The following is a 144179-nucleotide window of genomic DNA, read 5'->3' as shown; positions in this document are numbered from 1 at the left end:
TGTCTACTCTTTAAATGCTTGGTTTGGAGGATATACGCACTAGGCATTGGGGTCTTTTGGGCCAGGGAGATTGACAGGCAGTGGAAGGTAAGGAGAAATGTCTTCTCCAGTAGGCTGCTGATGACAGGTTCTTTAAGATGGGGTGAGGTTCAGAAGCTTCTTTATTCTAAAGTCCCAATGGAAATGGGGTGTCCTTGGCCCCACATTGCTACTCCTCTTGGACACAGCCACCTATGAGAATAGCCATCTCTCCTGGAGCTGCACATAGCTCATTGGAGGAATGGTTCCTGTCTTTGATCCTAGGGGATTCACTGGGCTTTCTTCCCTGGACCTCATAACTGAAGTGTTCACTCAAGATTTTTCTAGAGAGGCAATCTTCTGTTCAGGTGGAGTTTGGGGTCCTTCCTTTGCTATCACAATCAATGAATCCCTCATCCTGTATCTTCTTTCTGAATATTTGAGGTTTCAGCCATATGTGGCTTTTTCTCTAGCCTACTGCAATCAGCCAAGTTAATTTTGGTGGTTGATTCACCCCCAGGGAGTTGGAACAGCAAAAAGATCCTGAGCACCTGTTCAGGTCATTATTTTGTAGAATCCCCCAATAATTTCTCCTAATTCTTGATAATTAAAATGCCCCTCCCATCTTCTTGTCTTTTTGAGCCCCCTTATTTTCTTCTTTATGCATATTGGCATGTCAGCTTATTTCTATCAAAGAAGTCTTACAAAAGGGAAAACAATAGTTTGATTTTGTTACTGTCACCAAACTTACTATTCCCAGTGCAGATACCCTATCTGATGTTGGTTATTGCATGTCATAAGTCTAGGGTCAGCAGTCTGGGGATAGCCCTGGGAATTGGCTTCAAGTTTGTCATAATTGGAGTAACCACTACAAGAAAGATGGGGAGGCAGGCATGGGCATAATGAGAGGGTATGTTTGGCTGGAAGTCAGGGAGTAGGCTGGGACATATAATAGTTGCTTTTGAAAGCAGTAGTCTCATTTTGAGACTCTCCCTTTGAAATGCCTGTGTTGTTTAAGTCTCTGTCTTGATGGCTGGCAATGTTGCTTTTCCAACCAAAAAGTTTAACAGGCATGGACTGCATGCCAAGTCCCATGCAAAGCATTTTATATGTGCTAACTCATTCACTCCTTACCACAACCCTGTATTGTTATCTTCATTTTACAAGTGGATAGACAGGGCTCAAAGAGAAGAGGTCAATTAGATGGCAGAATTGGTATTTGAATACAGTTTGGGTGATTCCAATGTCCACAGGTATGCCGTATGTCACCACTCTGTGTTCCTTATCAGCCCATGCTGTGTTTAATTTTGAGTTGACTTTTGAAAGGTGAGTAAGATTTCAATAGCAAAAATAGGAAGGGTTGTCCAATTTGAGATACCAGCACATGAACAGGCAGGAAGGCAGGTGTAGATACAAAGGGAGATGTGGTTCTATGTGATTGGATTATAAACTATACAAGGGTGCTGTTATAGGGAGAAATGAGATTTGAAAGACAGGTTAATGCTAGATGGTGAAGGATCCTGTAACTTCCAAGCTGTGGAATTTTAGGCAAGTTATTTCACCTCTCTGAACTTCAGCTTCTTGATCTGGAAAATGGGGATGAAATGACCGTCATGATTTTGTGCATGTGTGTGTCTGTGTTCATGAGCTCATATCCACGTGTGTGTGTATAAAGCACCTAGTAAGCATGTAATGAAAGTTGATCCTCTTCCCTGTTTTTCAGGAGCTGCAGCTGGCTAGTTGGGGTGGGCAGGAGGGTTAGGGATGGGTGTAATGGAGGGCTGGCAATGTTTTAGCAGCTCCTGAGGCCCCAGGTTTCTTCCAATCCCAACAACCTCTTCATCATTTGAGCAATCAGCCTCAGGCCCATTTGGTGTTAATTATGGCAACCCAGGTTTCTCTGTGTGAAGGAAACAGTTCCTCATTTCTCTCATTAAAGTAAAATATGACCCAGTTTTATGCCTGCGTATTTTGTTGCGGAGATTACGAGAATCATCCTTTCTGTTTACATGGAACGAAGAAACGTTACACCAGGAGGGCGGCCTGGGCCCCTGAGCCTGGGGAATAGAAAGCAGATGTTGTCCTCACTGTTATTTTCCTCCTAGCCCTGCTCCCACCCTTCTCCTATCATCTCTTCTACCTCTGAGAAACATAATCCTCATTTCAGATCAACAAAAGGTAAGAGGATTGTAGGAGAATAAACTCACATTTACTGAGCTCTGTACCAGGTGCCAAGTCCTATAAACAAGTTCCCAGAAGCTTCAGGGGTAGTTGGTATTAATCCTTTTTAAAAATTGTATATATTTAAGGTGTACAACATGATGTTTGGATATACATATACATAATGAAGTGATTACTACAGTCAAACAAATTAACATATCCATCACCTCACACAGTTGGCTCTCTTTTATGTACTCTCATTCTTAGCAAGTTTCCAATATACAATACAATATTATTAGTTATAATCCTCCTGCTGTAGGTTAGGTCTTTAGACTTATTTGCCCTATAGAATTGCAACTGTATATACCCTTTGACCTATTAATCTTTTCTCACTCTCAGTTCCCTCAAACCAAGAACGCCCAAAGTCTTTCTGTTGTCTTGAGATGTGGGACAAAAACTAACCATGCTAGTCATAGATGCAATTACAAACCTTTGTGCGCTGCTTTGTGGGGTACACAGACTTTCACACGTATTGTTCTAGTGGATCTTCACCCCAGATAAAGTGACTGGGGGTTGCAAGAACTCAGGAATTTGTACAACTGAATTACTAAGTAATGGATACTTTGAAAGATTTTAAGCAGGGAATTGACAGTGTAAGATGTGTGCTTTTGAAGGATTGCTCTGGTAAGAGTCTGGAAATGGGTAGGAAGAAAGTGACAGTGAAAGAGATATTTAAAAAAAAAAAATCATCCCAAACATGGAAATAAGGCAAAGAGGCCTGCATGTGTTCTCATTGTCATACCAGAGCATTGTCTAACAGGTATGCTTGATGGATATTTAATTCTCTATGGCAGGGGTTGACAAACTTTTAGTGCAAAGGATCAGATAGTAAATATTTTAGTCTTGTGGTCCATATGGTCTCTGCTGTAGTTGGTCAAAAATACCATTGTAGCAAGAAAACAGCCAAAGACAATATGTAAATGAATGAGCATGAATGGTGTAAATAAAACTTTATTTACAAAAACAAAAGGTGGCTGCCAACTTCTACTCTACAGGAATGTACTTTTGTTTGACATATTGTTTACTATTGATTAGAACCCAGCTTTGCTAAATTACACGCTGGTTTGTAAATTTTTTTCTAATGGAGTTGCAAATAATCTCAGCCTATTAAAAAAATTCTAAAGGCTATGGTTTTATTGTCGTGAAGGACATTAACCAGTTTTATATCTAACAAGAAATCTTATTCCAACGTTCTTTCTGCAGTGCTTATATAATATAAATACTCAGCCCTTCGCATATGCTACAAGCTAGATTTACCATCTGGCTGGTTCCCTCATTAATGCATTAAATAAATCTTTAACACATGTTCACTTTATATTTGTATGACAGTTATGTTTTATTTTAACTCTCTGAAAGTTATACTGTATTTTAACAGTAGAGAGTTTCAGGATAAGATTGTTGGCATAGTCCAGAGAAGATTCAGAGGTGATATAGATGGAGGCTCTGAGATAGTTTCAAGATGTTTAAAAGATATAATTGATAGGACTTGATCATTGATGATATGGAGGAGTGAAGAAGAGGATAGAGAATGAATGATTCCCAAATATAGCTTGATATGATGACTAATAAATGGCATTGCTACTCATCGAGCCAGGGAATACTGTTACAGAATATTCCCTAATCCTTCAAAAGTTTATGGCAATGTCACTTATCTGCAGAATAACTAAGGTTCTTCCAGGTGTGTGCCTTCTCAATCAGTCCAGAGGTCCTAGGATCTGATCACATTGGACCATATTACTGTTAATAAGAACTGTTCCTTGTTTAACACTGTGCCTCTTTTTCCCATGCATTTTCTTGTGTTATCCTAACCCCATCTAGGGATACTATCTGAGTTTCCTTAACTCTATTTTGGTGAGAAAGTTTAACCACTTAGACGAGACTACGTAGTACAGAAGACCAGAACCTAGAACCTGGTCCTCGTGAATCCTGGTCTAGTGAAGTTTCAATGGAAATTTGGAAAAAAATCTGTGATGGCTTACTAGGCTGTGAACTCTCTGAGGTCAGGGACCATGTCTGGTTTTGTTTGCTATTATAGCCCTGGCGTGTAGTAGATGCTCATCAAATGTTTGAATGAAGGAATCAATGAATGAACTCGGTCATTGAAGAAAAGCATTATTTCGAGAGTCAAGGAGTCTGGGTCTGCAACTGACTTGTTAAGAAAATCCCTTCCTTTCTCAAGACCTCATTTCCCCCCCACTGCAAAATGAGATGGATTGGACTAGGCAATACTGGGGCTTCCTTCTAAGTCTAAACACTTATAAATTAGGAGAGCAGCCCAGGACCCATCATGTCAAGTGAATTTTGAGGGAAATAATTTTTCTTTTGTGTTCTGAGGGAGAGGCAGGGGGCTGTATTTTCAAGGTCAGATGTCTAGGTGTCTGAGACTGAGTTAGCGCTTCTAGGGCCAAAGCTTATGGAGTCTCTTGGATCAGAGAAGAATGAGGGTCTTTCCTGCTGCTTAAAATAGATGATGATTATTTCTGGAACTAGTGAGGACCCTAGATTGGAAGAAAACATTTGTTGTTACCACAGCATTTCATGGCATTTCCAGCAGTTCCTGAAAGGAGAGAGAGAGGTATCAGCGAGAGCCCACTCAGTGCAGCCTTGTTCTGGGCACTGGGGCTAGGGCTGATCATGGTGCTTGCAGACATGTTGCGGAGTGGGCAGAATCCTGGGTGGAGAGTCAGTAGACCTAACATTTTATCTCAACTCTGCCACATAGTAGTTCTGTGACATGGTCAAGTCTCTGCCTCCTGAACCTTAATTTCCTGTCTGTAGAATACAAGGTAAGGGTTCCACAGGAAGACCTCAACATCAATCTGGCTGCTGGGAGGAAGCAGGTTCTAGCTTAGATGGTTTGAGAGAGGTTAATGAAGGACCTAATCATGCGGGATGTGGGCAGGGTTAAGGGAACCAACATGAGATGTTGAGGTGCCCAGAGGCTAGCAAGAGTGGGAAGCCATTACTACCCAAGCCTGAACAGTGAGAGAGGAGACTAGTTTTCTGGGACCCCACCCAGAACGGAAGGAAGGGCCACCCACAGGAGGTGTAGTCAGGGAGGGTCTTAGCCTCTTCCGGAAATGTATACCAAGGCAGGGAGGGAGCCAGAGGAATACCCTGGCCTCTTTCTCTTCTGCCCCGATTTCCTGCAGGCACCTCTGAGTCGTGCAGCATGAGGGTCACCCTCAGCAGCACAAAGCAGGAAAGAGAGAGTGGAGAATGGATCTGGGAGGGAGGAAGAATGGCAAAGAACCAGCCCAGCCTCTAAAACCCCTTGTCATCTGACCATTGTGTCATCCTGTGAAACTGTCAGCCTCCCTTCCTTAACCAATCCCTCTTTTCCAGCCACATCACAGGACGGTCTGTTTGGGGAGCTATGCAATTAATAACATCTCTGCCTAGATTTCTCTAGATTTTCTTTGGAAAATCAAGGGGTAAATGATGATGCCTCCAGAGGCCAATTCAGGCTTATGTGTCCCAATGTGTGTCTTTAAAAAAAAAAAACTTTTATTTCAGGTCCAGGGATACATGTGAAGTTTTGTTATATAGGTAACATGTCATGGAGGTTTGTTGTACAGATTATTTCATCACTCAGGTATTAAGCTTAGTACCTGATAGTTAATTTTGCTACTCCTCTCCCTCCTCCCACCCTTCGCCCTCAAGTAGACTCCAGTATCTGTTGCTCCTTTCTTTGTGTTCATGTGTTCTCATCATTTAGCTCCCACTTATAAGTGAGAACATGTGGTATTTGGTTTTCTATTCCTGTGTTAGGATAATAGATGCTAAGGATAATGGCCTCCAGCTTTATCCATGTTCCTGCAAAAGACATAGTCACATTCTTTTTATGGCTGCGTTGTATTCTATGGTATATATGCACCACATTTTTTAAATCTAATCTGTCATTGATGGGCATTTAGGCTGATTCCATGTCTTTGTTATTGTGAAGAGTGCTGCAGTGAACATTTGCGTGCATGTGTCTTTGTGGCAGAGTGATTTATATTCTTCTGGGTATATACCCAATTATGAGGTTGCTGGGTTGAATGGTAGTTCTGTTTTTAGCTCTTTGAGGAATCACCATACTGCTTTTCACAATGGTTGAACTAATTTACACTCCCATCAACAGTGTATGTTTCTTTTTGTCTGCAACCTCACCAACATCTGTTATTTTTAGACTTTTTAAATAAATAGCATGTATTAGTTTGTTCTCACATTGCTATAAAGAACTACCCGAGACTGGGTAATTTATAAAGAAAAGAGGTTTAGTTGGCTCATGGTTCCACAGGCTATACGGGAAGCATGGCTGGGAGGCCTCAGGAAACTTATGATCATGGCAGAAAGTGAAGGGGAAGCAGGCACATATTCACATGGCTAGCAGGAGACAGAGAGTAAAGGGGGAAGTGCTACACACTTTTAAACAACCAGATCTCATGAGAACTCACTCACTATCACAAGAATGACAAGGGGGCAATCCACCCCCATGATCCAATCACCTCCCACCAGGTCCCTCCTCCAACAATGAGATCATAATTCAACATGAAATTTGGGTGGGGACACAGAGCCCAACCATATCATCGTATCTACAAGGAACTTAAATTTATAAGAGAAAAACAACCCCATCAAAAACTGGGCAAAGGACATGAACAGGCATTTTTCAAAAGAAGACATACATATAACCAACAACTATATGAAGAAAATCTCAATATTACTGATCATGAGAGAAATGCAAATCAAAACCACAATGAGATAACATCTCACACCAGTCAGAATGGCTACTATTCAAAAGACAATGTGTGTTTTATTGTCTGTTTTTTCTCTAGACTTAACTCAGTGAAGTCAGGCATGCTGTCTGTGTGGAAACTGTAATTCCTAGTACAGGGCCTGGCTCAAGGCAGGCTCTCAATAACTATTTGTTGAATGGATGAATAAATGAATGAGTGGTCATATTCTTTATGATCCATTTCCTGTCTCTGGCCTGTGACAGCATAAACCGCTCCCTCCTCTGTGCTGCATCTACACCCTGTTTGTACATCGTACTTTCCTTGTAGTGCTGCATCATAATGGCTGTGACTCTGAGCTCCTTAAGGGTAGGAAGCTTATTTCAGGCAACCCAGTTTCCCCAGCACGATGAGGCCTGGCAGAGATCGAGTGCTCATTATATGTTCCTTGAATTGACTCTGAAAATATTTATTCAGCTAGTCTGGGCTCTGTAGAGGAGCTGTGAGCTCCATCCCTTACTCTAGTTAATCTCCCCATTCCTTTCCCTCTTCTCTGCCTGCCCACCCCCAGGCACATCCTCACTGGCTTGTTGTAAATTTCATTTCTTGCATCTTGATAGGATAGTTCTTGGCAACCTGACTGGAGCATTCAAATAAATCACTTCCTGGAATTTTGAGTTGCCTCTGCCTATGATAGGACTAGCTTTTAAGGGAATACAGTAAGAAGGTTCACTTAATACAGCTTATGTAAAAAGGAGTTAAAAAGAGGATAGCACTGGTTATTGATACCCCTTTTCAAGTCAAGCTGTATGGTTGGAGGGTGAGTACCCTGGTGTGTGCTGAGTACCATGCTCCATACCAGGGGCTGGAGGCACAGAGGGGAAGACAGATGTCCTAACCCTCATGGGGCTTACATTTGAAAGGAGGAAGATATTACACTATATTATAAATGTTTTTCCATCAATTCTTGGAATTTACCAATTTGTCCTATAGACATAACTGCACATCTACAACATAATAGGTGTACAGTCTGCGTTTTCATCAGTGGGAAAAGAATAAGAAAAGAATAAGAAAACTTTCTATATCCTGACACGGAAGGATTTCCAATGTAGAGTATGAAGCGACCAGAGCAAGGAGAAAAATGAGAATGTACAGTTGACTCTTGAGCAAAACAAGTTTAAATTGCACGACGCTGCTTATACCCCTGAGACAGTAAGACCAACCCCTTTTTTCTTCTCCCCCGCCCCCCAGCCTATGCAAAGTGAAGATAAGGATGAAGACCTTTATGATAATCCACTTCCACTTAATGAATTGTAAATATATTTTCTCTTCCTTGTGATTTTCTTAATAACATTTTCTGTTCTCTAGCTTACTATATCATAAGATAAGGTATATAATACATGTACAAAATATGTGTTAATCAACTGTTATTGGTAAGGCTTCCCATCAACAGTAGGCTGTCAGTAGTTAGGTTTTGGGAGAATCAAAAGCTATATGCAGAGTTTTGACTGTGAGAGGGGCTGGTGCCCCTAACCTCTGAGTGGTTCAAAGGTCAACCATAGTCTGCTCTTTTCGTGTTAGAAAGAAAGAAGGAAAGTCAGAATACATGTTTTTTTTTGCCTGAAGTGAGTCTAGAAGGATACATAAGAAATTAATAAAAGTGATTCCTTGTGTGGGTGAGGAGAGGCAGGTTGGATAGAGCCAGATGTTCATAGTTTTACCATTTTATATTTCACTTTTTGAAATGTGGAAAAATTACTTGGTTACCTTTGATGTGATGTAATAGTGAAAGTATAGGTTGCCTATAGGAGGAGCACATAACCTAGTCTGAAGTTAATGGGGAAAGCATCCTGGAGGAGGTGACATTTAATTTGAGGTCTAAGATGAGTTGGAGTTGGCCAGAAATGGGGAGTGGAGAAGTTCCCTTCAGGCAGTGAGAACAGCCTTCTGAAGACTTTAAAGTAAAAGAGTGTGGGGAATTCAAGGAACCTAAAGAAGTCCATTGGGGCTGGGCAGAAATGTTAAGGTTTGGGATTATGGTAGGAGGAGAGGGACTGACATTTATCAAGGACTAACTTTTGATTTTATCAATGGCAGCTGCAGCCTGCACATGCCATGGGTTTCCTATGTACCGGGCACCTTACTAAGCCTGCCACATGCAATCTCTTATCCATTCCTCACATGAGCTAGGCACTTATCATTTCCATTTTCCAGACAGAAGCAGGAGCTCTGAGAGTTTCAAGAACTTCCTAGGTCAAGCAAGCGGCAGATGGCAAGCCAGGCCATCTGCTCTGCACAGTCATCTATGCAATGAGGATACTGACCTTGTAGATGAGATGAGATGCATGGGAAGCACCTAACCCAGGGACGGACACATTATAGGGATGTGGCCAATCTCATCTACCACTAATTGGTGGTTCCCCAAGTCTGGGAAGATTGCTTGAACTATCCCGTAAGCCTGCTGGAAAGCGTTGAGTCTGAAAGAAAATAAAACTCAGCAACTGCAATTCCTTACTAAGAGACCAAAAACAATGATTCTAAAGAAAGGGGTTGGCGGGAGGCAGAGGTTGCAGTGAGCCGAAATCGTGCCACTGCACTCCAGCCTGGGCAACAGAGGGAGACTCCGTCTCAAAAAAAAAAAAAAAAAAAAAGAAAAAAAGAAAAAAGAAAGGGGTTGAGGGAATGGTATTAAATCCAGATCTTCTAAATATAAGATTCCCAAACCCCTCTTCTTTTGTGGCCCAGGAAGTTCATTTAATGAAGGTGAGGCTGAGCAGAGTGGCGCTGAGCACCAGCTCCCTGCTAGGCACTCTGCAGGCCAATGCCACCTACATGGTCTCAATTACTCCTCACCAGGACTGGAGTTATCCCCATTTTACAGACAATGAAACTGAAGCTAAAGAAAGTTAATCGGTTTGCTCCAGTTCATAAAGGTAGGAAGTGTTGAACCAGGACTTGAACCCTGGTTTCTGATGGATGACAGAGCTTTTGGCATTCTAACATATACTCAGATGATCAGGAGATGATTAGAAGAGAGCTATGATTCAGCCTAAATCTATGGCTTGGTGAGCACACAGATGAGGGGCCAAGCCATTTTTAGAAAGATGACAAGGTGACCCTTGATGGGAGTCCTAAAGAACATGAAGCTGTTGGCCAGGTGGAAATGAGAAGAAATGGTGCTCCAGGAAGAGGGGCCAGCACAGTCAAAGCTTGGGGGCACAGGACCTGTAGCTCCTGTAGAAAGTCCGTGCTCTAGGGTGACAGTGGGAGGGGTGTGAGAGGTGGAAGGAGAGAGGAAGGGCAGGCTCTTGATAACTGGACCTGATTTAAAACATGCCCAAAATGTTATCTTGTCCCTGAGTAAGTCCATTTTCTCCCTCTATAAATGAAGAGAGAGAAACCACTGAAAGCATTTTCCATTTTAACCAGGTTCACAATGAAAGGACACAGATGGCTCGTGGCTCAGGGAGGATCATGTATCAGGTCTGGAAGTTCTCCAAAGAGGGGTCTTTCAGGAGGCTGCAAAGCACTACCAGCGTGCTCCCTGCTTCTGTCTCATCCCCCTGCCCCATTTGCTTTCTCATTTGTTCTGCGTCCAATCGCTGTCCCCACACCTCATCAATCTCCCTGGCTCACTGAGAAAGGCCAATCTCCCTCCTGCGGAGACCCCCAGTGCCTGGTGCTGACATCAGAGAGCTGGACTCTGTTTGTCCTCATAATCTGGGGACAGATAACGGCCATTAACGCCTTGCTTAATTACGAACACCCAAAGCAGGCCTACTAGTCATAGACCAGCAGAGCTGGGAGGAGACACATGGCAATCCAGGCTCCATCTTATTTTATTTCTTTTATTTAAATGAATTAATATGTGAAAGCTCTTGGAACAGTGCCTAGCACATAGCAAGTGTTTTGAAAATATTTCCTATTATTGTTATCAGTGCTGTCACATTTATAGATGGAGAAGTAGAGGCCCAGCGAGGATTGGGGGCTTGCCCAGTTACACAGCAAGTGACAGGCTGCAGTGGGACTGAGTCCAGGCCAGGACTATTTCCAAGGCCTCTTGCTGCCCTGAGAGGGCTCCCCAGACTTCCTTTACACCCAGCAACTGACATTTTGAGCCCCCATCTAGGGTCAGTTCTAAGAAAATGCAAGCAGGAGGCTTCTTATTTGAAGGAATGAATGACAAAGTCAATCCTTCTTCATAAAACAATCTCTGATTTGATCTCATCCCCAAGTTGCACTGTACTATAGATATCTCCATTTTCTGGATGAAAAAACTGAGTATGTACATACCGTGCCTAGAGGCCTGGTTTTAGAAGATGCTCAATACATTTAAACTTCCCATGGGTGGGCATGCACCTCTGATTAGTGGAGATGTCACGTTGAAATTTATCCCCCACCTAACGTTAGTCTTTCTCCCCTCCCACAGTGAGAAATGAGAAATGATGACCAGGTGAGTGAGAGAACCCCCAGCTGGCTGGGGCCCATACAGGGTCAAAGCTGGAGGATGGACAGGATGATGGGTGGTCAGCTGTTGGGTCAGATGAGAGTGCCTTGGGCGGGGGGAGGGCACCCATTTGTCTTGTCCTTGGACATTTACAGTAAACTCATCTCTGCTCCTGCCTCTATGAAGTGTCTGTACTATCTGCTGCTGAGAAGAATGTTCAAATAGAATCCAGGCATGCTGACTAAGAGGATTTCTGTACCAGTCTGAGAAAGGTGGGTTGGGGCCTGGGTCATCAGGACATCTTCAGCCAGGAGACATGAGGCAGAGAGGTGAAAATCAATCAGGAAGACACTTGCTTAGGGAATGGCTGCCACAACCTGTGGTGCTAGGCCCAGGGTCCTTTCTGAGATTTGCTGATTTTAGGGGAAGTAAAAGGCAGTCAGTGCTATTTTACCAAGGGGAAGCAGCTCACAAAAGGGCGTAACATAGTGTACTGGTTAAGGACCCTGTTTCTGCAGCCAGGGTTCAAATCCCATCCCCCCACTAATTCTGTGATCCCCAGCAAGTTACTTCATCTTTTTAGTGCTTTAGTTTTCTCATGTGTAAAATAGGGGAATGAATGTTGCTGTTCCTTGCTTCCTAGAGTTGATGTGAGCATTTGGATTTGGCATACATAGAGCACTCAGAACAGTGCCTGCACACAGTAAGCCCTATATAAATGTTGCAGTTGCAGTTATGATTGCTGTTATTTAATACCTGCTATGCATCAGATCCTCTGCAGGCATCAGTCTTCTATTACATCCTCAGAGCTGGCTCTCTCATGATGAATAAGTGAGCGGAGCTGACATGTGAACCCTGACTATTTAGCTCCAAAGATGGGGCTTCCCTTGGGCCAGGCTGACTCCAAAATTCTTTCAGTCCCCATCTGAAATCTCTCTCACCCTTGAAATGTCCCCTACTTTTGTCTGTTGGATGAGACCATGGGGTAAGTAATGAGATTACTTTATGGGCATCCGGTGTGCTATGACAAAGCACAGTCATCCGACTTATTTCTGAGGACAGCATTTGTTGCATGCTACATGGCCTCAGGCACACAACTGTGGGGTTAGGGTTCCTGATTTACTTCCTGTCTTGTTTTTGGCAGCCTTGTAGTTGTAGGCAGGTCACACCACCTCTGTGAGCATCCTTTTCCTCCTCCTCTGTCTTCACAGCATTTTGGCTGGATGGGCAGATCATAAAGGGACTTTGACAATGAGGAGACCTGCTCATAGATGGAGTTTTGCAAAGATTGGAAGAGGCAGCCTCTGCCATTGCCATTCTTGTAGCTGTTTGTATAATAAAAAACAGAAAAAAAAGCCAAACAACATTATCAAAGAAGATGTATTTAAAGTGAAGTGATTATCATCCCTTCTTCCAATCCTAATGGCTCATACCTGGGACTGTACATGTCATGGGTTTTCGAACCTACATCGACCCTCTGATGAGGTGCTCTGTGGGCAAGGTCACAGGTTCCAGCCCTGCTGCCACCTCTGGCCAAGTGTAGACCGAGTTCCTGGGGGTGGGCCACATCTCTATTGCTCAGAGTGCCTGACACAGCCCTGCTTGAGATTCTGTCTGAAAGAAAGAGGCAAATGGTCCTTCCCTTCTCCTGGATGCCTGCATCTCCTAGCTCCCCGGCTTTTCCCGACAGCTGGTTGGCAGGCCCTCCCAGTGTCCCTTGCTTGTTCTATGCCTGGCTCAGGCTCAGGATAAAGGCCACATGTCTGTGGAACAGTCATTCTCTCCTCTGTGCGCTCTCAGCTTTTCTACCTATACAGGCCCAGAGCTCCAGAGGCCTTGAGCACCAGAAGCCTAGGCCTCTGGGATTAGCATTATGTCCTAGGTGTAAATGGATGAGAGAGCCCAGTGACCTAAGCAGCTCCAACCCTGAGACTGGATCTAATGATGATCCAGATAATCCAGTGCCCAGCTTAGAGCCTGGCACACAACAAGTGCTTATAATGAAAGCATTAGTGAGTAAAAGAGTGATCCCTGGCTTTGAACTCCCTCTAAGTGTACCCCCAGGCATCTGTTCTTCCCTCAGTCACAATGCTGACCCCACTTCATGACTGGTCTCCTCTCCTTTGATTGTGCACACAGGGGCCAGTCTTGTGTCTTATTTTAGTATCTTTAGCACCTAGAATAGTATCTGGCACATAGTACATAAATGTTTAGGCGTGAACAGATGGCTGGGTTCTACATTCTGTCATTCACTCATGACTGCGAACTGGAAGAGCAAAATTATGGAGCCTATGACTGTGATTTCAACCTGAGTCATGCTCCTCCCTTCTGTGCGTGCTCCAGCAACCATGAAGAGAATATTATTGGAAAAGCAGGTTGGGAGTCATTTGCAGACCTGTCAGCAGCATCGGCTGCAGATACAGCTTACAGAAGACGGGCCAGATCTTCAGAAGACAGAACAAAAACACATGGGCCTGGAATAAAAATTGTTTTCTTGTTCAACTTACTGCTTGCCCAGAATTGGTTCATCTCTTAAGTGGCTGTTAAAGTCCCTCCTCACTGGAAGAGAAACGTATTAGTAGGGGCCCATTCAAGGTTAAGTGGAGCAAAATGTTTTCTAAAGATTTCCTCATTTTACAGAAGAGGACATTAAGTGTCAGAGTTAAGTAAATTGCTCAAGGCCACCCAACTAATCAGTAATTGTATTTCTAGCTACAGTATATTGAGCACTTACTATGCGTTAGCCACTAATATAAGTGCTTTTCATCCATTACCATATTTCATCTTGGGTAAAAATAACTTTATGGATTGGGTTTTATTATCCCCATTTGACCGAGGTAGAAACTGAGGCTCAGAGAGATGAAGTAACTTGCCCCATGCTACCTCATTAGATACTGGCAGAACTGCGACCTGTATCTAAATCTGGCAGACTTGGGAGCCGGCAGAATGTATACTTTGGACTCTCCTCTGACACTTTAAAAACATGCCCATGCCAGAGCCCCACCCCAGGCCGGCTGAATCAGAACCTCTGTATTCTAAAAAAGCTCCCCAAGTGACTCCAATGTGCCTTCCTGCTTGAGAACATTAGCATAAACTACTTACCCCTCTGAGCCCCAGGTTTTTTTATCTGAAAAATGGGGGCCACAGGGATCCGGAGATCTTTGCAGGATCCAAAGGTGTGCATGTGTGTGAAAGGGCTCAGCACAGTGTCCGGTTGCAGGGGTGCTCAGTAATTGCTGACTTCCTTGTCCCAGCAACCAAGGAGTGCCTGGGGTGCTTTGGGTCTCCTGTGTCTGCACATGACCCCACTTTGCCAAAGACCCAGAACACTGTTTTCTGGGCTTTGGAGTTCAGTTTCCTGATTGTTTGTTATTATTCTTAATAGAATTCAGGAGAAGGCCACGAGTGGGCCAGACATCTGTGATGAATCTGCTGGGGTTTTTACAGGAAAGACTTCCCAAGTTCACTGTATTCTATATTTCTTGCTTTTCTTTCCAGCAACAACATAGCCAGGAAAATATCTTGCTTGAACTGAAAGAAAACAGCCCATTAGCCTCTGGTGAAAGTCGATTTAGGGAAAATGAGTGTCGTATTACATAGCAGAGTGCTAGGACATTTGAAGCCCTCTTTCTAAAACACTCATCTGAAAGGGAAAGGTGTTTTTATTGCAAACCTTCCACGTTCCAGGACCTCCCTCATGGAGATATGAGGAGTATTATCATCTGTGTTATAGACGAGAAAAGTGAGGCTTAGAAAGGTGACATTGCATGACCAAGGCCCTTATATCTAGTTTGCCTGGCTTTTGAAGCCTAAAGCCTTTTTTGTGCCACAACTGTCTGCTTGGGTCTTCTAATTTCCTCCATTATTTTCCAATAACTTTAATTTCATGATAAAAGCAAACAAATTTTAAAAGATTGTTCCAAAATACCAGCAATCTTTCAAAACATAACATTCTTGCTAGGCTCAGAGTCCTTAGCACCTAGTAACCCTGATGCTAGTAGATGCGTGATAAATGATTGATGATTGAATGTAGAAATGAGTGAAGCCACAGCTTACCTACCAGGGCATTCCTTTCTTTCTCAACACTCACCTGGGATTGTGACCATTTTTGTTCAACTTCAGACCTTCTCCCATTGCACTAGGGTCTGTTTCCTTGGGGACTTTTTTCATTGTGGGTAACTCTGCATTCCGGGGCTTATCCATCTTGTGCTTGGCTTGCCCTTGGAATACACAAACTCTTCGGTTCTCCTTCTGATATGGAGTGAGTCCTTGTCCTCTCTGGATTTCTATTCCATCATGATGTCATTATCAAATATATTCCAGTTTTATTTTTAATATGTCAAGTAATAATAATGGTAATAATAGATAAAATTTGTAGGGCTTCCTCTGTCCAAGTGCTCTGTTGAGCACTTCACATATTGAATAGTGTGCCCCAAAAAGTTGAAATTCAAACTCCTGATAACTACGAATATGACCGTATTTGGGTCACATTCATAGGGCCTTTGCAGGTATAATTAAGTTAAGGATCTTGAGATGAGATCATCCTAGATTTAGAGTGGACCCTAAATCCAATGACTAGTGCTCTTAGAAAGGACAGAGAGATTTAACACAGAGAAGATGTGAAGATGGAGGCGGAGATTGGAGTGATGAACCTGCAAACCAACAAATGCCAAGGATTGCTGGCAACACCAGAAGCTGGGAGAGAGATGTGGGATGCATTCTCTCCAGACCCTCCAGAAGGAACCAATCTTGCCAACAATTTGATTTTGAACCCTTGGCTCCAGAACAGTGAGAGACTAAATTTCTGTTTTTTTTTTTTTTTATTATACTTTAAGTTTTAGGGTACATGTGCGCAACGTGCAGGTTAGTTACATATGTATACATGTGCCATGTTGGTGTGCTGCACCCATTAACTGGTCATTTAGCATTAGGTATATCTCCTAATGCTATCCCTCCCCGCTAACCCCACCCCACAACAGTCCCCGGTGTGTGATGTTCCCCTTCCTGTGTCCATGTGTTCTCATTGTTCAATTCCCACCTATGAGTGAGAACATGCGGTGTTTGGTTTTTCATCCTTGAGATAGTTTGCTGAGAATGATGGTTTCCAGCTTCATCCGTGTCCCTACAAAGGACATGAACTCATCATTTTTGATGGCTGCGTAGTATTCCATGGTGTATATGCGCCACATTTTCTTAATCCAGTCTATCATTGTTGGACATTTGGGTTGGTTCCAAGTCTCTGCTATTGTGAATAGTGCCGCAATAAACATACGTGTGCATGTGTCTTTATAGCAGCATGATTTATAATTCTTTGGGTATACACCCAGTAGTGGGATGGCTGGGTCAAATGGTATTTCTAGTTCTAGATCCCTGAGGAATCCCCACACCGACTTCCACAATGGTTGAACTAGTTTACAGTCCCACCAACAGTGTAAAAGTGTTCCTATTTCTCCACATCCTCTCCAGCACCTGTTGTTTCCTGACTTTTTAATGATCACCATTCTAACTGGTGTGAGATGGTATCTCATTGTGGTTTTGATTTGCATTTCTCTGATGGCCAGTGATGATGAGCATTTTTTCATGTGTTTTTTGGCTGCATAAATGTCTTCTTTTGAGAAGTGTCTGTTCATATCCTTGGCCCACTTTTTGATGGGGTTGTTTGTTTTTTTCTTGTAAATTTGTTTGAGTTCATTGTAGATTTTGGATATTAGCCCTTTGTCAGATGAGTAGGTTGCAAAAATTTTCTCTCATTCTGTAGGTTGCCTGTTTAATCTGATGGTGGTTTCTTTTGCTGTGCAGAAGCTCTTTAATTAGATCCCATTTGTCAATTTTGGCTTTTGTTGCCATTGCTTTTGGTGTTTTAAACATGAAGTCCTTGCCTATGCCTATGTCCTGAATGGTATTGCCTAGGTTTTCTTCTAGGGTTTTTATGGTTTTAGGTCTAACCTGTAAGTCTTTAATCCACCTTGAATTGATTTTTGTATAAGGTGTAAGGAAGGGATCCAGTTTCAGCTTTCTACATATGGCTAGCCAGTTTTCCCAGCACCATTTATTAAGTAGGGAATCCTTTCCCCATTTCTTCTTTTTGTCAGGTTTGTCAAAGATCGGATGGGTGTAGATGTATGATATTATTTCTCATATTATGTTCTGTTCCATTGGTCTATATCTCTGTTTTGGTACCAGTACCATGTTGTTTTGGTTACTATAGCCTTGTAGTATAGTTTGAAGTCAGGTAGCATGATGCCTCCAGCTTTGTTCTTTTGGCTTAGGATTGTCTTGGCAATGCGGGCTCTTTTTTGGTTCCATATGAACTTTAAAATAGCTTTTTCCAATTCTGGGAAGAAAGTCATTGGCAGCATGATGGGGATGGCATTGAATCTATAAATTACCTTGGGCAATATGGCCATTTTCATGATATTGATTCTTCCTATCCATGAGCATGGAATGGTCTTCCATTTGTTTGTGTCCTCTTTTATTTCGTTGAGCAGTGGTTTGTAGTTCTCTTGAAGAGGTCCTTCACTTCCCTTGTAAGTTGGATTCCTAGGTATTTTATTCTCTTTGAAGCAATTGTGAATGGCAGTTCACTCATGATTTGGCTCTCTGTTTGTCTGTTATTGGTGTATAAGAATGCTTGTGATTTTTGCACATTGATTTTGTATCCTGAGACTTTGCTGAAGTTGCTTATCAGCTTAAGGAGATTTTGGGCTGAGACAATGGGGTTTTCTACATATACAATCATGTCATCTGCAAACAGGGACAATTTAACTTCTTCTTTTCCTAATTGAATGCCCTTTATTCCCTTCTCCTGGCTGATTGCCCTGGCCAGAACTTCCAACACTATGTTGAATAGGAGTGGTGAGAGAGGGCATCCCTGTCTTGTGCCAGTTTTCAAAGGGAATGCTTCCAGTTTTTGCCCATTCAGTATGATATTGGCTGTGGCTTTGTCATAGATAGCTCTTATTATTTTGAGATACGTCCCATCAATACCTAATTTATTGAGAGTTTTTAGCATGAAGGTTGTTGAATTTTGTCAAAGGCCTTTTCTGCATCTATTGAGATAATCATGTGGTTTTTGTCTTTGGTTGTGTTTATATGGTGGATTACGTCTATTGATTTCTGTATGTTGAACCAACCTTGCATCTCAGGGATGAAGCCCACTTGATCATGGTGGGTAAGCTTTTTGATGTGTTGCTGGATTCGGTTTGCCAGTATTTTATTGAGGAGTTTTGCATCAGTGTTCATCAAGGATATTGGTCTAAAATTCTCTTTTTTTGTTGTGTCTCTGCCAGGCTTTGGTATCAGGATGATGCTGGCCGCATAAAATGAGTTAGGGAGGATTCCCTCTTTTTCTATTGATGGGAATAGTTTCATAAGGAATGGTACCAGCTCCTCCTTGTACCTCTGGTGGAATTTGGCTGTGAATCCATCTGGTCCTGAACTTTTTTTGGTTGGTAAGCTATTAATTATTGCCTCAATTTCAGAGCCTGTTATTGGTCTATTCAGAGATTCAACTTCTTCCTGGTTTAGTCTTGGGAGAGTGTATGTGTCAAGGAATTTATCCATTTCTTCTAGATTTTCTAGTTTATTTGTATAGAGGTGTTTATAGTATTCTCTGATGGTAGTTTGTATTTCTGTGGGATCAGTGGTGATAATCCCCTTTGTCATTTTTTATTGCATCTATTTGATTCTTCTCTCTTTTCTTCTTTATTAGTCTTGCTAGTGGTCTATCAATTTTGTTGATCTTTTCAAAAAATGAGCTCCTGGATCCATTGATTTTTTGAAGGGCTTTTTGTGTCTCTATTTCCTTCAGTTCTGCTCTGATCTTAGTTATTTCTTACCTTCTGCTAGCTTTTGAATGTGTTTGCTCTTGTTTTTCTAGTTCTTTTAATTGTGATGTTAGGGTGTCAATTTTGGATCTTTCCTGCTTTCTCTTGTGGGCATTTAGTGCTATAAATTTCCCTCTACACACTGCTTTGAATGTGTCCCAGAGATTCTGGTATGTTGTGTCTTTGTTCTCGTTGGTTTCAAAGAACATCTTTATTTCTGCCTTCATTTCGTTATGTACCCAGTAGTCATTCAGGAAGAGGTTGTTCAGTTTCCATGTAGTTGAGTGGTTTTGCGTGAGTTTCTTAATCCTGAGTTCTAGTTTGATTGCACTGTGGTCTGAGAGACAGTTTGTTATAATTTCTGTTCTTTTACATTTGCTGAGGAGTGCTTTACTTCCTACTATGTGGTCAGTTTTGGAATAAGTGTGCTGTGGTGCTGAAAAGAACGTATATTCTGTTGATTTGGGGTGGAGAGTTCTATAGATGTCTATTAGGTCCTCTTGGTGCAGAGCTGAGTTCAGTTCCTGGATATCCTTTTTAAATTTCTGTCGTGTTGATCCATCTAATGTTGACTTTGGGGTGTTAAGGTCTCCCATTATTATTGTGTGGGAGTCTAAGTCCCTTTGTAGGTCACTAAGGACTTGCTTTATGAATCTGGGTGCTCCTGTATTGGGTGCATATATATTTAGGATAGGTAGTTCTTCTTGTTGAATTGATCCCTTTACCATTATGTAATGGCCTTCTTTGTCTCTTTTGATCTTTGTTGGTTTAAAGTCTGTTTTATCCTAGACTAGGATTGCAACCCCTGCCTTTTTTTGTTTTCCATTTGCTCGGTAGATCTTCCTCCATCCCTTTATTTTGAGCCTATGTGTGTCTGTGCATGTGAGATGGGTGTCCTGAATACAGCACACTGATGGGTCTTGACTCTTTATCCAATTTGCCAGTCTGTGTCTTTTAATTGGAGCATTTAGCCCATTTACATTTAAGGTTAGTATTGTTATGTGTGAATTTGATCCTGTCATTATGATGTTAGCTGGTTATTTTGCTCGTTAGTTGAGGCAGTTTCTTCCTAGCCTTGATGGTCTTTACAATTTGGCATGTTTTTGCAGTGGCTAGTACTGGTTGTTCCTTTCCATGTTTAGTGCTTCCTTCAGGAGCTCTTTTAGGGCAGGCCTGGTGGTGACAAAATCTCTCAGCGTTTGCTTGTCTGTAAAGCATTTTATTTCTCCTTCACTTATGAAGCTTAGTTTGGCTGGATATGAAATTCTGGGCTGAAAATTCTTTTCTTTAAGAATGTTGAACATTGGCCCCCACTGTCTTCTGGCTTGTAGAGTTTCTGCCGAGAGATCAGCTGTTAGTCTGATGGGCTTCCCTTTGTGGGTAACCCGACCTTTCTCTCTGGCTGCCCTTAATATTTTTTCCTTCATTTCAACTTTGGTGAATCTAACAGTTATGTGTCTTGGAGTTGCCCTTCTCGAGGAGTATCTTTGTGGCGTTCTCTGTATTTCCTGAATTTGAATGTTGGCCTGCCTTGCTAGATTGGGGAAGTTCTCCTGGATAATATCCTGCAGAGTGTTTTCCAACTTGGTTCCATTCTCCCCGTCACTTTCAGGTACACCAATTAGACGTAGATTTGGTCTTTTCACATAGTCCCATATTTCTTGGAGGCTTTGTTCACTTCTTTTTATTCTTTTTTCTCCAAACTTCTCTTCACACTTCATTTAATTCATTTCGTCTTCCATTGCTGATACCCTTCCTTCCAGTTGATTGCAGCGGTTACTGAGGCTTGTGTATTCGTCATGTAGTTCTTGTGCCGTAGTTTTCAGCTCCATCAGGTCCTTTAAGGACTTCTCTGCATTGGTTATTCTAGTTATCCATTCATCTAATTTTTTTTTCAAAGTTTTTAACTTCTTTGCCATTGGTTCGAACTTCCTCCTTTAGCTTGGAGTAGTTTGATCTTCTGAAGCCTTCCTCTCTCAAGTACTCAAAGTCATTCTCTGTCCAGCTTTGTTCCATTGCTGGTGAGGAGCTGCATTCCTTTGGAGGAGGAGAGGCACTCTGACTTTTAGAATTTCCAGTTTTTCTGCTCTGTTTTTTCCCCATCTTTGTGGTTTTATCTACCTTTGGTCTTTGATGATGGTGACATACAGATGGGTTTCTGGTGTGGATGTCCTTTCTGTTTGTTAGTTTTCCTTCTAACAGTCAGGACCCTCAGCTGCAGGTCTGTTAGAGTTTACTGGAGGTCCACTCCAGACTCTGTTTGCCTGGGTATCAGCAGCAGTGGCTGCAAAACAGTGGATATTGGTGAATCACAAATGCTTCTGTCTGATCGTTCCTCTGGAAGTTTTGTCTCAGAGGAGTATCCGGCCGTGTGAGGTGTCAGTCCGCCCCTACTAGGGGGTGCCTCCCAGTTAGGCTACTCGGGGATCAGGGACCCACTTGAGGAGGCAGTCTGCCCGTTCTCAGATCTCCAGCTGCGTGCTGGGAGAACCACTACTCTCTTCAAAGCTGTCAGACAGGGACATTTAAGTCTGCAGAGGTTATTGCTGTCTTTTGTTTGTCTGTGCCCTGCCCCCAGAAGTGGAGCCTACAGAGGCAGGCAGGCCTCCTTGAGCTGTGGTGGGCTCCACCTAGTTTGAGCTTCCCGGCCACTTTGTTTACCTACTCAAGCCTGAGCAATGGTGGCCACCCCTCTCCCAGCCTCGCTGCCACCTTGCAGTTTGATCTCAGACTGCTGTGCTAGCAATGAGTGAGGCTCCGTGGGCGTAGGACCCTCCGAGCCAGGTGTGGGATATAATCTCCTGGTGTGCCATTTGTGAAGCCCATTGGAAAAGCGCAGTATTAGGGTGGGAGTGACCCGATTTTCCAGGTGCTGTCTGTCACTCCTTTCTTTGACTAGGAAAGGGAATTCCCTGACCCCTTGCGCTTCCCGGGTGAGGCGATGCCTCGCCCTGCTTCAGCTCATGCACGGTGCGCTGCACCCACTGGTCTGCACCCACTGTCTGGCACTCCCCAGTGAGATGAACCTGGTACCTCAGTTGGAAATGCAGAAATCACCTGTCTTCTGCATCACTCATGCTGGGAGCTGTAGACTGGAGCTGTTCCTATTCGGCCATTTTGGCTCCACCCACCATTTCTGTTGTTTTAAGTCAGCTAGTTTTTGGTAATTTGCTATGGCAGTGTTTATTTCCCAGGAAATGCACACACCTATAATCCAGGAGTTGCTTTTAATTCTAAGATAAGAAAACTGAGGCTGGGAAAAGGTTTATGACTTTTCCAAGGTCACAAAATTAGCAAATGCTATGGACTGGATTCTAACCCAGTTCCAGGGCTGGCTTCGTAAACATACAACATGTGCAGCTGTACAGGGTCCTGAACTCAGAATGGCCTCTGATTGACTTGATCCTCTGCTGTTGCCTTCTGGAAATTTAAAATCTTTTTTTTAACAAGGGGCCTGCATTTTTATTTTGCACTGGGCCTCACAGTTATGTAGCTTGTTCTGACCAGGTGTCTCTGCTCTCCAAACATCTGCTTTTTCCTTCATCATCTGCTGTACAAAAGCCCATACATATCCTTGATCTCCATCCATCCCCACAGCCACAGACTTCTAACCAGTCTCTCCATGAGACAGACTGAAAAATGGGCCCCTAAAGATGATCATGTCCTAACCCCCAAAACCTGTGAATATGTGACCTGACATGGTTTGCAGCTGTGATTAAGGGGTCTTAAGATGGGAAGATCATGCTGGATGATCTGGTGGGCCAGATGGAATCACAACAGTCCTTATAAGAGGGATACAGGAAGAATTAGAGTCAGAGGAGTTGGTGATAGAATGAAAGAAGCAGGGATGGGACCGATATGCTTTGCAGATGAAGGAAGGAACTCCCAACCAAGAAATACATGTAGCTACAGGAGCTGAGAAATGTATGGAAGTAGATTCACCCCTCAGAGCCTTTGGAGGGAACCAGCCCTGCCGACACCTTGACTTTAGCCCAGTGAAACTAAGTTTGGAGTTCTGACCTCCAGAATTGTAAAAGAACAAATCTGTGTTTTAAGCCACTAAGTTTGTGATAATTTGTTATAGCGGCAACAGGAAACTAATACACTACTTCCCTCTTACCCTTACCATAGCCTTACGAGGACCCCCTCTTACTCTTACCTTTCAATCTGTGGAAGAAAAAGAAATCATCCTGGCAGTATTGGAGAAGATAAATAGAACTTTAGTTTAGCAGAAAAAACATTCACATAACATTTATATATAGTTGTAAAAAAAAGTCATAGGTTTTCAAAGGCAAGATTTTTTTTGCAATGTTCATTTATTATGCAGGGGAAAAGACTAGCATTTATATGTACATAATAAAAATAATCAACGTGGTATAATAATGACTAGTTTAGAAACCCAAAGAACATTTTAAAAGTGTATCTTTTGAAAAGCTCTCTATACTTCTGTTTTAATCTTTCCTTATTCTGGAATGAAACATGGTTTTGACATTTGTGTTATTTAATAATTAGATTTCTGCCTACTACTAAAGTGTTAAACATGAAAAGATCATTTTAAACATAAATTTAATCTAGATTTCTTTTAGGAAAAAAAATGAAAGAAGAGCAATCATCAAAAATTCTACAACACCAAACTAAAATAAAAATCAAAACAGAAACCAAAGTCCACTTTCCTTCACTGGGCTTTACAGGTTACACGTCACTTAGCTTTTGCTCGATGTCCCTCCCACATCTGCCACCAGCCCACCACACTACTCCATACAAAGAAGTGCAGCTGAAAAAGCATAAATTTCAGATGAAACTCTGTTCCAACACTTCCTGCCTGTGTAAGTTTGGGCAAGTCACTTAATTTGTCTGGGTCATGTCATGTCCATTTCAGAACTGAGGAAATTAATCCCCAAGGGCATGTCATAGAGGAAATGAAGTGTGCCTGGCATGATGCTCTATACCCTGCAGATGTTGGAAATGATGCTGTCACATAGTAATTGCTGTCCCCTCTTCCTTCAGGTAGCAGTAAACATGTTTGAGATTCACTGCCCAGGGGGCATGATTGTTAGGGCAGGAACAGTAATTTTTAAGAGTTCATTTTAGGATTTTTGAAGTAGGTGTTTGAAGCTCCCAGCAGTAAGCAGTTGTCCAAAAGACAAGAGTTCAGACTGCCTCAGGCCATGAAGTTTATGCCTTAAACAGCTGAGGACCCAGAGGTGATGCCTGTTTTTATGCATAAAAAGAGCTCAATCCTTTCTGAGCTGGCAGAAAGATGGAAAAGTTGTTATAGCAGCAATAGGAATCGAAGTGAGTCTCTGGTACAAGTGTCACCTCTTCCCCTTGTGGGTATGAGGCAAAGGGTGAAGGAATCCTTAGATAGACTCAACTCTGGCATCCAAAAAAGAGGGAGCCTCTGCCTAATATCTGGCTCATTGTTCCAGTATGCAGTGAGCCCCACAAGGTTCTTATCCCACTTTGCCTGGATGAATGGATCAAAAGTGGCCATAGGAAATGAATAATAGGATATTTGCTCAGCTTCTTTAACTGAGCAAATAACAGTGGGTTGAATGTGATAGAAAGCTTATTTCACTGCACATATACCCCAAAACTTAAAGTATAATAATAGTAATAATTTAAAAAAAAGTTTAGACTGGCAGGTGGTCCAGGGAGGAAGGGCAGCTCTGTACCACAAATTGTCTGGGGCCCTCGTTCTTCTTTTCTTGTTATTCCACTGCCCTTTAGTGTGTTGGTTTAGTCATCTTAGCTTCAATTAGCTCTCATCTACCTCATCTGCATTTTAGTGAGCTGGAAGGGAAAGAGGAAAAAGGAGGCAAGCTTCTTCCTCTTCAGGGCATGACCCGATGTTTGATACATTGCTTCTTCTCACATCTTACTAGACAGAGTTTTGTCACATGGTTATCTCTCGCTGTAAGAAAGGTTTAGAAATGGAATCTCTAGTTTCCTGGCCATCAGAGCAGCTATAACTTATAGCTATGGGACTATAAGAAACAGGAATCAAGATAGAATGGATATTGGGGACAATCAGTAACCATGACACAGAGACCTCCATTGAAGGGCAAGTATTTCCCTGTTATATCAGTCAGGGTTTGATCAAGGAAGTAGACCATTGTGAGTATTACAGAGTAGGGGGTTTATTATAGATATAAGACCACATATGATTGTGGAAGAAGCTGTGGAAATAAGAGTCTGAATGGGGCAGTGGAAGGATCAGAGAAAATCTCTACCCACCCCTTTTGAGATTTGTGAAGGTAGACAAGTGAGGAGAATGAGAGCACGCTAGAATCTGTAGCATGTCTGCAACTGTCACTCATCTCTCCTAAATACAACAGCCGTAAGAGAGCAGTGGTGCTGCTTTACTTTTTCTAAATCTTGCATTAAGTCTTTTGACCAACTCCAACCTGAAATTGTACAGGAAGTGAATTCAGGGAAATATAGTCCTAGCTTAGCCAAGTAGACACAGTTACAAACTACTACATCCATGTTGCAGAGAGTGGTAGACATTGAGATGGGACAGATCTGGGAGCCACAAGGCTGGGTGAGGAGACACCAGCAGCAGGCTCTGCATGGGCTGCTCAGATAACACTGCAATGGATGCTGCTGCTGAGGATGAGATGAGAGACACAGAGGTTCTTCCCCATCCCCGTCCCTCTCCCCAGTGCATTGCTACCATACATCAGCCTTTCCATTCCAACACTCCTATCCCCATCAGAACTAAGGTGCAATCTTGGGATGGAGGAAGCCCTGGCATGATGAGGAAAAAAAAGATCCCAAATTGATTACATTAGGATTTCTGTCCTCAGGCAGAATATGCTCTTAGAAGACAAAACAGGGCGCTTTCTAGAAAAACAACTTACCTTTCTTATACACTTACATAGGTATGTAAGGTACACTTACTTACACAGTAGAGAATAGGTAATCAGCAAATCTTATCTGCCTTCTCCCTTTTTTGCTGGGTCCAGCCAAATAGAAGAACACCATTAGTCCCTCAGTGGACCAGGCTTTTGTGTGCTTCCTTCTTTCATGAACCCCTTTCACTTTTGTCAGATTGATTTTGTTTTAAGCGACCCCATGGTGCATTTCTCCTCCTTGACTCAGCTCAAATGAACACCTTTTCTGTTATTCCTTCTTGACCTTTGCCTCAGCTTCTCACGGACAGCGATACTCCCTGCCCTGCCTCCTTAAGGCCCCAAGGATTTTGGTCAGGGACCAGACTTGTTGACGGATAGATTGGATTGACTTTTCTCCAAATTATGAGCGAATCAGATGATAATCGAAGAGAACCCTGCTCTCCAATTGTGTAAATATAAATTACACACACACAGAGTTGTCTAATATTATTTCATTGTGTTGATAAAAATATAAACCATCTAAAACTGTGTGGAACAGGGATCTTTTGGTCTTCAAGTTCACTGTGAGTTTTGTTTTTCATTGGCGGATGCTCTCTCCAGGCCCTTTCCTCTTGCCTGTATTGCAAAGAAACATCTCTTACTTTAGACTTTTGCTATATGTATGGTTCCCAGTGGCTGCTGTGACAAAAAACCATAAACTGGGTGACTGAAAACAATATAAATATGCTTTCTCACAGTTCCAAAGGCTAGATGTCCAAAATCAAGGTGTCACAGGTCCATGTTCCCTCTGAAAACTCTAAGAAGGATCCTTCCTGCCCTCTTCCTAGCTTCTGGTGCTCTAGGCAATACTTAGCGTTCCTTGGCTTTTGGACACATTACTCCAATCCCTCCCTCCTTTGTCACATGGCATTTTCATTGTGCCTCTCCTCTGTGTCATCACATGGCTTTTTATAAAGATGTCATTTATTGAATTTAGGACTCACCCTAATCCAGTATGACCTAACCTCAACTTGATTACATCTGCGAAGACCCCATTTCAAATAAGGTTACATTTTCAAGTACTGGGGATTTGGACCACGACATACCTATTTGGGGGCATAATTTAACCCACAGCTGATGCCATGACTTATATTCTTCGTACCTAGAGGCAGATGTATTTTAAGCTTGGGTAGTCCCAAAGATACCTGACACTAGTCAGCCATGGCGTCAGTCCCAGCTGGAGCCCTGCCACAATAGGGCAGAAGTCTGGCCTCATGTCCTTTGACGGATGCAGTAGGCAATAGGGCAGGGTGTAGATCACTGACTCCGAAGCTCCCTCATGGCCTCATGCACGAAAGCACACAATCCTTGATGTGCTACAGCAGGAAGTACCAAGGCCGGAGTGGAGCACTGACTCTCTCATTAGTATGCCATAGGACCCGCACAAGCCACTTCTCTGAGCATCAGGTCATTACTTTATTGTTCTGTATGAATGAAAGAGCAGACACTTACTGGGCATTTGCTATGTGCCAGAGCAGGGGCTGGGGCCTGGGATATAGAAATCATTAAAATTCCACCCTCAATGAACCTAGCATTCATAGGGGATAAATCACTTACTTGTGAGGTCTGAAGCAGATCAAAGCTCTCTGTGATCCATAACATGCTGTGTACGTGTCAGCAGCAAAGATGACTCACAGGGTTCAGGCCAGGAAGGTCTTTGTGACAACCCCATGGTTCCTCCATTAGGTCTTTGACACCTGTAAACACAGCAGCCTGAAATTCAGAGGAGGACATTCACTTTTTATTCACTTATATATTAATTTGAGTATCGATCCTGTTCCAGGCACATGGCTAGGTTCTGAAGATGCAGCAGTGAACAGAGCAGGCACTGGCCCTGACCCAGGCGACTTCCAGTCTACAGTAGACATAGACATTCAATAAGTGACAAGTTCTAACTTTCCCAGAAACTCTTGCTTTGGCCTTAAAGATCGGATAATTTTTTTCAAAGTTTTCAACATTGCATCTTAATGGATTCCAGACATAAACCCAGTCCTCTGACTTTCATTCAAGATCCTTTCCACCTTATCAAACTGGTCCTTTAGGAGACAAGGGCAGGGCCTGCCACTGCTCAGAGAAGGAGTGTTGTGCAGCTCCCATGAAGTCCTACCTGGGAAGGTGCATGCTAAGGGTTAAAGTATTGGCATGAGGAAGGAGTTCTATTATTAGGGGGGCATATGGATACATGCAGATGCCTGTGACTACGTGTGTGTGTGTGTGTGTGTGTGTGTGTGTGTGTGAAGAGAGAGAGAGAGAGACAGAGGGAAAGAGAGAGAGAGAGAAAGCAGAACATGCACACAAGCTGTCATGTGGGTTCCTAACTCCAGACCTTGCCTTTCCTAAAAGTTTTAGGTTGAATCTTGGTTGGGTTTAGCATTGCATTCATCTCTTTTCTGTTGGGGTTCCTCTTCCGTAAGATACACAAGATATTTGCCCACTACAAGGGACAGGAAGTCACTCTTACCTAGAATAAAACTTTACATTGTTGGAAGATACTCTTCCCTCCTCTCCCCTTTCCACATTCATCCTCTGAGCAACAGCCTTGGGGTTGAATTAGAAAAGAAAAAGAAGGCAGGTTTCCTGTCCTTAAGGAGCTCACTCATGTTTGAGGGTCTTAGAGAAGTAGACTGATAATGACAATGCAATGTGGTGGGTGCTAAGTTTGGGCACAGCAGTACCCTGTGCTTATCTTCGAGGCAGCAGCTGACTTAGAGCACTCACGGAGGCCATCACTGAGGAGGTGACCCTGGACTAAGTTTTGAAAGATGCATAGGTGTTAGCAAAATAGAGGAGAAGGAAATTCCAGGGACAGGACACAGTGGATGCAAAGGTACGGAGCCAGAAAATAGTAAGACATGTCCCACCCACCCGCAACCTCGGAGGGAATGGAGGGGGCTAATCAGGGCAGCCCCCCTCCTCCCCTCCTCTCCAAGCATTGTGGAAAAGGTGTTCATTGATTAGTAAGATGCCAAGACGGAGATGAACGATTGACTACTATTGCAGGGATCACTGTGTATTAAAGGGTCACTTTTAGAGCAGGAGGGAGGCCAGGGCCCAGCCTGCAGCAGGGAGACCCAGCCTTTCCCTCTTTCCCGTCACACATGTGTTCCAGTACGTTCATCTCTGGTCTCTTGGCCCATAGGGCTGCCTGGCTGATGGTATGATCCCAAGATTTGAATTTGGGCTTAAGGGCTTATGAAAAAGCTCCAGAAAACTCCACTTAGAGGTTTTGGGTACAAGTCCAGCTATTAATACAGTCTTTGATTTTTCATGTGTAAGGGCGCCTGAGCAATCCTGGATCCCTGGTCTAATAAAACCCAAGCCGTAGCCCACAATTGTTCCTAACACCCTCTTTCCTGATGCGCTGGCATCCAGCTTTCTTTCTTCACTTTCCTCTTTTTCAGAGGGACCACCAGGCTCAAGCCAATCTCCTGTTGCATTTTTTTCTTTGTCTACTTACCCCACTGTGTCCTGTGTTTTATGTGTGTCCAGATCATCCTAAAGCCTGGAGGGAGGCTCACGTCATTTTCGCCTTTGTATTCTCCATAGCCTTGAGTACATCCAGGGTAAATGTGTAATAAACCATGGATTCAACTTTTCCTGGCTGTGAAAGGAGAAATTAACATTAGTGTTGTTTGTTGTGGGTTTTATCTAATGTGGTTTGTTCATTCACACCTCCAACAACTCTTCACTGGGGGCCAGGAAAGAAGTGATCCTAAGTACTTGTCCTTATGGCTTACAGTCTCACTGAATCCTCCTCACTATCCTTACGGTTTGTTTTTATTAACCCAAAGTTAACCAAACAGGAAGCAGAGCGACTGAACAGCGAAGGCCACCATGTTTGCAGGTGAGGCTTCTGGGACTTGAACCCAGGTTTGTAAGTCATGGGGGCAGGTGTCCTGGGGAATGGCCATCTCTGTGGTACTTCCTGGCTGGGCTCCCTTGGCTGCGTTGCCGGCACAGCCAATGCACATCACTTGTCTGTTGCTGTAACTGCAGCCACCCACTTCCTCCCAACCGTGGCAGCATTTCTAGAACCTGGCAAGGGACAGCTGTGGACCCAAGCCAGGCCCATTACAAGAGTGTTTTTTCTCCTCTCTAAAGTGACCTATCCTGAAATGTGTGATGCTCTCTCTGCATGGCCATAATTTGAAGTTCCCTCCCTTTTAATAATCCTTTTAAAGAAAAATCACAGTAACACCCACATGATTTGTGATTACCAGAGTAAAAACCACTTTTTTTTTTTCCCATCATCCTGGCATCTGGAGATGAGCAAAGCAGAGGAACAGAGTGTTACGTGCGTCTCCAAACACCTTCTCCCAGGCAGGCGTTCCCTCCAGCACAGCCAGCCCAGCAGCTGGGAGGCTGCTGCCCTGGTCCCCACTCTGCCATGGAAAGAACTTGTGCCAATTGCTTCATTCCCACACTGATTTTCCCAATAAACACACACTGCACACCTCAGTGCCACACCTGTGCTGGGTGCTAACTGAGCAGAGACACAGAGAAGTGACCTCGTCTCCAAAGATGTCCCCAGCTGATGGCCTAATGGGAAAGGCAAATCTCCCTGCCAGAGCTGGATGAGTGCGTAGATTCTCACCAGGCGAAGAAAGGAAAGGCGTTTCAGTCAGATGTCACAGCAAAGGCAAGGAGTGGAGGCTGGAAGAACAGCTGAGTCCAGGGTAGGTGAGGAGTGCAGTGTTTGTGGAGGGAATATTTACTTGGAGGGAACGTGGCTGGAAAGGTAGGCCAGAGCCACCTAGGGAGGGCTCCAATGAAGACAAGGAGTTGGCTTTATCCTTTATAAGCTGGGAAGACACTGAGATATTATAGATGCATGATTCTTGCTGCACCCAGGACTGGGGTGGGGTGTGGGGGGGGAATGTGTTGAGTCTTCAAAAACATGGGTATAGACAGGCATTAGGGCAGATAGTAAAATGTTTTTTCTTTCTTTCTCTGCCTCCTTTTCTCTCCCTCCCTTGCTCCCATTCTTTTTGTTTTAATAAAAAGTATTTAATCTATTTATAGTCAAAGCTAAGGAATATGTTTCACCGATCTATGCCCAGGTAACTGGGATGCAGAGGAAATATTATTAAGGAATTAGAAACACATGATTTACAATCTCAGCCTTCCCACTTCAAAATTAACACCTTCTATGATTTGGGCACTGCGTTCAGCATTTTTACCAACATTGCCTCTAATCCTCACAGCCTTGCAGAGTAGATTAAAATAACAACAGCCACATCAAGAACAACAGCACATACACAAATACCATTTGTTTACTGAGTAATTTTGTTCTAAGCACTATGAGAAGAACTGTAAAGACAACAACCTTGTTGAAGCAGGTTGTGTTATCATCCCTGTTGTGCAGATGAAGAGACTGAGGCTGAAAGAGCACAGAAAACTTGCCCAGGCCACTGTGTGGAAGAGCTTGTCTGACTCCAAACCCACACCTGTCCACACTACCATCCTGCCGCTTAGCACCCAGCCCCCTTCTCTCCAGACACGGGGTTGATGGCCCTTACCCTGCTGCTGTACGTAGGTGGTGTGAAGGTTAAGTGAAGGATTATTTTGCAAATTGCAAACAACATACCAGTACATATCTGTGGAGTGTGATTATTATCAATAAAAATTATTGATTCCAGATAGAAAAATAATTTTAATAAATGAATGCCTCAGCCTCCCTGAAGTTGGCTTTATTTTTATAAAACATAAATCCTTAGGTTTATTTGTGTTGTTTATTAGATGCCTAAGCCACAGATTGCTTCATACTCTAGTAACATTGAAAAGCAAAAACAATTAGGAAATGAGTCAATAACTTAGCAGCTGATTTTTAAAGAAACTTTTATTTTGTTGATCAAAGATTTCTTTTATAGTGGGTTGATTCTAGTACAGGCAAGCATTGATAGGTCCAGATAGTTTTGAGGATATTAATTTCATTTTGGAAAATGGCTCAGATCGCACCCACATATCCAGGTGTTTCCAGGACTACGTGAAACCCAGCAGGAGACCTTTTGTCTCCCTTCTTCAGAGCATTTTACAAAACATATTTATCATCTCTGGAATGGTGGTGTATGGAGCCAGTCTGGGCGGCCAACAGGAGGAAAGGGTGGGTGGGAGGCACGCTTTGTTCCAGAATAGAGTGCCTTTCCTGGATGTCAGGAGGGTGGAAAAATGGCCCCTTCTAATAAACACAGATGGCCTGGGTGCATCCCTGAGTTTTTACTTTAAAAGGATAAAAAGTGAGCCGTACCTTCAATTGGAGACACATGGGAAGCCTGTTGGGCTCAAAGAGCTAGCTGCCCTGGGAGACAGGAGAGGCTGCCTTCCCGGGGCTCTCATCTTCATCATCCCTTCTCATCATCTTTTCCACACCTCTCTGCAGCCCTGCCACCAATTCCCTGCCCTGAACCAGGCCCAAGATACCTCAGTTTCTCCCCGCTTTTACCCTCTCTGCTCTGTGTCTGTCATCGAATTACTTCATAGACCTCTGTGAGCCTTGGTTTCTTTCTGTGAAGCACTATAAAGCAGCAGTCCTGCAGGGAAGATCTGGGAGGTCAGCAAGATACTTTGTTCTGTGTAAGGTACTAGTCAGCACCCACTTTGGAAGTGCTGGGGAAAGCTTGGGACTTACAGCTTCTGCTCTTCACCTCCTAAGTCAATTGCATGGAGACAGGTGTTTCATACCACCTGACCCCTGAGTCTGTCTCTTCCTCTCTTTTCTATAATTGCACAAATCCCTAGGGCATTCTTTGTTTCATTTTATCCTCACATCAACCATGCTGGGAAGATCACTGTACTATTTACCTATTGCTATGTAGCAGATTACCCTAAGATGGAATGGTTTAGAAGAACAAGCATATATTACAATGGAAAGGACTTGGGATGATAATGATGTGTCAGTGTAAGTTCATTCATTTCTGAGAGTGGAGAGGTTGGGAGGGGCTTAGTTGGTTGGTTCTGGATCCGTATCTCTCATGAGGCTGCAGTCAAGCAGTTGGCTGGGGCTGCAGGCATTGAGGACTGGGTTGTCAATTTCCAAGCTCAAGCTCACTCAAAGGGCTGGGGTTGGGGCAACAGGCAGGAGAGTTTGGCTACTCCCAAATGGGCCTCATCATAGTGCTGCTTATGACATAGCTGCTGGCTTCCCCCAGATACAGTGAAGAAAGAGAGCCACCAGAAGGAATGCTAGCCACACTATCTTTTATCACCTAATCTTGGAAGTGCTATAGCATCACTTCTGCCATATTCTATTGGTCACACAGGCAACCCTGGTACTGCATGGCAGGGGACTCCACAAAGTATGGATACCAGGAGGTGGGGATGGTGGTGGCTGTCTTGGGGGTGGCTACCATGGCCACCCAGAAAGTGAATGGCAGTACTAGCTGATCGCCTGTTTGTGCCCTGGACGGTAGGCCTGCCAGTCACTGATGTGTGGGAATGAAAAGATGCAATGCCTGGCAATGTGCCCAATAGGTATTTGATGAAGGAATAAAAGATTGGTTTTTCTAAAATAGGTCTGATTGGTTTTTTTGCTACTAAAACCTTCAGCATTGTCTGATGGATTAAGTACAAATTTCTGACCCAGACATTTATAATCTTTCTGAATGTGGCCCTAGTCTCCAATTTCAGGTCCCAAACTCAAGTCTATGCTCATGTCACAGTTTCTGCCTGGGCTGCCCTTAAAGTTTTGAAATACAGCTCCTCTTCGAGGTCAAGCTAACTAACCCCACCTTCTTTGGTGTCCATGTCTCCTGTCTCCTTGCCCTTAGTAGCAGCCTCCCTGGTTCCTGATGGTGGTGCACTTGCTCACTCAGGCATTCTATTGACCTTTGAAGTTGGTGCTCAACAACTTTGGCCAGAAAGAAAGTTTTCTGCAGAGACTGGCAATGTGTTTCTGACTATGTCTTACATATATTTTTTTCCAATATAGCTTTTCTTGTACCTCCAGAGGACAGGCACCATTTTAATTTAAACACCCCCCCCAAAGGACTTGGCATACAGAAGTGACTGCCCATCTCTTGCAGGAAGTTCAGTCTCAAATTCCTTTCCTCCTACCATTTCATGAGTGACATGCCAGGCAGAATTTATTCAGATGAGGTCTTCCTACACTGGTAGAATGAATATTTTTGATTCCCTAAGTGAATTATTCATATAAACTTCAGAGTTGAAAAGTCTCTATACAGAGTCAGTGGGGAAGTATTTGTTTAAGATATCTACCCTACCTAGACATTAATAAAATGTCCTACATTTAGATGCCACATATTTTATAGGAGTCACATATTTTATAACATCAAGATAGAAGCAAATAGATCCTTATAACAGAAAAGTTTTACAAGTTTTAAAATCAGAAAGTTCTAGATATCGAATTCCAACTGCAATACTTTCTAGCTGACCACTTCTGGTCAAACCACTCATTGCCATTTCACCAAAGATAAAACTGAGGTTTGGAGAAAGATGACTGTCAGCATAGAACCTACATATAGTAGGAACACAATATTAATGTATATAAATGCATATATGTAACTTGATTGCCTCTGGGCTTCAGTTTCCTCTTTTATAAAACAGGAATTATAAAACGGGAATTAGATGTGGCATATATTACATATATGTACCACTTTAAAAGCTAAGCCCCAGTGTCTTAATCTGTACAATGGGGATTATTATCTCTACTCTCTCCATCTCATTTGATCCCCACAGTTGTGTGAGGTAAAGCAAGTGAAGCTTCTTTGTGGGGCACTTTCCTTTGTGATAATGCCCTTCATTAGTAGCCTGCAATCATGGTGTAGGGAAAGAACACAGGCTCTGTGTTCTGGAAGTCCTGGATTCAAATCCTAGCTATTGGGCTTACTAATCATACGGGAAATTAGCTGATTCCGGAATGTCTTTGATCCTTGGTTTCCTCCTCTGTAAATGGAATCCTGTCTGGAAGAGTACCCGGAACATGGCAGCACCTTTTCATTCACCGCTTTGTGCCACTTAGGTGTTGGTGTTTTTCCCGGTAATTGAGAGAATGGATGAGACGTATAGTGAGTTTTCCCTATGGGACAGCATAGCAGTTTCTCATCCTACAGTTTCCAATTCGTGAATGGCTTTACTTTAACAAAATGACAGATAATGAGAGGGAAAGTAGTGTTTGAATGCTTAGACGCCTGTTCTCTCCAATGTCGCAATGTTGTCAAGAACTATCTTTATTCCCTGATTGTCCTGGAGAAGAGAAACATAAAAGCCTTATTCATAGTTTTAATTCTCATTCCAGAGAGGAACAGTGGGTTCTTTCTCCAGTTGTTCTGTCCTTACTGGGGAGGAGCCCAGGGACATATTTCACAGCTAAGTCAACTGCTTTTCTTCAAATTCAGATTTAATCCTTGAGCGAAATGAGTCACTGGCTCATCCAGTTAAGATCATCACCCACTTTCCCAACAAAACTTCTCTTCAAAGAAGGACTCGCTCATCCATCAGGTATTTATTTAGCACTCACTACATACTAGATACTGTTTTGGCAGCTTGGAGCAACAGAGCAGGAAATAAGAGAGGCAACTGGAGCAGTGTTGTATGGTGGAAAGAACTCTAGTTCTGGTGCTGAGAAACTTGGCTTTACCTCCTGGTCTCGGAACTTACTTTCTGTGCAGCTCTTTGAATCTGCGGTATAACAGATGCCTGTTTCACAGGATTGTTTTTATTTATTTGTTTATTTATTTAATTTTTTTGAGATCAAGTCTCGCTTTGTCATCCAGCCTCCTGCGTAGCTGGGATTACAAGCATGCGCCAACATGCCACTAATGCCCAGCTAATTTTTGTATTTTTAGTAGAGATAGGGTTTCACCATATTGGCCAGGCTGGTCTTGAACTCCAGACCTCAAGTGATCCACCTGCCTTGGCCTCCCAAAGTGCTGGGATTACAGGCATGAGCCACTGCGCTTGGCCCCATAGGACTGTTTTGAGGCATGTGGTATTCTGGCTAGACATCTGAGGTTCAGACGGACTTTGGATGCAGTCCCAGCTATGCCACTTAAGATCATGTGGCCTTGGGCAAATCACTTCACTTCTTTGAACCTCAGTTTCTTCATCTACAAAACAGAAATAATAAGGCATCTCTTGGAAGACTGTTGGGATGGTTCAGAGCTAAGAGTAGCAAATGAAAGAGTTTTGTGAAATTCAAGGCAGGGAGAAGATTTTTCCAGGCCAAACTGAAATCCCTTCTGATGTTCCTAGCTTTTCCTGAGGTTCTTTCACACATTTCATAATTAGACCTGCCTGAAGCAGGCTGCAAGAAGACTAGAATCTTTGTCTTTGTTTCTTCCATTACTCTTTGAAACAGATCCTTGGTGGCTAAAACCCAGAGTGAAAACAAAGTAACTTATCAAGGTAACTTTTCAGCCTGCTTGCCCTTGTCATGGGTCTACCCTGGACAAGGGTGGGCCCTTCTGGCTTTGCTCTGCATGTGAAGTCCTGTGCTTTTATGACCCAGGAGATCACTGTCCCTCTTCTCCAGCTCTTGCTATCAGGTCATTTCTGCAAATGTCTCTCAGGGGCGTTCCCTCTAGATGGGGCCAGAGTTTCCCTTCTTTGGCTCATCCTGCATATGCAAATACATCTACTGAATCCTGGCATTCTAAACTGTGGGTAGTCTGGGCCCAATGGCCTTTTAGGGCAGGGCACTGTGAGTCAATAATGGAAAGTTAGAGTCGCTGGTGTCCTGGATCTAAGTGTCCCCATCCCTCCACCCATTAGAGAGGGTGGAGGCCTCTCTAAGGCTCTGCAAAAATTTTCCATATGGCAGGATATAGAAGCACACTCCAATGGAGCCCGAACCTGCTCTGGAGTTGGCCTGATGGCAGAACTAAGGGCTCGGTGATCCTTCTAGGGCTCTCTTGGCTAGAATTGATACACATGGACCTTTTTTGAGGGGCAATGGAGGGAGGAAGGAATCAATGCATGGCTGAGAGCCGAACAGAGGGTCAAGGATGTTAGGGAGGGTGAAGGGATTGTGTGGCATCTGTGTCCCTGCTGTCTGGAAAGCTGGGACATGATGGGTAGATGGTGGATATTCATAAGACATGGAAGTGAGAATTGATTCACTGGTGCAAAAGCAGGGGCATTTTTCACCATTAATTTCCAGTTATCACGAGCTTTTATAGCACTGATTTTACAGGGCCACACTGTCAGTTTTTCAAATCTGATGCCTACTTGGGAGATTATTCCAAGCTTTTCTCTCTGAAAGCCTCAGTTTCCTCATTTGTAAAATGGGAATGACAATAATTCTTGCCTCAGATCCTGGGTGCAGAAGTCAAGTTGGATGTCAACATATGAAACTCTTCAGAAACTCTAAACCCTGGGCAGTTATTGGAAATCTAGAAGGAATGAAACTAGCTTGTGAAAAGCCTAAGGGAAAAAGGGAAAGGGGCAGTTATACCTGTGTCAGATAGGCTCATGAATGGAAAACTTGGCTGCAAGTGGACCTCTTTGTTCGAAACAGAACATTCCTATTTATTAGCTGATTCTTGAAGTGGTCACTTCCACAGGCGTCCACTGTGGTTCTGGTCAGTGGAGGCCTCAGCATGCGAACATTCGCCAGGATGGCAGATTTTGAGCCTGTTGGTGACACCTGGGTCATCACAAACTTAGCGAGACTCTTTCTTCCCATGAAGGGAGATTGATTCCAGAATCTAAGTTTGGGCCAGCAGGTTATTTGAAACTAGCTCTGGGTGTCTTAGAAATACATGGGGAGGAAGAACAAAACATTTGTCTTCTTTGAGCTTTTGATGGGAAGGCCTTTGAGCCTCTTCCTTTTCTTTTCCTTCCCTGAACCCCCAGGCTCCTTTAGAAAAAAAGGTTTATTGTGAGCTCATAGACTCATAAAATTTTGGACCTGGTTCCTGGTGGGAGGACCTTGGGTTCATTGAATCCAATCCTTCCATGGTACAGCAAAGGAAATCTGGGTCCAGAGTAGGAAGGATGTGTACCTGAGGTAGCACAGCCTTGTCATGTTGGGAGACAACTCGTTTCCTGCTTCTTAGTGAAGATCCTTCACTCGACTAAGAAGTGGGTCCAAACTCTCCTCTCACCCTTAGGATAACTCTCCAGGCATATAGGATTTCTTGGACCTTCATATTGAGTTTCTTAGGGAGACAGAGCAGTGAGCCATCTGAGGCTTTGGGTTCCCTGCTACTCCCGTTGTCTGAGTCCTGTGGCCACTGAGCCCCGCTGCCACTCTTCCCGTCCCAGACTCAGTTCCTGCCACCAGGGCTTGGACTGAGGTGAAGCAAGAAAGGAAGCCATCTGCCTGGGCAATTACAGGAACTTGAGAAGAAGGCTTCCTTAAATTTTCACCCTAGGCCCTTCACTTGCCTCACCCTGATGCCAGCCTTGACCTCTTCTGGCATTCCGCAAACGTGTCATGCCCTCTCCCACCTCAGGACTTTTGTGTTTGCTGCTTCTTTTTGGCCTGGAACATTCCATCCCTGAGAGCTGTGTGGCACTCTCACTGCCTTCTGTCTGGGCTCTAAGATCACCTTGGAGGGAACTTCCCTGAGGTGGGGTGGCTGTGTCTTCTGTTTATCCCTCACCCAGTTTTATTTTTCACCCCAGCACTCAACAACTCCTGACATGTTTGTTTACTTCTTGCTTTGACCCTGCATGTGGTATGAATGACGGCCCCTGAAAGTGGCAGAGTGGGGGCAACCCTCAATACATATTGGTTGACTAAAGGATGGAAAGGCTGAGCAGGGGTCACCTGTCTTGCCTCCTCCTTCAAGATGTGACTTTCCATTCCATGGAGTCACTCTGGCTAATTCTTTGGTTTCATTGTCTCCTTAAAAATCTCTCCAAAATATTCAGGCTGAAAGTGCTTTGATGTACCAAGTTTATAGTACACACTCAGACCTTTTTTTAAAAAAATTTACTTTCATCTAACTTTTTGTATTAAAAAATCCTATAATCCCATAACCCACCACCTAGAGGCAGCGTGTTCATTGAGGTTGTTTGCTGTACTTCACACGTGTTTATGAAGACTGCAGTGAAATGGCTGTAAGTGGTAGCTGCTTGTCTGGCAGAGGAAGAGCATCCCTCTGGCCCCATCAGGGATGCTCTGGCACAACAGGTAGGGTCTTCATCATTGCCCTCCCCATTCAAAGCCACCATGGCCCCCTTTGCCTGAAGACTGAGGTCTGAGCTCCTCCACAGGGCTCTTGCAGTTCTGCCACACTGGGCTCAACCCCTTCCCAGTGCTCCCTCCCTTTTGCACCCTTAGAAACCTTTGCTCCAGCCAGACTTGTCTCCTCATTATCCTTCCAATATCTGCGTCTGCAGCTTTCTCACTTAGAAACCTCATTATTTCCACAGCTTCAATTCCCCCACCCCTACCCCATTCTTTGTTTCCAGACCTCAGCTACAGCTCAAATTTCAAATTGCCTGTTGGCATCTCTTTCTGTGAGCCCTGCCAGCAACTCAAACTCAGCATGGCCAGAGCCTGCCTTTATTTTCTCTCCCCAAATTGTCCTCCTCTCTCCTCCCCACATTTCTATTAGGAGCCCCATCATTCTCACTGACACCCAAGTTGGAAATTTCAGAGTCTGATTAGCTTTTCCTTTTCTTTTGCCACCACATCTAGTGAGTCACCACATTCTATCAGTTCATCCTAATGATAGCTGTGGGTATGTTATTAGTCCATTTTCATACTGCTATTAAGAAATACCTGAGACTGGGTAATTTATAAGGAAAAATAAGTTTAATCGACTCAGAGTTCCACATGGCTGGGGAGGCCTGACAATCATGGTGGAAGGTGAAGGAAGAGCAAATGTACGTCTTACATGGTGGCAGGCAAGAGAACATGCATAGTGGAACTGCCCTTTATAAAATCATCAGATCTCTTGAGACTTAATCATTATCACAAGAACAGCAAGGGCAAAACCTGTCCCCGTGTTTCAATTACCTCCCACTGGGCCTCTCCCAAAACATGTGGGGATTATGGGAGCTACAATTCAAGATGAGATTTGGGTGAGAACACAGCCAAACTATATCAGGTATATTGACTAATCACAGACCCGCTATGTGTCACCTAATGTCATCCATAGTTTCTTTTTTTTTTTTCTCTTTTTTTATTATAAGTTCTGGGGTACATGTGTAGAACGTGCAGTTTTGTTACATAGGTATACACGTGCCATGGTGGTTTGCTGCACCCATCAACCTGTCACCTACATTAGGTATTTTTCCTAATGTTAACCCTCCCCTAGCCTCTCCACTCCCAAACAGGCCCTGATGTGTGATGTTCCCTTCTCTATGTCTATGTGTTCTCATTGTTCAGCTCCCACTTATAAGTGAGAACATGCGGTGTTTGGTTTTCTGTTCTTGTGATAGTTTGCTGAGAATGATGGTTTCCAGCTTCATCCATGTCCCTACAAAGGACATGAACTCATCCTTTTTGTGGCTGCATAGGATTCCATGTGACTGTGAAACAAAGTATAAGAACCAATTATTTTTCTTATCAAGATTATAAGGAAAGAAAGGTGAATGTGAGACATTATTCAAGGACCTGCTGTTTTGCTTCAAGTCACAGTTTCTAAGAACCTATTGATAACATTGAGGATTTAGTGTATTGTCCACAATCTCCAAAATGAGGCTGTATGTTGCTTAGGGTACAAGTGAAGCTGGGGTAATACAGGGACCCAGGTATTCAGTGGCCTAACTTAAGCAGGTGTTTATTCCTCTCTTCTGTAATAGTCCAGAGGCAATTGTTCAGGGAGAGCAGGACTCTTGTCCTTTTAGGGCAGCTAGGAACCCAGGCTAGTAGGTCAGTCTGTTGTCTGCATTGTGTCTTTTTGAGACCACTCCAGTTGTTTCTATTTCCCAGCCTGCAGAAATAATTAGGCTGGGAAATTAGCAAGTAGCTGAGCCTGTCTTTGGGAGTGACTTGAAAGTCACACACATCACTTCTGCATGTGTCGCCCTGGTCTGAACTTAGTCTCATGACCACATCTAGCTCCAAACAAAGCTGGGAAATGTAGCCTCTCGCTGGCTACAGTTAGAGAACTTAAGTTCTCTAACTCTATAACCCAAGTGCCTTCACCCTGTCACAGGCCCCCCATGACCTAGCCATTGCCTCTGTTGGTCGCTGCCTCCATGACCTGGTCTCTGCCTCACTCCAGCCTTCTCTCTCTCTGTGTTCCTTCTCTTGCACTGACTTGTTGTGGTTGGCCTGGGTACCTCCAGGCTTGGGCACATACCTGGAATGGTTTGTCTCCACAACCTGCTGGGTAACAGCTGTTTGTACTTCATGACATCTTGGGTGGTTTCTTCTCCAAGAGACCTTCCCTGACCTTCTCTTCTCCTCACTAGATTAGGGGATTCTTCCAGGTTCTCAGGTGTTGCATTCCTCTATCATAGTACTTCGAAAATTATTACGCATGAAATACTTGTAAGCTTGGTTTCCCTGCTAGCATACACATTCCATGAAGAAGGTCCACAGCTTTCATCTCAGTGCCTCCAGCACACAGCACAGAATATGAAAAAACACTAGGGTCCCCTTAAGACTGCAAACACCTTGAGGATTGGCCCATGATAGTTTTATTCATTCTTCCTTTCATTCAATGAACACAGACATAACTCTCATACTCGGCAGGTCAGACTCAATGCTTTGGCTGGTTGTAATAGTTTTCTAGAGCTGCTGTAACAAAGAACCACAAACTGGGTGATTTAAACAACAGAAACTCCTTTTCTCATAATTCTGGGGGCTGGAAGTCCAAGATCAAGGTGTAGGCAAGGTTATTTCTTCTGAAGCCTCTCTTATTGGCTTGTAGATGGCTGTCTTCCCCCTGTGTCTTCAGAGAGTCTTCCATCTGTGAGTGTCTGTATCTTAATCTCCACTTATAAAATCACCAGATTGGATTAAAGCCCATCTAATGACCTCATTTTCCCTTAATTACCTCTTTTATTTATTTATTAATTTTTTTTTTTTGAGACGGAGTTTTGCTCTTGTTGCCCAGGCTGGAGTGCAATGGTGCAATCTTGGCTCACTGCAACCTCTGCCTCCTGGGTTCACGCCATTCTCCTGTCTCAGCCTCCCAAGTAGCTGGAATTACAGGCATGCGCCACCATGCCAGGCTGATTTTGTATTTTTAGTAGAGACGTGGTTTCTCCATGTTGGTCAGACTGGTCTCAAACTCCCAACCTCAGATGATCCGCCCACCTCGGCCTCCCAAAGTGCTGGGATTACAGGCGTGAGCCACCGCGCCCGGCCCCCTTAATTAACCTCTTTAAAGAATGTATCTCCAATATAATCACATTCTAAGGTCCTGGGGGTTAGGTCTTCAACATACAAATTATGGAGGGACACTATCCAGCCATAACACTGGCATAAATTGTGTGGGGCAAAGATGGAAGAACAGAATATGACCAGGAAGGGTAGAGAAATGTTCATGGGGAATGTTTGCAGAAGTCCTCAGGACTATGAGGTCCTCAAGGGAACAACTGTAGCTCATTCCTCTCTGTATTCCTTGTGCCTAAAGCAGAGTGTGGTTTGCAGAAGATGCTCATAAGATAGCCCCAAATAAACAAATAAGCCAATGAATGAAGCAGCATTTGGTCTAATAATGCTGCTATTTGGATGGCATAACTGCTAGCAGGATTATAGCTCTGTTTTTTCGGGCTTTCTTCTTTCTTTCAGGGTCAGAGAGCAAGGCTCCACGTTTCTCATTTGCCTCCAACAATGGCCATCAGGATCAAAACTTTCCAACCCAATTAAACATTTGGGTGGTTGGGACCCACCCAAGGAAAACAAGCATGTGCTCAATCAAATCTTTTATTTGGAAAATGTTTTTCAGCTGAGAGACCTGGGCCCCTTGTCATGCCTGGCTCTTAGATCCTGTTGTTACAAGCCAGAGTGGAAATTTAGGAAAAAAGAACAACTTAGATTTAAGCATCATAATGCCTCAAATCTGTTAAATTCTTTACAGTTTTTACAGAAGGCTTTCACTTAAATGATCTGCTTTGACCCTCACAACGACTCTGTCAAGAGGGTAACAGAAAGAGAATGGGCATGGAGGGCCAGATTTAAGTTCTAATCCTCACTGTGCTACTTCCTGGTGGTGAGCACTTGGGCAGATTGATTTTCTTAAGATCTGATTTTCTCATTTGTGCAATGGAGACAATAATACCAATGTCTCTGGGTTGCTTTGAAGATGAGTTGATACCAGGTATCAGAAAAAGCCTGGCATGTTCTGGCCACTCAGAAAATAGAGTAAAAGCTTAAACTAAGAATTTGAATCATTGTCTTCGCTCACTTTCCCTTTTCCTTTGTAAAATGAAGAAAACATAGTAAATACTTCATAGAATTGAGACAATTACATGAACAACATATGTACATGCTAAGTGCTCAGGAAAAGGTTAGTAGTCACAGTTACTTGTTTCAAACTCATAACTTAAAAAAAAACCTACACACTTACTAGCTTCCTTCTGCCTGTTTCGAACTTCAACCTTCGATTTTGAAAAAACTCTTGTAACTTTCAGTTGTAGGAGAAATAGGCAGATGCATGGAAACCACACCAAACTGGGCATTAAGAGCCCAGGCTTGGGTCTCTTTTTGACACTTGCTTGCTGTGAGACCTTAGGTAAGTCACTTATCACTGCAATAAGCAGATTGGACCAGATTAACGCTCCTTACAGCCCCCAAGAATCTATATGTTTAGTCCACAAATCTGCCCAAATCCAGTAAGAAACCTTAGCACCTAAAAGGAAAATTTAATTGAAAATTTTCTGATTTACGTGTACTTAACCAAACAAAACCCTACTTTTTAAGAGTCCTTTGATGTTTAAGCTCCCTTAAGGAGTCTTTTTTTGTTTTAAGGGACATTTTAAAGCTTTTCTTCTTAGAAACAGGAAATCAGATTTTGGCATGGGAAAAGAAATTCGAACACGCCAAGACTTGGGGGGTGGGAGCAGTTGGTTTGTTTTCAAACAGGATTCTAGAGGGTTCCCAAGATTGGTAAGAGGTGGCCCAGGCCACCCTGACTCAGCCTCCCAAGGGTTTGCCAACTCAAAAGGCGGTGTGGACGTCTGAGGCGGTGGCAAGGAAAGTGAGCCTGAAACATTTCCCTGGCCTTTTCGGACTTGTTGAATGTTTTCTTTTTGCCCTCAGTCCCACGTCTTACTTCTTAGTCTCTTTTGTGATATTTGGCAATCCAAATTGCCAAATACCTTAAGTGATCTCTAAGGAAAATATTTTTCACTAGATGATTGCTTTTTCCTTCCAGAAAAAGAGAAAGAAAAGAAAAGAAAAACAGACAAATACACAAGTACGTGTGTCAGAGTGAGTTCCAGTTACCACTTTGAAAAGCTCTTAAGCATTCTGTCAAGCCAAATGATTTCACAAAGTTTAAGTAGTCATCAAACAGGCAACTGGGGTGGGGGAAGGAGATCCCAGCTCGACCTCCCAGCAGCCAAGTGACTCAAAACAGTCCCCTTCACCTCTCTGAGCTTCAGTTTCTTATTTAGGAGGTGGAGAAATGAGGACTGTTCCACCGGGGTGGCTGATAAGGTCATGTGTGATCAGGGATAGTCTGAGGCCCCAGTAGATGCTCAACGAATGCCCCCTTTCTTGATCTGGATGGGCGGTGCTTTTGTTGACTGACCAGTCTGTCCTTTGTCCTCCTGCAAATGACTGATGTGGATGCTGCAGGCTTAGAGAGGTGGTGTGCCATGGAAGGTGGAATGCTGGGCGGGGGGCCAGATGACCTTGCTGCAGCTGCTGCTGCTTCTCCCTCTCCTTCTCCTTCTTCTCCCTTTTAAATTGTGATGAAAACAAAACCCACATAATAAGTTAACCCTCCTATCAAGTTTTAGGCCTACAGTTCAGTAGTGCTAACTCTATTCATATAATTGTATAACAGATTTCTAGAACTTTCTATCTCGCAAAACTCAAACTCTATACCCATTAGCAACTCCCATTCCTGTCTCCCCCACCCCCTGGTAACTGCCATTCTACTTTGTATCTCTATGATTTTGTCTACCCTAGCTATCTCATATAAGTGAAACCACACAGTATTAATCTTTTTGTGACTGATTTATTTTCCTTAGTGTAATATCCTTAAAGTTCACCTGTGTTGTAGCATGTCAGAATTTCTTTCCTTTTTAAGGATGAGTAATGTTCAATTGTATGTATATTCTACATTTTCTTTATCCATTCATCTGTTGATGGACATTTGGGTTGCTGCCACCTTTTGGCTATTTGTGAATAATGCTGCAATGAACATGGATGTGCAAATATCTCTGGGAGATGCCACTTTCAATTCTTTTGGGTATATACCGAGAAGTAAAATTGCTGGATCATATGGTAGCTCTATTTTTGTTTTTTTGAGGAACCTCTGTACTGTTTTCCAAAGAAGTTACAGCATTTTCCATTCCCACCAGCAATGCACAAGAGTTCTAATTTCTCCACATCCTTACCATCTTGTTATTTTCTATTTTATTTATTTTTTGGCAGGGGATAATGGGCATCCTAATGGGTGTGAGGTGATATCTCATTATGGTTTGGATTTGAAGATGGTTTAGCTTCTAATGTACTGTTGTCACCTCTTTCACTTGATGGCCCTGTGACCTTAAGCTCTTTCTAGCATGATGACCAGGATGCAAGCTATGAAGAGACAAGCTTCCCAGGTGTATCTGTGTTTTAGGGCTGTACCTAAAACACACTAACAAAGTACCACAAACCAGGTGGCTTAAAACAATAGTCATTTATTGTCACACAGTTCTGTAGGCCAGAAGTCCATGATCAAGCTGTTGGCACAGTTGGTTCCTTCTGAGGCCCTTGAGGAAGACTCTCTTCCCTGCCTCTCCTTTACTTCTGATGGTTTGCTGGCAACCTTCAGGATTTCTTGGCTCATAGATGTGTCACCTTGATCTTTGCCTTCATGTCACATGGTGTCTTCTCTCCGTGTATGTGTTCATGTATCCAAATTTCCCCTTTCAATAAGGACGCCAGTCATATTGGGCTGGTGGTAGAGGCCTCCTCTAATGACCTCATTTTAACTTAATTCTCTCCGTAAAAAGCCTATTTCCAAATAAGGGCACATTCTGAGGTACTGGGGGTTGGAATTTCAATATGCCATTTTGGGGGATATAATTCAACCCACAACACCAGGCTTGTCCTAGCTTGCACCCAGGGGTTATTTGAAACATTGATAAGTGCAAGAGAGAGTGTGATAAGAAACTGGAAGCACAGATGATGAGGACCTCAGCTGGGGAAGTCATATTCCTTCAACTCTTCCCAGAAGCCAGCAAGATAAAAGATAGTCCTGAGCCAAACAAATGCTTGTATCTGGGCATAAGAGTAAGATCCTGAGAAAAATATAAGGGTTGGAGTAGCTGTTATCCTCCCAGTCAGTGCTTTTGGGTGAGTTGATCTGACTTAGAGGCACAGGATGGTCTATAGCAGCGGGCTCTTTGTTAGTCGAGATCAGCTTCTCAGGAATGAAATCAGAAGTAAGTGTTGGGGTGTCACAAGTCTATTCTTAGCTTCCACTTACCAGCTAGTGCAGCCTGGAAGGTGGACATGGACTGTGTGTTAGAGAGTTTAGGGCAGGATCAGAAATGCCAAGAACTTGGATGAAGGCCTGATCTTTATTGGATGCAGAGCCCCCGTGATGGCCTGAGTTGCTCAGTATTGGTTGCTTTCCCAGTGTTTGAAGGACAATCTTGGTCTAGTGTTCATTTGGTCCAATGGTCTATTCCTATGACATCATACTGCCTAATTCCAGTTATGAATATAAGATATGAAGTGGATGCTGTAATGTGCCACCAAGATCCCTCTTCAGGAATAAATGACATTCCAGTGCCTGAAAATGCTTCTGGCCTTCTCTGGAAATCGTCTTGTGCTGGAGGGAGTTGCCTTAACCCAACACCATGCCCCCTTTCTGGGGCAACCTGCATCCAATGACTGCTTAATGCAGAAAGCCCATAACCTTTGCTGGAAAGTGGGTAAATCTGACAGGCCTTTCCAAATCCTGAGCTCCTGGTGGGGTTAGCTGAAACTGCTCTGGAAGGCTTTGCTGCAGCCTGGTTTTTCCCTTTGCCCCATCCTTTGTCCTTCCTTTCTCTCCACAGGTATAGAACTTGAAAGAATGACCTACGAAGTGTCCTACATGCTAATTTCCATCTCAAAGCCCACTTTCCAAGGAACCCAAACTGCAGCATACTATCTTTCTGAACTTGAAGGTGAACTTTCCAACTCCACAGAGAAAAGAAATGAATGTAACTGGCATATGGTTGTAGTCAGAATATGTTTCTCTCATAAATTAAATAACGAATGGACAGATCCAAGCTCCAACTTTCAAAGATGCACAAGACTAGAGAACATCTTTTTGGCTTTGATTCAAAATCATGAGCATGTGAAAGGAATAGCATATACAGTGAAAAAAAAACCTTTAACTGTATATTTGTTTTAAATATTTTCTTAATCGGGGAAATCGTTTTCACCAAAAGCGTGCACACACAGGATTGCCACATCTGACCAGTGTGAAAAGCAGAGCTTCAGATGATGTTTTCTGTCCAGCCTGTGGCCATGCACAAAGAGATGGGTGTTCTTTGGTTCTGATTCTGTGTAAATGCATCCCATCTGGTGTGAACTGTTCAGCACCTGCCAGAACCACTTTCTAAGAAGGAGGAATTTAAGAGGGGCTTTTGCAAAGTCAGCAAGTAAACCTTTCAGCAGTTTGGAAGATGTTTTGGCAGGGCTGGGGGTGTGGGGCCCTAGTTACTGACTAGAGGTGGGAATGTGATTAGAAAGTTCCCACCTGCAGAGCTGAGCAAATAGACATACACTAATCTTTATCTACATCAAGATGAAATGGTTCTTAAGTGCCTCTTACTTTAAATGCAATGCCAGGACGCAGGCCTATGTGCTCCTATGGTAAGGACACCACTAATATTTCTAGATGTTCATAGGCTGAAGTCAGACCCCATGAAATCACAGATCCCTCAGCTTGATGCCTTAATAGAACCTCAATTTTTGATAATGCCACTCGATGCTCAAAAGCAAAGCCTTCCCTGGTTATACACTGGCTCATGGTGTTCTCTTCAAGCTCTTCCATAACTGAGCCTGGAGGAAGACATTCATGCTGCCCACTAGTATTTCTGTCCTCCTCCTAGGAGCATGGAGTGATTGTCCTTCCATCTCCTTCAAATTAGGCAAGACTATGTGATTTGATTGGCCAGTGTGATGTGAATAGAAGTGTCATCGATTATTTCTGAGTGAAAATGTTAAAAACTGAAGTCATTCTCCATGGTTCCTCTGGTTGATGTAAGAAGACTTTGATTGGAGTCTTGGTTTTGCTACTTATTAACTGTGTGATTTTAAGGTTCAGAGAGGCTATTAACTTACTCAGTTTTCACCTTTAGAGACCAGAAACAAAATAATATTTTTCATACACAGTGGTTATTTCATTTGCTCCCACCATCCCAATACGTCAACCACATTAGAACCCTTACTTTTGCCTGGAGATGCCCTGCATTTTACACAACCAATATTTCCTGAATTCTTTGTTTTAAACATGAGTTTTTGATGAATTACAATATCACAGGACAAATTATTAGGACCCTGTCAGAAAGCAGCCTGGAGTTTATATATGTCAAAGAAGCTGATTTTGGCTTGTAAACTGAAAGAAGTAAGCATTCCTGAAAGTCAGAAAGATGAATGGATTAAAAGTATGAAAATAGGAAAATAAATGCCTTAAAACCAAGCTCTCTTACATGTATAGAATGCTAATATTTAATGAAAAGAAAACACTTCAGTGGTTTTTACTTTCAATACGTTAATAGTATGCTTGATTTAGTCATTCATTAAAAAATATTTACCAAGTTACTACCATGTGCCGGGGAGTGCATGAGGCACTGGGGATAAAGCAATGAACATGACAGGGAAGGTCCCTATCTTTAAAGTATTTGTGTTTTAGGAAAGAGAGATAGATAGTAAACAAGTAGGTAACAAATACACATGCTGCTTTCAGGTGATGAAAACTATTATGGAGGAAGTAGACCGTGACTGCCAGAGAGGAATGGTGCCGTCCTACCTACTCGGTCTGGGTCATCAGGAAGACCTCTTGCAGGAGTGATGGGTTTGTTGAGCCCTGAAGTTGAAGACCAGCCAAGGGAATGTCCTGGGGAAGAGGGAAAAGCAAATGAAAGACTTTGGCGTGGGAAAGGGCTTGGAGGGATGAGAAGGGAGGCCATTGGGACTGAGGCAGCAGAGGAGAGAGGGAGGAGAGAATGTGTAGAATAAGATGAGAGGGTGGGTGGTTGGATGTGGCCCAGAGTATGCAGGACCTTGAGGCTGCAATAAGAGGTTAGAACATGATTCAAATTGCAATGCGATGATGTGAAACCATTGTAGGCTTTCTTTTTTCTGTTTTTAAAAATTGAGGTGTAACTCACACTTAGCAAACTGCATATATTTAAAGAATGTAATTGTATAAGTTTTGACATATGTATACGTACATGAAACCATTTCCACAATCAAGATCGTGGACGTATTCATCACCCTCAAAGCTTTTCTCATGCTACTTTATAACCCCTTCCTCCTAGCCTCCTTTTCTTGACTCCCCACCCATCCTAGGCTGCCACTGATCTGCTTCCTGCCACTATAAATTTGTTTAATATTTTAAAAACTTTTAAAATTGGTAATAGTTTACATATTTTTGATGTACACATGCTATCTTGATACCTCTATATACAATGTGTAGTCACCAAATCAGGGTAATTGGGATATTCATCACCTCAAACATTTTCTTTTCTTTGTGTTGGGAACATTACAATTCTTCTAGCTATTTTGAAACACACTGGGAAGCTGAGATGGGTGGATCTCAATGTCAGGAGTTTGAGACTAGCCTGGCCAACATGGTGAAACCCTGTCTCTACTAAAAATACAAAAATTAGCCGGGCATGGTAGTGTGTGCCTGTAATCCCAGCTACTCAGGAGGCTGAGGCAGGAGAATCGCATGAACCCAGGAGGTGGAGGTTTCAGTGAGTCAAGATCGTGCCGCTACACTCCAGCCTGGGTGACAGAGTGAGATTCCATCTCAAAAAAAAAAAAAAAGAAAGAAATGTGCAAATATACAATAAATTATTGTTAACTATAATTTTTCTACTATATTATTTAATACTAGAACTTGTTTCTTCTAACTGTAGTTTTGTACCTCTTAACCAACCTGTCTTCAATCTACCCTCCCGTCTTCCCATCCCTGGCTTGGTAACCACTATTTTACTCTCAACCTCCGTGAGATCTGCCCTTTTAGTGCCCACGTATGAGTGAGAACAGGCAATGTTTGTCTTTCTGTGCCTGCTTATTTCACTTAATCTAATGACCTCCAGTTACATCTATGTTGCTGCAAATGACAGGACTTCATTCTTTTTTATGGTTGAGTAATATTTTGTTGTGTATAATTACCACATTTTCTTTATTCCCTCATCATTGATGGGCACTTACGTTGATTCCATATTGTGGCTATGGTGGATAGTGCTGCAATAAACATGAAAGTGCAGATATACTGATTGCCCTTTTTTTTTTTTTTTTGGGATAGATACCCAGCAGTGGGATGCTGGATCATATGGTAGTTCTATTTTTAGTTTTTTGAGAAATATCTATACTGCTTTCCAAAATGGCTGTACTACTTTACGTTTCTACCAACAGTGTATGAGCATTCCCCCTTCTCTACATTCTTGACAACATTTGTTATTTTTCATCTTCTTGATAATGCCCATTCTAACTGAGGTGAGATAGTATATCATTGTAGTTTTGATTTGCATTTCTCTGATGGTCAATTTCTCTGATGGTCAATGATTTTGAACACTTTTTAATATACCTTTTTGCCATCTGTATGCCTACTTTTGAGAAACATCTATTCAGGTCTTCTGCTCATTTTTAAATCAGATTTTTTTTTTTTTGCTGTCGAATTGTTTGAGTTTTTTACATATTCTGGTTATTAATCCATTGTCAGATGGGTAGTTTGCAAATATTTTCTCCTTTTTTGTAGGTTGCCTCTTCACGTTGTTGTTTGTTTTCTTTGCTGTGCAGAAGCTTTTTAGGTTGATGTAATCCCATTTGTCTAATTTTGCTTTGGTCACCTGTGCTTTTGAGGTCTTTTTCAAAAAATCTTTGCCCAGACCAATGTCCTGTAATGTTTCCCCAATGTTTTCTTTTAGTAATTTCAATTTTCAGTGGTTTCGGATCCTCCATTTAAATGCTTAATCCATGTTGAGTTGATTTTTGTATATGGTGAAAGATGGGGGTCTAGTTTCATTCTTCTGCGTATAGATTCTTACCGTTTTCCCAACACTATTTATTAAAGAGACTGTCCTTTCCTCAGTGTATGTTCTTGGCACCTTTGTCAAAAATGACTTGACTGTTAAGTGCATGGATTTATTTCTGGGTTCTCTGTTCTGTTCCACTGATCTATGTGTCTACTTTTATGCTAGTACCATGCTGTTTTGGTTACTATAGCTTGGTAGGATATTTTGAAATCAGATAGTGTGATGCCTCCAGCTTTGTTCTTTTTGCTCCGGATTGTGTTAGCTAATTGGGGTCTTTTGTGGTTCCATACAAAATTTAGGATTATTTTTCTATTTCTGTGAAGAATGTTATTTGTATTTTGATAGGAATTGCATTGAATCTTATAGATGTTTTGGGAAGTATAGATATTTTAACAATATTAATTCTTCCAATCTATGTGTATGGGATATCTTTGCTTTTTGTGTGTGCTCTCTTCAATTTTTTTATCAGTGTCTTATGTCTTCCTTATAGAGATTTTTCACTCCTTCGGTTAAATTTATTCCTAGGTATTAAATATTTTGTAGCTCTTATACGTGGGATTGTCTTCTTGATTTCTTTTTCAGATTGATCACTGTTAGTATGTATAAACACTATGGATTTTTGTGTGTTGATTTTGTATACTGCAACTTTACTGAATTTGTTTCTCAGTTCTGAGAGATTTTTGTGGCGTCTTTAGGTTTTTCTAAATATAAGATCATGTCATCAGCAAACAAGAATAATTTGACTTCTTCCTTTCCAATTTAATTTTTTTACTTTTTAAAGAACTTTACATAAAGACAATCGTATGGTAAGGATTCTTTAAAATCTAACTTATTTTCCCTAGCATAATTATTTTGAGTCTCATCTGTGTGTGTTTCTTTATTGCCAAGTAGTATTTAATTGTGTGGATATACTAAAATTTGTTTATTCATTGACCCTGTTAATGGACATTCGTTTTTGGTCTTGTTTTTTCCAGTTTCTGTCTATTGGAAATAAAGCTGCTAAGAACGTTTGTATACAGATCTTTGTATGAACTGTTTTATTTTTTCTTGGATAAATTCCTAGGAGTGCAATCACTGGATCATATGGTAGCTCTGTGTATAACATTTAAAAAAGCCATCCAACCTATTTTCCAAAGTGATTGTAGCCTTTTACATTCCCATTACCAATGTGTGAGAATTTTAGTTTTTTCACATCCTTGTTAACACTTGGTATTGCTAGTTTTAAATTCCAGCCTTTCTAATCAACATTTAGTAGTTTAATTTGTATTTTCCTAATGACTATGATGTTGAAAATCTTTTAATGTGCTTATTAGCTATACATATATTAATATTTTCTTTTGTGCAGTGTATGTTCAAATCATTTTGCAATGTTTAAAATTGGGCTTTTTGTTTTCTTAATATTGAATTTTGAGTGTTCTTTGTATATTCCAGATACAAGGTCTTTATCAGATTTGTGCTTTGTGAATATTTTCCCTCAGTCCGAGTCTTTTCATTCTTTTAACAGTGTGTCTTTATAAATTTATTCTTTTTTTTTCTTTTATGGATCATGATTGTGGTATCATATCTAGGAAATCTTTGCCTGATCCAAGGGCTACACAGATTTTTCTTCATGTTGGTTTTCTAAAAGTTTTATGGTTTAGATTTTACATTAGGTTTTCATCTGATCTATATTTGAGTATATTTTTCTATATGGAATGAGGTATAAACAAAAGGTTTTTTTTTGCTTATGAATATCTAATTGTTTCAGCACCATTTTTTAAAAAGACTGTCTTTTCTCCATGGAATTGCCATTTATTCTTTGTCAAAAATCAGTTGTCTATATAATGTGAGTCTATTTCAGTATTCTCTATTTCATTCCATTAATCTATTTGATATTTGTCTAATCAATAATAATCATACTGTCTTGATGACTATACTTTTATAATGAAAGCAGGTAGTGATAGTGTTACAACTTTCTTCTTTATTGAAATTGTTTTAATTATGCTAGATCCTTTCCATTTTCCTGTGAATTTTAGAAAGCCTGTTAATTTCTCAAAAAATACATGCTGGAATTTTGGTTGGGGTTGTGTTTAATCAATAGGCTAAATGGGGAGTGTTGCTCTCTTAACAATAGTGAGTCTTCTAAATGCTGAACAAGATATATTTAGCTTTTCATTTATTTAGGTCTTCTTTAATTCCTCTCTGCAATATTTTATAGTTTTTAGTGTATAGGTTCTTCATATCTGCTGTTGGACTTTTTTCTAAGTATTTAATGTTTTTAAAGCTATTGCAAACTGCATTTTAGAAAACTTTCTGATTATTCATTGTTAGTATATAGAAATAAAATTGATTCTTTGGGGTATTGATAATGTATTCTTCAACCTTGCTAAACTCACTAGTTCTAGCAGCATTTTTGTAGAGTATATTGAATTTTCTCAAGGATGATTATGTTATCTGCAAATAAAGACGCTTTTATTTCATAGTTTGTAAGCTGGAAAACTTATATTTTATTTTCTTCCTTGATTACACTTACTGGAAGCTCCAGTACGATGTTGAATAGGTGGTAGGAATAGACATCATTGTCTTATTCCTAATTTTAGGAAGGAAAGTATTCACTCTTTTATGATTAAGTATGATTTTATTGGTAGGTTTTTCATAGATGTCCTCTATCAGATTGATGAGTTTTCATTCTTTTCCTAGTTTGCAGAGAGTTATTTTTATCAGAAATCGATGTTGGATTGTGTCAATTTTGTTTTACATCTGATATGGTTTGGCTCTGTGTCCCCACCCAAATCTCACCTTGAATTGTAATAATCCCCACATGTCAACGGCAGGACCGGGTGGAGATTATTGAATCATGAGGTTGGTTTCCCGCATGCTGTTCTCATGATAGTGAGTGAGTACTCACGAGATCTGATGGTTTTATCAGGGGCTTCCCACTTCACTTGGCACTCCTTCCCCTTCCTGCCACCATGAGAAGAAGGATATATTTGCTTCCCCTTCCACCATGATTGTAAGTGTCCTGAGGCCTCTCCAGCCCTATAGAACTGTGAGTCAATTAAACCTCTTTCCTATATAAATTACCCAGTCTTGGGTATGTCTTTATTAGAGGCATGAGAAGGGACTAATACAACATCTTTTGAGACGGTAAATATATTTTAGTTTGTTCGCATAGTGAATTACAGACCGATTTTTTGAATGCTGAAACAACCTTGCATCCTGGAGATTAACCCTGCTTGGTCATGATGCAATGACCTTTTTTTATATTGTTTAATTGATTTTGCTAAAATTTTGCATCTATGTTTATGAGACCATTTACATTTAAAGTGATTATAATATGCTTAGGTTTAAGCCTATCATCTTGCTATGTGTTTTCTATTTGTTCCATCTGTTCTTAATTTTCTTTTCCCTTTTTTTTGCCTTCTTTTGGATTGAATTTTTTTTATGATTCCATTTTTATCTCCTTTTTGGCTTCTTAGCTACAGTTCTGTTTTGTTATTTTAATGGTTGCTTTAGAATTTATAGTATACAGAGCAGTTTGCTGTTCTCCTTGTGGAACATAGAAAAGGAGTGAAGAAAGGTAGTTTTGGTCTCCTGCCTAGGCCCCACAATCTTTCCTAGTGGACCCAAAGCTCAGGGATACCTTGGGTTGCAATACTTCACTGGGTATGGTGGGCTCAGTGAAGTTGTTGATACTCAGCGGGGCAGTTTATTCTGTTTTTAAAACTGTAGTCAGTTTCTCTTCAACCATTATGCAAGAGGATATGGGAGAAGCCACACATCAAGAGGCACCTTTTGGAAATCTACCAGGAAGGTTGATGGAGCAACCTGGAAATACAAGGCTAACAGCAGACAAGGGTTCCAAAAAGCCTCACTCAGACCTGTCTTTCTGCTTCTCTCATGCAGAGGTTCACAGCTACCTTACTGCTCAAAAAGGGACTTTCTTCTCAGATGAGACCTCCTGACCACCTCCCCAATCTGGCAGTTTGACAAAATTCCGTAGATTTTAAGGTGCTCATGGTGTGAAAGTGTTGGGAACCGTCCAGACTGAGTCTCTTTCAGTTCCTCAAGAGTTCCACGCTTGTTATCTGCAGGCCTTTGTCCATGTGGTCATCTCACCTTGGAACACTGTCCCTATTGTTCCCCACTCCATTTGCCTAAATCCCGGAGAGCACAACTTTCTCCAGGAAGAAAACCATCTGGAGGAAGCTGAGATGAAACTTCCTCCAGATGATTTTCCTCAAGCCTCCCCCATCACCTTAAAGAATCAGGTTGCCCTCCCTTGTGCCTTCATTGCCCACTGCTCCCCATTGCAGATAATGCCTCTTTCATTATCTAGCTAATGAACAGTCTGGAGAGGAGAGAGAAAAAGACATGAACTCTTGGAATCATGTGACATTTTAAATTTATATCTGTTATTTACTTTATAGCCAGGCATTCTTCAAAGTACTGTACACAGCTGATAATATTATAAGATGGATAGGTGAGTGAGATTGCAGGCCCTTGATAAGTCAGGTGTGTTGTTTGCACAGAGAGACTGTGACCAGGGAAGGCCTAACCTATAGGTTTTGGAGTATTCAAAGGTTTGAGGGACATGAGAGAGTAAAGCATCATTAGTAGCACAGGTTGAGTAAAGCTTTCTCTTGTCCCTGGTATCTGACTGCAGCAGCTTCTCCAGCTGCTTCTCCAAAGGCATCCAATGGCTAGCTGTAATTTACATAGCCACCCTCTTTATTTTTTTTCTTCTTAGGTTTATTCACTTTTTATTAAAGTATAACATGGCTACAAAAAAATACACCTAAGTGGCAATTGGATGAAGTTTTACAAAACATACACAACCATATAGCCAACACCCAGATCAAGAAACAGCACGTTCCTGCATCTTAGAAATTCTCCATGCCCCTTTCCAAGTTATTGTCTCTGTAGCCCACAAGTTTAACCTTTATCTTGATTTCTAACAGCACATAATAATTTTGCCTGTTTCTGTTCTTCAAATATAGTTAGCGTTTTATATCTGCAAGTTCTGCATCCACAGATTCAGGCAACCACAGATTGAAAATATTTAAAAAAAGACACAATGATAAAAATAATATAAATTAAAAAATGCAATATGACAACTATTTATATAGCATTTACATTGTGTTAGGTATTATAAGTAATCTAGAGATGATTTAAAGTATACAGGAGGATGCGTGTAGGTTATATGCAAACACTATGCCATTTAATATAAGGGACTTAGACATCTGTGGATTTTGGTGTCTTTGGGGGGTCCTAGAACCAATCCCTTGCAGCTACTGAGGGACGACTGTAAATGGAATTATCTAATATATGTATGTGTCTTTTGTGTTTGATGAGCTCCCTTTTTAAATATAACTTAGGATTTATGCTTCTTGTATGCTGTGATAAGAACACATTAAAAAGATAATAAAAAATCTTAAAGGGTATGTAGATGAAAAAATAGGAAAGGAGGTAATATTAAATTTTAATGATCTTATTTTTAACTGAACCATGAGAAGTGAAAAAAAGAGTTAAAAATTGAGTAAAGATAAAAGGCTAAGAGTTGAAATACAATAATGAAATAGGCTTGAAGAGAGTAAAAATAAGATAAAAGACTAGAAATTGAAGGGCACCAGAATATGCCACCTTGAACTCTACCTCTTTGACATATGGACCGTTTTGACCTTAAGAGAATTGAGAATCAGAAGCAACAGGAAGAGTTCTTTACCGCCTCTTAACTGCCTAAATATAGAGTATAAATTTCCCCTTTTTGCAAAGGAAATGTACATTTATAAAGGAAATTTACATTTGTAAATATGTCTCCTCCCAGGAAGAAAGCTACTCCTTGGGACAGCTCTTATAACTTCAGAGCCTCTTACTTGGATCACTAAACAGCTCTTGTGTGTCACACAATCCCCCCTCATCTTCCCACAACTTACCTCTTGTTTCCAGAAGCCCAAACCCCACTTTTCTGCTCCCAGAAGCCCAAACCTGCTTTTTCCTTGTTTACCGTAAGATGGTATACAAGTCTTAATCATCTGGTCACTTCCTTAAGTTTTCATTTCTTTGTGAACTCTGCTGCATGTGTATATAATTAAACTTATTTTTTCCCCCTGTTTCTTATTAATTTGATTCCAGGGTCCAGCCAGTAAAGCAGGAGGATAGAGAAAAGAAAAGTTTTCCCTCCATACAAAATCAATGAATACAAATATGAAAATAAAAGACGTAAAGGATAATGACTATAGATTATAACAGATGAGGTGAGGAAGTTAACATGTAAGAAGATTTTTTTGAAGTATGAATAAGAATTTAAAAGCTAAAAATGTAAGGGTAAAAAGTTAAATAAAATGTACATAGACATAGTTAAAGGATCATATTGAATTTTTTTGAAAAAATAATAAAAAATTAAAAAATATGAGAGAGTGGGGAGAAAGAGATTAAAAACAAAGTATGTGAGCTTTAACACAATCCTTAAAGAGGTAGGGCACCTCTGGCCACCCGTTTAAGCAGCAGAGACTCTGGTGGGCAGTCAAAATGGTGGCCTTCACTCTCCCACCTTCTACCTCCCCAGAGGCATCACTTCTGTCAAACAGTTGGCAGGGACAACGACTTTGGGTGATGGTTCAAGCTATGGTCACCATAGTGTTAGCATTTCTCGCGGTTATATGGATCAACTCAATGAGTTGGCTGACAAATCAACACTTAAAGCCCTCAGCACCTTGGTGGTACGTGGTGGGTATCTGCTAAGTGTTCTAAAGGATTAGGTGCTAGGTGGAAAGGAGCAAAAGGAGACATAACACAGTGTCCACGTCCAACCCCACTTCCCAGGAAATTGCTGAGGCCTCAGATAATTGTTTTATGATGGTGATTATAATGGAAATCACAAATATATATTTGTCCCTAAAGTATGTCTGGCACTGCACTAGGCATTTTTCCACAGATGGCCTCATTTTTAGAGTTCTCAACAACCTTGCAAATGCCGCATTTCATAGATTCTAAGACTCTTGTTTCTACATGTTAACATCTTTAAGATCAGGCTGAATCTTACAGTCTATGTGATGAGAGCCTTATATTGTGATTTAATTGTCAAGGTTATTTTTTGTTTCTCTTTTGCTAACTGTACATAAAACAATGGTGAATCTTACAGTGTGTGGTGTGTTAGATTTGATGAAATACAGTAGATGTGACTTTCCATGCTCTCCAGATGAGAAAACAGATACTCTGAGAGGCCAAACAAGCTGTCTGACATTATATGCTGGTAAATGCCTGATGTGACATACATACTCCAAAACTTGTTCTTTTTCTCTCCTGGAAGCCCAAGTGCTAGAAAGTACCTGATCTGCACTGGGGAGGTTGAACCCCAGAACGTGAGAGCTGAAAAGCTCCCAGGAGTCAAGCTTGTGTTTGGCACCAGGACAGATGTGGCCCTGGACTCAAGCTGTGGCTTTCCTCTCCTCCCAGTTCACTGTACCACACTGTCTCTGTCCCAAGACCTTGTTTCTGCTTTTTCTCTTTCCTCTGTTCCTTCTCCTGCCCTTTTTTTTTTTTGACACCCTTTGGTATTTTGGATGTTTCTTGTTATTTTTTGCTTTTATCTTACCAGCTGCTGGTTTCACCAAAGAGACAAAGAGACACCAGCAGGATGGAAATATCAGGCTCCCATTATTCTTTTTCTTTTGCTCCTTTCCAGTTGTGTGACAGCTGGTTGGCTACCTCTGGAAATGTATTATGGCCTCTGAGATTTGGTGAATCGGAGAAGTATGAGCAGACATACACATCTATTGCCTTCAGGCCAGGAGAAATAATATTATCTCCCTTGTGGGAACAGTTTATTCTCAGAGTGCTTTGATTTAAGCTTACAAGGAGAAATGCCCAGTTATGGAGCAATTTCCCGGAATATTCTGTTTTAGCTGCCTGGCAGTCCTTTGTGCTAAATGATAATGGCCCACATCTGGAGAAGCCTGGTGGGGGTCTCCCTGGATGCCTTGGCTTTCTGGTTTCAATCAAAGTGTCTTATCATTCTCTCACAGGTGCTTGGAAATGTAATGAACTTGTGGAGAGCACAATGAATATGCAGCGCTGAAAGGGATCTTTTGACCCAAGCCCTTTATTCTGTAGATAAGGAAAGGGAGCCCTAGAGAGGTGAAGTGGCTTGCCAAAGTCACCCAGCAGATTATGGCCAGGATTATAATCTAGGTCACTGACTTAAAGTTATCCAAGGGTTTTCCTTGAAAAGAGCTATAGAGAACGTACAGTAATGTTTGGTGTGACTCTTTCTCATGAGTCCTCCTTGAGCTTGAGCAAGCCACTTGTTTGCACTATGTATCAGCTTTCTAACTCATCTCCTTGCTTCCAGCTCTCCCCACACTAATAAACATCTTTATTAGTGTGAGATTCATCTTCTTGGTTGAGCTTCTAATCACTGCTTCTCCCTCTTCAAAATACTTGGAGGCTCCCGAAGAATAAAGCCCAACTTTCTCGGCATTGAAGCTGCACTTGGTCTGCACCGCTTCACAACACTTCCTTAGTGTCCTCACTCAGCCTAAACTGCTTGCCGTTTTCTTTTCAAGGCTTGAAGCCTTTGTTCATGCTGTTCCATCTACTGAAACATACTTCTCCATAGTTCCATCACTCCCTTAGGCCCTAGCTTTTTGTCAGGGAGGTCCACTGGGGCAGATCCTGGGAGGAGGGGACATGATGGACTCTGCCAATTTGCTATTGGCAGACTTCTTCTCTGCCCATTGAGTTATGCAGGCAAGTAGTCACCATGAGGGAGTCCACTGCAGGGCATTCAAGGGAAAGATAGAAAGTTTGGGGACAGTCTGGCAGCAGATGGTAGGTAGGCAGTGGGCACGAAGACAAGCCATTTGACAGCAGGTTTCAGAACTCCAGCTTCTGGGATTGTGCACTGTGGTGCCAGGTTTTGGGGAAACAGAAGCAAATCACACAAATGTGGCCTTATCTGCAAGAAGCTTGCAGTTTAGTGGGTAGGACAAATGTTAGAATAGATGATTTCATCAAATACTCAAAATCTTATAATTTTCATTTTACAAATAAGAAAACTGAGTCTCAGAAAGGTTGAAAAATTTCCCCAGGCCTGCCTAGCTCATTAGTTTTAGAGACAATTCCAAAGCCTATGCTCCCTTTAGTCATAATTTCATTTCTGGGGAAACAAGGGGTCAGGGTTGAGTGACCTGATGGTCAGGTTGAGTGAGGTGATGATTTGGGCCTGGAATAAATACTGTTATTGTTCATAATAGGGACTATTCATTATGGGAGAACAAGCTTTACATATGCTAATTTTAAATTTCACAATAGCTCTGCAGTAAGAATTAGCCTTTCCATTTTACAGATGCAGAAGGCAAAGATTAGCAAAGACAAATAATTTATCTAAAATCACCTACCTACAGTGGAGAAAGGTGTTTGACTTAGATCTATCTGACCATCAAATCTATGTTCTTTCCAGTGGACTAGCCTGCCTCTCCACCACGAGTTACCTAAAAACTATTGAGAGGCTCTTTTTCTTTCCTTCTTCAAGGGAAGGAGGGAGAAGGAGAGAAAGTGCATGTTGACAAAAAAAAACAAAGAGACTAAAAATAGTTTAAATGTAAAAATGTCATGATCACCTAACTCAGATTTAGAAAGCCCACCACAAATCTTGGTGGGAAATTCTGCCTCCCATAATGAGAACTGTCACTTTAAGGCCTGTAATTTTACTGGATTCGCACAAGGGGAGCTTTGAACCACAATCTTCATTTATTTATTGTCTTCATTTATTATTCAAGTTTTCTCTTTCCTGTCTGGGCATCCACATTGGTGGAAAATTCTTAGAGTCATGCTTAAGATTAATCAAATGAACAGAGATGCCCTTTACTCCTTGCTTCTAGAGGCCAGTGTGCAGAGCATCAAAGAGACCCAACATGTTCCAGGTCTGTTCCTTATTGTTGACCATACTCAGGGCACTACCTTGACATTGGCACTGCACACTCATGACAGGGTGGAGTATCTTGTTCAACTGGAACCCATCTCATGCATTTATCTTGGCTTTTCCTTGACAAAACTTGATTAGATTCTGTTCTGTGGCTGTTTCAACTTTGAATGGAGATGTAATCTCTTGGATTTTTTTTTAACCTAATAATTCAATTATCCTCCGCCACGCCCCCACCCAGAAAACCATCTTTCCATAAGGCTGAGAACAATTAAAAATTTCTATTTTTTTGTGCTTGGTCTAATGAGAATCTTCTATGGATGTATTAGTCCATTCTCATGCTGCTATAAGGACGTACCTGAGACTGGGTAATTTATAAAGGAAGAAAGTTTAATTGACTCACAGTTCCGCAGGGCTTGAGAGGCCTCAGGAAACTTACAATCATGGCAGAAGGGAAAGCAAACACATTCTTCTTCACATGGTGGCAGGAAGGAGAAGAATGAGAGTTAGCAAAGGAGGAAGCCCTTCATAATCCCACCAGATCTGGTGAAAACTTACTCACTATCACAAGACTAACATGGGAGAAACTGCCCTCATGATTCAATTACCTCCCATCAGTTGCCTTGCATCATGCATGAGGATTATGGGAACTGCAATTCAAGATAAGATTTGGGTGGGGACATAGCCAAACCATATCATTTCACCCCAGCCTGCCCTAAACCTCATGTCCTCACATTTCAAAACACAATCATGCCCTTCCAACAGTTCCTCAAGGTCTTAGCTCGTTCTAGCATTAACCCAAAAGCCCAAGTCCGAAGTCTCATCTGAGACAAGGCAAGTCCCTTTGGCCTATGAGCCTGTACAATCAAAAGCAAGTTAGTTACTTCCTAGATACAATGGAGGTACAGGCATTTGGTAAATGCACCTGTTCCAAATGGGAGAAATTGGCCAAATGAAGGGGCTACATGCTCCATGCAAGTCCAAAATCCAGTGAGGCAGTCAAATCTTAAAGCTCTGAAGTGACCTCCTTCGAGTCCATGTCTCACATCCAGGTCACTCTGATGCAAGAGCTGGGCTCCTATGGCCTTGGGCAGCTCTGTCTTTGTGGCTTTGCAGGGTATAGCCCCACTTCTGGGCTGCTTTCATGAGCTGGCATTGAGCGTCTGCAGCTTTTCCAGGTGCACGGTACAAGCTGTTGGAGGATCTACCATTCTGGGGTCTGGAGGACACAGTCCCTTTTCTCACAGCTCCACTAGGCAGTGCCTCAGTGGGGACTGTGTGTGGGGACGTTGACCCCACATTTCCCTTTTACACTGCCCTAGCAGAGGTCTCCATGAGTGCTCCACCCCTGCAGCAGACTTCTGCCTAGACAACCAGGTGTTTCCATATATCCTCTGAAATCTAGGTGGAGTTCCCAAATCTCAATTCTTCACTTCTCTGCATTTGCAGGACCAACATTATGTGGAAGCTGCCAAGGCTAGGGGCTTACACCCTCTGAGGCAACAGTCTGAGCTGTACCTTGGCCTGTTTTAGCCAAGCCTGGAGCGGCTGGGATGCAGGGCACCAAATCCCAGGGCTGCACATAGGAGGGGGGCCCTGGACCCAGCCCATGAAAATTTTTTTGCCTAAGCCTCTGGGCCTGTGATGGGAGGGGCGGCCATGAAGTTTTCTGACATGCCTTGAAGACATTTTCCCCATTGTCTTGGCGATTAACATTTGGCTCCTCATTACTTTTACAAATTTCTGCAGTAGCTTCCATTTCTCCCCAGAAAATTGTTTTTTCTTTTCTATCACATCACTAGGCTTCAAACTTTCCAAACATTTATGCTCTGCTTCTTCTTGAACTCTTTGCCACTTAGAAATTTATTCTGCCAGATATCCTAAATGACCTCTCTGAAGTTCAAAGTTTCACAATCTCTAGGGCAGGGGCAAAATGCCACCAGTCTTTTTGCATAGCAAGAGTGACCTTTACTCCAGTTCCCAACAAGTTTCTCACCTCCATCTGAGACCACCTCAACCTGTACTTCAGTGTCCATATCACTATCAATGTTTTGGTCAAAGCCACTCAACGAGTCTCTAGGAAGTTCCAAACTTTCCCACATCTTCCTATCTTCTGAGCCCACAAAATCTCTAGAAAGTTCCAAACTTTCCTACATTTTTCTGTCTTTATCTGAGCCCTCCAAATGGTTCCAACCTCTGCCTGTTACCCAGTTCCAAAGTTGCTTCCACATTTTTGGGTATCTTTATAGCAGCACCCTGCTCTCTGCAGTACCAATTTACTGTATTAGTCCATTCTCATGCTGCTATAAGGACATACCCAAGACTGGATAATTTATAAAGGAAGGAGGTTTAATTAACTCACAGTTCCACAGGGCTGGGGAGGCCTCAGGAAAATTACCATCATGGTGAAAGGGGAAGCAAACATGTCCTTCTTCTCATGGTGGCAGAATGAGAGCAGAATGAGAAGAAGAATGACAGCCGAGCAAAGAGGAAAGCACTTTATAAGATCATCAGATCTTAAGTGAACTTACTCACTACTGTAAGAACCACATGGGGGAAACTGCCCCCATGATTCAATTGCCTCCTACCAGGTCGCTCTCACCACACATGGAAATTATGGGAACTACAATTCAAGATAAGATTTTGGTGGGGACATAGCCAAATCATATCAATGGGAGTGCAACATTTCTGAACCCAAAATGCTCAGAACTGCTTTGCACCCCCTCAGGTAACGATCAATGTTCTAGGGGCCAGGAAAAAAAGCACTGGGTACTAGGCATTTTTAGTATAATTTTCTATGTCCTTGTCATAACTATTTTATGGAGGAGGAAATTAAGGCTCAGGGAGTTGCTCAGTGTCACACAGTTAGCAAATAGCAGAGCTGGGATCCAAACCCAGGTCTTTTTAATTCCAAAGCCCATGCTGGAATAGCTATAGCATACCCTCTGATTTTCTAAGAGACACTATGCAGTGGCCAATATGCAGGTCCCAGTCAATGGGACCTTGAGTAAGTCAATGTGCTATCGTGAGACCCTCTACTTTTTTTCCTTTATTTTGCAGGCAAGAACAGAAACCCAAAGTTCCTACAATTCTAAACATTTCATGGTTTGGGCATTGTTTGTAAAGCCCCTCGTTCTCATCACCCAGAACCAAAGCAAAAGAGGTTCATGTTCAAATCTTGCCTCATATGTAAATCTTTTCTTTATTTACTTAGTTTTTGCTTTAAGAAGAAAGGAAATCTGACTTTTTAAAGTGGAAGCCTGACTCTACTGAGGAATTTTTATCATTCCTGAAACTTTTCAAAATGTATTTACTTTTGAAGAAAGGAATGACTTAGTTTTCCCTTTACCACACATGTCCTCGTTGTCAAAATAAAATGAATTCTTCTGTGACTATTCCACCAAGCCTTTCCAATCTTCTCACCTAGTGCCCAGGACTTTCTGTATTTATTCAGTAAACAGTTCCTGATGGCCTGCTCTGTGCCTGTAGGGTGTGTGTGTGTGTGTGTGTGTGTGTGTGTGTGTGCATGCACGTGCTTCCCTAAGATGGCTAAGGGAATACCCTAGCAAGAGAGACAGACACATCTAAAACTGAGGACACAAAGTGCTAAATGCTATAATAGGGGTGAAGTTTTACTTCTTGCTACTTTGGGTCCAAGAAGGGGGGACCTTATGGGAGTCAGCACATGTGAATCCGATAAGAGGGTGGTGTTCATATGTCACTGGACCACTGCAGGGGTTCAGGGATAAGATCTGGCCCTAGGGAGGATATCATTGAAAGTAGGAAGGACCCTGGGTCAGGTCACCAGGGCCCGAACCCTGGGTTGGGGATTAGGGGTGAACTCTCACCTGGTTCAGGACTGGGATGCTGGGCGGGGCCACAGATCTTAACTCAGGAACAGTGACCCAGGCAGAGCCCTGAACCCACAACTCAGGCCAACCACAGGAGTAGAATCTCAACTTAGAAGCTTAATGGATAGCTAAGCTCAAACTGCAAAGGTTCCTTTAGCTCTAAAGAAGGAGGCCTGGGTTGGAGGGAAAGAAAGGAGTGGAGCAGCAGACTGGTGTTTAGGTCTTGCAGACCAAGTACCCAATCTTTCTATCAGTTTGCACAGATGTGGGACAAGCACAAAAGATGGAGGGCAGGGCCTGAAATCTGTCAGTGGTCAAATGTAAAACTTGGAATCAGATTCTTTATTTTTTTTTTTATTTTTTATTTTTAGAGACAAAGTCTCGCTCTGTTGCCCAAGCTAGAGGGCAGTGGTGCTATCATAGTTCAGTGCAGCCTCAAACTCCTGGTTTCAAGTGATCTTCCCACCTCAGCCTTCTGAGTAGCTGGGACTACAGTCTGACCCCACTGTGCCTCACTTAAAAAACAAGACAAAACAAAACAAAACTGTAGAGCTGGGCTCTTGCCATGTTGCTCAAGCTGGTCTCAAACTCTTGGCCTCAGTCAATCTTCCTGCATCAGCCTCTCTGTGCCTGTAGGGTGTGTTTGGGGTTACAGGAGTGAGCCACCACACCCGACCAAGATGTTTTATTACAATATCAACTACCTACTTGGCATTTGATGTCTAAGAAACATTCAAGCTCATCATGGCCAAAGCAAAACTTTTGATTTACGACTGCTTTGCCCCACAACTTATCTCTTGGTCCTCCCCGTTTAATAATAGGGCACTGTAATTCACCCACGTGCTCAGGCCAGACACCTAGGAGTCACCTTGGATTTCTCGACATTGCTTATTCCTGCATCAGGTAGGCTCTCCCCTCTGTCTCTCCTGTCACCACCTTAAGTGTCAGTGGCTGAACAGGTAGGGCACTTTGTGGGCAGAACATAAGCCAACTCCTGATCATTAAGTGAGGATAGTTCGGTAAAATCACTTTCTGTAGGTTTAAGCCATCGTGATCTACTGGGCCCCTGAAATAGTCACATAGCTGATGGCCCCATTTCTGTTCTCGCTTCTCTGTGATCAAGCCTCTGTGTGGCAGTCAAAGTGACCCTTGAAAACATAAGCCAACCATGTCATTCTCCTGTTCAAGACCCTCCCAGAGGCTCCTCATCACTCTCAGAATAAATTCCAGTCTATATTATGGCTCCCTAGGACCTGCCCCTGAGGTCATTTGCTATCCCTCTTCCCTACTTTACCCTGGTCTGCCTGGCTTGCTTTCTGTTGTTTGACTGTATCAACCTCATTTCTGCCTCAGGACCTTTTTACTTGCTGTTTTCTATAGCACAAATACCCTTATATCTGCTTATTTATGGCTGCCTTCTTTTAAATCATGTCTCATTTCAAATGAGAGGTCATCTCCTCAGAGAGACCTTCTCTGATTACACTCTGTGATGTAGCAACCCTGCCTTCCCACAACCCCCTCTAATTTCCAAGTTCTATTTTTTCCACATTTTACTTATCTTTACTTGATGTTTGTTTGCTTGTTTATTGTTTATCCTTCCCCCCGACACCAATAAAATGTAAGCTTCCTGAGAGCAGGGACTTGTTTAGTCTTCTATTTCCAGCATGTGCAACAGCATGTGGCACCTAGTAGAGAGTCAATAAATGCCTCGAAATGGTGCTTTAAAACTTCTTACCTCCATGCTCCATGGCACGGTCTTCATTCCAGAGAGTCCGTAAGACGACACCTCCTTGGAGGTGATGAGGGTTGGGAAGTGTATGGTAGCAGAGTAGTGTAGATCAAACATATTGGGTGTGATCACATCATGCTGTCATTTATAAAAAATCCAGAATATATATTGAGCAGCAAAGAGTGAAGAATTTTACTGCCTCCTAATACGTAATACATCCCAATGATTTAACATGTAAGAGAACTTTGTAGATAAACCTTAGGCCAGGTAAGGAGTGGCCTGAGGGTCTAATTTTCTCTTGCAATCCAAGTGAAGAAGAGTGTTTATGACTGCCAAGCAGGGGTGGATTTACCCTGAGACTAATGACACTTAAGCTTTAGGGTTTCTCACTTGTATAGGTGTCTTCCAAGGCTCTGAGAAGGGCTCCAGCAATGCCTTTGCATAGTCATATAAATGTGTGTGTACAATGTTCAAAAGTAAGGCATTACTTAAGTTAGCTCAGGCCATTGCCTCTCTACTCCAACTTCTAATATGTCACACTTCCTCTTGTATTTGCTGGCACTGGAAGGCTGTGGGCATTGCTGGAATTTGGTGAGGCGAAGTTGAGTGGGGATGCATTTGGTTTGAGTTTCATGAGATTTATTGATGTGAATCACTGTCTCCTCCATTCATAGTTAAGTTGTGATAGACATCTTGTGGTAGAAAAGTCTTCCAAAACCATTTCTACCACCCACTGTGCTCTGGCAAAGCCAGAGGCAGGATCCCAATATGAACGTGTCTGCTATTCTATGGCAGCAGGAATACATGAATACAGGAGGAGAAACAAAAAGGGATCAGAAGCTAGTTTGTGGAAAATGCCTATAAAGATCAGATGTTTAAAATTCTAAGTGGTGGATTTGGTTCTCCTTGGCACCTAGTCAAAATGGAAGTTCCCATCCACAAGAAGTATATTAAACAAGGCAGTGTGTGCAATTAAAAGTGCTCCCAGCATTAGTTGCATGAAATAGAGTTGTTGTTTTTTTGATGAGCATTCCTGTATTCACAGGGCACAGACCTGTATCAGTATTACCAATAGCGAGTACCTCAGTGTGAGGTCTCATGTCTTATGCATCCCAAACTGTCAAGCCGTATCTTAGAGCATCTGGACTGTCTTAATGATATATCTGACACATCTGGTTCTCACGAAGTGTGATTTGGATCCAGAAGAAACGGAACCTAAAATTATCACGAATGCAGTGATACAGCTTTGTGAGACAGGTGTTTCAGTGGCAACATTTCTGTACATGCTCATCAACAAGTCCCTTTATACTGTTTAAGAACAATTTAATAGTATAACTATGTAGCTAAAAAACTAGAGATAATTTAAAAGTGATTTGAATTTTTCTTGCTATATCTCAATTTTAGATTAATTTTGTATCTTTTTTCAGAATTATTGATTATACATGAAATCAAGTTTTATGAGACAGAACTATTTCAGTGGAAGCCAAAAGGGTAAACTGAAAAAAAAAGAATACTGGCTGAAACTTTAAATGTCAAAGCTCTCTTATTATATCACAAAAATAACTAAAATCTCTGTTGGTCAAAATTATGAAGATAAGAAAAGAATTAGAAAATAGAATGAAATGACAACAGAGGTAAAAAGATGATGATGAGAAGCAAGACACTTCTAGACAGAAAGCACAAAAGCAAAAAGGAAATAAAAATTATGGCAAAGAATAAGATAATTTATGCTCTCAACAGAAAACACAAAAAGGTCAACAGTAGCTTTATTTTGATGAATTCATTGTGTCCTGTTGAAATGAGCAGTAATTTCATTCAACTCGATGTGGTAAAAGACAGTTTTTTTTTTAAAGAAAAAATAACATAAAACTCTTTATATACCATATAAGGACATCAGTGTCAAGCTAGTTAATCAATGTCATCAACTCAAAAAGTATTTAAGGTTGGTCACACACAATAAAACTTGACATGCTCTAAAAATCTTACAGCTCATCTATGAAAAAAACTGTATAGAGTTTTTTTTTTCTGACTTTGATGATAATCCTGAAATTTTCCATGACATTCCCAGTAACAACTTGTGGAGCTGAAACTTTTTCTAAAGGATCCACAATGAAAACAAATTTCAAAAGTCCACACTAGAGGAAGAAGAGTTCAATTTTCTGTTCCTTCTGCAGAAAATACAATAAAATTGCTGTCATGTCAAAAGGTGAACAAGACACAGCCAAAAATGGGAAAAACTTACAAATAAACATTTGGGATTTTATATTTGTCAGCCTTTAAAAATGTATAAACTTTGGTGATTTATTTTCTCATTCTAAATAAATATTCACTCTTGAACCTAATTTTGTATTTACCATTTTGTATTCTTTTTCTCTAGGTGGACCTCCACAGGAACAAATCATATCCATGTCAGGCGGCACCAAACCTAAATCTGCTTCTGCCTCAGCAGACAGGACATGGTAACTGTGGCTTCTGCAGCATTTGGGATGGAAAAACATGGGATGCAAACCTATTCTAGCAATGCCTAGAGATGCAGGGGATAGAAATTTCTTCTGTAAGAATGTACTAGATAAAATGTATATTTGTTGAAACAATTAGCTACTCCTTGACCAACAAGGCGAGAGCTCCACTATATGGCATCACCCATGTAGATCATGAACAACAAAGCATAATTTGATCTGACCACCTCAAAACATTGTTTTTGTTTCCTATTATATTAGGTTGTCCCCACAAAATTCATGTCCACCTGAAACTCAGAATTTGGAAATAGGGTCTTTGCAGATGTTGTTGCTTAGGTTAGGATGAGGTCATACTCGGTTAGGGTGGGCCCTAAATATGGTGTGCTTATAGGAAAACCAGGTGAAGACACAGAAGAGAAGGCCATGTGAAGAGGGAGGCAGAGATTGGAGGCATACTGTCACAAGCCAAGGTGCTCCTGGGGCCGTCAGGAGCCAGGAGAGGCAAGGAAGAATTTTCCCCTAGAGCCTTGGGAGGGAGTACAGTGCTGACAGTACCCTAATTTAGCATGTCTAGCCTCTAGAACTGTGAGAGAATATATTTCTGTTGCTTTAAGCCACATAAGTTTATGGTGATTTGTTATGGGAGACCTAGGAAGCTAGTATACCTGGTAGCTGGTAGACTTTGGGTGAGACTGGGACAGGTACTGCTAATGGTCAGAGTTTTAAGAGAGGCAAGCAGAGAAACCCCCGTCTCCATTGCTTCATGACTTTGTTGCAACACAAACATTCATGGTGCTTTTATTATACACAAATTGCTGTGCAGGCCACAGGGGATGGAGAAAGCAGTTAGACACAGTCCTGGTCTCGTGGAGCTTATGCTCAGGCAGAGAGATGGCAGGATAAAAAGATGGCTGCTTCACAAGGGAGAAAAAGCAGAGCAGGGACCCAGACTACGTTTCCCACAGAGACTGCTGTAGTGGGGCGGTTAAGGAGGCATGAGTGGTTTGAGACTGAGCTGGCAACAAACTGGAGAAAGGCCTGAGTGCAGGGGGTAGGGGAGAGAGGGAGGGAGGGGATGGACTTAACGCATTTTCCGTGAGGATGAAACTGGGAGGAGAGTGAAAGTGCTTCAAGGTGATTTTTCCAAAGGATTTCTGGATGGGGTGCTGTTCAGTGTCTGGTGTTGTGCTTTTGACAAAACCAACAGTGAAACTCTCCATTATTACCTAAAGCTTTCAGAGTGAGACCAATGTTCCTCTGATGTGGCATCTTATAGATACATGGTCATGAGACCTTCTGGCTTTACACAGGTTACTCATGGACGCAGATATTCATAGTAGAAGGTGGGATATGAGCTGGGCAGGAAGCAAGCTGCAAACAAAGCAGCAATTGAAGCCAGAAAAGGTGAAGGCACATTCTGTTTGGGAGCTACTCTTTGCTTCCCTAAGATTCTCCACAACCTAATGTAGCTACAATCAAAAGGCAATTTACTGCAAAGTAAGTGATACGGTTTGGCTGTGTCCCCACCCAAATCTCATCTTGAATTGTAGCTCCCATAATTCCCACGTGTTGTGGGAGGAATCTGGTGGGAGATAATTAATTATGGGGGCGGTTTCCCTCATACTGTTCTCGTGGTAGTGAATAAGTCTTACAACAGCTGATGGTTTTACAAGGGGAAACCCCTTTTGCTTGGCTCTCATTTCCTCTTGCCTGCTGCTATGTAAGATGTGCCTTTCACCTTCCACCATGATTGTGAGGCTTTCTCAGCCACGTGGAACTGTGAATCTATTAAACCTTTTTTTCTTTATAAATTACCCAGTCTTGAGTATTTCTTTATCAGCAGTGTGAGAATGGACTAATACAGTAAGCAGTTTTCTTTCTAGGGTGATGGTAACTATTGATGCTAACATTGGTTCCCAACTTCACTTCCCCAACAAAGCAGGAAACAGCTAGAGCCCACTGGCTTTAGAACATGCTGTTAGAATTTTTTGAGTCTCATCAAAACTTCACAGAAATCCTAGCTAAGTTTCTCTTTCCATTCAGGTGTAACCTCTGAACGCCCCCTGCAAACTCTTCCTTTTCCTTAATTATCCTTTTGACCTTCAGAGTGCATTTGCCAGGGGTTCTGAATAGATCCTTAGTTGCAAATGTAGTGTGTTATTTCTAAGACTTGTATTTTATAAAGTACATCATAAAATTCTATCTCAGGGCCCAGGTGGTTAAGAGAATATGTCAAATGTTCTACTTATTTTCAGAAGCAAGGGGGGCTAATCCTAAAAAAAAATTCCTTTACATATTGGCCAAGTCCCTGATGTACAGTTGGACCACATAATAAAATGCTCTTAAATGGTTATGGCCAGTGTCAGTGGACTGAATCATCTCCCTATGCAGATGATGAGTCTTTGGGATTGGGGCTGTTCCCAAACCCAGATAACTTTAGAATGCAAACTTGGGCACCTGGGGAATTGGCTGCAGCCACCTGCTTTTTTGGAAACTAAAAAGGAAAAGGCATCTGTCAATTGTGTTCCCTTGATACTAGCCTCAACTGATTCTAAAAACAACATTCAATTGAAAATAAGCTCCCAAATGACGTCAGATTTGGGAAGAAATTGCATCCCAAGTATCACTTACGGCCAACAGTCAATTTCTAGTTTTTCCTTTGTGTCTCTCTTTTGTCTTTCCCAGGAAGCATTTTCTCTTCTAGCCATGGCTCAAAGTCTACAAAGCTTGCATCTTCTACCTTAGTGTGAACTTGCTGAACTCTAGTTGCTTTCACTGCAGGGAAGGGACTTTAGACCCATCTCTGCTTGATGGTTTTGTGAACCTGGATGGGTCACTTTCCTCTCTGTCTTGATTTTTCCCAAATGTAGAATGAAGGTGGAAAAATCACAGATTCTCCACATTCTGATAGGGAGAAGGTTTTGCTTTCTTCCAGAGAACCAGTGATTCTGATCATCTACAATGTTTTACCTCTTACTCTAGGTGTCACTGACAATTTTAGCAGTGTAGCATCGTTCCAAATTATCTTTTATCTACTATATCAGCCAAACTAGATAGGATGGGTAATTTCATGTGTCACCTTGACTGGGCTAAGGGATGCCCAAATATCTGGTGTAAACATTATTTCTGGGTGTATCTGTGAAGGTGTTCCTGGAAGAGATTAGCATTTGAATAGGTAGACTGAGTAAAGAAGATCCCACCCTCACCAGTGAGGGTAGGTGTCATCTAATCTGTAGATGGCCAAAATAGAACAAAAAGGCAGAGGAAGGGTGAATAATCTCTCTTTGCTTGGTCTGGTGCATCCATCTTCTCCTGCCCCCAGATATCAGTAGTCCTGGTTCTTGCGCCTTTGGCTTCAGACTGGGAATTACATCATCAGCTCTCCTTGTTTTCAGGACTTTGGACTTAGACTGAATTACACCACTAGCATTCCTGGTTCTTCAGCTTTCAGACAGCATATCATAGAACTTCTTGGCTTCCATAATTGTGTGAGGCAACTTCAATAATAAATCTCCTCTTATGTGTCTATATATATCCTATTGGTTCTGTTTCTTGGGAGAATGCTGACTCATATACTAGATAATTAAAGGGCCTTTGTGGGGTTACTGCACCAAATAGCTCCAACAGAGTCAATCACATTATATTCCATATGTAAATGGCACCCCAGAGTTGTGGAATCCGGCAGGTAGGGAGGATGTGGTGGGAATCACTATTTCTGCATTTTGTCATTCTTTGATGAAGATAGTATTCTCGGTAATTTCTGCCTCCAGGGATGTGAAAGGGCTTTTCATATACATTTTGCTGGGGGAGGGGGACTGCAGGGGCGTTTCTTGGCCTTTCCTGCTTGGCTCTTTCTTCACAGATTAGGAAGCCAGTGTGTGGAAGCCAATGTGAGTGCCTGATATCATGTTTCCGGGACTATATTCAGAAATTCCAGGATGGAGTTGATGTTTCCACAGAGCTTACAATGAAAATTGAATTAAAATTTCATTTATCACTTGACTTCTATAAACCCTTACTCTACCTGCTGGACTGCAGTAGGTTCTGGGTCCTAGGATTTAGTGTTTAATTAAGGCCAGTGCCTAGTAATTCCTCAGAGATCTTTTTATCCTGTTAAAAAGGCATTAATATTCCACACTACTGAGAATTACCCACAAATAGGAAAAGGAGTTGAATATTGAGCAGAAGAAAAACAAAACCAAAAATAGGACCACTATGATATTTTTCATTCATTCAGCAATCATTTATTGAGTACTCACTATGTTATATTCTAGGCTGTAGTTTTCAACCACAAGTATCCTAGTATTGCTTACAGGTACATTAAAGCATTCTGTAAATAATCAAATGTTTCCTGCCAAACCATGAAAGTTAAATAGCCTGAGTAATGTCCCATTACTTTTATCATGCCAAGTGCAATCCCACCTGATATGGTTTGGCTGTGTCCCCACCCAAATCTCATCTTGAATTGTAGTTCCTATAATCCCCACATGTCGTGGGAGGGACCTACTAGGAGATAATTGAATCATGGGGATGGTTACCTCCATGCTGTTCTTATGATAGTGAGTGAGTTCTCATGAGAGCTGATGGTTTTATAAGGGGCTTCCTTAACCCTGCTTTGCCCTGCACTTCTCCTTGCTGCCACCATGTAAAGCAGGAGTATTTGCTTCCCCTTCTGCCATGATTGTAAGTTTCCTGAGGTCTTCCCAGTCATGCTGAACTGTGAGTCAATTAAAACTCTTTCCTGTATAAATTTCCCAGTCTTTGGTAGGTCTTTATTAGTAGTGTGAGAACAGATTAGTATAGTAAATTGGTTCTGCAGAGAGTGCGGCACTGCTGTAAAGATACCTGAAAATGTGGAAGTGACTTTGGAATTGGGTAACAGGCAGGGAAAGACAGGAAAATGTGGGAAAGTTTGGAACTTCCTAGAGACTTGGAGGGCTCAGAAGACAGGAAGATGTGGGAAAGTTTGGAACTTCCTAGAGACTTGTTGAATGGCTTTGATCAAAATGCTGATAGTGATATGGACAATGAAGTCCAGGCTGAGGTAGTCTCAGGTGGAGGTGAGGAATTTGTTGGGAACTGGAGTAAAGTTCACTCTTGCTATGCAAATAGGCTGGTGGCATTTTGTCCCTGCCTCAGAGATCTATGGAACTTTGAACATGAGAGAGATGATTTAGGGTATCTGGCAGAAGAAATTTCTAAGAGGCAAAGGGTTCAAGAAGAAGGAGAGCATAAAAGTTTGTAGCCTGATGATGTAATAGAAAAGAAAAGTCAATTTAATGGAAAAGAAAAGTCAATTTTCTGGGGGGAAATTCAAGCCTGCTGCAGAAATTTGCATAAGTAAAAAGGAGCCAAAAGTTAATCATGAAGACAATGGAGAAAATGTCTCCAGGGCATGTCAGTGACCTTCACAGCAGCCCCTCCCATCATAGGTCCAAAGGCCTAGGATGGAAAAATGGTTTACTGGGCTGGGCCCAGGGCCCCCTCTCCTCTATGCAGCCTCAGAACAAAGTGCCTTGCATCCCAGCTGATTCAGCTCCAGCTGTGGCTAAAAGGGGCCAAGGTACAGCTCAGGACATTGCTTTGGAGGGTGCAAGCCCCAGGCCTTGGTTGGTTACATGTGGTGTTGGGCCTGTGGGTACACAGAAGTCAAGAATTGAGGTTTGAGAACATCTGCCTAGATTTCAGAGGATGTATGGAAACACCTGGATGTCTAGGCAGAAGTTTGCTGCAGGGGCAGAGCCTTGATGGAGAACCTCTGCTAGGGCAGTGCAGAAGGGAAATATGGGGTCAGAGCCCCCCCACAGAGTCCCTACTGGGGCACTGCCTAGTGAAGTTGTGAGAAGAGGGCCAGTGTCCTCCAGACACCAGAATGGTAGATCAACCCACAGCTCACACCATGCACCTGGAATAGCCACAGACACTCAATGCCAGCCCATGGAAGCAGTCAGGAAGGAGGCTGTACCCTGCAAGGCCACAGGGTTGGAGCTGCCCAAGAACTGTGGGAACCTATCTCTTGTATTAGAGTGACCTGGATGTGAGACATGGAGACAAAAGAGATCATTTTGGAGCTTTAAGATTTGACTGCCCCCACTGGATTTCAGACTTGCGTGGGACTTATAGCCCCCTCATTTTGGCCAATTTCTCCCATTAGGAATGGCTGTATTTACCCAATGCCTGTACCCCCATTGTGTCTAGGAAGTAACTAACTTGCTTTTGATTTTACAGGGTCATGGGCAGAAGGGACTTGCTTATTCTCAGTTCCCATAATCCCACATGTTGTGTGAGGGACCTGGTGGGAGATAATTGAATCGTGGGAGCAGTTACCTCCATGCTGTTCTCGTGATAGTGTGTGAATTCTCACAAGATCTAATGATTTTATAAGGGGCTTCCCCTCCTCCCCTTCTCTCTGCAATTCTCCTTGCCATCATCACGTGAAACTGGGTGTGTTTGCTCCCTCTTCTGCCATGATTGTAAGTTTCCTGAGGCTTTCCTGGCCATGCTGAACAGTGAGTCAATTAAACCTCTTTCCTTTATAAATGATCCAGTCTCAGGTATGTCTTTATTAGCAGTGTGAGAATGGACCAATACACCATCTCTGGGCCTTGGCACCTGCAGCTCCCTTTGCTTGGAGGTCTTCTCTTATAGAGAGCACATGGACAGTGCATCACTTCCTTCATTTCCTTGATGCACTGAATTATGTCAACTTGGTTAAGATGGGAACTGCGTTTTCCATAATTTCTATTCCTATGTCATTCTAGATTACAGCTGGCAAAAAAGGAACAAGCATGAAATTTGGAAGGCTGAGGTAGAGCAGTAGTCCTTACTCTAAGAAAGTTATTATGGGCAGATGTGGTGATGAACAGACACAGAAGTACCTGGCAGGTCCCCACTTGGACACATTCTCCTTCCTCTGCTCCCAAATTAATCCTTAGCTATGGCCGTGTAGAGGTGGTAACTACACAGAAGGAACAGCTTTGCATAGAACTTTCCATAAGCTTTCTTCATGATACTCCTTTAGTAGCTACACATCGTGCCTTCTCAGGGTCTACAAAGAAAGCTTGTGGAAAGTTCTATGCAAAGCTCTGTGCCTGTTTTTTGCTCTGGAAAATGGAGTGACATTAATAGTCACTACATCATAGGGTTTACATGGCTTAACACAACCAAAGTGCCTAGGACAATGCCTGGCACATGCGAAATGTACAGTGTGTGTTAGGTTTCACTATTGCAGTCACACTATGCAGCTTCTTATTGTTTGGGTTTAGGAAACTGAATTTAATGATGAAAGCAGGAACCCTTTCATGTTGAGCAGTGGAGTGACAGGAGCACTTCGGTTTTAGGATGATTAACCTGCCAGCTTGTTTTGAATGTAATCAGAGACCATACAACTGAAAGCAGGAGGCTTTAGTGGATGCCCAGGTGTGAAGTATCTAACATATCTCTCTGTCATAGGTACAGCCAACTAATGCCAAAGTTCCCCTAAGGATCAACAGACCGCTGAGAAGAAGTTCTTTGGCACTGCCTGCCTGGCCTCTGTCCCCAGGGATATTGCTATCAGACAATGATAGCCGGATGCTTTAGGGACTTAAAACTAGAAGGAAACCTGCTATTTACATTATTTAGTAATTTGGCATAGTCAAAGGAACGTAGGCTTAGACTTTTAGATTGGCATTTGTCTCCTGGCTTTGGTGAACCTTGGTGAGTTTCTTTACCTCTCTGAGCTTTAGGAGGTTTACATCTATAAAACAGGGAGAATATATCTACCCCACAGTACTTTTTAAGAATTAATGAAATTAATGTTCCACTGTCCCAGGTACAGTACGGGGCTCTAAGTAGGCCTTCAATAAATAGTGTTTTGAAGTGGATAATAGTGTGATATGTTTATCATAATAATTATAATTAGGTAGGTTGTTGTAAGGAGTAAAAGAGATGAGGTATGTAAATCACTCTGCATGGTATTTGATATTCAGTAGGTGCTTAATAAATGCTAGTTTACATCTGTCTTTCCCCTCATTGAGCTGTTTGTCTTTTTTGTGGGGTCTATGTGGTTGCCAATGATAGGCAAGGCTTATATACCCCATCTCTAGCTCATGGTCCAACAGCAAAGTGTGAGGTCTTAGCTTCTTGATTCTCAGCTGCCCAGGACAACTGTCTTAGTCAGTTTGGACTGCTTTAACTAATTACTATAGGCTGGCTGGCTTAAGCAACAAACATTTATTTCTTACAGTTCTGGAGGCTGAGAAGTCCAGGATCAAGGTGGCAGCAGGTCCAATGTCTGGTGAGGGCCCACTCCCTGGTTTGCAGACGGCTGACTTCTCACCATGTCCTCATGTGGTGGAAGGCATAAGCTAGCTCTCAAGTCTTTTCTCAGAAGGGCACTAATAACATTCATGAGGGCTCCACCCTTATGACCTAATCACCTCTCAAAAGTCCCATCTCCAAATACCATCCCACTGAGGATTAGATTTCAACATAGGAATTTAGGGAGACAAGTCAAGCTATAGCAATGACTTTCCCTGAGGCAGTTTGGAAAGACCCTTTGTGCTGTGGACTGACTGGCCAGCAGCACTTCTCTTATCTTTCAGTGACTTGAATGTTAGCAGCTGCAGTTTCTCATGGACGCAGGCCCTGTGTGATCTCAGCTGGACACGTCACCCGGACCATTTCCCTGGCCCATCTTGGGACTGTTGAGACAGTCAAGCTGCACTCTGTGCAGATTCTTTGTCAAAGCTCAGAAGCAGCTGCCTATAACTCAGATTATCATTGGGCTTTGAGAGTAAAGTATGTGTTCTATACAAACACAAGAACTGGTTTTAAGTACTTCTTTTGTCCTTTGTGTGTGGCTTTATATTTTTAAAAGTTCCATCCCATTGATTATCATCTTTGTAAATAGATTTATTATCTAAGGTTGCTAAATCAATACCCAGATTTGAATACATGGTTGTGAGTTAACATATCTGGTCCCCTAAAAAAATCTTTCAAATGATTTAGACTGAGAAGTTAATTAAAATCAATTGGGGGCACTGATAACACAGGCTTTTAATGTTTTGTTTTTAGAAGGAACCAGGGGGATTAGTACAAGAAGAAGTGCTCAGAGCACTACACAGGTTAGCCTTCAAAGGAAAAAGGTTGCTATGTTTAGTCTTTCATTTGACAATTATCTATTCAGTAACTCTAATGTGCCAGACATTCTTCTAGGTGCTAAAGATAAGATAGGGACACCAACAAATAGAATTTCTTACCTTCATGAAACTTACATCCTAGTGGGGGAGATAGAAATGTAACAAATCAAATAAATGAAATATACAATGTGTTAGGTAATAGTAAGTATTAAGGGACAGAATTAATCAGAAAGGGGAGTATACATCATTGGGGTTGGCACTGTGAATGTGTTAAGGGTGGCCTCGGGGGTGGTAAGAGGGTTGAAATTACGAAGGACTCTATTGGACATTGGGGATATGTGGAGGAGGAATAAGGCAAAATCACTGCCCTCATGGGAGTGTGGCAGGAGCTGTAAGCTTTCCACCAAAATTTGTTCTCTCCTCTGGTAAGAAGATCATAGCTGGAACAGATGTGACTTCCAAACCAGGGTCTACATTTCCCAGCCCCATCTTGGCATTATGTGTGGCCATGAGAATAAGTTCTCTCTAGTGGAGTATGAGTAGAAGTGACATGGGTCCTACCAGGAAGGTGTTAAGATGGCATATGTGCCTCCTTCATGCCCGAATGTTGTCAAAATCAAAACTGAGTCACTAGTGTTATAAAAAATCCCTGACAAATAGAGCCAGAAGAGGCTCTAGAGTTCTTATGCTTGTATGCTTAATGACAAAACTATCTCAGACTCTACAGAAACTGCAACTTTACACAAAGGCCATCACAGCCTTACATAAAAAAATGCTTCTGCGAGGACATCTGCCCAACAACTGTCTGTCCAGACTTGGACTGCCATCACCCTTGTTATTGATCTTTGTAGCCGAAGATAATGATGTGTAATCCTCCTCATTTTTCCTTTGGAAACCTTAGTCTTTTTTTACCTCCATGAATATGCACATAGTTTGCTATGGCATGTGTATTCCTGTTGCAATGCCATGCTCCTGAATGAATAAATATCTTTTTATTTTTAAATAGGAGTACCTCTCTCTCTTTCTCGTTATTTAGTTTGACAATGTACTCTTCCTCCTGAGTCCTTGACTGACCACATGGAGGAGAGCTGCCCCCTCACCTGGAATACCCACTCTAGACTGTTAAATAAGAGAGAAATAAACTTCTAATTTGTTAGTGGTATTGTACTTTTGGGGGTCTAGTTGCTATCACAGTTTAACCTTAACTAATTTATGGACCACTAATGTAACATATCTTTAAGACTAAATACCACTTATTTATTTTCATGGTTGATTGCTATATTTTAGTCACATGGAAAGAAAGAGCTATGGTGGCATAGGAAAGGAATGTTTAATTCTGTCAGCAGTAGGTAGGTTAGGGTCAAGTTGGGAAAACCATGACAAAAAAAGATGATATTTGAGCTGAGTCTTGAAGAATGAATGAGTATTCACTTTGGGGAAGAAAAGGGGAAAGGGCACTTCAAATCTAAGTCACAGCATGAATAAAAGCTTTCATGGAGGCATGAAAGTCCAGATTTTGTGTTACCTGTTTTTTTAAATTCCCTGTGATCAGAAAGAAAGGAAAGAAAATGTCATAGTCCTAACCTATTGTATCTCACTATTTGATTGCAAATTTTTGAATGCAGAAAATAAGATGTAGTAAAATAAAATACTGTATATGTTAGAAAGCGAAACATAGCTGTTGTGTTGTTTCCAAAGATTTCAAAGATGACTTTCACAAGGTTGTGAAGAACATTTTATTCTATTCCAAATGTCTGAGTTTCCTTAGATATGCGGGCTTTAGGTAGTAGGCTAAACTGCAAAGCTTCTTCTCTGAAACCTGAATGCAATCATGGTTTCTAAAAAATAGATACCTGCAATTGCAAAGATCCAATGAACATGGCTGATAGGATTACTTTTCCAGTATAGCCACAAAGGACTGTGACTTTTCTCTAGTTATCAGACAGTGCAAAATTCTATTAGTACATGAGTTAGAAATAGATTTCTAACATATTTAATCCCCTCTGCTGTTTCGTTTTTGTTTGAAACTACCATTCACTACACTCTATTATTGAACTATGTGTCCAGCACAGTGCTAAGAGTTTCACATACCGTAAGTCAGAGTATTGTGTATCCCTGTTCTACAGATGAGAAAACGAAGGCACAGAGGGTAAGTACTTGTTCAAGGTTATATGATTACTGAATCCCATAGTAGGGGTTTGAGGAGGTCTCTTTGATCCCAAAACTCATTTTATTAACAAAGAAATTCCTTCTTTGCTTCCCTTTAGCATTTATTTTTGATTGCCATGGTATATATTTTTAAGGCTTGTTCAGGTTTTGGAGATATCAGACTTTTATTTTTTGAATTATGTGTTTAATCATCGTGTTTTCAAAACATCCATCAACAACAAGAATCCTTTCTCAATTCTGCCCTCTGGGTCCATGCTGACTTTTCACTGAGCCATGACTTGAATATAACAATGTGTCTCAAGTATTTCACAACACAGGGCAATTTCCTTTGGCCAAAAATCACCTTGCTGGGACACAGGATACCCAGATTATGCAAGATTTCAAGGCATCCATATATCAGCATAAATCATCCTTAAATCTCTGGGTAAAACAAGGTCACCTCAGTCTTAATTCTTTTTCTAATTTTTGGGTTGACTGGTTAAGCCTTGATATTCATTGTCAGGAAATTAGTGGGTTTCTTGAGAGAAATACTTTATTAGTTTCTGTTATGTATCAATGCTGGAGAAACAATAAGGGGGGGCTAACAGAAACTCAAAGTGAGCCATGTGTCAGGTAACATGTTTATGCTCTTGTATTTAATCATCGCCACAAGCCTGCAAGAAAAGTACTATTTTTTCAGTTTTGACCAGTGAGGACCATGAGACTCAGCTTTGCCCAAGGTTACCCAGTTAGTAAATGGTAATTCTGCAATTCAAACTGAAGCCCATTAGATTCCATCCAATATCTTTTCACGGCATGATGCTTGAGTGATTAAAGTGAAGTGTTCTATTTAAACCAATTATTCTAGACTAGTGTTTTCCAAACTCTGTGGTCATGAAATCAATTTTATGGATTGCTATTGGCATTAAAAATAGTAGAGTAAAAAACATTAGAGTGTATTCCATAAAGAATGAACAAACATTCTGTAAAACTTTTGTTTTAGTTCTACAGACAAACGTGTATTCAGTTGTGTCTAAGGAAGCGTGACCTGACTTGCTTTGTATGATGTAGCTGCAGCCAAGGATCCTCTATTCTGCTTCTCTTTCTTTTGCCATAGCCCACACACTAGACATTCTGTAGACTCCTAGACTTCACAGGTTGAAACCAACCTTCCCTCGTGCCTTTGCAGTCTGACTTCTCTTCCTGTGTTCTGTGTTCCAGGTAGGAGTGTCAAGATCCATCACATTATGATCATCCTTAACAACTCCCTCTTTCTTAGCTGTTGCATCTAATCTACTTGTCAGATCTTTCAAATTTACTTAGGAAATAAATCTCAAAACTGTCCCTTCCACTCCATCACTCCCTGTTGTTGGAGGCAAGAATGCAGTTTTATTCAAACCCTTTATCCTGAGCAACTAGACACCTGCAACCCTTCCTTCATCTTTCCCTCTTCAACCTATTTTTAACAGTGCTGCCAGGGTCTATGCCTTGGATGTTCATGTGTTATTGAAGAATTTACACATTCATGCCCTCATTGAATCCATATTGAGCAGATGGCAAATCTGAGCACATTGCCCCTGCTGAGAACGCTTCCATAGATCTTATTTAGAGCAGAGGGCTCTACAGAGGGGTGTGTGTTTCTCAGGAGGTGCTTGAGACAATTCTTTGGTGTATAGGAAGAAAACGTTACTTCTCGTATTTCATCTATAGGTAGAGAAATATATGAATGTAATTTATAAAAATTTAAATATACACTTAAGATTTAAATATACTCATTTCTATTCTCTTTATGAGAAAAACTGCGAAATAGAAAATGTTTGGCCACTGTAGTATATGTAGACTAGCGGTACCTTAGCTTTTCATATAAAGCCCTTTATAATCTAGTGCCAATTTTGTTTTCCAAGTTCATGTCTGGTTGTTTCCTACTCCTTTCTTCCTCCATTCATACTCTCTGCTTCAGCTGTACTAAGCTAAAATGTTTTTTAGATTTCAAGATGTATATTTTTTCATACTTTAACATTTCTGGGATGCATTTTGTAGTTATTGTCAAGATAAATTTGCCAGTGGCCAGTTAGGGGAGTAAGTTGTGATAAAGTGGCCCTTTAATCTATGTGTACATATATGAATGTGTGTGTGTGTGCGTGTGTGTATGTGGCCTCAAAATCAATTACTGTCACAAACAATGTTATGGTCAACAACAGACCACATATACAAAGGTGGTCCTATAAGATCACAATGGCACTGAAAAATTCCTATTGCCTAGTGATGTGGTAGCCATCATAGTGCAATGCCTTACCTTTTCTGTTTAGATATGTTTGGACACACAAATACTTACCATTGTGCTACAATTGCCTACAGTATTCAGACCAGTAACATGCTGTACAGGTTTATAGCCTAGGAGCAATAGGCCATACCACATAGCCTAGATGTGCAGTAGGCTGTACTTTATAGGTTTGTGTAAATGCACTAATATTTGCACAATGATGAAATCACCTAAGGATGCATTTCTCAGAAGGTATCCCCATTATAATGCTATGACCTACACTGATGGATTTGGGTGTCATGCCAGTGCCAAATTCTTATTTAACAAAGGCTTCTAGTCAACCCTTTTAGGTGTGTTTCAAAGAAATTTTCAATGTAGTGGTACATAAAATAAAGAGTAAAATATTAAAAATGCTAGCAGTAGTTACCTATGGATAGTAGAATTAGAAGTGATATTTTTATATAGACCTATATTCAGATTTTGTATGGTGCTTATACAAAAAAGTACTTTTTATTGAGACATATTTCATTCATAGAAATGACTGTATTATGTATATATCAGGTATAAAGAAAAATAAATCCTCATATGATCGCTCCTTACTTTTAGAAACAGAAATTCTTTTGAAGCCCCCAGTGTGCTTCTCCTCTACTGTATTCTTCTCTCTTCTCTCAAAGGTAACCATATTCAATTACTCAGAATTTATGTTTATCATTATGTTGCTTTTCATTATGTCTTAATAAGATATCTTAATTTGATATTGATATAATTGATTAGATATTAATAATTAGATATTAAGATGTATAATACCTTAGTTATATCTTAACAAGGTATAATGAAAAGCAACATAATGATAAACATAAATTCTGGGTAATTGAATATGGTTACCATTGGGAGAACCATTTATTAAGTAGGCCATCTTTCCTACATTTGTATGCACCCAATATATTGTGAACATTTATATACTGGGGCCCATAATAAAGGTGTCATATTGTGTATATTATCTTGAAACTTGTTTTTCCCATTGAGTATTATGTTTTTGAGATTTATCTACATGGATACATGAAGCCATAGTTCGTTCATTTTCACTGCTGCACAGTGTTTTATAGCATCAATTCCTACTCTATCCATTTCCTGTGACAAACATTTGTACTATTTCTGATATTTTAAAATTATAAACAATGCTGTACTGAATCTTCTTAGGAACACCTCTTGCCACAAAAGTTTAATAATTTCTAATACCTTGTTCCTTATTTCCGTCTGACACCTCATCAAAATGATCTTTACTATCTGTACTTTTATCAGCATTCTGGTTATGACCACTTAAATAATCTCTCAAAAAATTCAAGCTTTCCCTGCAGACTTTTTCTGAGCCTTCACCAGAATTGCCCTTAGTATTCATCAGTTCATGGCAATACAGGATATTTCTAGCCTGTCTTTCCAAATTATTCCATCCACTACCCATTACCCAGTTCCAAAGCTGCTTCCACATTTCCAGCTATTGTTATAGCAACAAAGCCACTCCTGGTACCAATTTCCAGTCTTAGTCCATTTTTGGCTGCTATAATAGAATATCATAGACTAGGTAGTCTATGAAAAACAGAGATCAATTTTCTACAGTTCTGGAGGCTGGAATGTCCAAGGCTGAAGGACTACATCTGGTGACGGCCTTTTTGCTGCGTCGAACGTGGTGGAAAAGCAAGTGGGCATACGAGACAAGAGAGAAAGGCACCAGCAACCAAACTCACTTTACAGCAATCCACTCTTGTTATAACTAACCTGCTTCTGTGATAATAATATTAATTCATTCATGAGGGCGCTGCCATCGTGACCCAATCACCTCTTATTAGGTCCCACCTCCCAACACTGTTGCATTGGGGATTAAGTTTCCAATACAGGAACTTCTAGGGAAAGCATTCAAACCACAGCATAAACCAAGTTGCAATGTATTCAGGATAGTATCTGGGTTCTCTGTTCTGTCATATCAGTCAGTCTATCCTTGCTGTATTACTTCAGTGTGTTAATGCTATATACAGCTTTATAAGCCATCTGATCTGATAAAAATTTATATATTCTAGGTACAAATCTTTTTAAGTTTCATAAAAAACTTCTTGTTGGAATTTTGGTTGAAACAATTTGGTACTATAGATTACATTCAGGAAAATGACATCTTTATGATATTGACTTTTCCTATCCATGAACATAGTAAACATTTCAATTTATTAGTTTTTTCTGAATTGTTTTACAATTTTCTCCCTAGAGGTCTTGTATGTATGTACACACATCTCCCCCCAACATATGATATATACTTTATGCATTTTATGTTTGAATAGATGCTACCTTTTCAAAGGTTACTTATTTCAAGTGCTTCCTCAATCTTAATTTGTAATTCACCTTTGCATATTGATGTTATATCAATCACTTTACTCTTATTATAATAATTGGCATATTTTTTCCGTTTCTGACAATTGAAAATTACCAAATACACTATGAGTTTTCCTTTTCTTATCGTTTTTTATTTCTTTTCTTGACTTACTGCATTGGTTAGGACCAATATTGAATAGGGAATTATTGTTTTGTTCTTTTCTCCTAGCAAATTGTTTCTAACATTTTACCTTTAAGTATACTTTACTATAGATTTCTGATAGGTAACTTTCATCAGATTAAAAAAGTTTTCCTCTACTCCTAGTTCTATAAGAATTTTAAATTATAAAACTATTCTATTTTATTGAATATTAAAAACATTATTGGGGTTGATAACCTCTCTTTATTGTTACTAAAATGAATTAATTATGTCAATGGGTTTTAGATACCAAGGCAAACTTGCATTCCTGAGATAAATGAAGCATTATCAAATTCTATTATGTTTTTTATTCATTGCTAGAACCAACTTGAAAACATTGAGTTTAGAATATTTGAATCTCTGTCCAAGAGTGGCAGTGGTCTGTAATTTTTATTTTTCATATCATCCATGTCTGGATTTGGCATAGAAAGTGCACTAATCTTATAAAACTAGTTTGAGAGTATCCCTCCATCTGTTCTCTTAAGGAGTTTATATAAAATTGTAATTATTCCTTGAGAGTTTGGTAGAACTTATTAAAATCATCCATTTAAGCCTGGAGCTTTCATAACAGCAACAAGATTTAAAAACAGTGACTCAATTTCTTTAATAGTTATGTAGTGGTTAGGCTTTCTATTTTTTTTTGACTTAGACAAAATGGACGAATCATCAAGAGATATAATAAAACTAAGAGAAGGTCAATTTCTAGTATTGTATAAACCAATTAAGGGGAGGAAATCTATGAGTACTATCAAATGGGCAGTGCAGGCCTGGAGCAGTGGCTCACATCTGTAATCCCAGCACTTTGGGAGGCCTAGGCGGGTGGATCACTTGAGGTCAGGAGTTTGAGACCAGCCTGAGCAACATGGTAAAACCGCATCTCTAAATACAAAAATGAGTCTGGCATGGTGGCGAGTGCCTGTAATCCCAGCTACTTGGGAGGCTGAGGCAGGAGAATCACTTGAACCTGGGAGGTGGAGGTTGCGGTGAGCTGAGATTGTGCCACTGCACTCCAGTCTGGGTGACAGAGTGAGACTCTGTCTCAGAAAAAAAAAAAAAAAAAAAAGCAATGCAAAATGAAACTCTGGTATTTTAAGATACTTCTAAAATTTATACTGTCAATCCTAAAGGTATAAATGAGGTCAAGATGTTGAGCATATTTTACAAAAATCATGAGTCATTCTTATGCTTTGCATAACTTCTAATGTCTAAAAATGATTCATAAGAATCTTTGGGTTGAACATAGAACACTTTGTGACATAAAAGAAGAAAATGGTCTGTATGGGTGGGGACAAGTATATGCTGTGATGAGTAGATAATTTTTTAGTGATATGACTGGCAATGAATGAACTCTTAGAATCAAGGGAATGTAGTCCTTGTTATTCATTAAAATGCCTTGTATTTTCTCATATCTCTGCTCTTGAGTAAGCAGTTTCCTCTCCTCTTTTCATCATGTGATAAACTCCAATTTTAAAGACTCAGTTCAAACCGATGTCTTCTGTGACAACATTCTGAGTGCTCTCCATGTACACTGAAACCCACTCTATCAATAAGAGTAAAAACCACTAACACAGAAATATTTGTTCTGAGTTTTTGGGTTGTTCTTCCCCATAAGGCTGTAAGCTCATTGAGAAAGGGTCATATCTTAATAACTTTTGTGTATCCTGTAGACAGTGCAATGCTTTACAGAAGGCGGCCAATTACTTTTCAGTAATGTTTAATAACAAATAAGCTGTTTATGGTCATCTCCTACTTTCTTGATTCTTTTATAACTTATCTGTCAGTAATCAGAGATCTGCATCAGAAATGAAACTGAGTATAAAATCTTAGGAGATCATTTTTCTCCCTTTTTTGAAATCCTTTATTATCTGGCTACTCAAATTTGGTAGCTGGGAGGTGAGGAAGGGATGGTGGCAGGCCTTCTATTTCTCCTGTTTTCATTCTGAGCAAGATCTTGCTTATTCTGGTCTGGTGCTGTTGAATTTGATTCCTGTCGGCCTCCTGTAACCAGACCTGCAATGTAATCTTACACCTAATTAGGCAGTCCTGCAGCAAGCCCTGGCCCTTGCCATTTGAAGGATGATTTATTTTTCTTTGCTGTGCTCAGCAAAGTAGAGGCTGCAAAGTCATTCGGGAGGTCAAACTGCTCTTTCCCCTGCTCTAATCAAGTCCTTCCAGCCTCCTGCCTTCTTTGGCCCATGGATGGGTACTTCTTTCCAGAGGCCCCACAGCAGATATGGGTGGGCGGAAGGGTGGTCTGTCAGTGTGGCATTCAGAGGGAGACAGGACAATACTTTTGTCTTCTGTCGAACTCGTCAACATGGATTCAATTGTATCTCTTGCCTACTTAAAATCAATAGATAGCTTCCACAAACTCTTTAGCTTGGGTAGTCACCCCTCAAGGTCCTGCTCTTACCTTTTTCTCCAACACTACCTCTCAGAGTATAAATTCCTGGGAAAAAATGCCATACAGCTGAAAAATTGAGTAGTTCTTCAAACGATAGTCCATTTCGAGTCTCCTACTTTGAGCATAGTGTTCTTCTGCCTGGAATGCTCTGTCTCTTCATCTTCTTCCTCCTCAATCCTCTTCAGGTAGTCAATTTAGTATGACTCTTCCAAATTCTGTTTGTGTCTCCTTCTCCTGGAAGCTTTCCAGGATTGCCCCCAGCCTGGGATCAATTCTATTCTTCCTTATTCTCACTGCATTCTCTTGCACCATTATGTAAGGACATATATCACATTATATTTTAATTGTTGATTTAGAGGTTTTATCTTCCCACTGAGTATAAACTCTTAGAAACTAAGGAAAAATGCAATCAAAGTGCCTAGGTAGTGTCTCTCACAGAGTAGGTCCTAGGTAAATATGCTAGTCAAATTAACAAGTCAAAGAGGAGTTGAAGGGAGTCCAGATGTTGTGTAAAATGCAAGAATGGGGCTGGGGAGAGGCCAGGCTGACCATGGAGTGTTGGGCAGATGGGAAGGCACACTGTTGGGCCGGGGGTCATCTTGGGTGCTATTTACCTAATGGGGCCTCTTAGGAAAGACAATGACTAGAGCCATTAGGTCTGATGGCTGATCTCTGGGCCAGGATCCTAAGAAGTGAGAAATAATGGAATAATGGCAACTTTATATCCTGGAGGGAAGCATAAATACTGGATAGAAAAGGAACTCACCTAAGGGGAGCAAGTGGGTGCATAAAGTTGATCTTGGATACAGATTGGTGGTCAGCGAGGAATAATAGACTGAGCCAAGTCCAAGGCAGGGTCTTTCCAATGGTCTTCTGGTGTGAGCCCAGGGAATTACGTGAAGTTCCAAGGGAGATAGGGGCTGTGGGGACCTGAAAGATGAAATCAAGGTAAAGAGCAGAGCCACTAGAGATGCTATTGGGTACCACAAGTGTCTGGAGTTTCATGCACTTGAGAGGAGGGTACTTTTCCTACATTAGAGGCTTGTATACAGTGACTGTTGGAGTGAAAGGGTGACCTGCTCCTAACAGCCATCTTAAAATGGCATATTCACCATGGCAAGACAATCCAAATTCCTTGTAAGATTCAGCACACAGGTGCTAGTCTCTACTTAGTTCTGAACCAGTTCCTTGACCTGTATTTATACCTGGTTCCATGTTGCTCCTAACCCTGTTGGTCTCCGACCTTTGTGAGGTTCTTCTGTTTATCCAGCCTGCCTCACTTGTTTGACTTGACACTGCACCCCACCTTCTTGGCTCTGATCCCAGGCCCTTGGCAGTAACTCTGGTTGTCTACTCTACTGGGCCTCTTCTTACCTCTACCAAACCTCCTTGCCAGTACACCCCAATCTCACTACACCCTTTCCTTTGGCTTTATTCTTTCTTCCCAACAGACTTCCCCAGCCCTATAAGTGAAAACCAGAGATGGATTAATAGCCTCATGTCAACACAGATAATGTTATGACAGCCTATAACCTGTTCTTTGAGCATTAAACCTCTTATGAAACTTCTGCTGAAGGAGAGGGCATGACTGGCCATGCTTATGTCCTATGCCCTGCCCTTCTGGCCATCTATTGAAGTATGGATGGGCACCTGCCTCAAAGGCAGATTATGCATAGGAGGAGACTTAGGAAACCAGATTGTCCTTGAGAGAAACTTAAACGATGAAGTGAAACACTGGTGAGTGGTGACTAAGCAGAGAAAACTGGAGGGCAGAGAGGGTTGGGAGATTCTAACAGGTTCACGTAGAAGTAGACGCCCCATGGCTGTATCTGTCCCTGTTGATGTTCTGTGAAGTCCCACTGTGTTTTGATTCTATGCAGCGCTTAGGTACCCCTTTATTACCACGACAGTTTTTGTTTTGTTTTCTTTTAGCTAGTTTGAGTATTGTCATTGCAGCCAAAGAGCTGTGACTGGTTATGAGAACGTGGAATGGAGTGGAGGGCTATCTGTCTGGGGTAGAGGGGGAGGCCTGGAGCATCAGAAATGAAGTGTAATGGAAATCTGAGTTGCACGGGGTGAGTTTTGGTAGAGGCCAGGTGTCAAGAATAGGTGAAGAGGAGAACAGCTGTGGTCTTTTGGACTATACCAGCCACCATCAGGAATACCCTGATTAGAGAAGAAGGACTTGGATGGGACTTCCAGGCAGGGGATTGAATCATTTCTGGGACCCCTTTTCTTGAATATCTCCTCAGGCTAGCACGGCCTGAGTACACACTCAATAAATATTTGTATTTACTATGACAGGCACTGGGATAAGAATCTTACATGCATTAATTTATTTAATTCTTAGAGTCTTTTGAAGGGTGTCTTACTATAATTTCCATTTTACAGATGATGAAACTGAAGTTTAGGGAGGATAAGCTAGCTACCTGCTCCAAATCACATAGCAAATGTGGTAGAGCCGGGATCTGAAAGCAGGTCTAAATGTGCCAAAGCCCATGCTTTTTAGCATTACTTTATGCTTGCTTTACACAAGGATCACAGTGTGCTTTGTTTTAAGCCCAATGACTCTCCTGCTTTCAAATGACTGCGTTAAAAAATCACATAGTTTCCCATGCCCTGCTCCTCCTTCTATAGCCAGGTCATCCTGGATCCTGGAGGTGCCTGTTGACTGCTCTCAACAAATGCTGCCAAGAGGCATTACCAAAATGTGAAATGATTTTCATTTGGAGAGGAAAAAACATGAGTAATAAGAAGTAGATTCCAAAAGCAACAAGCACTGGACTATTTTTTTTCTTCAAGAAATGTTAAACTTGAAAAGGCAAGGCTATTAAATGGCTTGCTTGAAGATCAGACTATTTTTCAAACTTTCAAACTTTAAAAGATGAGACTAGCATTTACATGTGAGGTTCCACACAGTCTCTATCATCCTTGGAAGACCAAATGATAGAAACTTCACTATAAGGAGGAACCAAGATGCATTTTCTTGGTTCCAGCAACACTTTAGTTTCTGCAGTCACCAGCTTCAAGTTTCTCAAGGGAGGCATGACATTTTACTAAAAATTTAATTCTAGTTCACTGTAATTTGAAAAGCTGTGCTTATCCACTGAGGTAGCCTGGGTTCATCAGATCTACTTATTTGAAGAGGGAACTTGGCCAATATCCTTAATTTCCCTGGGCCTCAGTTGTTTCTTCTGTTAAATGAAGACAATTGTACTCACACTGCAGGGCTGCTTAGGAGGAGAAATAAGATAAGAAATATAAAGGCACTTTAAAGTGTAAAGGGCTCTTTCAATGTAGGGGATTATTATCACACATTCTTCTAGGCCATGTTATTTATTAAGGAGGTGTTTTTGGCATGCAGATATAACAGCAAAGGAGATTCATTCATTTATTCAGTCAAGAAATATCCTAGTTATCTACTCTATATTGCTCATTATTGTATTTAGAAAGCCTAGCATAGTGACTAAGGCCAATGCAATGCCTGTCCTTACTGGACTGAGGTCTGGCGGGAAATACAATCTACTGTGTTGGAGAAGTACATCATAATGATATATCCTGACATAATTGGAGATATGTGGGAGTACTCAGAAGTGTCTTCTCATCCAGATTTGGGGAATAGGAAATACTTAGTATTCTGGCAGTCTTATGGGCTGAACCGTATCCTCCCAAAATTCATATGTTGACATTCTAACTCCCAGGACCTCAGAATGTGACAATATTTGGAGATGGGGTCTTCAAAGTAGTAATTAAGCTAACAGGAGGTCATTAGGATGGGTCTAATCTGATATATCTGATGACTTTATCAGGAAAGGATATTAGATGTGGACACTCATAGATGGAAGACTACATAAAGACACAGGGGGAAGACAACCATCTGCAAGCAGAGGCTTTAGAATAAACAACCCCACCAACACCTTGATCTTGGATTTTTCAGCCTCCAGAATTGTGAGAAAATAAATTTCTGTTATGTAAGCTGCCCAGTCTTTGGCACTTTGTTATGGCAGCTCAAGGAGATGAATGAAAGTGTTAAGTAGACACTCAACAAATATTTGTTGAATGGACGAAAATGATACTTACATGAGAACTGATTCATGACAGCAGTTAGCCAGGCTTAGGGTGCACGCAAGAGGGAGGGGATGGCTACAGTATTCCAGGCAAAGGGAACAGGATCTGGAAGCCATGGATGTTCGTGAGCATGAACTATGCTCAGGATAACTACAGCATCGAGGATATGGTGAGGTGGCAAGAGATGAAGGTGGAAGGGTAAGTGAGGGGTCAGGTCAAGCTGGGCCATGCAAACCAGGCGAAGGTGAATAGAAGCGTCCAGAGGCTCCCAATCCCCCAAGTAGAAAGCAGTTACATAAGTTATGTCAAGGTTGTGATATACTACTAGCCTAACTACCACAGGCTAGACACATGACTTATTTCATTTAAACTTCGTGACAAACCTATAGGGTTCTATTATTGTCTCCAATGAGTAATTTTCCTAAGGACAAATGACTAGGGGGTAACACAGCAGGAATCAGACTTACACACTTAGTTTAGGGTACAAACTGTCCAGTACAATCTCTGAGTTTAGCCATGAAACTTCTTTAGGACGGGCTCAGCTCTGGCCAGTGCACCCCTTACTGGGAAGCCTGAGTCCTCTGAGTTTGGGTTAGGAAGTTGTCAAGAGTGAAGGCATTGTATTTGCAGCATGGTATGTATCTGTGTGTGTTTGTGTATGTGTGTATAAGTATGTACATGTGAATGTGTACATGTGTATGCATGAATATGTGCATATGTGAGTGTGTATGTAAATAAGTATATATGTGTAAGGGTGTGTGTGAGTGTGCACACATGTGCACCCATGGCTGAATTATATGAGAAGAGTCCCCCATGGACAGCAGTATTAGAAGTCAGTCTCTTCCTGCTGGGATGACATGATTGCTATCAGGAAGAAGGGAAGATGTCATGGCTTGGGCAAAATCAGCAGCAACATTACTGAAAAGTTTGTGGTAATCTAAGGCAACAGAATATTGCCAGAATGTCAGCAGGAGCATTTTTCCTCATCTCTCACCTTTCCATATGGAGGGCCTCCAGCAAGACCACCTCTCCTGGTCTCTCTGCCAGGGAAGGGGAGTGCCTGTCTGATGGTGGCTGTGGGAGGCAGTCTGTCAGCCAACAGGAGCGTGTGTCCTGGTCTGCTCACAGCCACCCTAGGCAGTCTGAGTCTGCCCTTCTGGGAGCCCCTCACTCCCACCATCCCCCATGCCAAGTGGGTGAGTTTAATTCCAGGCTGAAGTATCTTGTTGACTAATCCTTTTGGCCCTATCTAAAGCAGCCATGTTCTTTTATCAGCATAAAAGCTGTTCGGTTTTTTTTTTAAATCTATATCTGCCTGGGTCCTATGTCTATCTTAGTTGGCTTTGAATATATAAGAAGAAAGGCACATGATTTGTTGATCCCCTAGAGCGCTAATGCATTGGATTTATAACAAAGAAATGCTTAATGTGGATGCAGGGTGCTCAAGCAATGGAAGGCAGAGATGTTCTAGATAATTCTCCAACTTAGACACTTCCTGCCATACTCTGCATTTTTCCAGAGGTTCTGGCTCTACTCAATGACAGTGGGGATTTTTGAGAGACTTTCTGTCTATAAGCCACCTGCAGATTTATTTTTAAGTATTTTCTTTGTTAAATATTTTTGATACCTTTGTATTAAGAATGCTGATAAGAGTTGGATGGCACACTGACTGTTTTGTAAGACTGGTATGTGTATGTGTGCTGGGGGAAAGGAAGGAGTTAGAAGGGAGGAAGTGTCCATTATCTATTGCCATTGTACAAACAACCACAAAACTTTAATGCATACAGCAATAAACTCTTATCTGTCGGGAGTTATCTGGGATCAGTTAGGCAGCTCTGCTGATCTTGTCTGGGCCTGGTCACACATGGGGGGTTGGCTGTTGGCTGGTCTAGCATGGCCTCAGCTGAGGTCACTGGATTTCCTGTGCCTTGCTCTGTGTCTCTCTCATTCCTTAAAAAACTAGCCCGAACATGGTCTTATGAAAATGGCAGAGGTACAAGTGAGCCAGAGGGAACATGTAGGGCCTCTTGTGGCTCAGGCTCAAACTGGAACACCATTACTTCCACTTCGTCATATTGGCTAAAGTGAGTCACATGGGATGGGGGAATGTACTCTGCCTTCATGTTTTTATGCCTTCATAAAACCCTGAAGTCCAAAATAACTGAGAGGAGTCAAGAAGGAGGGACCTATTAGTGCCATCAAGCTACCATAGCAGGGAAGTGAAGAAATGCTGGTAAAAATGACATGCCTCCATGAGCGAGCTAGGCAACTCACCTGCAGGCTGACGTGGATGGAAAGGTGTTTAGAAATTCTTGCCAGGGCTTCTATCAGCCAGGAGGCATACTTCGGCTCTGCCAGTTGTGTTTAGCTGGTGTCTGTTCTGATTTGCCAATGTCTGTGCTGTTCTGGCTGTTAAACCTTTGAATGTCACCCCTGCCAACATCCATCCACCAACCTAACCTTACAAGTCTTTAATTCTCAAAGATTTCTAATACTCATGTCTCCTGTCTATAGATTCAGGGCCAGCTCTTTTCTATCATGGTTCCCTGCAGTTGCCTTCTAATACTTCTCCCTTTCTACGGCCATAGTTGTATTTCTAAAATGCTCCTTCTGCTTAAAATTCTCCCTGGATGTCTTGTCCTTTAGTTGTCTATTACCTGCCCCCACCTTCAGCCTCATCTCCAGCCTCATCTCCAGTGACTGAGGTCATCACAGCAAACCACTGGGCCTTTTGTGCTCAGAAACTCTGCTCAACCTTCCTTTTCCATCTCACTCCTGCACATCCTTCAAGATGTGGCTTAGGCATTCCTTCCTCCAGGAAGTCTACCCTCCCTTTTCCCCAGCCAAGTGGAGCGAAGCTTGCCCCTCTGTGTGATTCTGGCTACTCATGCTTCCCTTTCTCATGGCACCTGCTATACTGCAGAATGGTTGCCTCTGAATTTGTGTCTCCTGCTGGAGACTGGAGCTTCTGCAGAACAGGCTACTCAGTCTTACTTGGATCCATATCCACAGCACCTTTGACAGAGCCTGGCATACTACAGGTACTCTCTAAATGGTTTTGTTTTAATGAAAATAAGTATTCACACAATTCACAGTCTATTTACTGTAAAGTACAAAATAGTCCTTCATTCTTCCTCTCTCCCCAACCCTAATTTTCTCTGTCTCTGATGCTTCACAAACATACACATACTCAAAGGGTTCGTATAGGTTGTTAAGTAAAGTAATTGAAAGCTTCTGCTTTGATTTTTTTTTTTAATTTCAGGAAGCTACTTGAACAGAGAGTAATTATTACTGTTAATAGCAATAATTTCCCTATAATCTGGTTACATGTCCTATTTCATTTTAATGATCAGAGCAGCTGTCTTTAAACAAGTCTGGACAGGGATCTGGAAGCAGAGCTTCCTGAGACATATTCTCTTTGGTCCAATTATTCCACTTCTGGAGAATGTCTGAGAAGGCAGCTGAGGTTAGGGGCAGGATGGGGCGGTTTATGTCCCTCCGAATCTTCTAGCACACAGGACTTTATGAAGCTTTTCAACAGCAACTCCACTGTGCCACAGGAGGAGAGGCAGATAGGGTTTCTGATCTCATCATCTCCCTTTCTCTTAAACCCTCCAGCGAGAGCTCTCTGGGGGCAGAGCCACAGCTCCAAGCCAGCAGGTTTCCTTTCCTCTTAATTGGGAGATGATAACATGGAAAACCAACAACCATATCAATGCCTTACAGCTTCTCAGGTCTTTTTTCTCCCCTAAAACTTGCTTTACAGGAGGAAACAGGGCCGCTTCAGATGGTTTCACTTTAAAACAAAACACAAGACTCTATGCTCTGAGCATTTGCTCAGCATTTATTAAATGTCTGTATTGTAGCTACCGGCTTGCTGGTGCCACAGCATCTGCGCATGCTCCCTGTGACTTCCTGGTCTGCAATGTGTTGCTGTTCCTAGCACCAGCTCTCCAGCCAGACCTGGATTACAGTCCCTTTTCAGCCACTCACTCGGCTCCATGACCTCCGAAAGAAAGGCCCTGTATGCTTTCTCATCTCTGAGTTTTAGGTCCTTATTTGTAAAATGTAGATAAAAATATCTACCTTGCATGGTTGACCTAAGGATTAGGCAAGACAATTTAGGGCATACAGGTAGTAAATGACTGCTTCTGAGCCCTATTTTACTGGTGTTCTTGGTGGGAGAGTCTTACAGAGCTGGTTAAATGCACCTGGGCTGAAAACGCAAATTTCAGAAATCCGACAGGGGCAGGAATAATGTCCATTTATGAACAATGGGATTTCAACTAAACTCCATCTTTCCCAAATCACAAAGGCACAAAGATGACCTGTTGGTCAATGGTTAAATTCATTTTGGGGAGAAAGATACCTTTGGCATTTTCCCTCTAGCGACTTGCGCCTAGCTGACAGCTGTTTTCAATATGTTGATGATTTAGGAAACAGTCAAAAATAATACTTTGGAAATTTTAGTCCCACAGCTATGAAAAGACCTGCAGGAAGAGAGAGGTTGTCTTTAATTAAGTCATTCCATTCAATCCATGGTGTGTTTTATTTTATGTTTAAATGAAATAAACCTTAAGAAAAATTATTGTTCTACACACACATTTTTATACACACTTCCTGGCTTGCAAAGGGCTGTTTCCATAATTGAAGTACATGTAAAATGTATAAAACACATGGAAACATAGGCTGGCACTACTCACGGTGAGTTCTTTTCAAGACAAAATGTATTTCCAGGAAATATCACAAAATTTCCAAGCCACATGAGGTGGTTTGGATAGAATAGAGGGACCATCTTCTTTCCCATATGCAATATTGTTAATGTTCTAGACTACCAATAGAAAAAAATCCGTATTCATTCTCTTCTCTCTAGTTTTTTTTTTTTTTTTTTGTCTCATTGTGAGACTATGAGGAATAAAAGAAGAAAAGCAGCTCTGGTATCGTAATGGAAAGCAATGCCTGTTGATAGGGGTTTAAGAATGATAATCATTTCCACCCTCCCTACAGGTTCTGAATCAACTGAGAAATAGTCACAAGAGACAGATGGAGGTAAGTGTTCTGGCTTCAGTGATGGTAGCATTGCATTAGATGGCAGGACTTGGACCTGAGCCCCAGTAGGCTTCCTATTAATTTTCCCAAATCCAGGACTTTGGGTGACATATTGAATAGAGAGTATGAATCTGTGGAATGGGGAAATGCTTATGCATTCTGCTGCAAGAAGAATTGTTGCCCCTCAATTATCTAGTTCCAGTGGTAAGGACCACAGGTCAAGGCTCTGAACTCCACCTCATGCAGAAATGTGGACCCATGAAAGTCAGATGTGATTACTTCTCCAATAGGAAGAATTGAAGTACAGTGTGGGGAAGATGGGTTAGAAGTTGACTCTAAGGCAGGCAGTCTCCTTAGGAAATACACAGAGAGAAAAAAGGAGACGTAACATTGGTTACTTTTTTATTTCCTTTGAGCATTCTTTCCCCATATTATAGACGAGGTATTTGTGTTTTTCTGACACCAATTCTACAACATCAATAGGGTGTTCTACAATTCAATCATATTCTGACACTAAGTACCTGAAGTTAGCATCAGACTCCACAAGCTTAAAAGCTCGGTCTCACAAGCCTGCCCTTACTTCAGAAGCCAGTCACAAGTCCAGGGCCCCCCAGGCTACCTGCACCTTGGTTCAACTTGGCTGCAAATTTAGGGATTCCCACACCCCACACCCCGCACCCTCAGGTCTGATAATTCACTTGAACAACTCATAGAACTTAGGAAAGTGCTCTACTTAACAATTACCATTTTATTATAAAGGATACAATTCAAGAACAGCCAATTAGAAGAGAGGTATAGGGCAAAGTAAGGGGTGGCACAGAGCTTCCATAACCTCTCCAGGCATACCATGCTCCCAGCATATGTGTGTGTTCCCCAACCCAGAATTGCCCCAAACCCAGCTGTTGCAGAGCTTTTACTGAATCTTCATTGTGTTGGCATGATTGATTAAATAATGAGCCCTTGGTGACTGAACTCAATCTCCAGGCTTCTCCCTTCTTGAGAGGTCAGAGGCTGGAGCTGAATTTCCAACTCTCTAATTACACGTGTTTCCAGCCCCTCCCTGGAAACTATCTGAAAGCCCACCTTGAGTCACTTTTTTGGCATTAAGTCAGATATGATGAAAAGGGGCTTGTGATGAATATCAAAGGACACTTCTATCACTTAAGTAATTTAAAGGGCTTTGAAAGCTCTGTACCAGAAACTGGGGGCAGAGATTTTTATTATACCATGGTACCCAATCGAAGTACCTAGGTGTCTCTGTAGAGTCTTTTGAAGATTAACTGTGTTAAAGTATATAATTACCATTTATGAACATTAAGTACCTTTTCCTAACTCACTGGTCATAAGACCTGTTCAGGGGTTCCCTAACTTTTCATTAAAAAAACCTCGCTTATCATAATCCAAAAATGGAGTTTATGCTTTGAAAGATTTTGCTTCTCAAACTGATAAATTAAAAATTGAAAAACCTCAAATTTGATAGATTTCCAATTAAAATTGAAGAAAAGTCTTACCTGTACCTTCACCTCTGGGAAATGAAAGTCTTTGTATTATGTATCCAAAATTGTTCAGAGCAGAACAAAGCACATGGATATGTTAGTATTAAAAGTTTCTATGTATGAAATTAGGGGCAATTTGGAAATACAGAAAGTACATATTTTTATAACTAACAAATGCATGCCCATTTGGAAAACTTGGAAATCAGGGAAATAACTTATAATGATGCAAAAATAAATGAACTAAAATGGTTAATATCTTGATAGAGCTCTCAGGACCTGGTTAAGATCATCTTTAAGGTTCTTTCTAACATTTATTATTCACTTATTTAACAAATATTTAATGAGTACTTCTTCTGAGTCATTGTTCCAGGCAATAGAGATAGGGAAGCAAAAGACACTTGAAGTTCCTGCCTTCATGGAGATTATGTTTTGTGGCTCAAAATGGTGATTTTATATTAATAATAATTATGAAAAGCATGCATATATTATATATTATGATATATGCAGTAACTGCCATATATACTGGGACTGTATAAATGTTTTACGTAGATAATTTTAGTTACTTTTCAGAGAAACCTCATGAGATTGGTGCTGTGATTATCAAATCTGAGAGTCAGAGGGGTTCAGTTACTTGACCAAAGTTACTAGTTACTAAGTGGCAGAAATGGAATTAGTCCTTAAGTCTGGTTGATCCATGCTTTTAACCCCTACTTCTTCTGAGGTAGGAGTTTTCTACTTCTACTTCTTGCATTTATTCCCTTTAAAGAGAGGGGCTTTGCAGTATAGAATTCTCTCTCTCTCTCATGTGTATGCAAAATCAATTTTAAAATTAGCAAATAAAATAACGATTGCTGAATTTGGTCAGCTTGTTGGAAAATTGGATGTTTCTGGCATTCTCTATTGTCAAGGCATCAAAGCTTCTGTCTTAATGCAAGGTTATTCTTGATTCACGGGAGCAAGCCATTTAAGGAGGGAGTAGCAGCAAATTTCAGGTACAAAATTGTTGGCAGGGATGATAATGGAGAAACTTGGAATATCCAGTTTTGGGCAAAAGAAACCCTGAAAAATTTGTTTGAAGTGAGGAAAACCCCTTGTTTGAGGTTGGGTTGGGATTTTTGCATTCTGCCTTTAGGCGATAAAGAATTAAAAATAAAGGAAATAGCTCTTGGAAGGAGCTGGGGTGGGAGACAAAAATAAAACCCACCTGGGTGGTTTTTCATAACAGACCTCCAAACCAAATTGCACTGAGGGGCACCCTGAGTGTTCCAACCGATGGCCTCTGAGTCTGGGGCAAACATCGCCCTTGGCTGCACTTAACTTAAAAAACACCAGCAAAGGTTTCTTCTTTCATGTAGACTTACATTAGGTTTGAGCTGTAAGACAAGATGAGAAATGGTTGGGGTGCGTGGGGGAGGGAGTTGGGGAGGTGGGTGGGCATATTTTCATTCTGCCACTCTCTTTGAACTGCGTGCCACATGCTTCATGAGTTCTTCCCCTCAGGGCAATGGAAATAAAATTACCTGCCCAAGGAATTTTAGAGTGAAAAATGAACTCACACTCTCAATGCCAAGATTGGTCCTGACACAAACAGTTAGTGGGGAAAAGAGAAGCAATTCCACAGACAGAAATCTGGGTCCAAGTTCTGAGCAGGTCACTTCTAGTTTTGGGGCCTCAGTTTCTTCATATTCAAAACAAAAGTATGAAACATCAGGATCTGAAATTGTCCCTTCAGTGCTCCTTAGGCTATAATTTTTGGAATTCTACAGTGGGAACCTGGATGATTCCAAACCCTGGAAGAGGCAGGGAGACTTTTCTAGTTCTTGGGGGAGGAGACATGAGCTCGAGGGACAGAATTTAGCAGAGGCACAAATGGAGTCCCAATTTCGTGTTAGTCTGGGCAGAAGGCTGGGCTGGAGGAGAAACCCACAAGCAGAGGCCGTATGTCATAGGCAGGTGCAGACCTGCCTGGGTTCAAGGAGAAGTTGGGTCCTGCTCCTTGAGTATTAGAGCTTTCCAAAGGAGAGCTGGGTCTTCATCTTTCTAATTTTTAGTGTGTCATTTTCTTTAAAGAAAATTGTATTTTCTAACTTTAAAGTTAGAAAAAATAATTGCCTTGATCTGTCTTTTCCAGTCTCCTTCACAATATAATGCAAATAAAGGATGCCAGTGTATAATCTTGATTTTATTTCCCCTCCCTTCCCTTCTCCCTCTCTCCTACCTCCAACACCACCCCTCTTCTCCATACCACAACAAGCAGTGATTTGATTTTTAATATGAGGCCATCTTTGATGATCTACAGTTTAGAGCAAGTTATAACTCATCCAGGGAGGCTCGCTGTCTGACTAAGTTTCCTTAGAGGGCCTTTGGCTCAGCTGACAGAGGCCAGAGCCAAGGTCTCTGGATTTTGAATCCAGGGCCTTTCCTTGATAGCAGCATTTCTCAGACTATCTTAAATTTTGTCTTTTTAAGATACAGTGTCCTGTTTTGTTATCCAGCCTGGAGTGCTGTAACCTGCAGCCTTAAACTCCTGGCTAAAGCCATCCTCCTGCCCCAGCCTCCCAAATCAAAACTATTTTTAAAACTGTTCAATCTCTCATGGGCCAACACTTCCATAAAATTCAATAAAAATAAATTCCTGCTGACATAAAGTGAAAAAAAAAGACAAACTACAAATCCCAATTTTTTATTATTAAATTCAATAGCCATAAAATGCTACTTTGTCAAATTGCTCTAAAAGTTTCTAAATGCTCTTCTCAGTTTAGGGGCTTGGGCCTGGTGCATGGAACATGCCTTAAGCAACACTGGTGTGTAGTTCTTTCTCTACCTCTTCTCCTCTGACCATGCACCCCAGGAGGGGCAGCCTGGATTGGAGTGTGCATGCAGCACAGGTTTTGCAGTTACTCAGGCTTAGGAGTGAACCCCGGCTGCACTCAAGGCTGCTGATGGGATCCTGCACAAGGCACCTTATGTCTTTGATGCTCAGCTTTATCCATTCTGAAGTGGAGAGAATAACATTGACCTTTGAGGATTGCTTTGAGGAGTAAATGTGGTAAAATGTATAAGGCACCTAGCACACAGCAGTTGCTGCACAAGTGTTCATTTTTCTACTTTACAGAGAAGGAAGCATGGCTGATTTTTTTTACTCTTACTCTTGAATGTACCACTTTACAACTTTCCTTTCAGTCTAGATTTTTCTTTTTTGCTCCCCATCCTCTTAGCCAGCTACTACTTAACCCCTGATCACCATTCTTCACCCGGGTCATCATCCCTACCTGCTCCAGTGCCCCAGACCCCTGCTGTACTCCCCATGCCATGGCTTGCTCCTTCCTCCTTCTCACTATAAGCTTTCTGAGGACAGGAACTGATCTGTTTATTCACTGCTATTTTTTCCCATCTCCTAACCAGGTGCTTGGCACACAGCAGATGGCCAATAATTATCTGCTTAATGACAATACAATGTCCTTGTTGAAAACCTGGGCTTGTAGTGAGAGTGAGAAAACAGCCCTACATAGTTCTGACCAGGTGCAGGTATCAGAAAGTTATAAATATTATCTTCTATTACCAAGACCCAGTAGGCCAAGGGAAGCCCTGGGCCTGCTGTTCAAATGGGATGTGAGTTAATCTGCCTCTTACCAGAGCCTTGGGCTTCTGTGGAGCTAAGGGGAATAGAATTGGTTGTCTTTTCTTCCCTAACCACAGACAAAGTCCTCACAACTGCATACACAGAATTCTGGATGGGGTGGAGGTACATGGGAGGTGAGGAGGGGAGAAGGTAGGCTGGTATAGAGGAGAGGGGAAAGTAAGATGGCACAAGATGATTTAGAATCATAGACCTATAGAACGTTTAAGCCAGAAGGGTCCTTAGAGATCATCTAATTCAACCCTTTTGGAGACATTCTAATGTCATGCCTAAGTGTATGGACTCTGGGGTCAAATGGCCTGGCTTGAAGTCCAGTTCCAATCCTTCCCAGCTGTGTGGCTTTTGAACATGTTCTTAACCTCTCTGTACCTCTCAGTTTCCTCTCTATAAATATATATTAATATAATGATAGTATGTCTAACTTGTAGGGCTATAGGAACTAAAAGGCTTAGATTAGTGTCTGGTGCACAGTAAATTTAAGAGTTAGCAATGATTTTTTTTTTTTAACCTTTGGGAAAACTGAGGCCCAGGACTTGCTTAAGGTTGTAGAATAAGAGGGTGACAGAGCCTAGATGAGTCTCATTCTCTCATATGTTAGTTCTGCCCCTCCCACTTTTTTTTTTTGAACATAGACCAAAATTTTAGAGCCAAAAATAGTTTCAATATTATCTATTTTCATGTGTTCATTTAACACGTAGAAAAACCAACACCCACAGAGGCTGAATGAGAGACTCAAAGTCGCCCATCCAGACAGTGCTAGTGTCAGAATAGAACATAGTCTTAATGACTGTATTCTCCTTCTGGGCGATGCAGAGAGGCTATTGATGATGAAAAATGGAGACAGACTAAGAATAAATGCTCATGTGCCACATGCAGTCTTTCTCTGGGAAGTCTACTCAATTAGAGAGCAGTTCAGGCTTCAGATGTTTTTCTAGTCAAACAGAAACAGTAAAAATGTCAACTTAGCTTTGGAAAGCTATGAATCCTTCAGCTTTTGGAAATTATTAGAATTTGGAGGTAGCATTTTCATTAAGGAGTCTTTTCTAAGGGGACAGGACTCCACGAGGGAACCATTCAAGAGGCAAAGATTTGGAGTTAGTTGGGCATCCTAGCCCGTGAGCATCCTGAGGACTGCAAGCCTCTCCCTGTCTTCCCCCTCCAGCTATGTACACATTACAGGAGCTATGCAAGCATAGAAAAGCATTTTTAAAAATAAGACTAAATAACAGCACCTACCTCATAGATGTAGTTGGGAGGATTAAATGAGTTATTTCATATTAAATGCTTAGAACGGTGCTGGTAGGTAGTAAATGCTCAATGCAACTCTATATACTCCATAACCTTTGTTTCAATGGCTCTACATTATTTTATAAGATGGCCATATTATAGCTTTTAAAATGCTACCTACTGTGCTGGCATGATTATTGAATGCTGTTTATTTCCCTAGCATTGGTGCCAATGTTTCCTTCTTATGGATAGTGCATTAATGAACAACCTTATCTTTTTTTTTAAATTTTATTATTATTATACTTTAAGTTTTAGGGAACATGTGCACAACGTGCAGGTTTGTTCCATATGTATACATGTGCCATGTTGGTGTGCTGCACCCATTAACTCGTCATTTAGCATTAGATATATCTCCTAATGCTATCCCTCCCCCCACACAGTCCCCGGTGTGTGATGCTCCCCTTCCTGTGTCCATGTGTTCTAATTATGAACAACCTTATCTTAAAGCAGGAATCTGCAAACCATAGCATGTGAGCCAAATCCAGCCCATCTCTTGTTTTGTAAATACAGTTTTGTTGAAACACAGGCACCCCAATTTGTTTAAGTATTGCCTGTGGCTGCTTTGCCTACTAATGGCAGAGTTAAATAGTTGTGACAGAGCCTGTTTTCTTTTGTTGTTGTTGTTGTTGTTTTCTTTTTTTTCTGAGCTTTTTCAGAAAATATTTCTGATGCCTATCCTAAATGAATAACCTTAAATGCATAAAAAGGTTTGTTTTCATATTCTTTTTTTAAAAAAGTACACACACACGCGCGTGCACACACGCACACACACACACCTTTCTCACTAACTTAATTCCTAAACACTCTCCATACATACTCAGTGTGTCTTTTGCAGAGAGCCATGAGGAAAAGGGAAAGAGGAAAGATGGCAGGCGCAAGTCTGGCCCTGATAGATCTGTTAGATGGCGTGCAAGCTGTTTTACATGGTTTGTTTTCTGATTCCATTTATCTATGTGCCCTACTTTTTAAAAATTGTCTTCAAGATTCAAGACTTTGTTACCTGTAAATTTTCAGTTCTCTTATGAGGAACATTTTATACTAAGGCAGTAATATGAAATAAAGGAAAGAAAACCGTGTTCAGAGCCGAAGATCTGGGTTCTAGGCCTGTTTTTCTACTCATTTGTCACAGGACCTTGGGCAAATGACCTATATTTACAAATTCCCAGTTCACTCCCAGAGCTGGAATGTTCTGTGTGGCCCAGGCTCCAGCTGCTTTCCTCTGGATGGGGCAGTCTCCCATCACCCAGCCTCCCTGCCTTCACGTCGCCCCGTCCATCCCACCCTACAACTTTTAAAGGGTACCTCCATGATGTCCCTCCCTTCCTCCAAAGTGATCCTGGGGCTTCATTTTACATGTCTTCCCCTCTCTGAGACTCAGGTCCTCGTAGGAAGAACATGAAAAACAACAGGCTAGAACTGGATGGTTGTAAAGGTCTGATGAGATCTGTAATATGTTGTTCTGCAGCTCAAGTGGGAGTAAAACTCAAGTCTTTTAACTCCTGGTCCTGTGCTCTTTCCTCCACTCTACAAATAGACCCCAAGAACTTTGCCCCCTTGAAACTTGGGCCAGAAATCCTACTCTTTGGGAAACTCAAATGCTGGAAGTACTTTAAAAATCTTTTTCCTCCATCCAAACTTCTGCCTCGTGGTCTGGCAGGATGCACAAGCTTTCAGCAGGCAGCTGTGATTTTACTCTGTGCCAAGATGCTGCTTGTCTCAGGTTGCTTGGCAATGCAATACTTAATCCTTGGAGTCCTACACCTCCACAGACACACATCTATGCTTTCAGCTCTCAGTTGTTCGAAGAACACTTCCAAATAGATTCATTTCATCTTCAAATAATCCTTAGAAATAGGCATGGCACATATGATTCTCTATGGCACATAAGAGGACTGAGGCCCAGAGCGGTGAAGTGAACTATTCAAGGTCTCACAGTGATGTTGTGACTCAGGTAGGAGTAAAACTCAAATCTTTTGACTCCTGGTCTTGTGCTCTTTCTTCCACTCTGCAGATATTTTTAAATGGCTTTTTGTCTTTAAATTTCCCACACCTGGCCTTCACTCCAAGTAAAATTTTTGTGTATAAAGTCAGTATTGTGAAGTTGGGAGGGAAATTGGTGGGAAAGAAATCTCATGTTAATGGGCTTTGATGCCAGACAGGAACCTTTGAACTGAGAAAAAAATTCTACAGATGAAATCTCTGCAGAGGAAAAGAAAATAATGTTTTACTTATTTTGAAAAAAGGAAACTGGGCCAGGCTACTGAGGTATTCAATTCTAACATATTAATTTCAAGGAATGCAAAAACTGTTGACATGAGAACTTCTTTGTGGAAATGAGAAAAATTATACTTTATTAAGATTCTAAAGATGAGACAATTTCTTTTTCTATTCTGGGCCTTAGTTTCTTCTTCCATAACAGGAGAGGGTGAGTATATCACTTTAGGCTCAGTTTGGCTGCAGTAACAACTAACCCTCGAATGTTGATAACTTACAACAACAAGGATGCCTTTCTTGCTCTCTTAGGTTGGCTGTGGCTCTACTCCAGATCTTCATTTTTCCTGGATCACAGCTGAGAGGGCAGCTCCTCTCTGAGACATGCCAGTCTCATGGCAGAGGGGAAAAATGGCAGAATCATGATTTGGTGATGACAGTTTTTCACTGGCAAATGACATCTGTCATTTTCTTTCACCTTTGTTGGTCAAATCAAGCATATGGACAAGTCCAATGTCAATGAGTGGGAATTACAATTCTTCTCAGGGATAAGCCCAAAAGGGGAGGGCCCTATAGGAGGGAAAAACGCATATCTTGGCAATAATACTATCTACCAAAATGGGGTCCAACTATTTACTGAACATCTACATTTGGATGTCTCACCTCAAATTCAGTATGTCCCAAACTGAACTCATCACCTTTGCTCCTCAAAAGTACCCCTTTTTCTATATCTCTTCTCCAGTTAGAAAGCACCATCATCTATCTATCTATCACACCACCCAAACCAGAATGGAGTTATCCTAGGCTATTCCTTCTTGGTCTCACCTCCCACGTCCTACTGTTAACTAAGTCCTGTGGATTCTGATTCTGAATTACCTCTCACATTAATCTCCTTCTCCGTATTTCCTCTGCCAGTGTCATAACTCAGGCTGGGGTTGGTGAGGCCTGATCTACTATAATAGTGTCCTTCTGCATCTCCATTGCCAGGTTCGGGCATCCAGTATGGGGTATTGACTTGAGGAACAGTACAATGGGGAACCCACAGGTTATTGAAAGACCAGTAAATTATTTATAAATAGTAATTCTTTTTATTTAATTATCTTTTACATTTCTTCATTTTTTTAAAGGAGGAAGGGGTAGAAGTCAAATACATTTAAGAGGAGTTGACATTTTCCCTGATCTAATATTAGTGAATTCTTCAGTCTTACATTTTAAAGATACAAACGAAGATGATAGGAAATGCAAGGTCTTTAAAAAAGGAGAACCTCCCATGTGTGAGGCCATACATTTGAATGGTCTATTCACCCTGGAAACCTGCCCACTTGATGTGAGGAATTGGAGTCATTCTTGTTCACTGCTGCTCCTCTCCACATCTGTTCACTGGCATCCCAGGTGCTAGGATCTCCAAAGAGAAAGGTAGAGCAGGAAGGAGGGATGGGGAGCGGGGCCTGGACCAGGAATGGTGGACCTAGGAGTGCTGTAACTTCTGACGCCTCTCCAGATGTTGGTGATATGAAATTAGAGAGACACACAGCAGGAATAGACCTCAATTACCATGGAGTCTAGCCTCTACATTTAAAGGTGAAGAATTGAAGGCTCCAAATGGGGAAGTGGCTTGCTCAAGATTACCTAGCAAGCTAGAAGCAACACTGGGGCCAGAACCCGGGACACCTGCCTAAGAGTGCAGAATTCTTTATGAAGTAATAGTCTGTAAAACATGCAAGCGCATGATTAAGCAGAGCCATATGCCTTGTGTATCTGACTCTTTTTGTGCATTTTCTTTTTCACCTTTTAAATCTTCTTCTGCCGTCATTGATCTTAACACTATTTAATCTATTTGAAAGACACCACCAGTACTTCTAGAACTCTCCACTGGTATATTTGCATTTGACTTGAGAGCCAGATGGGCTGCATTGTTGGGAGTAGGCTGGTCTCTGTGTTAGAAGACCTGGGGCCAAACTCCTGCTCTATGACTCACTTGCTATGTAAACTTAGGCTACTGCTTCTTCTCTCTGAGCCTCAGTTTCCTCACTTAGAAAATGGGTGTGATAATGATACGTATCTCTCAGACTGCTTCTTGTAAAGTGTAAATAAGAAGTATGTGAAATTACCTAGTACTGAATTTGATAACTCAGTTTTCATACTTTACTGTGGTATCTTCTCAGTACAAGGTACCAGGGCAACGAAGATTGGCCAGTGTCACCCAGCAAGCACTGGCCACAGGGAATGCACTGTTTATCCTGTCCATGCCACTCACTAATCAACAGATGCAAAGTGACAGGAAGTCAGTTATAGGAGACTGCACAAGGCAAAAAACAAAGACAGGGGTGGGAGAATGATCAGTTCTTTCTGGATGGTCATAGGGACCTTTTAGAAGAGATGGGGTCTTACTCTGTCACCCAAGGCTGGAGTGCAGTGGTGGGATCACATCTCACTGCAGTCTCAAATTCCTGGGCTCAAGTGATCCTCCCGCCTCAGCCTCACGTGTAACTGGGACTACAGGCATGTGCCACCATGCCTGGCTAATTTTCAATTTATATTTTTGTAGAGACAGGGTCTTGCTATGTTGTCCAGGCTGGTCTCAAGCTCCTGGCCTCAAGTAATCCACCTGCTTTGACCTCTCAAAATGCTGGGATTATAGGCATGTGCCATTACAACCGGCCAAGAATTAGTTTCGAAAGATGAAGCAAAACTCTTTAGGTGAGGAATCGGGGTAATTTTAGGGAATATAATACCATAAGCAAATACATGAATGTGTGAACATGTGTGAGTTTTGGAAAACTAAAGTAAGTAATTTAATCTGGGTACAGCACAGAATAGAAGCAAGGATAGGGAATGAGCAGGCTGAGAAATGAGACTAGAGAGTTTGGGCCAGGATGAAAGATGATGGGGCTGGAGTGAAAGGCTAAGGGAGTAGGAATTCATCCTGAGCCAGAGCTCAGAGGCTGACCTCCTGGAGTTAGCCCAATGATGTGTTTTGCCTGACTGACATGGGGCCTTGATTTAGGTGGGGCATGCATTTTCCAGTTCTTTCTATTGTCTTCCCAGCCTTGACTCCATGCTGCTACTTCACTCATTTTTATTCCTTGCCTGGACTTTGAAGGTATTTGAGTTTCAGAGGTTGGATGCAGAACACAGATGAAGTCAGATTTGAATTTTTGGTTGATGTCTATGGCTGGATTCCTAGTGGATTATAAGGGGTAACACTGGCAACCAATAATTCTGTTAACAGACAGTTGCAGTACTTCATCTGGGAGATGACAAGATCCTAATCTAAGGCAGTGGTTATGTGGATTGATAGAGAGGAATTAATCTGAGAATTATTTAGGAGGCAGAACCCATAGGACTCAGTAATAAACTAAGACGAGGAGAAGGAGAGAGAGGGGAATTAGACTAAAGGGTTTGGGTGAGCAGATTGTCTTAGGACTAGGTGTACCTGGTGTCTAGCCTAGTGTCCGAGGCAACACAGAGCCTCAATAAATAATTCTTAAATAAATAAATAAATGGAAAAGGGATTTCAGATGGTTCACAGATTACTAACTTAACAAGAGACACGTAATAGGTATTTGGTAGCTCTTAGCGGAACGTGAGCAGCATGTATCTGACAGTAATGAAGGTTTGGCTCTTCTTTTAAACTCAGAACCAATTCCTCAAGATCCAGATAGCCCATGGAAGCCCACGGAAGGAACTTGGCTGGCTTCTGAGGAGAATAAATTATCGGCACTTGTTAAGAGAGATGCGATCTGACATTTCCCTTAGGAGACTCCAGCCAAAGGAGTTCAAAACTGAGTTCCTTAGCTTTTGGAGATAAAAGTTAGAGAACGTCCAAATCTGGGGCTGCCAGGAGGCTGGGCGCCTTCTTTTTCCTTAGCTCTGTCCTGCCATTGAAGCAATAACAAAGATAGAACCAGCAAAATTAATAAGTGCTCTGCGGATTTCAGGGATAATAATTTTATTGGCCAAATATTAAAATATCAAAGGCCCAGGAAAGGATACAGTTATGAGCCTTTGATGTACCATAAAGGCCCATTTCATGCACCAGTTGGGAGTATTTCAGGACAAAGATGGAATGATATTTTATGTCACCTCTGAGGCATAAAGGACACTTTATGAGTCAAAGGAAGCCAAGTTTTCAAATGGCTGGAGACTGGCAGGTTACTAGTTTGAAATCTAAACAGCAACTTGGATTCCAAATTAAAATTACTCCCACCACCCTGTGCCCAGGAGAGGTTTGCTGAGGTTGTCAGAGGGAATGAAGTCGGGGGAGTGTCCCAGGATCAGGCAAAAGGGATCCCAATTGGTCCAGTCACCATGGGGACCAGGGCCCCAAATTCCTATATTACTTGATGGGCTCAGGCTTACCAAGCCCTCAGGGCCAGGGAAGGACCACCAGCCTGGAAAATTGGGAAAAAAATCAAAACAAAACAAAACAAATGAAAGAACGGTACTAGATTCTCAGTAAATGCTGCTGGGTGAATATGGAATGAAAAGTTTTGCCTCATTCAGATCTCTGCTTCAATGTTTCTTCCTTGAGGAATCCATTCCACTCTGGCCCCTTGCCTCTTTGATTTTTTTTCATTGATATATGATATAATATTAAGAAGTGATGCATGCTATTTTTTTTTCATTGTATCTTCTTTTAGATTATAAGCTCCATGTGGACATGGTCTATATATTTTTCTTTGCTGAAGAACATTGCCTGACTCAGAGAAGGGACTTGTAAACAACTGTTGAATGAATGAATGAAGGCCCCTTAATTGTGCTAAGGCCTGTGCTAGATGATTCAGACCTGGTCTCTGCCTTCTAGTATTCATAGTGTAGTGGGGGAGACAGATACTATGGTGTATTGAAATTAGTAACATCAATGTAGAGTAATATACAGAATGCTATGGGGGTACAAAGAAAGCACCTAAGCAAGCTTGCTGGAGGAGGACAGAAGAAACATTCTGGAGAAAAGTGTTGTTGCAGCTAGCATCTGAAGGACAGATAGGAGTTAGCCAGATAGGGATGTAGAGAGTTTTTTTTTTTTTAAACAGAGTCTCACTCTGCTGCCAGGCTGGAGTGCAGTGGCATGATCTTGGCTCACTGCAACCTCTGCTTCCTGAGTTCAAGTGATTCTTCTGCCTCAGCCTCCTGAGTAGCTGGGTTTACAGGCATCTGCCACCATGCCCGGCTAATTTTTGTATTTTTAGTAGAGATGAGGTTTCACTATGTTGGCCAGGATGGTCTCGATCTCTTGATCTCGTGATCCTCCTGCCTTGTCCTCCCAAAATGCTGGGATTACAGGTGTGAGCCACCGTGCATGGCTGTAGAGAAAGTTTTAACAGCAGACGAAATGCCTTGTGCCAAGTCACAGAACGACACATGATGTGGCTGAGTAAAGTGTGTTGAATGAATTGATACATAAATGAATGCTTTAAAAATTACAATTTGTTTTTCTAATTATTCATTCAAGGAGCCATTCCAAAAAGCACTTTCTCATTAAGGGGTCATTTTACAGAATTGTGCATTGGCCTATTTTGTCTTTCTCTAAGAAAATATAAACATTCCCAGGACCAAGGGCAGGTTGACATAGGAACTTGGAAATAACAAAACAAAACAAGAAGAAAAATAGACAATATATAATTGTTTTCCCTTACAAACACCCATAACTCACACAGCTTTTTAGAAAAGGACTGCAAGGATCACCTAGTGAGGTGTGATGAAAATGGCCCAGAATTTGAAATTGGAAGGATAGGTTCAAGTATTACATCAATCTTTACCAGGCAAGTCATTTCGTGTCTCTCAGTTATAATTTCTGAGCTATGAGAACCAAATGAAAGTACTTTGGGAATCAAAAAGTGATGGACAAGTAAAAGTAATCTATTATTATTATTATTATTCTCACTCAATTTATTATTTTGTTTGTTTCAAATTGACAGAGAGAAATGCCCTCTCTTTTGGTTACAGTTCTAGGAATGTTAACACATGTGGACTTCTGTAACCTCAATCAGAATACAAAATAGTTCCATCACCCAAAAAACTTGCTCAGGGCTGCCAGTTTGTAGTCACACTTTTCCTGTACCCCTCGCCCCTGGAAACCAGTGATCTGTCCTCTATCACCATAATTTTGTTTTTTTTTTGTATGTGTGAATGGAGAATGACAGATAAATGGACTCAAAAAACATTTTAACTTTTATGTTAGGCTCAGGGGTACATGTACAGGTTTGTTATACAGGTAAACTCATGACTGGGGGTTTGGTGTACAGATTATTTCATTAACCGAGTGCTAAGCATAGTACCTGACAGTTTTTTTTTTTTTCTGAACCCCTCTCCCTCATTCACCCTCCTCCTTCAAGTAGGCCCCAGCGTCTGTGGTTTTCCTCTTTCTGTCCATGTATGCAACCTTTTGAGGCTAGCTTCTTTCGCGCAACGTAATGGCTGTGAAATTCATCCAAGTTGTTCATGTGTCAACAGTTCGCTCCTTTTTATTGCCAAGTGGTTGGTATTCCACAGTATGGATATACCACAGTTTGTTTATCCATTCATCCATTGAATAACATGTGGATTTCTACTTTATGGTACATATGAGGGTACCTACTATAAACATTAGTGTATAGGCGTTTGTGTGAACATAAATTTTCATTTTTTTAGGGCAAGTAGCCAGTAGTGAGATTGGTATGTCACATATTAAGGATATAATTAACTTTATGAAAATATGTCAGACTGTTTCCAGAGTGGCTGGACCATTTTGCATATTCAGCAGTTCAATTTGGTTTTGAAGAGTGGGAATGTGAGGCCCAGGGAAGTGAAGTGACTTCCTTTTGATCACACAGCAAGTGAGGAAATGTGGGTAAGAGATCGAGAGTAGTGGCAATTCTCAATCCTGAACCTTCTTATTAAACTGAGACTGGACTCTGTTCGCTTCATGTAAGCCTCAGGACTGCTCTTTGAGGGGAGATCTATTTATTTGTTTGCTTGTTTTCATTTTATAGGTGAAGAGACAGTTGGGGAGATAGGTTTAAGGAGGGAAGGGACCTGCCCAGGGTCTTACAACTTGTAGGTGGTGTATGGAGTTTGATGCCGAGCTTAGTGCTCCTCCCACTTTGCACATTTCCTGTGGCTGGCTGGAAGTTAGAGCTAAAGGTTCATTTTAAATGAATCAACATTTCCACCCTCATGGTTATGGTACATTACAGAGAGAAAATTTCCATGCTTTCATAGGGTGAACTGTATGTTTATTAATAACTGTTCCTCAATTGCTTCAATTTTCACATTATTAAAAAGCTAAAGCTTGTCTCACTTGTCATTTTCTTCTCCCTGCTTGGAATGGATTTTTTAAACTGAGGCTGGAACTGAGAAATGAAAAGGATTTAGGTTTGGTGCCCTCTGTGCTTGCCAGACAGTTCCGTGCCCCAGGCTTTTTTCTGTTGGCATTTCAAAAAAGAGTAGTTCCTACCTCGCCTTGGGTAAGGAGACAATTTGAGAGCAGGAGACCCACTCTGATTCCAGCATCCCAGAAGAGTCCCATATCCAGTTTCATTGCTAAAAGGTGTTAGAGATGATTTTTAGTTCAAGGCTGCTTGTGTCAGAAAGGAAAAACTGACGGATAGCTTTCAGAATTTAGCTTTTATGAGAGGCCTTAAGTCTATCCCAGGGTAAAGCTTCCTTCTTTAGCCCTAGAGGCAAATAGAAAAAAAGATGAAAGCAAGGTAAAGAAGGAAGAAGAGAAAATAAAATGGAAGAAAGAGAAAGACAAGAAAACAAAAAGAGAAATGAAGAAAAGAGGAAAACAACTGGAGAGAGAGAGGGAAATATGAGAAAGGCTACAGAGGGAAAAAAGGACTTGAAACTAGGTAGTTTATTTTGCTTCCATGGTGTTTGTTATAGATTATCCTAGACTAGCTGGAAGAGAACAGAGTAATTGGACCAAGCTAATTAGATCTTTATTTGATTTTGTGTTTGTTTGACTACTTAATTTATAACTTGGCAGGGAGCTTTATCGTATATACTCTGCTAAACGGTTTATCTAAACTGAGATTGAGCATGAGCAAAATCGACATTGGATTTGCTGCAATCAGACCACACAGAAGAGAGGAGAAAGTTCTTTTAAGTAAACATTGATGTCAAGGTGCAGTAGCAGACCTGACAGGGAGCTTGAGGGGACCGTAGAGTTGATAAGCACTGGCTGGTGCTGAGAGAACATAGGTGAGCCTCCAGGAGCAGGGTGGTACCCTTCTAAGAATTTGGAGTTGGCAGCCAGACAGATCTGAGTTTAATTCTTGGCTTGGCTACTTCCTACTTTTTTTGTTTTCTCTGAGCCTCAGTATTGCCACTTGTAAAATGGGAAAATAGTGCTTCCCTTATAGGACAGAGACAAGGATGAAATGAAACAGCAGGGAAGATGCTTAACATAGATATGGCTTTGGGAAAGGCTTGATTCCCCTTTACCTCCTTGCATGTGAAATGCTAACTGGGAAGGCCTGGCAGAGCACATTTATGTTGCAGAAGAAAACTGATACCAAGGTTATAAACTATGTCTCAACCACTTATTCACCCTAGTTCCCATTAGAATCCAATTCTGGTTCTTGATCAAGGTCCCTTTTCTTCCTGGATTCAGAGCAATGACTTGTAATGCTGAGTGTTTGCGGTGCCTGTAATGTGTACTCTCATTTTGGGGTTCTCTGTTGAGGTGCCCTGCTCTGGTTATCTCTCTGACCTGCTCTCATCAGGCCTCTGGCTTCTGTTCAGGCATTACCTTCTCTGGGTCTCTCCTTCTGCAGAAACTATGCTTTGTGCCCCTCATTGGTGCTCATTTGGCATTCTCTACAATTATTCCTGGAAACATGCTCTTCTGTATATCATGCTCTTCGGTGTATATCCATTTATTTGTCTGTTGGAATGCAAGCTGCTTGAGTTCGGGAACTTGATTTCCATCGCTGGGTCTTCAGTTCCTAATACAATCCCTAGTTGTGTGACTATGGGCAAGTCACTTAATCTCTTGTAGCCTCAATTTCCTCATCTGTAATAGGAGATAATTATATCACTGAACAGTACCTAAGGGCTAATTGGCTTAATACATGTAAAGCTCTTAATACTGTTCCTGGTTCATAGTAAATGCTAAATAAATATTAGCTACTATAAATGTTATTTTGAATGATTGTATGAATGAATAAATGTAGGAATAAGACATGTTCCCTCCTATTGAGGAGTTTGGTCTAGTGGAGGGAACATGCATAAACAACTCACAATAAAACAATGTGATATTAAATTAGAAATCCATTTTTAAAAAGTATTTAACAGTGTAAAGTGTTTCCTTTTCATCACATCCATGCCAACCTCTATTATTTTTTGATTTTTTAATTATGGCCATTCTTGCAGGAGTAAGAAGGTATCTCATCGTGGTTTTAATTTGCATTTCCCTGATAATTAGTAATGTTGAGCATTTTTTCATATGTTTATTGGCTGTTTGTATATCTTCTTTTGAGAATTATCTATTCATGTCCTTTGTCCACTTTTTTTTTTTTTTTTTTTTTTTGAGATGGAGTTTCACTCTTGTTGCCCAGGCTAGAGTGCAATGGTGTGATCTCAGCTCACGGCGACCTCCACCTTCCAGGTTTAAGCAATTCTCCTGCCTCAGTCTCCCAAGTAGCTGGGATTACAGGTATGCACCACAATGCCTAGATAATTTTTTGTATTTTTAGTAGAGACGAGGTTTCACCTTGTTGGCCAGGCTGGTTTCGAACTCCTGACCTTCGGTGATCCACCCACCTCAGCCTCCCAAAGTGTTGGGGTTACAGGCGTGAGCCATCGCACCCGGCCCTTTGCCCAATTTTTAATGAGGTTATTTGTTTTTTTCTTGCTGATTTGTTTGAGTTTCTTGTACATTCTGGATATTAGTCCTTTGTTAGGTGGATAGGTTGTTAATGTTTTCTCCCACTATGTGCGTTGTCTGTTTACTCTGCTGATAATTCCTTTTGCTGTGCAGAAGATTTTTAGATTAATTGGGTCTAATTTATTTATTTTTGTTTTTGTTGCATTTGCTTTTGGGGTTTTAGTCATAAATTCTTTGCCTAACCCAATGTCTAGAACAGTTTATTCAATGCTATCTTCTAGAATTTGTATGGTTTCAGGTCTCAGATTTAAGTCTTTGATCTGTCTTGAGTTGATTTTTGTATAAGGTGAGAGATGAAGTTCCAGTTTCATTCTTCTACATGTGGCTTGCCACTTTTCCTAGAACCATTTATTGAATAGGGCATCCTTTCCCCAGTTTATGTTTTTGTATGCTTTGTTGAAGATCAGTTGTCTGTAAGTATTTTGCTCTATTTCTGGGTTCTCTATTCTGTTCCATTGGTCTACGTGCCCATTTTAATACCAGTACCATGCTGTTTTGGTAACTATAGCCTTGTAGTATAATTTGAAGTCAAATAATGTGATGCCTCCAAATTTGTTCTTTCTGCTTAGTCTTGCTTTGGCTATGTGGGTGCTTTTGTGGTTCCATATGAATTTTAAGATTATTTTTTCTAATTCTGTGATGAATGATGGTAGTTTGATGGGAATTGCATTGAATCTGTAGATTGCTTTGGGCAGTATGGTTATTTTCACAATATTGATTCTACCCATCCATGAGCATGGGATGTGTTTCCATTTGTTTGTGTCATCTTTAGTTTCTGGTGGGAGAGTAAACTAGTACAACTACTATGGAAAACAGTATGGAGATTCCTTAAATAACTAAAAGTAGAACTACCATTCAATGCAGTAGTCATGCTACGGGTTATCTACCAAAACGAAAAGAAGACATTATATGAAAAAGACATGCACACTCAGGTTTATAGTAGGACAATTTGCAATTGCAAAGATATGAAACCACCGTAAGTATCCGTCAAACAATGAGTGGCTTAAGAAAATACACTATATATATATATATATGGTGTATATATATAGCATATATATGGTGTATATATATAGTATATACATATGGTGTATATATATAGTATATATATGTGGTGTATATATAGTATATATATGGTGTATATATATAGTATATATATGGTGTATATATATAGTATATATATGGTGTATATATATAGTGTATATATATGATGTATATATAGTATATATATGGTGTATACATATAGTATGTATATAAGGTGTATATATAGTATATATATGGTATATATATACTATATATATGGTGTATATATATACTATATATGGTGTATATATATAGTATATATATGGTGTATATATATAGTATATATATGGTGTGTATATATAGTATCTATATGGTGTATATATATAGTATCTATATGGTGTATAAATATAGTATATATAGTTTCTATATGGTGTATATATAGTATATATGGTACATATACACGGTATATATATGGTACATATACACAGTATATATAGGGTACATATACACGGTATATATATAGGGTACATATACATGGTATACATATACGGTACACATACACGGTATACATAAACGCTACACATACACGGTATACATATACACTACACATACATGGTATACACATACGGTACATATATACATGGTATACTTATACGGTACATATATACATGGTATACATATACGGTACATATATACGTGGTGTATATATATACGGTATATATATGGTATATATATACAGTATATACATACGGGGTACATATACGGTATATACATAAAGGGTACATATATACGGTATATACATACGGGGTATATATATACGGTATATACATACGGGGTATATATATACGGTATATACATACGGGGTATATATATACGGTATATACATACGGGGTATATATATACGGTATATACATACGGGGTATATATATACGGTATATACATACGGGGTATATATATACGGTATATACATACGGGGTATATATATACGGTATATACATACGGGGTATATATATGCGGTATATACATACGGGGTATATATATGCGGTATATACATACGGGGTATATATATGCGGTATATACATACGGGGTATATATATACGGTATATACATACGGGGTATATATATGCGGTATATACATACGGGGTATATATATACGGTGTATACATACGGGGTATATATACGGTATATACATACGGGGTATATATATACGGTGTATACATACGGTGTATATATATACGGTGTATACATACAGTGCATATATATACGGTGTATACATACAGTGCATATATATGGTGTATATATACAGTGTATATATGGTATATATGATGTATATACCGTATATATACAGTATATACAAGTATATATGGTATATATATGATATATATAGTATATATATGGTATAAATATGGTATATATAGTATATATATGGTATAAATATGGTATATATATGGTGCATATACATATATGGTATATATATGGGGTGCATATATATAAGGTGTATATGTGGTGTGTACATATACATATGGTGTATAAATGGTATATATATGGTGAATATATATGGTATATGTGTATGGTATATATATCGTATACCACGTATACGGTGTATATATATGGTATACCACATATATGGTACATATACATAAGGTATACCACATATGTGGTACGTATATATGGTATACCATATATATGGTACATATATACACCATATGGCACACATACACACATAGATACAACATATATATGATATATGGTATATATATGGTATGTATATGGTATATGGTATACCATATATGGTATACCATCTATAGTATATAGTATACCATATATGGTATACCATATATATGGTACATATGGTATACTATATACGGTATATATGGTATACCATATATATGGTATGTAAATGGTATACAATATATACGGCATGTATATGGTATGTATATATGGTATGTATATGGTACGTATATATATGGTATATATGGTGTATATATATGGTATACATATATGGTACACATATACTGTATACATATATGGTACACATATATGGTACATATACATGGTACACATATAGGATACATATACATGGTACATATATACATGGTATAGGTGTAGGGTACATATATACATGGGATAGGTATAGGGTACATATATACATGGGATAGGAATAGGGTACATATAAACATGGGATAGGTATATGTTATATATATGGTATATACATGGTGTATATATGTGGTATATATATGGTATATATAAGGTATATATATGGCATATGTATGGCGTGTATATACACACTATATATACTATATATTATAAACACACTATATATAATATATATTATTATGTATAATTATATATAATTATGTATGGTATATGTAATTATATATGGTATATGGGTTATACATGGTATATATATGGTGTATATATATGATATACATAGTATATAGTATATATGCACAATTTATGTAATACAGTATATATTAAATACACACTATATATTATATAATATATACAATATTTTATATAAAGTATATATAATATATACTGTACATACTATATGTAATATATGCTATATGCACTATACACTTAATATACTGTATACAGTATATACTTCATATACTGTATACAGTATATACTATATACAGTAGATACTATACTGCATACAGTATATATTACAGACATATACTATACTGAAAACAGTCTATCTAGTGTATATATATATGGTGTATATATAATATAAAGTATATATAAAATATACTATATACAGTATATAGCATAAATACACTACCTATAGTATATACGGTGTATATATAGTGTATCTATAATATATATAATGTGTATATATAATATGTATACTATAAAGCATATATTATATATTATAGATACACTATATATGCACTATATATACTATATATAGTATATAAACTGTATATACTATTTACATAGTGTATCCTACATACATAATATATATAGTATAGATACTCTATATATACTATATACAGTACATATACTATATAGTATATATATAGTGTATACTATATACATACTATATATACAATATGGTATATATACCATATAGTATATATATACTGTATATACTATATGGTAAATATACCATATAGTATATATATACTATATATACTATATGTAAATATACCATATAGTATATATATACTATATATACTATATGTTTTACATATACTATATGTACTATATATACCATATATGGCATATATAGTATATATGCTACGTATACTATATATACTATATATTATATAGACTATATAATATATATTATATATAGAGTATATATAATACATACATGTATAATATGTAATATAAATAGTATATACTATACATATATAAAATGGAAGACTACTCAGCCAGAAAAAAGAATGAAGTAATTTCTTTTGCAACAAGTTGGATGGAGCTGTATATATATATACACACTATATATACATATACACATATATACTATACCATGGTATAGTATATATGTATATTATAACATGGTATGGTATACACTATACATACTATATATATATGGCGTATATATAGTGTACATGGTATAATATGTATATAGCATACATATAGTATATATGTATACTATACCACGGTACAGTATACATGCATTCTATATCATTGCATTGTATACATATATACTATACCACGGTATAGTATATCTGTATACTATACCATGGTATAGTGTACATATACACTATATAGTTTATATATACAGTATATACTGTATATATACAAGATATAGTATATAGTATATGCAGTATACATACACTATATATAGTATATAGTATCTATAGTATACATACACTATATATAGTATATAGTATATATAGGATACATACACTATATAAAGTATATAGTACATATAGGATACATAAACTATATACAGTATATAGTACATATAGTGTACATACACTATATATAGTATATAGTACATATAGTAAACATACACTATATATAGTATATAGTACGTATAGTAAACATACACTATATATAGTATATAGTACGTATAGTAAACATACAATATATATATTCTATAGTATGTATAGTATACATATATTGTATATAGTATATAGTATGTATAGTATACAATACTACATACTATATAGTATATATAGTATATATATACTATATATACTATATTTTATAGAAAGTATATATATACTATATATACTATACACTATATATATACTATATACTATATAGTATATATATACTATATAGTATATATAGTATATATATACTGTATATTATATAGTATATATATACTGTATAAAGTATATATATAGTATAAAGCATACATAGTATGTATTATATAGTGTATATACTTTATAAAGTATATATATTCTACAAAGTACATGTAGTATATTATATATATACTATATACTATATATGCAGTATATACTATATATGTTGTATTCAATATATAGTGTATATATGCTGTATATATCTGCTATATAGTATATACAGTATATATACTATATATAGTATATATACTATATAGTATATATACTATATAGTATATATCGTATATATTATATAGTATATATACTATATAGTATATATAGTATATATTAGATAGTATATATACTATATGCTATGTACACTTTATATTATATATACACTATATATAGTATATATAATCTATATTATATATAATATATACTATATATAGTGTATATATAGCATATATATACTATATCTACTATATACTCTATAGAGTATATATAGTATATAGTATATATATTATATAGTATATATGCTCTATAGAGTACATATAGTATATGTATATATATACTATATATATTCTACAGAGTATATATAGTATATTGTATATATATACTATATATAGACTGTATAGTATATAGACTATATAGTGTATATACCATATACTCTACATACTCTGCAGAGTATATATACTATATAAAGTATACATAGTATATGTACTATCTACTGTATATACTATATACACTATATACAGTATATATATACATCATATATATACACTATATACAGTATATATACCATATTTACTATATAGTATATATACTATATATTATATATATACGATATATACAGTATATATATACTAAATATAGTGTATATAGTATATAGCATATATAGTGTATATAGTATATATACTGTATATAGTGTATATATATGGTGTATATATATACTGTATATAGTGTATATATAGTATATATAGTATATAGTATATATACTATGTATACTTTATATAGTATATATATAATATATACTATATATAGTATACATAGTATATATCCTATATATATACTATACATGGTATAGATAGTATATACTATATATACTATACATGGTATATATAGTAAAAACTATATATATACTATACATGGTATATATAGTAAAAACTATATATATACTATACATGGTACATATAGTAAAAAGTATTTATGTACTATACATGGTATATATAGTATATACTACATATGTACTATACATCGTATATATAGTATATACTATATATATACTATAAATGGTATATTTAGTATGTACTACATATACCATGTCTATATATACCATACATGTTATATGTAGTATATACTATATATATACCATACATGTTATATGTAGTATATACTATATGTATACCATACATGGTATATGTAGTATATAATATATGTATACCATACATGGTATATGTAGTATATACTATATGTATACCATACATGGTATATGTAGTATATACTATGTGTATACCATACATGGTATATGTAGTATATACTATATGTATACCATACATGGTATATGTAGTATATACTATATGTATACCATACATGGTATATGTAGTATATACTGTATGTATACCATACATGGTATATGTAGTGTATACTATATATGTACCATACATGGTATATGTAGTACATACTACATATGTACCATACATGGTATATATAGTACTAACTACATATGTACCATACATGGTATATACAGTACATACTACATATGTACCATACATGGTATATACAGTACATACTACATATGTACCATACATGGTATATACAGTACATACTACATATGTACCATACATGGTATATACAGTACATACTATATATGTACCATACATGGTATATACAGTACATACTATATATATACCATACATGGTATATACAGTACATACTATATATACCATACATGGTATATACAGTACATACTATGCATGTACCGTACATGGTATATACAGTACATACTATGCATGTACCGTACATGGTATATACAGTACATACTATCCATGTACCGTATATGGTATATACAGTACATACTATGCATGTACCGTACATGGTATATACAGTACATAGTATGCATGTACCGTACATGGTATATACAGTACTTACTATGCATGTACCGTACATGGTATATACAGTACTTACTATGCATGTACCGTACATGGTATATACAGTACATACTATGCATGTACCGTACATGGTATATACAGTACATACTATGCATGTACCGTACATGGTATATACAGTACATACTATGCATGTACCGTACATGGTATATACAGTACATACTATGCATGTACCGTACATGGTATATACAGTACATACTATGCATGTACCGTACATGGTATATACAGTACATAGTATGCATGTACCGTACATGGTATATACAGTACATGCTATGCATGTACCGTACATGGTATATACAGTACATGCTATGCATGTACCGTACATGGTATATACAGTACATGCTATGCATGTACCGTACATGTTATATACAGTACATGCTATGCATGTACCGTACATGGTATATACAGTACGTACTGTATACATACGATACATGGTATATACAGTACGTACTGTATACATACGATACATGGTATATGCAGTACGTACTGTATACATACGGTACATGGTATATGCAGTACGTACTGTATACATACGGTACATGGTATATGCAGTACGTACTGTATACATACCGTACATGGTATGTGCAGTACGTACTGTATACATACCGTACATGGTATGTGCAGTACGTACTGTATACATACCGTACATGGTATGTGCAGTACGTACTGTATACATACCGTACATGGTATGTGCAGTACGTACTGTATACATACCGTACATGGTATGTGCAGTACGTACTGTATACATACCGTACATGGTATGTGCAGTACGTACTGTATACATACCGTACATGGTATGTGCAGTACGTACTGTATACATACCGTACATGGTATGTGCAGTACGTACTGTATACATACCGTACATGGTATGTGCAGTACGTACTGTATACATACCGTACATGGTATGTGCAGTACGTACTGTATACATACCGTACATGGTATGTGCAGTACGTACTGTATACATACCGTACATGGTATGTGCAGTACGTACTGTATACATACCGTACATGGTATGTGCAGTACGTACTGTATACATACCGTACATGGTATGTGCAGTACGTACTGTATACATACCGTACATGGTATGTGCAGTACGTACTGTATACATACCGTACATGGTATGTGCAGTACGTACTGTATACATACCGTACATGGTATGTGAAGTACGTACTGTATACATACCGTACATGGTATGTATACAGTATGTACTATAAACATACCGTACATGGTATATATAGTACATACCATTCATGGTATATATATTACATACCATTCATGGTATATATAGCACATACTATATGCATACCATGCATGGTATATATAGTACATACTATATGTATACCATACATGGTGTATATAGTACGTAGTATATACATACCATACATGGTGTATATAGTACGTACTATATGCATACCATACATGGTGTATATAGCACGTACTATATACATACCATACATGGTATATATAGCTTATACTATATATATACCATGCATGGTATATATAGTATACTATATATATACCATGCATGGTATATATATAGTGTATACTGTATATATACTATGCATGGTATATATAGTGTATAGTATATATATACTATATATGGTATAGTGTATACTATATGTATACTATATATGGCATAAATAGTATATACTATGTATACTATATATGGCATGTATAGTATGTACTATATGTACACTATATATGGCATATATAGTATGTACTATGTATACACTATATATGGTATCTGTAGTATGTACTATGTATGCACTATAAATGGTATCTGTAGTATGTACTATGTATACACTATATATGGTATATGTAGTATATACTATGTGTAGACTATGTATGGTATATGTAGTGTATACTATGTACATACTATATATGGTATATTTAGTATATACTATGTATATACTATGTATGCTATATGTAGTATATACTATGTATATACTATATATGGTATATGTAGTATATACTATGTATATACTATATATGGTATATGTAGTATATACTATGTATGTGGTATATGTAGTATATACTATATATATACTATATATGGTATATGTAGTATATACTATATATATACTATATATGGTATATGTAGTATATTCTATGTATATACTATATATGGTATATGTAGTATATATAGTATATATATAGTATGTATGGTATATGTAGTATATATAGTATATATATACTGTATATGGTATATGTAGTATATATATTATATATATACTATATATAGTATATATATAGTACATATAGTATGTACATCCTACATATAGTATATATAGTATATACACACTACATATAGTATATATAGTATATACACACTACATATAGTATGTATAGTATATACACACTACTTATAGTATGTATAGTATATACACACTACTTATGGTATGTATAGTATATACACACTACTTATGGTATGTATAGTATATACACACTACATATAGTATGTATAGTATATACATTCTACATATTGTATGTATAGTATATATACACAATATGGTACATACTCTATATACTATATACTATATATGGTATATATAGTATGTAGTATATAATATACATATATAGTATATGTAGTATATATACTGTATATACTATATATGTGCTATATACTATATATTGTATATACTATATATACTATATATTGTATATACTATATATACTATATATTGTCCATAGTAAATATATAGTATTTATAGTATATATACTATGTAGTATATAGTATATATTGTATGTACTATATAGTATATATATACACTATATTGTGTATTTATACTATATGTAGTGTATATATACTATATAGTGTATATATATACTATATAGACTATGTAGTCTATATAGTATATACACTACGTATATACACTACGTAGTGTATATGTATACTATGTTTGTATATATATATATTGTATATATACACACTATATATTGTATATATATACTATAGAGTGTATATTATATACTATATATAGTATGTATACTATATATACACTATATACACTGTATATTTATATATGCATTATATATACACTATATGTACTATATATACTATATAGTGTACATATAAGATATTACTATATATAGCATATATACTATATATACACTGTATACACTGTACATGTATATATACTCTATTTATGCTATATACACTATATACACTATGTATACTATATAGTATACATTGTATTTATACATAATATATATAGTGTATATATACTATATGTAGTATATAGTATATGTAGTATATACTACGTAGTATATAATATATAATATAATATGTGCTGTATAGTATATATATTATATACTATATATAATATATAATATAATATATATTCTATACTATATATAATGTATATAGTATATAGTATATACTATATATGTATATAAAATGGAATACTAGTCTGCCATAAAGAATAATGAAGTAATGTCTTTGTAACAACTTGGATGAAGCTGGGGGCCATTATTCTAAATGAAGTAACTCAGAAATGGAAAACCAAATATTGTATGTTCTCACTTATAAGTGGGAGCTAAGCTTTGACGATGCAACGGCATAAGAAGAATATAATGGACCTTGGGCACTCACAGGGGAAAGTTGAGAGAGGGGTAAGGGATAAAAGACTACGTGTTGGGTACAGTGTACACTCTTCGGATGACAGATGCACCAAAATCTCAGAAATCACAACTTAAGAAATTATCGAGGACTGGTGTGGTGGCTCATGCCTGTGATCTCAACACTTTGGGAGGCTGAGATGGGTGGATCACCTGAGATCAGGTGTTCAAGACCAGCCTGGTCAACATGGTGAAACCTTGTCTCTACTAAAAATACATAAAGTAGCCAGTTGTGGTGGTGTGTGCCTATAATCCCAGCTTCTTGGGAGGCTGAAGCAGGAGAATTGCTGGAACCTGGGAGGCAGAGGTTGCAGTGAGCCAAGATTGCACCACTGCACTCCAGCCTCAATGGCAAGAAAGCAACTCCATCTCAAAAAAAAAAAAAAGAGAAAACGAAAAGAAATTATTCATGTAAACAAAAACCACCTTTACCCCAAAAACTGTTGAAATAAAAATAAAAAATAATTATTTTTAAAAGTATATTAACAATGGAAAAAAGATTTATTTAAAATTGGACCATTAAGGTAAGATTGAAAAGTTAAGAAGCTTGAAATTGGTGTGTGTGTGTGTGTGTGTGAGTGTTGGAGAGAAGGAGAGAGAGGGATAGTATATAGTGAGAATGAGGAAAAGAAGGGATAGAAAGTATAATACCTAGCACTTAGTTTACAAGGAGCTGTGAATGAGAATTCTGCAATTTGCTATGAGTTTCCTAGCCAGGAAAGCAGAAAGTTAGGCCAATTTTATGTTAAAAAATCTTTGATCCTAGTAGTGAGATATTATCCTGGGTGATTTTTCTTCTTACAGTGATGACACTGGCATTATGGGAGGGATAATTCTTTATTGGGTGAGACTATTTCACATACTGCAGGACATGGAGCTTCCCTGGCCTCTCTACTTGCTAAGTGCTAGTTGTATCCTCCAGGCACAACTGGACAATCAAAAAATGCCCTCATGCTTTGACAAATGCCCCTTAGGGGACAGTGTGGCCCCTAGTTGAGAACCACTGAACCTAACCCATTTGGTTTCAACGAAAGAGAATGTCAAGATTTAGAGAGTATTGTAGCTAACTGTTCAGGATCACACAAATCGTAAATGTCACAGCCAGATCCAAAATTCAGGTTTCTTGCCTGTAGTTTGGTTTCTATTAATGTTCCATTTCTCAGTGTTTACTTTGTTTTTAATAGACGGTTGATTTTACTTTATCAGCCACATACTGAAGCAAACCCACCTTTTGTGTTTGAAGATTATGCTTTAACTTTCCAATCTGTAAACCATTATCTTGTATGGGGAGACACTGGAAAAAGTTTTCCAGTTATCTCTTGGGCAGAAACCAGAGGGCCGCAGTACTCTTGGAAGCTTGAAAAGTTCTGAGTGAGAAGTCAGGATGCCTGATTTCCTCTACCTAGACTGTGCCAACGTGATATCTTGAGATTTCCCAGGCCAGCTTGACTCAATGATTCTAAGATTTAGACAGAAAAGCCCAGGCTCTTCCTTCCTTGGCTGCATTAATGGAGGAGTGGCTGAGTGTCTCAGCCTGTGTGTTGCTATCACGACATTCACTCAGTGTTGAGAAATGCCTTACAGATGCTGTGCTAGGTAAGGAGGAGCCAAATGTTTTCTAGCTCCCTTGGTCAGCCAGCACAGGATTGCCTGGGACCTTGGAGGAAAGAACTTTGCATTTATATCTGAAATATGACCTGAGCTTTTCTGTGTCTACAGCCTAAGTCTGTGTAACATTGATCGAATCTAATTCTCCCCTCAGAGCTTCACTCTGAGGGTACTGAACTCACATGGTTATTGGGGGTACTCTCTGACATAATGGGAGAATTCTTTGCCTGTTTAAGGCCGTATATTGTGGCAGAGAACACTAGTGCTTACCACAGGACTGGTTTCCTCTTTTCTCAGGCGCACAGCTAAGCCTTATCCCAGCCCTTTGCACTCATGGTAGAGCCAGTGGCAGGTGGGTAGTAGTGATGTATTCTCTTCTGCACAGTACTCGATCCTCTTTTTTTCTGTGGCTGCCTTGGAGGTCACATGGTGAAGATGGCAGTGCCACAAGATGGGAGGAATCTGAGCTCTGAATCACCTTGAAGAAGTCTGCTGGATGAACACTTGATTGCACTGTGGAGTGGGCAAGAACTCTCAGATCTCAATGGCTTAACAACAAAGCTGTGCTTGTTATATAGATGATAGCCTCCCTTGACTAACAAAATTGTTAATACAACCTAGCCGAAAAAAGCACATGAATGAAGACTTCTCTCATCTTCCCATAGCTTTCTATCTCTATCCCTCTGCTGTTAGGAGTGATTCTGAAAAGAATACTCAGAACTTACAGATGATTTTAATTTTTGTGTGTCTTTATCCAAGTGGTTCCAAAATCCACCCCACTTCCCAGCACCATTGCTATTTAAAAGGCAAACAAACTTACTCTGTGACCTTAGGAAGGTCATCTTACCGATGAGGAAACTGGTGCTCAGAGAAGCCAGGTTATTAGGTTGTGGTGAAGATTAAATGAGATCATGAATATGAAGCAAGGAGCACAGTGGCTGGCACATACAAAGTGCTCAATAAATGTCAGTCCCGACATTCTTCATTCTCCCCGAAGAGCAGAAGACTTTGTTTGCTTCCTGTCAAAAGAATCACTGAGCACAGGGAGTGGTAGTTCAGGGGTGAGGTAAACAATTCCTGATCCTCTTATCCCAACTGCAGCCCTGTATAAAATCTCATTTTTGTTTTTTTTGAGGCACCTCAGACTGGAGCAAGTATTGTTTTTCTAGCCTTGGCTTTTTGGACAAATAGCTGCTATTCTTCTCTGGGCTTTAGTTTCTCTTTAGAATAGCAGGGCTGGACTAAATGAACTCCAAGAGCCCTCTAGCTCTGCCAGTGTGGAATTCCAACTTAATATGAGAAGACTGAACGACTGTGGAGAGAAAGGATAGGGAATGGGTTGGAATAGAGGCTTAGCTGTATCACATAGCATGTCCCAAAGGACATAAGCCATGCTCCACGGTCATCCAGAACAGATTTATGGTCTTGAAGTTCATAAATAATCTCTGGATGGTGGAATCATTTAAATACCAGTGACATTGGATGCCGCAGTAGGGGACCAAGCCCATTCTTCTTAGAAACTAATGTTATTGTGAACTTTTGCAGGATTGGATTCACACTTGCTTTCTTTTCCTTTTTTGTCTTTTCTTCTTCCTCCTCCTTCTACTTCTTCTTTCTTCTCACTCTGTCTCTCCTGGCTCTCCTCTTTTCCCCTCTCATCCTTCCCTTTCTTCTTCCCTCTTTTCTACTCCGTTCTATTTTCTCACTCCTGATTTGCTACCGAAAACTAACAAATTTCCCATATTTAAATAACTTTACTTCTTTCACTTCTTTTTGACACATGTGCTTTATTATCTGGGATTCAAACCAACTTATTTAGTTTATATATTTTTCTCATATTTTATTTAGCCTTAGCCAAACACTGGATGGGGGTTAGGGTAAAGAATTGTGTCACTTTTTGGTTAAACAATCTTGGTGACCTAATAACAACACTGATAATAGACTGACTGGTTTATAAATTCAGGAGAGTGCCAGGCGCCACAGTTTTAACTATTATACTATTGCATACAGTTGAGGTTATTGCAGAAAGAGATTATGGTAGGGAGCAGTTCTGGGAAATTCTGGGAAAAAACAAGCTGAAGACAAATAGCTCTTTCCAACGCTGTTTACAGTCTTTAGGATGATTACAAATTCCAAGTTTTTGGGGACAAAATCATTAACTCTGACATTCCAATCAACCTTGAAATTAACTCTAATCTGAAACTTAGCCACTGAGCAGACGTTTTTTGATGTGCAATCATGTACTTTTTTTCCTGGGGTAGAAAATTGAGAGCACAATTTGAAATCATATGGACAGTGTTATAACATTTTATTCCCAAGATGGCCTTAATTACAATTACAGGGACATATAGAGATTTCACCTATATTAGGTCTATTTCCTACCCTACTCATTATATATTGGTTGAATATTTTAACTAGAAATAACACCGCAAAAAGAAAAAGAAATAACACCGTGAATTCTTAGCACAGTGCCCAGAAATGCTTTTGTGTACAAAAAGTCAAATAATTTTATTTTCTCAGCCACTCTGTAGCATAGGTATCACTATCACCATGTAGAGATGAAATTGCAGTACTTTTGGACTTCAAAGTGGTAGAAACAAAGATTTGATTCCTGTTCTTTGATTCCAAAGCTTCTCTTTCTACTCTTGTGCCCAGAAATTATTTCTACTCACTATTGTTTTGGCTACCTCAAATCAACACCAATGTCTTTTTTTTTCTTGTAAAATACAAAAGCTTAAAGAAGATAAAACTTTGTAGAAAGGAATGCAATAATGTAAGTTTCTATTTTTCCTTTTATAAAATTTTTAAAAATTTTAATTTGTTTTTGTTTGAGACAGGGTCTTACTTCATCACTCAGGCTATAGTGCAGTGGTGTGTTTACAGCTCACTGCAGCCTCAACCTCCTGGGCTCAGGTGATCCTCCTGCCTCAGGCTCCTGAGCAGCTAGGACCACAAGTATGTGCTACCACACTCATATAATTTTTAAAAATTATTATTTGTAGAGACAGGGTCTCACTATGTTGCCCAAACTGGTCTTGAACTCCTGGGCTCAAGCAATCCTCCTGCCTTGGCTTCCCAAGGTGCTCGGATTATAGGCGGGAGTCACTGTGCCGGGCCTTCCATTTTTCATTAAGAAAGTATTTCATGGTTTTCTTCATTTATTCCCAATAAACTGCTATCTTGCCTTGTTACAATTTTAGTTGATTTGTTCTCTTTCTTTTGAATCCTCCACTCTATGTCTGTAAGTACCTTGAGGAAAGAGGAGCTCCATTTGCTGTTCTCTATCCAGTGCTCAGCCCAGTGTCTGACATCTGCTGGGTGCTCATGTACTGAGTACCCCTACTACGTGATTACCCTTTAACTCGTATTTGCTTTCCACATGTGATCATGCAAGATCGAGAAGACGACAGACCAGTGAATGTAGTTGGGGAGAGAGGATTAAAGCCTGTCACAAAGAATTAAAGATAGAGGGCACAGTGAATATTTCAGCTCATTTTCCACCAATGGGTGGAAAATATGTGAAGGGGCTGTGTTGGTTCTTCCCTGTTAGTCCCTCAAGATATGCTCTCTGCTCTTCTCTGATTTGCTCTGAGCCCCCAGACTCTGGTCCCTATGGAATGTATCACCCAGGTTCGTTCTTCTTTGTTTTCCAGTTGAGTTTGTCCAGTGAGTGCTGCAGGATACTGGAGGGAGGACAAGAGAGAGGAAGGTGTGAGTACTCAATCTTTCAACTTCCGCTCTACCTCACTGTGGTTGCATGTGTTTGGCAGTGGCTGCATCCCTTTCCAACAGCAGCCCTGGTGGGGCAGCCCCTCTTCCTGATCTTCCAGACTCACTGGGCAATGTTGGTCCCTCTCCTTGTCCCTTTAGCCATTGGAGGGGTCATAGCTCTTTGCCATCATTGGTGTCTGGGTATGTTACTATCTCTTGTTGGTTCCCTTGACACTGTCCACACTTCTGTAAATAATCTCTTCATTAAGTTTCCTTCAGTTAAACATAGTGGGTGTTCTGTTTCTTGTCAGACACTGACTGATAGAAGGAACAATGGACTGTGGATAATTACAGATGACGTGTTAACACAGGATATTCAAATAGAGCCTTCTCCTGAAACCAGGGATGTGTCTGCTTAAGTGATAGGAAATATACAAGCAGAGACTGCTGGCTTGGCATTATGGTTCTGAAGCCCTCCTCCCATTATTCACTCATTCATTCATGCTTGTTCAGTTAGCCAGTGAATATTTATTGGTGGTCACTATGTGTCAGGAAGTCTTCTAGACTCTGAAGTTAGATGACGAATAAAACTGACAAAATAGCTGGCTGATTGGAGTTTACATTCTATTGAAAGAAGACAGTTATTTATTGTTTCAGGTGTGGATACAAGCTACGAAGTAGAAGAGGATAGACATTAGGGTTGTATGGCTCTATGTTTGCTTAAAAAATTAATCCCCAGAACAAATGCTTTTTAATTTGTATTTGGCTCACTAAAACACGACTCTACAAAGGGTGAAAACTTTGGTTTTCACCAAAATGGGTTTCTCATTTTTGCTCCTGTAAAGTGTGTTGGTTTCTTAGAATGTTCCATGAAGAAAATCAAGTTTTCATAAAATAATGGACTGAGTTTGACATAAGCTGTTGTTCAGCTGAAGAGATTGACTCACATTTTATACCCAGAATGTCAGATCCAGAAAATAAAAATATGTGGGAAGTGCCTGGTAGAGCATTGACCAGACAGTACACATTGAACAGGTGTTATTATGTAATCCTTATATCAGCGTATAAGGTAGGTAAAAATGATTATATCTTGCTTTATGAATGACAAAAATGAAGCTCAAGGAGATTCAGAGGAAAGGGAGTAAAAAAAAAGCTTTGAAGTAAGATATATGTGACAGATGATGCTAACATAAACAACACCCATGAGCACATTCAGAACTGTTTGGTTCTCTGTAAACTTCACGAAATACCATCATTTTTGTTACCACATAAATTAGCATTTGAGTATCTAAATGAAAAAATATAGAAATATTTGAATCTACTTTAATTCATAAAAATGTATAAAACACTCACAATCACTGTTTTTTTAATCAATACTCATAACGAATGACTTAAAACAAGCCCCATAGCTGATCCCAAACACTGTGTAATTGTGCTACTGGGGAGAAGCATTACAAGTGATGATGTAGCTCAATGGTTCCCCAATTTTTCTTTACCAAAGACCTATTTTATTTTTTTCCCAGTAGTTGTCAATTTTTAAAAATAATTTCATAAATTTTCATTGTTAATCAGAAAAAAGTTAAAGAGTGCAGAATGAGTATTTACTTTAATACTTCTTTAATCTTGCTTGCAAAAATTTCAGTACTTGAAACAAACACAGATAGGTTGAGAAGCCCTCATACTTTGTATGAACAATTATTAATGTTTATGAGAAGCCTTTGTGAATTGTTATTGCCCGCTTCTTTTTTCTTTTAAGTTTTATTTCAATAGCTTTAGGGGTTATAAGGAGTTTTTGGTTACATGAACAAATTGTATAGTGGTGGAGTCTAGACTTTAAGTGTACTCATCACCCAAATAGTGTACATTGTAGCCAACCAGTAATTTTTCATGCCTGACCCTGCTCCCACCCTCCCCACTTCTGAGTTTCTAATGTCCGTTCTACCACTCTGTATGTCTTTGCATCATTGCCCATTTAAGATTTTTTTAAAAAATAATTTCAACGTTTATTTTATATTCATTGGGTACATGCACAGGTTTGTTACAGGGGCATATTGTACGACAGTGAGGTCTGGGGTATTAATGGTTTTGTCACTCAGGTAGTGAGCATAGTACCCAATATGTAGTGTTTTAGCCCTTTTCCCCCACCACACTCCCATCTTTAGTAGTCCCCAGTGTTTATCCCCAGTTATTTTTCCCATCTTTATGTACAGTATACCCAATGTTTAGCTCCCATTTATACATGAGAACATGTGGTATTTGGTTTTCTGTTCCTGTGTAAATTTGCTTAGGATAATGGTTTCTAGCTGCATCCATGTTGCTGGAAACACATGATTTCATTATTTTTATGGCTGCATAGTATTCTATGGTGTATAGGTACCACATTTTATTTATCCAGTCCACACCGATGGGCACCTAGGTTGATTCTGTGTCTTTGTTAGTGTGAATAGTGTGGCAATGAACATACAAGTGCATGTGTCTTTTTGGTAGAGCACTTTGTTTTCCTTTGGGTATATAGTCAGTAATAGGATTGCTGGGTCAAATGGTAGTTCTGTTTTAAGTCCTGTGAGAAATATTTAAATTGCTTTCCACAGTGACTGAACTAATTTACACTCCCATCAACAGTGTGTAAGTGTTCCCTTTTCTCTGCAGCTTTGCCAGCATCTGTTCTTTTTTGACTTTTTAATAATAGCCATTCTGAGTGGTGTGAGATGGTATCTTATCTGGTTTTAATTTGCATTTCTCTGATGATTAGCGATGTTGAACTTTTTTTTATGTTTGTTGGCCGCTTGTAGGTTTTCTTCTGAGAAGTATCTGTTCATGTCCTTTGCCCACTTTTTTTTTTTTTTTTGAGTCGGAGTCTCGCTCTATCACCCAGGCTCCAGGCTGGAGTGCAGTGGCGCGATCTCAGCTCACTGCAAGCTCCGCCTCCTGAGTTCACGCCATTCTCCTGTCTCAACCTCCCGAGTAGCTGGGACTACAGGCGCCCGCCACCACGCCCCGCTAATTTTTTTTTTTTTTTTTTTGTATTTTGTTTAGTAGAGATGGGGTTTCACCATGTTAGCCAGGCTGGTCTCGAACTCCTGACCTCGTGATATGCCCACGTCGGCCTCCCAAAGTACTGGGATTACAGGCGTGAGCCACCGAGCCTGGCCCTTTGCCCACTTTTTAATGGGGTTGTTTTTTTGCTTGTTGAATTGTTTAGGTTCCTTAGAGATTATGGGTATTAGACTTTTGTCTGATGCATAGTTTGCAAATATTATCACTCATTCTGTAGATTGTCTCTTTACTCTGTTTATAGTTTCTTTTGCTGTGCAGAAGCTCTTTAGTTTAATTAGGTCTTGCTTATCAATTTCTATTTCTGTTACAATTGCTCTTGAAAAGATTTAGCCATACATTATTTGGCAAAGCTGATGTCCAGAATGGTATTTCCTAGGTTTTCTTCTAGGATTTTTATTGTTTGAGATCTTATATGTAAGTGTTTAATCCATCTTGAGTTATTTTTTTGTGTATGGTGAAAGGTAGGGCTCTGTTTTCATTCTTCTGTATATGGTTAACTAGTCTTTACAGCACCTTTTATTGAATAGGGAGTCCTTTCCCCATTTCTTATTTTGTTGATTTTTGTCAAAGATCAGATAGTTGTAGGTGTACAGCATTATTTCCGAGTTTTCTATTCTGTTCCATTGGTCTATGTGTCTATTTCTGTACCAGTCCCATGCTGTTTTGGTTACTGTAGCCTTAGAGTGTAGTTTGAAATTGGGTATTGTGATGCTTCTGGTTTTGTTCTTTTTGCTTAGGATGGCTTTGACTGTCAGGGCTCTTTTTTGGTTTCATATAAATTTTAGAATAGTTTTTTTCTAATCCTGTGAAAAATGACATCAGTAGTTTGATAGGAATAACATTGAATCTGTAGATTTCTTTGGGCAGTATTAACATTTTAAGATAATGATTCCTTTAATCCATGAGCATGGAATGGTTTTCTACTTGTTTATGTCATCTGCGATTTCTTTCAGTCGTGTTTTGTAATTCTCTTTACAGAGATCTTTCACCTCCTTGGTTAGCTGTATTCCTAGGTATTTTTATTTGTGGCTATTGTAAATGGAATTGAATTCTTCTTAAATTTTTTTAAATTTCAATAAAAGGTTTTTGGGGAATGGGTGGTGTTTGGTTACATGGATAAGTTCTTTAGTGGCGATTTCTGAGATTTGGTGCACCCATCACCTGAGCAGTGTACGTTGATACCCAATAGGAATTTCATTCTTGATTTGGCTTTCAGCTGGAATGTTATTGGTGTATAGAAATGCTGCTGATTTTGTACATTGATTTTTGCACCCTGAAACTTTTCTGAAGTTGTCAATCCATTCTAAGAGCCTCTTGGTAGAGTCATTAGGCTTTTCTAGATACAGAATCATATCATCCATGAAGAGAGATAATTTGACTTCTTTTCCTATTTGGATGCCTTTTCTTTGTCTTTCCTGATTGCTCTGGCTAGGATGTGCAGTACTATGTTGAACAGAAGTGGTGAGGGTGAGCATTCTTGTCCTGTTCCTGTTCTTAAGGAGAATGATTCCAGCTTTTGCCCATTCAATATGATGTTGGCTGTGGGTTTGTAATAAATGGGTCTTATTTTGAGACATGTTCCTTCAATGCTTAGTTTGTTAAGCGTTTTTTTTTTTTAATCATGAAGGGATGTTAAATTTTATCAAAAGCTTTTTTCTATGCCTATTGAGATTATTGTATGGTTTTTGTTCTTGATTCTGTTTATGTGGTGAGTTACATTTATTAATATGCATATGTTGAACTATCCTTATATCCCAGATATAAAGCCTACTTGATTGTGGTGAATTAACTTTTTGATGTGCTGCTGGATTCAGTTTGCTAGTATTTTGTTGAAGATGTTTGCATCTATGTTCTTCAGGGATATTGGCCTATAGATTTCTTTGTTTTGTCTTTGTCAGATTTTGGCATTAAGGTGATATTGGTTTTGTAAAATGAGTTAGAGAGGAACCTCTCTTTTTTGCAATAGTTTCAGTAGAATTAGTACCAGTTCTTTGTATGTTTGGTAGAATTTGGCTATGAATCCATGTGGCTCAGGGCTTTTTTTGTGTGTTTGGTAGGTTTCTAATTACTCATTTAATTCTGGAACTCAATATTTGTCTTTTCAGGGTTTCAGTTTCTTCCTGCTTCAATCTTAGGAGGTTGTGTGTTTCTAGGAAGTTATCAATTTCCTCTAGATTTTCTAGTTTTTGTGCATAGAGGTGTTCATAATTGTCTCCCAAGATCTTTATGTTTTTGTGGGGTCGATTATAATGTCACCTTTGTCACTTCTGATTGTGCTTGTTTAGATCTCTTTTTTTGTTGTTGTTGTTAATATAGCTAGCAGTCTATTGATCTTGCTTATCCTAAAACCAAAACACAAATTTTTGGTTTTACTAGATGAATTTTGAGTTCTCAATTTCATTTTGTTCTACTCTGATTTTTGTTATTTCTTTTCTTCTTCTACCTTTGAGGTTAGCTTGTTCTTGTTTTTCTAGTTCCTCTAGGTGTGATGTTAGATCATTGATTTGAGATCTTTCTAACTTCTTGATGTAGATGTTTAGTGCTATAAGCTTTCCTCTTAGCACTACTTTTGCTACATGCCAGAGATTTTGGTATGTTGTGTCTCTGTTTTCATTGATTTCAAATATTTTTTTATTTCTGCCTTAATTTCATTGTTTACCAAAAAGCTACTCGGAGCAAGTTATTTAATTTCCATGTAATTATGTGGTTTTGAGAGCTCTTCTTAGTATTGATTTCTATTTTTATTTCACTGTGGTCTGAGAGTATGGTTGACATTATTTCAATTTTGTTTTATTTCTTGAGACTTGCTTTACAGCCAGGCATGTGGTCAATCTTAGAGAATGTCTTGTGTGCAGATGAGAAAGAATGTGTATTATATGGTTGATGGGTATAGTACTCTGTAGATGTCTATTAGGTCCGATTGGTCAAGTGTCAAATTTAAGTTCAAAATTTATTTGTTAATTTTCTGCCTTGATGATCTGTTTAATGCTATCAGTAGGTTGTTGAAGTACCCCACTATTATCATGTGGCTATCTAAGTCTTTTTGTAGGTCTGGACATACTTGTTTTATGAATCTGGGTGTTTCAGTGTTGAGTGTGTATGTATTTAGGATGGTTAAGTTGTCCTGTTGAATTGAACCCTTTGTCATTATGTCATGCCCTTCTTTGTCCTTCTTTACTGTTGTTGGTTTAAAGTCTGTTTTATCTGGTATAAGAATAGTGACCCTGCTCTTCTTTTTTTTAAATAAATATTTGAGTGACAGATTTTTCTCCAACTCTTTACTTTGAGCCTGTGGGTGTCATTACATGTGAGATGGGTTTCTTGAAGACAGACGATGGATGGGTCTCATTTTTTTTTTTGATCCAACTTACTACTCCATGCCTTTCAAGTGAGGTGTTTAGCTCATTTGTTATAAATTCAAGGTTAGTATTGATATGTGAGGTTTTGATTCTACTGTGAAATTGTTAACTGGTTGCTTTGTAGTTTCTATTGTGTAGTTGCTTTACAGGGCCTGTGGGCTATGCACTTAAGTGTATTTTTGTGGTAACAGCTATTGTTCTTTTGTTTTCATGTTTAGAACTTCCTAAGGATCTTTTGTAAGGCTGGTCTAGGGGTAATGGAATTCCCTTAGTGCTTGCTTGTCTGAAAAAGTTTTTATTTTTCCTTTACTTATGAAACTTAGTTTGATGGGATGTAAAATTCTTGATTGGTATTTCCTTTCTTTAAGAATGCTGAAAATAGGTCCCAATCTCTTTGGGCCTGTAAGTGTATATCTAGATGTTAAATTGCTTGGCCATTGACTGTGCATTCTTTCAGCCTTAATAGACTCTTCTAGTTTTCCGAAGACAGATTACACCACTACCAGCAGTGCATAAAAGTTCCAGCTGCTCTACACTTTTGGAAATGCATGGTATTGTCATTTAAAACAAATTTTAGTAATTCTTGTGGATATGTAGTGACACCTCATTGTGCATCTCATTGTGGTTTTAATTTACATTTCTTGATGGCTACTAATGTTGAACGCGTGCTAATGGCCATTTGAACATCCTCTTTTATGATATGCTTCTTTAAGTCTTTTCACTGACTTAAAAATTGTGCTATGTGTCCTATTCTTATTGATTTATAGGAATCCTTTAATTTTTTATTATAAATCTTTTGTTGGATAGGTGTAGTTTAAATATCTCTCCCTACTTTGTTGTCTTTTCAATGTCTTAATGGTAACTTTCAATGAACAGAAAAGTGTTAGTATTACTAAAGTCATATATATGCATCCTTTATTTTTAGTGTATTGTGTTCTATTAAGGAAATATGTACCTACCTCAAGGTCATAAATATATGATTGTAGGTTATCTTCCAGAGGCTTTATTTTTTACTTATCGCATTACGTCTACAATCCATCTGGGATTGAATTTTTTGTTAAAGGTTTATTTTTCTCTGTATTAGTATTCAATTAATTCTGGACAATTTTTTTAAATTATTACACTTTAAGTTCTAGGGTACATGTACACAATGTGCAGGTTTGATACATAGATACACATGTGCCATGTTGATTTGCTGCACCCATCAATTCATCATTTACATTAGGTATTTCTCCTAATGCTATCCCTCCCCCAGCCCCTCACCCCCCAACAGGCCCCGGTGTGTGATGTTCCCTGCCCTGTGTCCAGGTGATCTCATTGTTCAATTCCTACTCATGAGTGAGAACTTGAGGTGTTTGGTTTTCTGTCCTTGTGATGGTTTGCTGAGAATGATGGTTTCCAGCTTCATCCACGTCCCTGCAAAGACATGAACTCATCCTTTTTTATGGCTGTATAGTATTCCATGGTGTATATGTGCAACGTTTTCTTTAACCAGTCTGCAACTGATGGGCATTTGGGTTGGTTCCAAGCCTTTACTATTGTGAATAGTGCCACAATAAACATATGTGTGCATGTGTCTTTATAGTAGCATGATTTATAATCCTTTCAGTATATACCCCGTAATGGGATTGTTGGGTCAAATGGTAATTCTAGTTCCAGATCCTTGAGGAATTGCCACACTGTCTTCCACAAAGGTTGAACTAATTTACACTCCAACAGTGTGAAAGTGTTCCTATTTCTCCACGTCCTCTCCAGCATCTGTTGTTTCCTGACTTTTTAATGATTGCCATTCTCACTGGCGTGAGATAGTATCTCATTGTGGTTTCGATCTGCATTTCTCTGATGGCCAGTGATGATGAGGAGCGTTTTTTCATGTGTCTGTTGGCTGCACAGATTCTTCTTTTGAGAAGTGTCTGTTCATATCCTTTGCCCACTTTTTGATGGGGTTGTTTTTTTCTTGTAAATTTGTTTGAGTTCTTTGTAGATTCTGGATATTAGCCCTTTGTCAGATGGGTAGATTGTAAAAAGTTTCTCCCATTCTGTAGGTTGCCTGTTCACTCTGATGGTAGTTTCTTTTTCTGTGGAGAAGCTCTTTAGTTTAATTAGATCTCATTTGTCAATTTTGGCTTTTGTTGCCATTGCTTTTGGTGTTTTAGTCATGAAGTCCTTGCCCATGCCTATGTCCTGTAATTCAGGACAAATTATTAAAAACAACAGGGTTTTCCCAGTACACTATAGTCAACTTTGATATAAATCATATGACCATATGTGTATATATCTGTTTTTGGAATTTTTTGTTCCATTGGCTGTTTGTCTATTACTGCACCAGAACCACACTTGTTTTATTTAATGTAGATTTAGAATATGTAGAGTAAATACTCCAAGTTTATTCTTCCTTTTCCAAGTTATATTTGTTTGGTTTGGCTGTTTGCATTTTTATATACATTTTAGCATCGCTCATTAATTTCATGTAGTGAGCTGTGTCAGGACTTTACCTAAACCTCTTGCATCTCTTTTGCTTTTTACTTTTTACACCCCCCACTCTGTAGTTTCTGTGCATGTTTACTTTCTAGTGCCTGAACCTGTGATTCTCACTGAAGGACTCCCTAGGAGCTACTGGAACCACTTTGCCCAACTGTACAAAAAGCAGGACATGCCTGAGAGTTTATGCACTTCTGGGCAGATCTTAGCAATGACTAACTGTTGTAGGAGTATGAAAGCCCAGTTTATTTGCCTTGAAGGAGGAAAGCTCTGAAGTGCAACTTACACCTGCGCTCCCTTGTCAGATCAGGCTGAAATAAAAAGTTTGCTTGCTTTTCTCCCATTCCATGTTCTACTTGCCCACTTTCTAATTAGTTTTCTCTTTGAGAACATTTCCTTAGTAAAGTACTTGAATACAAATCCTCATTACACAGTCTACTTCTGAGTAATCCAAACTGATATTCCAGGAAAAAGCTTCTGGAATTTTTGATTGGGATTGCACTGAATATATAGATCAAACTGAGGAGAACTAACAGTATTAAAATATCAAGTCTCCCAATCTATGAACATGGTATATCCTTCAATTTATAAAGATCTTTAAATTTTCTCAGTAATATTTTATAGTTTTCTATATAAAGTCATACTCTACATAATGACTTTTTGATCAAAGATGAACCAAATATATGAGGATGGTCCTATGAGATCATAATGGAGCTGAAAAATTCCTATTACTTAGTGATGTTGTAGCCATCATAACATTGTAGCACAATTACTTTATGTTTTCGTAACTTTAGTGTAGCCTAAAAGTATAGTGTTTTTAAAGTCTACAGTAATATACAGTAATGTCCTAGGCCTTCATGTCCACTTACCATGCACTCATTGACTCACCCAGAGCAACTTCCAGTCTGAAAGCTCCTTGTACAGTAAATGCCTTATACAGATGTGCCATTTTTAATCTTTTATACCACATTTTTACTGTGTATTTTCTATGTCCAGATATGTTTAGATACACAAATACTTATCATTGTGTTACAATTGCCTACAGTATCAGCACAGTAACATGCTGTCCAGGTTTGTAGCCTAGGAGCAATAGGATATACCATGTAGCCTAGCTGTATAGTAGGCTATACATCTATATTTTTAATTTTTAAAAAAAATTTACTTTTAATGTATATTGACTAGATGTATGGTAGACTATACATCTGTATTTTAAAATTTATTTTTAGATTTTTTTAAAATTTATTTTTAATTGTATGTTGACCTTATGAACTTAGTGGTCTTACTGGATTCACATCACTTCTAATAATTCATCCACATATTTAGATTTTCTACATGTACCACATATACCATTATGTCACTTGTGTATAATAACAATCTTATTTATTCCTTTGCCATTCTTATCCCTTTTTTGTTGTTCCTCTTGAGTTATTGCACTGGCTAGAACCTTGCAGTACAGTACTGAGTAGAAGAGGTGACAGAACAAACAGCAAATTTCACTCACTCCACTGGACATCATGAACATATGATTTCCTGATTTCCAGAGTTCAAACTATCAGCTTAGAGATATTGGAGGAATAATGTATAATCCCAGTTATAATAAACATCAATTTTATGCATTGACAAGAATTTGGCATCATCCTGTGAAATGTGTTATATGTATAGTCACTTAAGAACCACTGACCCAGTGTATTTACCAATTAGTGTATTTACCTTCATATTTACCAATCAGTTAACTTTCAGAGATTAGGGGTGAGGCTTTTGTGTTGTTTAATTTTGATAATATTATAGTGTTCAATATTTTTGCCCAGCCAATTTATTTATCTTCTCTCTTCTACAGTGTTCCCAAGAGAACTACACAAACAATGACTGAATGAAGAGCAAATAATTATTACATTAACAATTGTCTAAGTACTCTATTTTCTAATGCAAGACCATCTTCCACAAGAAGCCCTTCATTGACCTGCTCAGATGAACTCAGCTATGTGACCTGCAAGTTTATTCTTCCACTTATTACACTTACTTTATCACTATTTGTTCAGTGACTTCCCCAGGAGCAATTAAAGCAGAAACCATGCATGTCTTATTTGTTCAGTATTCTGTCCTAATATCCTGGCAAGTATATGTCATAGAGCTACTATTTATTGATTCTTAACTAGTATAAGAGTTAGATGTCTAAAATGTGACTCCACCTACATGACACAAACCCCCCATTTCACTCATTTATTCAGTCATTAAATAAATATTTCAGATATGTCAATATCTGCCAGGACTCTTACTAGCCATTTGTTACTCAATATTTTATTTAACTTTCTCAATATTCCTGCAAAGTCAATATTTTTACCTCTATTTGATGATGAGTAAACTGGGGCTAGAGTGGCAGAGCTCATATCCAAGTTCAAATCTGTTTGAATTCAAAAGTGATGTTTTACACAAAACCTAATTTAGACTAAAAGAAAGAATGTGGTGGAGAGCAAGCCTAATGGAGGCGTGGCCACTGTACTGGAAGATCTGAAGGGCTGGCATGTGGCACCAAAAGAAACTATTATGTATGGCTTCAGAAAGCAAAACTGTAACCCATCAGTTACAAGCTCTAGATTTCAGAAAATGGGAAGAAATTTCTGAAAAGAATCATTCAATAGGAGAATTATCAGCTTTATGTATTGCTTCAGAAAGCAAAACTAACCCATCAGTTACACACTCCAGATTTCATAAAACAAAACAGGAAGAAATTTCTGGAAATAATTGTTCAATAGGAGAATGATCAGCTTTTGTGCTATGAGCACCTTGTGCTATTATTCTGGCATAGACTCAGTACCAAGGTATGAATACCATGGGTTACTCTAACATCAACCCTGCTTTTTAGCAGATAATGGTCTTGAGGAGGAGCAGTACATCATGCCCCAGTTAGGCATTTACTAATTTGCTGCTTGAGAGGGCAGTCCAAAGCATGACAGAAGCATAGAAGTAGCAGTGCCCGACAACTCCTCTGCAGAGCCTTCCTGGAGAAATCTAAACATAGTTAGAGAATGTTCTTACATAAAAAGTAGAAGATTTTTATGTAGAGAAGAAGAAAAGGGCATTTCAGGCAGAGGGAAAGGCATGTGAAGAAGCCCAGATGCTAAGGAGCTTGCAGGGTGTAGGGACAGAATGCCAGTAGTTTAGTTGGGCTAAGGCTAGTGTGCAGTGATGGGGTAGTGACCTGGAGAAGGGAGCCAGGGAAGGCAGCAGATCATGAAGGACCTTGAAAACCCCCAGTGGAGCTTGGGCTTTTCTTTGAGTTCCACAAAGTGAAATTCTAAGCTGAGGCTTGCCCAGAACTGCCAGTCCATCTCCTTCATGCCTCCCAGTGTCTCTTAGCTAGTCCGACTTCTGGCCCCAGTGCGGAAAACATGTTAATTAGTGATGAAAACCCCTCAGCTCTCCAGGCTGGTAAAGGCTTCCT

The 144179-nt window shown here is 39.9% G+C and overlaps 1 long non-coding RNA gene across 1 annotated transcript; it reads left to right on the top strand.

Moving 5' to 3' along the window:
- The first annotated feature begins 35481 nt into the window (after positions 1-35481).
- Positions 35482-142936, top strand: LOC134758492 (uncharacterized). Its single transcript, XR_010133718.1, has 3 exons — positions 35482-35578; positions 69274-69355; positions 142575-142936. It is a non-coding gene; the product is annotated as an uncharacterized lncRNA (long non-coding RNA).
- The last annotated feature ends 1243 nt before the right edge of the window (positions 142937-144179 follow it).

Source organism: Gorilla gorilla, chromosome 1, assembly GCF_029281585.2.
Source record: "Gorilla gorilla gorilla isolate KB3781 chromosome 1, NHGRI_mGorGor1-v2.1_pri, whole genome shotgun sequence".
Classification (NCBI taxonomy): domain Eukaryota; kingdom Metazoa; phylum Chordata; class Mammalia; order Primates; family Hominidae; genus Gorilla; species Gorilla gorilla.
Note: the sequence above shows the minus strand (reverse complement) of the source record. Positions and strands in the feature narration are given on the sequence as shown.